Raw genomic sequence first — 144,179 nt, forward strand, 5'->3', positions numbered from 1 at the left:
TAGAGAAGTTATAAATCAATATTCTAGATTCTTAGGTATTCCAGCTAAAGGAAACTATTTAATTCTTGTTCACATATGGATCTGTTATCATTCATCATGGTGACTGGACAGTCGATCATTCAATAATCAGTAAATTCAGTGATTCTACTATTACCATTTTCATTGCTTCCAAATAGTCCAGAGATCTTTGCTACCAGGTATTTTGATGTTCCTGTTGGCTGTTTGAAGCCATATCACCTTTTCCTTGATTCAACTCAGGCTATCAGCACTCTGGATATTGAACTACAGTCACTGAATTAGGTCACTAACATCCTTGTTACTGTCAAATGATTCAACATTGAAGATAGAAGTGATTCCTTTAATAGAAATGACATTAAAGAATTTGTATTAATATTTGTTTTTTTCCATTGACACCTAAGGGCCATTTGACTTGTAACTGAAACCTGATGTGCTATTTGTATTGCTATATATTGCATAAATTCCTTCCCCACCATGAGAATGGGGAGTGATGTAAGGTGAGAGCTCCAAGACAACAGGGATTGTCTTTTCTTTTATGTTTGTATCTCTAAAATTTTGCATAATGTATGAAATTTAACAAATAGAGGCTGATTTTTCATTTGTAATTTACTGTTGTTGCATCTAGTTATTTTATTTCGGTAATTCAGATTTTGTATTTAAAATTCACTCACTGTTAGAGATCAAAGGACATAAATTAGTTATTTTTGCAGCAACTTTTCCAATATATTGACCTTAAGTGATTTTCTCCCTTAGCTCAGCTATTGTCCATTTTTCTTTTCTGTTTTTCTCCAAGACTAGCTTACTAATATGGTAGTTACCATCAACATCAGAACAGGGTAGGTCACTCAAAGAACAAGAACAATTTGGGAGTTATTAACTGTTAATTAAATTGTGCATAAATAAAATTAGCAATCATTGGATAATATATACTGTAGTAACTTTTTTGATTATTTTGCAACATTTATAAATAAGAGCTTGTTGATTGTTTCCTAGTAGTCACTGCTAAGAAGTTAGCCTACTCAGATTCAAAATACCTCTCCCCTTCCAATGTTCTTATCATATTAGAATAGGACAATCATCTAATCTTAGTTGTACATATTGATAATACAATACTTCCACCAGTTTTTCCATTAGTTAACTTATTTGGAGGCAGATACTATAGTGAGAGAGTTAGTTCTGAAGACAAGAGATACCTGAGTTCAAATCCAGCCTCAGAGCTTTACTAACTGTGACCTTAGGCAAGTCACTTAACCCTGATTGCTTCACATCTCAAGTTGTACTGATTCATATCTGGTTACTGGACCCAGATGACTCCAGAGGTGAAAGTGAGGTTAGTGATTTAGCACAGACCTCTTCACTCAAATCCAATCCACAAGCATGTCGTGATATCACCTCCCTGATGTCATGATCTTCTTCAAAAAATGAAGGGCAAATATAAATATTTAGAGACAGGTACATCAAATTAAATTCTTTTGAAATGCTTTTGAACTTAGTGATGATTTCTTTCTCAAATGAACTCTTGGTTACTGAATTGATCTTGGTTACTATTTGATCACTTTTTTCCCCTAAATGGGCTCAGACAGATTGACCTTTGCAGTACAATGGAATTACAAGCAAGTAGCAAATCTTTCACAGGACCAAGATAACATTTCTATTACATATACTGGGGAATCTGTATCTCAGATTCAGCATTAATGATTTGGATTACATGACCTTTATCAAATTGCTCAATTATTTTGAGTCTCAGCTACCTAATCTGCCAAATGGGGCTAAGAACAATTGTTGCCCTTTGTATCTCACAGAGTGAGAAAGTAGTTGAAGAACCAAAAAATGCCTTGAACATCTGAAATATTATGATTACTGTGGGAACAGTATAATTATGCTTGAAGTCTCTGATCCTCAGTCTCCTTGTCCTTGGGCATACACCAGATCTGACTCTGCTTCTCAAGTTTTACTAAGCCTTAGGGATAGTTTTCTCGTTAAAATAGAGATTATAGGTTGTTACTGGTAGTTATGAAAGACCAGTAACACCAAAGTAAAGTTTTATTCACTTTGCAGTACAAAGACCATTGAAATAAACAATTCAAGGGACAGAATGAGTCAAAGAATCTTCTGACATGGCCAGCAAAGGCAATTATTTTACTTGATGACACTTATTTGTCATGAGGGCATTTTTTTTCCTTTTCCAATTGGGAGGGAGAAAATATATATTTTTTTGTTCAATGAATAAATAAATTAGACTTAAAGAAAAGAACAGAATTTTGGAAAGAAAGCTGTGACCTGTCAAGAATATTTTAGATTGGGAATAAATACTCATCAATCAAATCTGGATCTCTAGTTGTTATTGCAATGGAATGAGCACAAGACTTGGGGTGTCAAAAGATCTGAGTTTTGATTTTATCTTAAGATGGACACTAGCTCTGTGATCATATCACCTATGTTAGTTTGTGCTACAGTGAGGAAAGTGCTCGATAAAACTTTAAATGTTATAGAAATGTGATTATTATTATTTGGCTTAGAAAAATACAGATAAATTGAGAACTGATTGATATCTTGTTCTTTTTTATATAATGATCAATGAATCATCCAACAGGTATTTACTAAAGTCCTGTTACAAACCTTTCTCTTTGCTAGAATCTGGAGGTTCAAAGGCAATAACGGGATAGTTCTTTCTCTCAAGGATCTCACATTTTATATATGAAAACAATAGGTGCACAGATAACATATCTAGAATAAGTATATTGAAAATAAATACAGGGTAGGGGTTGACATTGGATTTGAGAATTAAAGTAGGCTAGAGGTACTAAGAAGTGGAGAAAGGAGAAGAGGGGTATTCCAGTAATGACTTGTTCAAAGACAAGACAGAAAAGATATTATCATAATAATAATAATAGTTAAATTTATATAATTTTTATATTGCTTTAACATTTACAAAATACAAATATTTTTATATTTTATCCTCACAATATACCTGGGTAGCAGGTGCTATTGTCATTTTATAGATGAGAAAAACTGGGGCTGAGAAAGTGTGACTGAATGATCACACAGATTTAAATGTGTGAGGCTATTATTTGAACTCAGATCTTCCTAACTTTAGATCTAGTGTTATCTTCTGCATCATCTAGTTCTCTCTTGATGTCATAAGTGATAAATAGCAAGAAGTTAAGTTTGGCTACACCCACTACTATATGAAGGAAAGAAATTCCCAAGACCACCAAAGTAGGTTGGAGACAGCTACAAGGGACCTGTCAGTCAGAGGACTTGTAGTTGGTCCTACAGACAATAGAAAGAAATTGGAGTTTATTGATCAAGTATGTGACACGTTTAGATTTATACATTAGTAATATCACTTTGCTTACTGGGTAGAGAGTGAATTGGAGAGGGGAAAGATTTGAGGCAGGGAGATCAATCAGGGTGAGGATGGCAATTAGTTTAGGTAAGAGGTTATGAGGACCTGAACTAGGATGGGAGTTGTATGAGTAGAGACACTTTATTCCCTCATAGAGGGAAATAGAACAAAACTGAGAAATGATATAATTGGAATTGTGGGATGAGGGAGAATAAGGAAGACACGAATCCAAATTATCATTGTAGTTGTTGCCATCACTGTTGTTACTTCATCATCATCATCATCATCATCATCATCATCATCAGCAGCAGCAGCAGCAGCAGCAGCACTATCATCATCATCTTTTTCTCCATCATAATCATTGTGATCACTTTTGTCATCATCGTAATTAGTATTTATAATGACTGAACAAGTTGTGGTATATGATTGTGATGGAAAACTTATGTTATAAAAATGATGTTTGATGATCTCAGAAAAACATGGATGGATTTACATGAAATAAGGAAGAGTGAAATGAGCAAAACTAAGAAAATATTGAATAGAGTAATAGTAATATTGTTTTAAGAAAATTTTTGAGTAAATAAGTCATTTTGACTGTCATAAATACTAAAATTAACTACAAAAGATAAATGAAGGAAGATACTATCTGCATCCAAAAAGTGCTGATAAATAGAAGTATGTATAGAATAATTTTTCACACAAATACACACATACACATACACTTACCCATTTGTGTCTAGCAGTAGCCATCTGTAGGACAAGAGGGAGGAAAGAAAGAAAGAAAACAATTACAAGATGACTTGATTATATATTTAAAAGGAATAACAAGTTGTAAACAGTAGATTTGGAGTTTCATGTATGACTATTTCTTTATTCTGCTTTATTATGAAAATGCCTGTTCTATTTCATAAATTAAACATAAAAATTAAAAATTATTTAGTATCTTTATTGTGCCTTAATGTTTGCAAACTATATGTGTTATCTAGGTGATCAGGATAATAAAATTTATCCATTCTTATCTGTCTACTAGCTATTGTACCTCTGGGCAATTTACTTAACTTTTTGGACTCAGTTTCCTTATTTGTAACAGAAAATAGCAATTTTACCTATTCCAAAGGGTTGTAGTGAATCTGGAGTTTTATAAACCATGTAATTACAGCATTATTGTTAGGAACATCATTTCTATAGTTAATAGGAACTTGGATAAATAGCACAGATAATCTTCATTTATAAAACTTATTGAAAGATATTACTACATATTTAACAAAAGTTGGATTTTGCAATTTAAATTTATACTTTCATTTTGATTTATTAAAGACATCTTTGACAAGTTGCATAGAGATAAAAAATGTGCATAACAAATGATACTTCTCCATTGACTTCCATTATGATTTTTTATATAAAGCATGTAGGTAGGCAGTGGATAGTATAGAAAGATCTGAGTTCCAATCCGATCTTAGGCAATTACCAGCTTTGTGATCTGGGGCAAGGCTCTTAACCTTAGTTTGCCTCAGTTTTCTGAGCTGTAATTGGCAATAATATTAATGAATACTTGTGGTGGTTGTTGAGAAGATCAAATGAAACAACAATTATAAAGCATTTATTATAGAAGATGGATCGTATTAATTTTTAGTATTATGTTCATGGAAAGAAACTTGTGAGAAAATCTAAGATTCTGATCATTCTGTCAGCATATAGCCTAGACTTTTTAATTAACCCCCCATCACTCATAGTATCATAGATTTTACTTATCTTTTTTAGGTTTTTGCAAGGCAAACGGGGTTAAGTGGCTTGCCCAAGGCCACACAGCTAGCTAATTATTAAGTGTCTGAGAGCGGATTTGAACCCATGTACTCCTGACTCCAGGGCTGGTGCTTTATCCACTGCGCCACCTAGCCGCCCCAGTATCATAGACTTTAAAAGGTCCTTAGATATATTCAAAAGGTTTTATTTATTTAGAGAGAATCTAATCCATCTCTTCTTTTACAGAATAGGAAACCGAAATTCAGAGAAAGGAAGTGACTTGTTAAAGATCACACAATTATTAAGTGGCAGAGTTAGGACAATATGCCAGGTTTTCTCTGACTTTTGATCACAAATTCAGTAACTAGACAATTATATGTAAGGGCTAAATGATCCCATAAGACATTTTAAAATTTTATTTTGCAACTGGAATTTTTGTAGATTATAATTTCCTCACGAACATATATTATATATGAACATTTATATGTTTACATATAACATGTATAATTATGTTTTATTGAGATAAATTTATATAATATATAATATTTCATGGAAAATATTATTTATATATTATATCCCATAGTAGAAAAGAGCTATTTATAGATATAATAAGGAAATATAATCAATATGTATATAATATACATATATTTTGCTTATAAATATAAACATATACACATACTATATCTCTATCTCATCTATCTTATCTTTCTTCTTAAATCTATCTATCTATCTATCTATCTATCTATCTATCTATCTATCATCTATCTATCTATCATCTATCTATCTATCTACCTGTCTATCTATCATCTATCATAGGAGCATAAGCTGTGTAAACCAAATAAATGTTGCAATTGATGAAGGCCAAACACTAAAATGTTTATTTGGATCATCTACTTTAACCTTGGATATATTTTGACCCAAATTCAAGTTCAGGAAAATATTAATAAATCTCAGTTAAATGAATATTAATATTGTTAAATCTTACAGAGAGGAAAGAAATTTTATTAATTTGAGTTACAGATGGATTAACTGAGATTTAAAGTTCTAATTATTGTAAGCTTTAATGATCATTTAGTAATAGAAATATTTTGTCTTTTATTTATTTATTCAAGATTTAGCATTAGTTAGAATCTTTTTGCTAATGTTAATATTAGTCAGCTTCTGTTCCTATTAGCAGGAGCTTGGTATAGCTGAAATATGTGAACAAGAAAATATGATTGGGTTATTCTTTTTTTGTAGGATAAGGAAGCGATTCATTTTTTAAAAAGATATTCCACAAAAAGATATTCCACAGTACGGTGAGAGAGATACACAAAGAATGAATCAAGAGGTTGTATGATTTGAACTAAAGCATAACCAGTCTTTGGTACTTTGAGAATTTTATAATTATTCAAGTCTAGTTGAAAAATCATAATGTGATACAAATTCACAGTTCTTTGTGCACGTTTTATTTTGAGTTATCCAAGGCTTTGCTCTTTTCTAGTATGGAATATATGGAGGTCAGTTCATCATAGTATTATTCACTTAGAAACTGAGCACTGAGGAGATTAAGTGATTTTTAAAGATCATTCAGGCTATAAGTAACAGAATACCAGTCATTCGCCTTTAAATTCAGTATTCTTTTCATTGTGTTATTTATTAGTCATACTGTCAAGTACATCTTTGCTTGGTAGAAATTAATGTTAGACTTAATTGTCAGGGATATTACTGAAGGCCAAGAAACCAGAAACAGAAGGATGAATCAGAGTTTTATATTAATGATGCTAGCTGGGTTGGAAGCTAGAAGCAAAAATGTTACATGTCTAGGGAGTCAGAAAGTTGAAAAAAAGATATATGCTTTCGTTTTATGTTTAGTTCCCTTTGTGCATCTCTATTTAGAATGATCATAAAACAAAATTTGTATAATCCAATGCACCTACAAATTTTATTGATACATCTTGCTTCTGCCCCCAACTTATATGTGTACATGACACACATATTTATATAAATCTGTACATAGTTGCATGCACACATTTACTTATGCATAAATAAATGAAAATTAACTTCTGTTTCAATTTCACCAGCTATAAAATGGTGATAATAACATCTATCTTACAGAGTTGTTGTAAAGATCAAATGAAATAATATTTATAAAGTTGCTTATCAGAGATTCTGACATATAATAAGTACTTAATAAATGCTTATTTCTTTCCTTACATAATTGATCACATGTATGACTGGAAAAAGTGGTGAGTCAGTTCAGGAGCCAGAAGGATAAAAGATGAATATCAAGTGATATTTATAAAATATTATTATAAAATATTAAAAGAAAACAGAGAAAATCTTCCAGTAGAATATTTGGAGTCATCAAGTTCATGAATAGGTTGCAATCTATGCAGTTAAAGGGTGTATTCACACGAATATAAACCTATAGATATTTTATATACTTGACAACACCAGTTCTATTCCCAAATCCTCCACTATTTAAAAAATATTAAGGATCAATGATTTTTATCCATGTGGATCCTTCCTCAATCCCACTACAATTTAAAAGATGGTTTCTAGAGTTTCTATAGCTGAAAAATTTCTAATTCTGTGGTCCACTTACTGATGAATCTCTAAGAATTTCTTTTAACTGACCCTCAGAGACCAATAGATACACAGTTTATCACTGGGCCCATACTTTTAACTTGGCAAAACCTGTCTAAATTTCATGATAAAGCTAACCAAGTTCACAGGATCATCCCTTCCATGTCACATAGAATTTTCAAGAAGGGACAGTCATATAGTATAGATTATATTCTTTATAGCTCTCTTAATTTTCTATCATTGTCTATACATCAAATATATAATCAATAATGTCTGAAATATTAATATTAAAATTATATTTTCATAACTGAAATTCAGGGAAATGCTCCTAAAGGGTAATTCTTTCATATACAGAGAATTTATCACAGGACAAGCAACTAAAGGATTTTTTTATGTACTAACTTGTGTGCCACTTGAGTTACTACAGCATATCTAAGATTTATTTAAAATTTACATCAACCAGTAAGAAAAGAAAAAAATGTGTCCTCATTATTCTTCCTTGTTAATCTACTTAAGTGGGGGCTTATTCATGGGTCATTATCCACTAAAATGGCCACCCTCAATTCCAGCTTCAATTATATTGCGATCATTGTCATACATTTATTCAATGAACACTTATTAAGCACCAACTATGTGGAAAGTAGTATCTTATTAACATTACTTTTTCCTTCCTAAAGAAAGGTGATAGAAGGGAGTAGAGATTAATTCAAATTACAAATAAATCTTTGGAATCATCACATTCATGAATGGGTTGTAATCTATGCAGTTAAAGGGTGTATTCACATGAATATAAACCTATAGATGTTTTATATACTTGACAACATCAGTTCTATTCCCGAATCCTCCACTATTTAAAAAAATTAAGGATCAATGATTTTATCAGTGTGGATCCTCCCTCAATCCCACTACAATTTGATAGATGGTTGCTAGCTTTCAACTTTAAAAACATTCTGGGTAACTCTTTATAGTGGTTCCTCTTCTGGACATGCTGATATGTTTTGTTGAGAAAAGCCAGGAGATAAATAAAGGGAAAATAAAGCATTGTTCAAAAAGAGGTTGTTTTCTTTGCCTTGGTTTTTGGAAAGGATTGCTCTGTCCAATGGCATTTGTGAGAAAAATTTGGCTATTATAGGTTTTCTTGTTATTTTTATTAGTCGAATGAAAATGGATGGGAGAAGCAGAACCACTGAGGTGTGGGAGCAATAAATTGAGGGCCCCTAAGGACCTTGATACCCATTTCTGAAGTTCAATTCCAATCCTAAAGATTAGAGCAGCCCTTCCAAAGCAAGGGTCACAAATGCATTTGTGATTTAGACCATTTTTCTCACTGCTGTCAGGGAAACAATTGGCTATTATTGAACATAGCTGCTGATTTTTCCCTTTGCACCATTTCCCTCCATTTCCCTTTGGTTTTGGTAGTTCCTGAATGGTGACTCTTGACAGTATGTAAGAAATTCAAAGGGGAATGGAAAAAAGGAGTTATTTTATTTTGCTTTTTACATGTTATGACATTGTTTGCTATCTAGAACTTGACCTGAACTTGACTTTAAATAGTTCACTTGTTTGGATTTTTGCCACCATCTTGAAAGTGATTATTGGTCACTCTACCTCTTGGCACAACTCCATTTTTATCTGTTCTGACATTGAAAAGATGGTTGTTATCAGCTAATAGATGCCTGGAAGAACCTGACCCTTCATTTACTTATTAATTTTATAAGCATTGATAAAAAACCAATAATAGTACTGAGTTATAGGGAAACAAAGGGGGAAAAAAGAAATCCCTTCCCTTGAGGAGTGTTTGGCAGAAAAAATATGCATAATATCTCCTGTTTTGAGAGAAAACAACAGCCTCTCTTTTGGGAGAGATATGCACACCATAATGTTTAAATTTATATTACTTTTACATTATATAATATTTACATAAAATGTAAGTAAAGTCATAACAAAGTTATTTTAGGGGGTATGAAAGACTATTAATTGGATGGATAAAGATAGGCCTTCTCTCTGAATGAGAACTTGGGGTACTCTTTTAAGAACCTAGTGTAAATCTAGACTTTTAGAATATAATAGTCTAGAGTAAAAATTTTAATCACTATGTTTATCAGTAAAAGTGTTAATTTTTTCCTATGGTTGGTTTGTCTAAGTGGGGGATTTCTAAAAGTCATCTCTATAACTGCTGCTGTTATTCCCCAAACAGAACTGGATTATTACTATCCTATTAACTTTTGATTTAGAAGGGGAATGCTAGGAGTTTATATGTTGGAAAGAGGTAGAGTGGAGGAGTGTTGAGTAGTAATGGGAGAAATAAAGGTGTGAATATATGGAGATAATACCCATGATAGGTTATTGTGAGGAATGTGTTATTGCCCATTGTTTTTTGCCTATTGCTTATCATCTACTTCTTGGAGTCTTGTCATGGTATCCTGGGAATCAAAACATGCCCCCAAAGAGGTCAAAGTTCTTTCTTTGGAGACCAGCGATGTAGAGAAGCAGAGTCTACCTCTGGTTAATGTTCATGATTGGTAATGTATTGCATTGTATATAAAAAGCTTGGCATCTATGACAGAGTCAGATTAATGAGATGACCTCTATCCTTATTTTACATGATTCATGCCATGCATACTGATCCTTAGACCACTGAGCAATTCCCACCTACACCAGAAGTAGGAAAGTTTTGCCTTTGGCTACTACCATTCCAGTTAAACTCTGGTTTCTCCATAACACCCTTAATTCACATCCCTGTCCTGATTTTTTGAGCTAAGAGAAAAATGTATTTCTAAGGTGAGTGGCTATGTACATTTCTGTCTGCAAAAGAAATATTTGATCTGAAAGTGGAAAAAAAGCTAAATTAAATGAAACCACATAAATTGACTGAAAAAAAGTTTCATGTTAGCAGTTTACAAATATTTTGTGCTGACAAAGCTCAGAGAAGCCTGGACAGAAATACTCACATAAATCTGATTATAAGGCTTTCTTCACTACAGCAGGGACTAGCTTAGCAAAGGGAATCAGAGGGATAAACTGATGCAATTTCACTATTTTTTTTTCTTTCCCTTTTCAGGAGAGATGTATGTAATACATAGAGATATCAACAGACCCAAGCATCTTATTTCTGCTTCATGGAATTTCCAGGAATGAGAAAGCAGTGGCATCAATACCTTTCTTATAAAATTCTGTGTGGTAAATTGGTTTGATCGTAGATATTCATAGATCATTAGAAGAAGGGATCCTAGGGAAGAAAGGAAAAGTCTTTAATATACACTAGCAGTTGTCTATATTTGTTCCAGGGATCCTTCGGAGTTCCCATGTCTCTTTCAGGGGATCCTGAAGGTCAAAGTTGTTTTTTGTAATAATACAAAGATATTTTGATTTCTAATATGCTAGATGTTGATAGATAAAATACATATAACCAATAGTTCTTGGATGGATTCCTCAATAATTTTTTAACATTGTAAAAGGGCCCTTAGACAAAATGAGTTTGAGTGCTGCTGGTCTAACCAGTTTGTTTTACAGTTGTGGGATCTGCAAGTTGTAGAGACTAGTGGAAGTACTTAACATTTTATATAAATGTTAAATTAAAACTATAATGTTAAGTTAAATATAATGTTAAGTTAAAACTATATGTTTTATTGTTTTAAAAAAGCCCAGATCCTTCATTACCAAAAATGTATAAGATATGTAATTTTGTTATTATCATTTCCATTCTGCATAAGAGAAAAATGAGACCTAGATGTGACCTCCCCAAAGCTTTATAATGACAGAATTGAGCCAGTACCTATGTTTTCTTGACTTAGCACAATATTTTTAATATCATGATACTGCCTTCCCTAAATTTCTTTTCCATGCTCTTTGCTGCCTTTACTAGTGAAAATAGAAACATCAACTTTTTTCTTAAAAAATAAAATCTGCTCTAACATAATAATCTGTAGCCACCTCTAGAATTGATTTGACTTTGCATATGAGATAAATTAACATAAAGCAGTATCCATAGTCTGCAAAATTTGCTCTGGAAGCATTTGCATTGCCAGCACTTTGTGAAAGGATGAGCTGAAAATAGTTTGGAGGTAAAGAAGATCTCATTTTCCTAACGGGAAGTCAAGCACTCATTAACAATGATAAGGCCAATTCATCCATAGAAATTCTTAGTAACCATATTGATGGAGCTCATCTTGGAATTTACAGGGGTGCAGGAGTTCATAAATCTTTTTGAGAACCTTTAAATTAGAAAAATATTAATATTGAAGGAGACCCTAAAATCATTTTATCTAAACTATACTAAAGCAGATTCCCAATAATTGAGTATCTACTCTCTTCTAGAAGATGTCTCATTTTGGAATATATCACTATGAATTATGACAACCCAACTTTGGAAGAAGTTCTTTGCATCAAGTAGAAATTTGTCTCTATAATTTCCACCAATTTTTCTGTTCGGCCCTCTTGGGATAATTTGAAAAAAACATTCATCCATTTGGCACATACTACTCCTTTGATTCCTTGAACAAAGCCTTCATGTCTCTATCAAATCTTCTTTCATCCTGGATAAACATTCCTAGATGTTTTAACTAATTGTTCTATGACACAAATTTATCTTCTTACTCTTAAATACCTGCCCCTCTGTATGAGCTTTACACTTGTCTGTGTCTTCCCTAAAATGTGTTGCCCAGAAGTGAGGATAATACTTTCAGATGCTGTCTGACTAGAGCAGAGATTAGCAGAATTATACTATCACATTTCTCCCTCCAAGGACTAGAATTCCAATGATACAGTCAATCTTCATTTTAGGTTTTTTGGCTACCATGTCACACTGTCAACTCATTCAAGATTTGAGCCCCTAGCTCTTTGCTTATGAAAGTTCAGGTCTTTCTTATCTAAACTATTTTAGCCATACGTCCCTAATCAAGCACTCATACTGAACCCAAGGGCATGAATTTACATTTCTTCCTATCAAATTTAATCTTATTAGATTTGGTTTATGATTCTAGGAAAACACAGCTCGAGGGTAACAAAGAGGGAAAGGGGAACTCCTTTCGCTCCTTGCCACTCAATATAGGGAAGGTAATTAAGACCTCATTATTTCAAATTTAGAGGGCACAGAAAAGATGAACCTTAATTAATCAGGTTTAGTTTATTTAAATTTTCATTTAAGGATCATAAAGTATCAAATTAGCTGAGGGAATAAAAGTTACTTTGAATTATACATTAGTCGAAATAATGTATATATTGCGTGAACATTATCACCATCAATGTCTATGAAAAATGCTTCCAAATTTAGAAAACCTCTGTTGCCTTGAAAAAAATTATCTTTCTTTTCAAGTCTTTAAAACAAAGTAGCGACATCAAATTTTCCATATCTTGTTCCAGTCAAGACCAGCATTTACCAACCTTGATTAATCAACAAGAATTTTATTTAAGTGCTTACTATTTCTGTTTTATGCACTATGAATTACAAAGAAAGGGAAAAATATCTATAGGAGATGTTGTGAATTTTGGGGAATATAAAGACAAAAATATAATTTCTTCACTTTAAAAGCCTTTATATTGTACTAGAGAGAAAAACCATGTAAACAAGCATATCTTCATTTTGAGATTGGTGCTTTCATTTCTGCCTCCTTTATGTGCACTCAGGAAACACTGACAATGTGAAGGGATGAATGGCCTTCTGTGTATAAGAAGTATGGTTACCAACATTCTCCATTGCCACTGATGAGAGAACACAAGGAAATAGTCTTAGCTTTATAGATGAATCAAAATTGTTAAGGATGAAGAAGAAATTATGTTTATTATGTATCACATTAGAAGGGGAAAGTACTGTCATTCATGGAGAGGTTTAAGAATAGATCAGTTTCTGGAATTATTTGGGAAAGAAAGGGATTGATTTAAATAATGATAAGGATCATAAACTTTTTCAAGTATCATTAAATAGAGAAAGAATCTGGGAACAGAAAAAGAGCCTAGATGTCATCTCATTCTTAACTTGATTTGAATAAAACCCCTCAGCAATGACCTGTTTGCAGACCTCCAGTGTTGGAGACCTTAGAAATAATTTGATACATTAAGGCAGCTTGTTCTGCTTTTGGATAGTTCATATTTTTTGGGAAAAATTCTGATATGGCAATGAAATCTGAAAAAGATTGACAACTTTCTCCTCTTTTTGGTTAGAGATGTCAGCATCATGCTGTCGATGTCCTTGTCATGTATTATAGGAATATGTATTCATTGAAAAGATTTGAAAAGCTCAAATAAAAAAAAAGAAATGCTGCAGTCTCTTTGGTCCCTAGAGGGTTTTCCAAAAAAGGAAATGAGAATAGCTTTGAAAAAATGGGTAATGTGCAGTTTCTGTAAAGCTGTGATGCTTTAGTGAGACTATGTGAGTAATCAGAGTATGTTCCCTGTTTGTATAGGGTTCACTTACCTCTGGCAGGATTCTGACACAAAGGATAAATAATACGAAATCACTTGTCTGTTTCTTGCGTGTCTGTGCAGTGGAGAGGAACAGCCTAGACAGAAGGAAAGGAGGGAGGCCACTGTCAACAGCTCAGAATGTTGCTTCCTAACATTGCCTCTCTTCCTCTTGGGTTGAGGTGCCGATTCCTATTCTCAGTCCATCACCCATGCAGGACCCACATTATTGCCACATATGAATGTTAGTTAACACCCAAAGCACTTAAGCAATTGAAATGGCAAGGAGTTAGCCCATCAATAAGAGGAATAAAAAGGAGCCAGCAGTTTGTGGTGTAATTATGTTTTACTGAATTAGCAAAGTAGCATGACCTTCCATCTCATCTTTATAATACCAGGAGAATTGTCTTCTTTGCCAGCCAGTCGGCCTGTCCTGCTGATGCAGCATCTGCAGAACTCTGGGGAGCCCATTTTGAACATGCTAGAAGGAGTTCAATGAGATTTAACTCCCCTTTCCATTAGCAAAGGAGAAAAGAATGATGCCCCATCTTGGTAAAGCCTATTTCATCCAGAAGAGGGATTTGAAATATTTGGAAGCATGATTTCAGAAGTAGAAGTTCACTCTGGCTTTGTGAAGACCCTCGCCAGTCTTCAGAAATATCCACTCTATACTTTTCAAAGGGCAACATTTATTATTATTTTTCATCCATATGCACATGTATATTTTTAAATTGCAAAATTTCCTTCCACTCTCCCTTTTCACTCTCCTCCCCTCAGTGGCAAATAGTCTGGTTAGCATTGTACATACATATTTTTGATGAACGCATTTACAGATTAGTCATTTTCAGTATGAAGAAATAGGATTATGAGAAAGAGATACATAGGTCATTTTTATAAAGTGTTCATCAGATTCTGAAGGGTTTTTTTGTTCTTGTTTTGTTTTGTTTTGTTCTGTTTTGTTTTGTTTTGTTTTGTTTCTTCTGAATGGGGATATCATTGTCCATAGTTGTCTCATACAGTTGTCCTAGCTCTCTTAATTACTGAGAGGAGCTCCTTCCATCAAGGTTGATCATCTCACAATGTTGTTGTTAATGTGAACCTTGTTCTCTTGGTTCTGCTCCCTTCACTCAGCATCAGATCCTGTAAGACATTCCATGCTTCTCTAGAGTCTGACCATTTATTGTTTCTTATAGAACAATAATATTCCTTAGTATTCATGTCCCATTGATTGGACATCCCCCCAATTTCCAGTAGCATTTTTTATGGTACTGAAAAAGGGTTCACTTTGACCCCTGGCACTTGTAACTTCTGACTAGGAATAAGATGCTCCCAAAGTATCAGCTATGATTCCTGGATGGTTCTTGGTGGTATAAATATATGTGTATGCATATTTACACATAACATATATATATACATACACACATACACAATGGATATATTATATGTGTGCATGCAGATGTATTATGCATATATCATTTATCATATATGTTGTTGTTCAGTTATGTCCAACTCTTTATGACCTTGTGGACCATAGCATTCCAATATGATCTATGGGATTTTCTTGGCAAAGATATTGAAGTGATTTACCATTTCTTTCTCCAGTACACATACACACATACCCATACATACACACAAATGGTATACCATTCATATACCAGAAAACCACATATAATAGTGTGTGTGTGTGTGTGTGTGTGTGTGTGTGTGTGTGAATGTGTATATATGAGTGGTGCAGTGAATAGAGAGCACTGACCTTGTAGTCAGGAGGAGGATGGGAGTTCAAATTCATCCTTACTAGCTGGGTGACCTTGGACAAGTCACTTACCCCAAATGCCTCACATCCAGGGCCATCTCCAGTCATCCTGATTCAAATCTGGCCACTGGACCCAGATGGCTCTGGAGGAGAAAGGGAGGCTGGTAACTTAGCACAGCATCCCCTCACTGAAATCTGAATCATGTACTTGTCATGGCATCACTTCCACTGATGCTAGGTCTTCTCCATGAATGAAGGACAAACATCATCATCATCATCCTCATCATCATGTGCAAATTAATGTATCTATACACACCATTCATACTACCAAATATATATCAAACACATATGTTCATGTATTATCATTATCCTGCTTAAAAAGGTAATATGTTCAGACAATTAAGAAATGAAAAGGAAGAAGTAAAGTTTTTCAATAGAAAGTGTGCTTATCGGAGGGTCTTGACTGAAATTCCAACTCTGTGTCATTTTGGGCAAGTCCTTTAACCTTTCTGGGACTAATTTTTCTTATATCTAAAAGGAGAAGTTTGACCTGGTTGACCTCCAAGGTTCCCCCTTATTCACAAGTCCAACATATACTGTGGTACATTAAGTAGAGCACTTGACTTGGAGTCCCAGATCCTGAGTTTCAAATCCCAATTCTGCTTCATCTATCTATATAATAGTATAGGCGAATTAACTCTCTTCTCTGAGACTTATTTTTTTTTTCATCTGCAAGAGAAAGGGTTGGGAGAAATGGACTATGAAAAGGATTTTGGCAAAAATTTAAAAAGAAACAAATGGAGATCTTGAGTTTACTACATAGGATATGTATCCCCTGAAGCCCATTGTCATCTGTTTAGACCTCATCTTGAATTTGTCAGGGGCATTTTTAAGTTTGGCAAAATTTTTTACTCCCCCCCCACCTCCAATTGAAGTGTTTTTCTGTGATCTTTTTATTAATAAACATTAGCATACCTGAAATGAAACAAATTTCCTCTCTGCCATTGCCTGCTCTACTCCTTCCCTTTTTGGATCTAGGTATTGCAAATACATATTTAATGAGAATGATAACTGAAATTCTGAGTTCAGAATACATTGACAACATAGCAACTATCTTCCTGATCCATGGGGAAGGAAGTCTTGAAAAAAAAATCCACAACTGAATAAATAACCTTGAGTTTGATTCTCAAATACTAAAGATATTTATTAGGTCTAAATTTTTTTTCCTTTACTGCCTTGTCAATTAAAGAGAGAGTTTCTATTTTTCCTTGAATTTTTTTTTATAAATGTTGCTATATTATGAAGGGTGAGTAGCACTGTGAAAAGGAATCTGGTCTGAGATAGGATGACCTCAGTTTAAATACCACATCTGTTGTTTACTAGCAGTGTGATTGTGAACAAGTCATTCCTTAGGACTTATCATTATATGGTAGGGTCATAGGATTTTCATACTTGACTTGCAGGCAAAATTCCTCAGAAGTGTTATCTCCCTTTATTAGAATGTTAACAGAAACTGTTGAGTTTATTTTTTTTAATTTTTATCTCCAATATGTAGTATCACGCTTCCATGCTTTGCTTATATTCAGATTTATACTCCCTTCTTTCCTTTCTTCCTTCCTTCCTTCCTTCCTTCCTTCCTTCCTTCCTTCCTTCCTTCCTTCCTTCCTTCCTTCCTTCCTTCCTTCCTTCCTTCCTCCCCTCCTTCCTTCCGAAAGATGCTTACAACCTATGCCTGAAAGTTCCTATATTAAATCAAGGTTCTTTCTTAACAGTGTGGTATGCACTGTATATATACACACTGTAGTATATAGACATACACACAGAGACACACACACACACAATCACACACACATATACACATATACTTTTCCATAGCCCATTTATCTATGAGCCCTATTTGCTGATAAATAAATCCAAACTTAACAGTCATGCGATCAGAAGATTTAGAGCAGGAAAACATGACAGAGGATCTTGTGACTCAATTTTCTCATTTTAGAGATGAAGAAAAAATATTTGGGATTTCTGATTATAATTGAGATTGTTGTTTATTGCAAATAAGAAGGGTAAACAGAATCCTACCAAACTGGAACTTATTTGACATTTTTCTAATTCTTCTAAGTATCAATAGGGTAAAAGTATTTTTAATATTTTTTATTAAGTGGGCAAGTGATTTCACATTTACATTGCTAATAGATTACATTCAAAAATGTGATACCAGATTTGTAGCTTTTGAGCGATCCTCAGTGCTTCTATATATTTAACCAGAGCTGATCAGTTCATGTCCAGGAAGATACCTAATTGGAAGGGGCTAATTTCTACCTATGGACCAAAGTCTATTGCATTCTTGTTTGTATTAATGTCTACATCATTATATTATTATCAATAACCATCAAATTATATTATTGCACACAATCTACATTATTGTCACTGGCCTCAACTTACTCCAATGTTCCATTGTGCTGGGAAGGTGATCTTGGGTTCTCAAAGTCTATGTCCTAGCTTGGGCAGAGTCTATCAAGCTGAAAGGACTTTGTTGGAGCCAAGCAATGGAACAGATACTTGTCTTGTTCTTAGAATGAATAATGACCAGGTTAGACACAGGCAGACACATTTCCTTGCCACAGCAAACTCTTTAAAATAATTAAAATATTTTAATGATATCCTTTTTATATCTCCATAATTTTGTTCATTATTCTTTTGATTTCCTTTCCCAAAAAATCAACTCATATAACATTATTTTTAAAGACAAAAAAAGAAGAGAAAAAATATAACTGGCCAGTTTATAGAAAGGTTTGAAAATTTGGGAACTTCACACTTCTGCAAAGGAATTAGATAGCTTTGCCTTCTCATACCTCTTCCTTTGAACCCTGATAGTCCTTTATAATTTTGTAACATTCACCTTCATTCTTGGTTTTTTTTAGCATGTGGTTATTCTTTCAGGTTATATTACTTATAGTCACTGTGTTCATAGTATTGTTGACTCCACTTTTTTTTTCTCTGCTTCAGTCATATAGTTCTTTTCCATATTTTTCTGTATTCATCATATTCATCATTTCTTTTTTTTTTTTTAGATTTTTCAAGGCAATGGGGTTAAGTGGCTTTCCCAAGGCCACACGGCTATGTAATTATTCAGTGTCTGAGGTGGGATTTGAACTCAGGTACTCCTGACTCCAAGGCCAGTGCTCTTATCCACTGTACTACCTAGCCGCCCCCTCATTCATCATTTCTTATAACAGAGCAAAATAGCATTACATCATGCATCACAATTTGTTTAACCATTTCTCAATCTATCAACATCTACTTTATACCTATTTTTTTTTCTATAACAAAGAGAGTTTCCTTAGACTCTTGACTCTGATCTACCATTTTGGGAAAAGGCAGTTATCAAGAGGCAGTAGTCAATCTATATTGATTAGGAAATGAACGAAATTCCAACCACTACAGTATTGAACTGGAATCTACCTTTCCCCTTAAGTAGTTAGATTCTATTAGAAAGCCTCATCAGCTTGTCTCACATTGTTCAGGTTTCCATCGGACTTGGCTGTGTTCTGTGGGCTTCTGGGTTTTTGCTGGTGCATTGGCTGTTGGTAGGAGGGCTAGAGGAATTTTCCAGTGGCTGGGCTTTGTACTTGGGCCAGCTGGGGTGGGTGACGCTCATTAAACCCATGGTTTTAAAAGCACATACATGATTTAATGACTAGGAAATGTGCCCAGGGACTTTAGGGATTAATTCGGAAATGTTGAGGGATGGTTGATGTAGCTTTCTGCCCTTACTCCAGGGACATTTGCAGACTGTAGGAAGCTTCAGGGAAAGGGCTAATGAAGGATGAGAGCAGAAGCCTCCATCCTGGTCTGTCATTCTGGAGAGGGCCTGGAGAGTGTAATGAGGCAGACAATCAAATTGTTATAGTTTGAAAAGGTTAAGGCGGCTTCAGGGATCACTATTTGTGCTTCCTGGGTATTGGAGTGGAGTGTCTGTAATAAGCAATATGCAATCCAGAGTCACAGAAGCAATTAATTCTTAGCTATGGCTCCTCCAGATGAAAGTCTCTGCAACCTCGGAGTGCTGTTGTTGAGAGGTGTTACACCATCGTAGCTTGCTTGAAATGAGTCACAAAGCTGTAAGCCAGCACTTAGTGACCCTTAAAAAAAGATTCAGTCAGCAACATTGATGGAGTATCTACCATAGACACAGCACAGAATCCAAGCTTGGGACAGGTCTCAGAAACTTTTGAAGAAATTACATGATTCAATTCAACACTCATGTATTAAATAGCCACCTAATATGGGCCAGACACTCTGCTTGCTTCTGGGGTTTTTAATATCAAAATCAAATAGTCCTTGTGCTCAAGGAAAACCATACTAGGAGAAAAACCTGTAAACACAGACACATATATACAAGTTTTAAACACAAGCAATTGGAGCAGATAGGCTGAGATATCTATTGTTGTAGGAAAGTTCCAAAACAGGATGCTCGCAGATACATTTGAATCTTTTCAATAATTTGAGGGGGGGAGGGTTTGAAAGCATTGGAGTCATGAGGAATTGGAGTCATGGGGAAAAGTCTTTCATAAGGGGATGGAGGTAGACTTTGAGCTGAGCCTTGAATGGTAGGTAGAAGAAGAGAAGTATGCGAAAGAGCTGGAGCAATGGTATGAAAGGGAGAGAAGGAATTGGGAAGTAGACCAAGTAGAGGGTAGAATGCCTTAGAGGAGTAATGAAAAATAGATTGGAATCAACAAATAGATTGGACTGAAGAATTTTAAATGTTTAACAACAGGAGTTTGTATTTTATTCTAGGTGTAAGGGAATTGTTAGACATATGGAATAATGCATTCTACAAACTTGAAAGTATTATGAATCTCATCTATTGCTATTATCATCATCATCATCATCATCATGGTTGTTATTCTGATGATGACTTTGTTTCCCAAAATTCCAACTGTACTACTGATAAAAATGATGTTTATAAAACAATTTAGGGATGTGATAGTTACAATTAGACTTCTAGAAGTCTAAAAACAAAAACTTGTTCGCAGCTTAAACAAAACAATGAAACAGGACCTGCTTTGTAACTATTGTCAATTGGGGGGGGGGCAGGGTTTACAGCTGACACTGAAAATTTAATAATCAATTCTCATAAATTGGCTGGAGTTGATTCCAGCACAGTTCTGCTTAAGGATGATGGGTATGCACTGATGATTCTTGGGCAGGGAAGTGGCATGCTCAGACTTGTGTTGTAGGAGTGTAAATTGCCATTTTTGTGGAAGATAGATTGGAGAGAACAGAGACAGGAGGCAGGGGAAACCAATTAAGAGATATGCAACTGTCTAGACAAGAAGTGTTGAGAACCTGAACTAAGCTGGTTGTGATGTGAACGGAGAGAAGGGGATGGATTCAAGAAAGGTGAAGAGAAAAAAAGCATTAAAAGACCCATTAGAACATAACGGAAGATCAAGTTCTAATGTACACCTGTTAACACAAAGCAAATGAGATGAGGAAGGAGATTAGGTAGGGAAACATCATTTCCTCTTGGCTCTAACAAAGGGAATGTCTCTTCCTAACAAAAGGAATGTTTCTTTCCAAACCATTCAGTGTTCCTTGTTATAGGGTTAAGATAGATACAGTTATACAGTTATACAGATATGATGCAGTCTATCTAATGCCTATCATGCATTTCTCCATTGTCATTCAGGTTCTTTAGAGGTCGTGTTTTTCTGTGATTCATAATCATGTAGCATCACTTGAATAATAATGGTGATTAAAAAACTAGGATTTTTCACATCAAGGAGCAGTTTGGGAGACTTGAAAGAACTTCATAATTTCCCAAATGCAATTCAGAATACTCTCTTCTTCTCCTGTTTAATCACAGGCTCAACTCCTTGGCCTTATGTACTGTCTGTCCAAAATATAAAATGAGGAAAGTGGGTAAAAATGGGATGTGAAATTAATCATAGGATGGTTTCATTCTCAAAATCTCTCAAAAGAATTGGCTTCTTTGAAGAAATATCTTTTTTCAAGAACATGATATGAAGAGAATGTTGGGAGGTTATTCCCTATTCTTACTTTGAGTCCACTAGATGATATGGCTGTGTAAAAAATGAATATGATTTTGGTCTGCATTAAAGGAAGTATAATTTAATAAGAAACTGATTATCTCTGTACTCTGCTCTGTTCAGATAACATCTATAGTATTCAAGTGAATTTAATATTTCAGCAATTTATATGTTACATGAAGCAAAACAGATAGTAATCTATCCATTTCTGCCCATTCTGTGAGGTGCATTCCCAAAGCCTACAGTAAGTTGGTTATAAGTTGGGGTCCTTTCTTATTTTCTTTTATTATCATGATTACTCTATGTTTGGATCATGCCATGAGGACAGTTCTATCTTCTTTTTTTTTATTCTATCATTTTCTTGATGATAATCTTTAGTTCTCTCAAATTCCTTATTTGTTATATATTGCTTCCTGCTCCTACATAACACTTTCTCCCCCAAATTATGTTTATTTGGGGGCAATTACATTTTCAGATGGACAAGTTGGAGAACTCCCAGAGCATGGCAATGAGAATATGAGATCATAGAGAGCAGAGAACTAAGACCAAAGAGCAGAAGTTGCAAAGGGACAAAATTAAGTTTGATGCAGGGGGAAACTTTCTAACAATCAAAGGTGTCTATAGGTAGAATGGGCTGTGTCAGGAAGAACTGAGTTTTTCTGCATTGGATATCTTCAAGCAGAAGCTGGAGGATTACTTGTTGGTATGATACAATGGGAAAGCTTTGAGGGTATGAAACTAGATGAATATTGAAATTCCTTTCAATTCTAAAAATTCCAGGATTGGGTAATTCTATGAAAGATCAAATCTCCAATAGGTCCACTATTTCTTAGGACTTCAATCTTCTGCGTTTTTTCTATGTTGCTTAGACAATCATATATATACATACTGGTGTCTAATGGTAGCCATCTATGAGAGTGGAGGAAGGGAAGAAAACCAAGAAATTTACATGATAATAAATATTAAAATGAATAGCAAGTTGTACATAATGGATTTGTAGTTCCATGTGCAATCAATTTTTAAATTATGTTATGGAAATGCTTTATCCCATAAATTTGTTTTATCCCATAAATTAATAATAAAATAAATAAAAATAAAAATATGTGAAACTCATAAACTTTTTAAAGTCAGCAGATACTCTGAGAGATGCAGAGACTTTACTAATATTTGTGCTACTCAGCAAATAGATTATTTGATTCACCCATCCCATTTTGACACCCTTGAGGGAGGGGGAATAGAGTTTTTGCAGAGGTAAGTTTCCTAAAGATTTTTTTAATGGCTTTACCTTAGGGAATGTTGGGCCTAATTGTAAATAAACTCTGGTTGTATTCACATCAGCAGTACTGAATTCGTTAAGAGTTTCACTTTCGGGTGCCAGAAAATATTTTTCAGAAATGACTGAAGCAATGGCATCAGCAACTTTTTGTTTGACAGAGAACCACAGAAATCAAGACCATTATTCTTTGTCTCACACCCTTTTGCCAGGCCAAATAATTTCTCTTTCTCTTGAGTATTTTTCATCAGTCATGTATTTATAGACTATTTTCGTGTCTGTGCTTAACATTTACATTGACTTAGCTCCTTTGTACTGTAGTCAGAAAATAATCCTCCTAGTTTTTGTTCCCTAAAGACTTACAAAGGTGACTGTTCATGGAGAGTCTTTTGGAATAATAATAGCAGTTCAGTTTCTTAATGCTTTAAAATTGATGCTATGAGGTAAGTAGTGTGAGCATTTCTTAAATCCCCATTTCAAAAATGCGGAAAATTGAGATTTCCAAAAAATGAAGTGTCTTGTGGTCATAGAGCTACTATGTGTTTCTGAAAGACAGGACTGAAGTTTTAAAGGGAAGAAATCAAAACTTTCAATAATCATATGAAACAAAGTTTTAAATCACTAATAACTAGAAAAATGAAAATTAAAATTACTTTGAATTTTCACCTCATCCATTAGTTTGGCAAACTTGACAAAGGAAGATGATAAACTCAGAAGGGTTTTGAAAAAACCATTTAGATTAGTGGCTTATTGTTGGAGGTGTGAGTTGGTCCAGACATTCTGGAAAACAATTTGGGACCCTGTCCAAAAAATAAACCATGTATACCCTGACTAAACTATATCACTTATAAGTCTGTGACCTCAAAGGGATCTATATGTACAAACATATAGAAACTTTTGTTATGCTAGTCCCAAATTAGAAACTAAAGAAGTGTTTCTTATTGAGAAATTGATAAATAAATTTGTATTCTATGTTGGAAAATTATTGTGTCATAAGAAATGATGGAGACAGTTGCAGAGGAAACTTCAGAGACTACTATGAACTGATACAAAAGGAAGTGAGCATCACTTACAAATAATTATCTATATATATATAACATATACAGCACAGATTGAAAGGGTGATTGAGGAAGGCCTCCTGCAGAAAGCATGATCTATGAAAGTAAGACAGGTGGGTAAAGTGAGAAGGGAGAAAAATAGGCCTGCTCACCTACTAAGACTTAGCATGGGGACAGAGTCAATGAGAGCATGGAAGAGTGGAGGGAAGGATGAGTTGTTCCGTGATACTAGAAAGAGATCCTCATATTAAAAAAAGAACCACAGGGTGGCTAGGTGGTGCAGTGGATAAAGCACCGGCCCTGGAGTCAGGAGTACCTGGGTTCAAATCCGGTCTCAGACACTTAATAATTACCTAGCTGTGTGGCCTTGGGCAAACCACTTAACCCCATTTCCTTGCAAATAAACCTAAAAAAAAATAAAAAAAATGAAAAAGAACCACACCTTTATCTTTTAATCCTGCTAAAATTAATTCCTTCCTTGGTAAGTCCTGAAATTATAATTTTTATGGTATCCCACAATAGCCCTGTGAGCTATCTTTTAACCAATAAGCATTTATTAGTCCTTATTATGTGACAACACTATTCTAAGCTTTTGGGAAAACAAGTACAAGGAATGAACCAGTCCCTGCTCAGAAGGAGTTTATGTATTAATGGAGAAGACAACAGGTCAATACAGAATAAAAATAAATATAAATAAATATGAATAAATATAACATACTGAAATGGATAGTAGTTTTGGTAGGAAGGGCACTAGCCCTTAGGGAAGATCAAGAAGGGTATCTAAAGTTTCTCCCTGCTTTCAGTCTATGATTTTATGATCATTTTCTTTCATTGAAGTTTTATTAGCAATATGTGGGAGCATTTTGTCTAGATTTTAACAAAGCATTCCAATAAAATTCAACTTTATACTTATGAAGAAGATGGAGAGAGCTGGGCTAGATCATATAGCTCAGGGAATATAGATGTGTTAGGATGAGTGGTTTCAGTCATCTTGGACAGAGGCTTCTAGGAGAGTGCCTTGTGAATGCTTTCCTTTTGCTGTTCTGTTCATTGTTATTAATGACTTGGATGAAGACACAGGTAACAACAGATTTTCAGAACACATGAAGTTAGGAAGGAGTGCAAGCAACACCTTGCATGACAGAATCAGGACACATAAAGAACTCCACAGCCTAGAATAAGGGTTCTTCAGTTTTTATGTATAATAGACTCGTCTGGCAGTCTGGTGAAGCCTGTGAACACCTTCTCAGAAATGCATAAAATAAATGAATAAAATAAAATACACACAAAGGAAACAATTTATACTGAAATATAGTTATAAAAACATTAAGAAATAAAGTTCAAAGATCCCAATCTAGAACCATATACTAATGACATAATATTTAAAAAATGGATAAATATAAAGCAATTCAAATGATCATTCAAGGAAAGAGGAGAGGATGACTGTATCATAAAACAATTTGTGTGAGAAAGATCTGGAGATTTCAATGATTTACAAAGACATATAGTGAATTACAAAGAATACAAAAGGAACATAACAACTAAAAATAATCATACTAATAAAATAATAATATCCAACATTTATAAAATGCTTTAAAATTTGCAAAGCAATCCACATATTTCTATCTTCTGTCATCATCACAAAAATCCTGTGAGATGCCATAATTACTCTTATTTTACAGAAGAGGAAACTGAAGTCAAGAAAGGCTAAGTGACTTTTCCATGGTCACTGATCTAGTAAGTATCTAAGTCAGGATTCAAATTCAAGTCTTCCTGATTTGAAGTTCAACACCCTATCCTTTATGTCCATTATTAGCCTTTCAAAAAGGTGATGTTAACTCAGACTACCAAAAGTGCTCAGAGGTGATGTTAGGTGTACTTTGTTTTCACCAGACTCCAGTGGAATATGAGGTTCAGTTCTATCTTCCATGCTTTAGGAAGCATGGGCACAATATGGAAAAGATTCAAAGGAGAAAACAATCATACTGTTGAAAGTGTTTCAGACCTTAACATGTGAAGAGTAAGTGAGGGAATTTTGTCAATCTTGAGAAAGAAAAACTTAGGAGAGACATCACATCAGTGTAAGTTTTGAAAGGACTCTCATGGGAAAAGGGGGATTAAGCATGTTTTTCTTGAATAGTGCCAAATTCAGCCTAAGACACTTATCCTCTACCTGTCTTAGTTTCTTTATCTTTAAAATGGAATTAATAGTAGGATAGAAGTAAAAACAATCCTACTTTACAGGATTGTGAAAACACTTAGCTAACACCTCATTCATAGTGGGTACCATATAAATACTTATTCTCTCCTCTTCTCTCTGAGCTACTCCCTTTTCATTTCTCTTCTGTTTCTATTTTTTTTCCATCAAGCAAAGAAATGTTCAAACAATTAGAATGGTTATCTAGAATGAAAGGAATTGGATCTCAATTGAGACTTATGTGAAAACACTAAGAAGTTAGGTAAGTTACCAAGGTTACATAGCCAATATACATCAAAGAAAAGACTTGAACTCTTCCTTCTTAACTTAACTCTCTCAACTATATTGCCCTGAATATGTGTGTGTTCATATGTGTTAGAGAGTGTGAGAGACAATTATCTCTCTCTCTCTCTGTCTCTCAGTCTCTCTCTCTCTCTATATATATATGTATATATATATATAGATAGATAGATATCTCTCTCTATATATATATATATAGAGAGAGAGAGACTGAGAGACAGAGAGAGAGAGAGACAAAGAAACAGAAAGACAGAGACTGAGAGACAGAGGTCTTTATCCATGTATAATACTTGTTGAATAGAACTCATATTACATATGTATACATACATACATTAGATATACATATATCCTTACAATATTGACTGTAAACATCATTACCTTTTTCCCCCAAGCCTCTTGATTAACTTAATCTCTCTTGTCCAGATGCCTAATTGTACCTATTCCTTATTTATCCTCCTGTGGCTTCTTAATAGATCCCTGGAAAGAGGGAAGTGTGACTTGGAATCCCTAGCTACAGATGTACATGATATCATTAATAGACCCACACTAAGTAGCACTCACAAACCATGAAGCCCATTAGGCAATGCCCAAATGATTATTATTGGTGGGAGAGAGATGCAAAGCCCCATCCTTATCCCACTCTTTTGTGGATTAAGGCACAAGGAAGTATTTTCTGCTCTTAGCAGTCATAGTTTAGATACTTTCATTCCAAGTTTCCTTTCCTTTGAGTTGCTGAATTGGAACTTGGTCTATTTATAATATAAGATAGTCCATAACAATGAATGCCTTAGAAGTATAAATAATCATGCAAAGGGGGGGGATTTAAATAAAGAATTTTATTTTGCAGGTAATAGTATAATATTCTATAATCAATTTCTCTCTGTAATCTTGATGCTGCTCAGTGAGAGAAGCAACGAAAACAACTTTATGTTAGAATTAGGCAGCAAATAGTGGGCATAAATCAGCAAAATCTTGTTCAAGTACAACCCAGATGACACCTCCACAAGACTTCAGTTGTTATATTTCTCTCTCTCTCTCTCTCTCTCTCTCTCTCTCTCTCTCTCTCTCTCTCTCTCTCTCTCTCTCTCTCTCTCTCCCTCCCCTCTTTCTTTATTCTCTCTCTTTCTACTTTTTTTCTTTTCTCCCCTCCCTGCCCCCTCTCCTCTCCTCTTCTCTCTGAATATATATTTCTCTTTAGTGCTTATGTACATATCATAAAATTGTAAAATTTTAGATTTGTAAAACCCTCATGGGTCACATTGTGCTTTCATCTCAGTAGATTATAAAGTTCTTGAGGGGAGACCCTTAAATTTTTTATTTTGTTACCCAGCATCTAACACACCACCATCATTAACAAAGCATTACCAAAATGCTTGTTAAATTGAACTAACATATTGAACAATATAAATTGCCAGAAAGTACTGATGGCAAAAATGGAACCCATAATGTGCATTTGTAGCAAGTCTTTAATGGTAGGACCAACTAGAAGATATCTTAGTCCAATTAACAGCCTAAACACCCCATTATTACAGAGGAAAAAAATTAATTTATTAGTATTGAGGTTTTGGTCAGTTAACAAAAGCTTTCTATTCATAAGGAGTTATACTTGCTAGCATGATGTTGTTACAGTTATATATAAAGGGCAAAAGAAATTCCTTTGGGAAGTGTTTGTAGTAAAACTTTCTGATTACCATATTGATCTGTCTACTTCTTTCTTCCCCTGTGTTGGGAAGCAGGATAGAAAAGGTATATTGAAAACTGAACATTGCCAAAGTAACACTTAGCTATTCACAAGAAGAAAATATATCCTGGTGATTTCATTCTAATTTATACTGCCACTTGGCTCAAGCTTTATAGCAAAAATACAACATTTGTGTAGGATTTCTAGTTAGAAAGGACTTTGAGAACATCTGGTCTGACTTTGATTATTGTCCAGAAGAATACAAGGACACTGAGAAGTGAGCTATCTTTGGACAGGAGCCTTCCTGTAACTTTTCTTCCTATGCCTCATTCCTCTCTCCCTATAATCCTTAAACTGTACCAGCATGCTTATTTATGGTTTAGGTTGTACTTAAAAATTCCACTAAGGCAACAAAGTGCTCAGTGAAGCAAAGAGATTGTCATTTTAGGCAATGGAGGAAAAATTACTAAAAAGTAATGGTTAACAAATGCCTCCTTTCCTTTTCTGTCCTATAAATTAATTATATTAGTGGTCTGCACTGCTCAAATTAGCTGAATAATTGCCAGTATCTTGCTGTTCCTCATGCTTCACAGATATCCCTGACCTTAGAGCTATATGATGTCTCTTGTTTTGCTTTGGAGAGCCACTTGAGGAAAAGCCCATGTTCCTCCAGCTTGCTATCTAGCTTTTGAGTTTCCAATGTTTATGCCAGTAAGTACAGTTTTTGTCCAATTTGCCGTTGGACTGAATTTTCAAATGACCGAGAGTTAAGGTTTAGTGGAATCCAGCTGTGTATGTGACAGGCACAGAGGGAAATGTGTATGGCCATGAGAAAATGGCATTGCCATTTTCAAAACTGCCATTTGTTTTGATAACTTCTAAGATTTGTTGTGATAAATTCTGGTGCAGTATATTTAGAGCTATCCTGTGAGTTGTAGAAATGGGAAAATACCAAGTAGTCTGTTGAATCTGAACTTAAGAGATATCATGAGAATCTATGATTTTACTGAAAATCTTGTGCAAATCAATATGGTATAGATACAGAATCTCAGAGTTAGGATCTTCCTCTGAAGCAATGCTGTCTAACCTAGATCAAAATCAAAACTTTTTTTTATAAAATCTCCCCATGTTTGAGACCACTGAGCTTGTGTTCCTCTCCCTTGTCAGAGAGGATCCTATCCTATTCCAAGGAAGCCTATTCATTCTTAAGATCCTTTGAATTATTAGGAAATTTATGGTTATAGAACTGGAAGAGATTGTAGAAGTTATCTAGTCTAAACCACTTGTTTTACAGATATGGAAAAAGGAAACCCACATAGATTAATGACTTGCATAAGATCAGGCAGGCAGAAAGTAAAATGACTAAATGAGTCTCTTTGCAACTTTTACCTATTATCCTGAAATTTGTCCATTGGAGTACTGCAAAATAATTTTATCTTGTTTTCAAAAACCAGTGAGAATAAATTTAGGAAAATATCAGCTTCTTGTGGACAAAGATTTTCTCCTTTCATTTGATTCCCATACACCTTGCACAGGTGAGTACTCACTGAAGTAAAAGATCATTCTTTCATCAGACAAGAAAATAATTGTAAATTAATCAGCACAATTTGGCTTGTAGAAAGACTCTCCATAAATGCTAGTTTCTTTCTGGTGTTTGAGAAGATAACCCCATTAAATAATTGAAGACAACAATCACAACATCTTAAATTTTCATTATACTAAATATGGTCAGTTCTTTTAAACAATCCTTACAAAACCCTTGACCATTCTGACTGTTTTCTCAATGCTTTTTCCAGGTTTTTAATATCTTTCCTAACATGTGGTGCAGGTTATCTCCAAGTTGCAAGACAGTTCATGAGTCAAAGAACAATCAAGCCTTAATAGTTGGAGCATCCTTTAAATATTAAAAATGAATTCATTCAGGGATGGCAATACCTTCTGTTGAGGAATGCTAAGCTTGATTTTCCTCTTTCAGGATGAGGAGTAAGGTGACAGAGATATTGCCTTTTGATGAAGAGGTCAGCAATGATCCTTGCAATGCTCTCCTCAACTTTTTGCTCTAGTCGTCTTGGCTAACTAGTCAGCAAGTGTTCCTCATTTCATGATGAACTATGAACTTGTCAGTTTGGACATTTATAGTAACAATTCAAGGAAGACAATATTTCTCTCACACTTTGAAGGGAAAATTCAAAGGCATTATACATACACATACACAATGACTATCCTCTTAAAACATAAGAATCTGAGTCATTATTATTATTATTATTATTGCATATCATTTCTCTTCCTTGTTTTGCAATAAGTATCTGATTATAGTTATGGAATGTAAAGCAAATCTGTCCTTGTGCTCATCTTTATTAAAAATGTTCCATTAAATCATTCTGGGTTAGTCCCAATGCAGGATTATCCCATGGTAATTTATGTTCCATATAGGACAGATTTGAGATAATTTTTTTGTCATTTAAGAATTTATAAGCGATTTACTTAGCTATAACAGAAGAGGGTCATTTAACAATGATATATATATATATATATATATATATATATATATATATATATATATATATATTAGACACTAAGCCAATTTAGTTGAGAAAAGCATTCCTTCATTTTTTGGGTGGGGGGTATTTAAACTCCTAGAAAAGCAGTAAGCTCTTTCAGGGTGAAATGTCTGTGTTTCTGTGTGTGTGTGTGTGTATGAGAGAGAGAGAGAGAGAGAAAGAGAGAGCCATGAGGACTGCTTTAGTCTGGTTAATTAGTATGCGAGTTCATGGTGCTCCAGCAGGGCACATGTGGGAACATGTGACCTAGGAAAGAAAAAGACATCCTTGTAAGGTGGAAGGTAGAGTCAAGAAGAAAAAACATTCCTTCCTTGTGTTGCTCATGGGAGTCCTCTAGTCAATCAAACATGTTTGGAACTCCTTATGCTTGTTTTGTCTTTTGGTGATTAAGAAGTCATGCTGATATCCTCGAATCTTTAGATTCCAGAGATTTCTTTGGATTAGACTGGAATGCCCAACCCAGCTCCAATTTGGAAAAAAAAGACTTGATCACTAAAGATGGAAGGCAGGGGACTATTTGAACTGAATTTCCTTAATTTACTCTAGATATGATTGGACTTTTATTTACTTTCATCACAATGATATGTCTATCAACAATTCAGAAAACCAGGACAATAGTTTTAGATCAGCTATGGACAAGATTATCTCCATCCAGAGGAAGAAAAATAAACCAAACCAAACCAAAAACAACCCATCAGAATCTGATCAACATTTTATAAAAAATATCTCTTAGGTATCTCCTTCCCTTAATCCTAATTTCTCACACCAAAAAATGACTAATATTAAACATGTTTATCAAAATGATGTATGTATGTACAATGCTAACCTGATTGTTTGCTGCTGAGGGGAAGGGGGGTAGGAAGGGAGGGTGGAAGGAAATTTTGTAGCTTAAAGATATACATGTGCTTGCGGATGGAGAAAATGAATAAATAAATTTAAAAAAATGATAAGTCTAGATTTTAAGGCAAAAAAGAACAAACTTAATGCTTGTCAGTCTATGTCTCACAGGCTTTACTACCCCATTTATTTTTACATCAATTTTATTTTATTTCAGTTCAAATTCTCTCCCTCCTCTCTTTTCCTCACTGAGAAAGCAAGAAAAATTAAACTCATTACAAATATGTATAGATATGCAAAAACAAATATCTGCATTAGTCATGATCCATTCTCCCCCTCCATTAAAACAACAATGAAAACAACAACAACAAAAGAAAACATGTTTCTTAATCACCAATTCTCTTTCTGGAGGTAGATAGAAGGGTTCATCATGAGTCTTCAAATTGTGGTTGCTAAGTCTTTGGAAGTTGATTATCTTTTCAATATTTTTAATACTATATACATTTTGCTTCAGGCTTGGTTCACTTTGTTCCTACAAATCTTCCCAGATCCCCCCCTTAATTTCTTGCAGTATAATAATAACTACATTTATATATCATAATTTATCTAGCCATTCCCAACCTGATGGACCTCCCTCAGTTTCTACTTTGTTGACACTGAAAAAAAGAGTAATATAAATATTTTGGGCATAAAATATCTTTTTTGCCTCTTCCTTTGATCTCTTTGGCATATAAACCCAGCAGTAGTATCACTGGGTATGTTCAGTATATTATATTCAGTATAATAACAAAGGATATGTTCAATATAATAATTTTTTTGACATAGTTCCAAATTGTTTTCCAGAATGGTTGGACTAACTCAAAGCTCTAGCAAAGTATTCTAGCATGCCTAATTTTCCCATATCCCTTTAACATTTGTGATTTTCTTTTTTTGTCATCTTATCCATTCTGATAGGTATGATACTATTATTTTAATTTTTCTAATTATTAGCAAAATATTTTTTCATTATGATATTGATAACTTTTATTTCTCTGAAAACTGCCTATAAATATCCTTTGATCATTTATCAAAAGAGTAGTGATTCTTATTCTTGTAAATTTGACTCAGTTTCATATATTTTAGAAATATCTGGGAAACTTGCTTCAAAGATTTTCCCCACCTCCTACTTTCTCATTTTCCTTCTAATTTTAGCTTCATTAGTCTTGTTTATGTAAAACCTTTTCTTAATTTTATGTATTTGAAATTCTCCATTTTATCTCCCATTAACATCTCTATCTCATCTTTAGTCATGAACTCTTCCCCTGTCCATAGATCTGAGAGTTAATTTCTAACATGCTTCACCAATTTGCTTTTGATATTATCTTTTATGTATAAACATGTAGCCATTTTGTATGTCTTTATATATGCTTTATATATGCTTTCCCAGTTTCCCAACAGTTTTTGTCAAATACTGAGTTCTTATACCAATAGATATTTTGGTTTGTCAAATAATAGGTAATGTGCTCATTTGTTTCTGTTCAATGTATAATCAATCTTTTGTACTGATCAACCTATTTATTATTCATTGCAAACTCTTTTGACAAATGTAACTTGGTAGTAGTCTGAGATAAGTCCCCTTTCCCATTTTTTCACCAGTTCCCTTAATTATTCTTAACTTTTTGTCCTTCATGATGAATTTTTTTATGGCTTTTTTGATTCCTGAAGTAATTTGGTAATTTTATTGGTATGATTTGAATAAAGAAATTAATTTGGGTTGTATTGTAATTTTGATTATATTGGCTGGTGTGAATCATGAACAAAGAATACTTCTCCTTTTACTTAGATCTGTCTTTATTTGTGTGAAGACATTTTGAAATTGTGTTCATACAGTGCCTATGTGTGTCTTGGCAAGTAAACTAGTGATATTATATATTTGTAGTTATTACAAATGGAATTTCTCTATCTTTTTCTGTTAAAGTTTTGTTTGAAATATAAAGCAATGCAGATGATTTATGTAGACTTAGTTTATATTTTGTAACTTGACTGAAGTTGTTAATTATTTTGATTAGAGTTTTAAAATGATTTTCTGGGGTGCCCTAAGTAATCCATAATATTATCTACAAAGAATGTTTTATTTCCTCATTGGCTGTGCTTATTCCTTTAATATATTTTTTCTTATCATAGTGCTATAACTAGCATTTCTGGTTTATCCACCATCAGCTGTCTCAAAGTAGAGCAGACTAACTCAGAAGTAGTGGATTCCCCATCCCTAGATGTCTTCAATGGAAATCTACAAAGTCATTTGTTGGTTGTACCATAGTGAGGATTCTTTTTGAAGGTATGAATTGGAGCAAATGGCCTCTTAAGTTCCATTTGGTTCTTAGATTCTGTGGCATCATAGCTTGACAGGTGGCATTATAACTATTGTAAGGGTTGTCTGGTAGACCACATATTTTTATAAAAATTTGATCTTTTTATGTATATTATTGACCTAATCTATCCCACGCTTATGCCCTTGCTTTTGTTAAATAGAGATGAATGAAGCAAAAACCATACATTTAAAAGAACCTTGAATGTATGACCTCCATCTTCAGGCAGAATTATGGGCATTCACCTGTAAATGGCTGCATTCTAGGTGTTAGATAAAGAAGATAACATTACACTGTCAATATTTGTAGGACTAACAGCATAACCAATGGAGGTAACATGATTTAGTGAGAAGTTTCCAAAATTGGGCAAAAGGAGACTTGGGTTTTAGTCCAAGCTCTGCTATGGGTAATCAGTATGATGTTTACCAAACCGTTTCCTTTGGGCTTTCATTTCTTCATCTGATAAGTTGCTGATTTAGATGAGCTTTAGTTTTATCCTTTTATCCTTTTTAGTTTTATCCTTTCTTTTGCAGAAACTGAGTGGTAATAACTTTCTTTCTTTCTTAGTATTAAGCTAGTAAAACAATTAGAATAAAAACTGGTCTATATGTCTCGACAGGATTCCATACAAATAGGCCCCTATCAGTCAAATTGAACAAGGCATTATTTTTTGGAAGCTTCCCAACAATGGTTGGAACATCCTTATTATTAGACTGAACTTCCCTAATGGATTAGATGCAATGCACCATGGACTCTGAAGATGACAAGATGGCAGTTCACAACCATTGAAGGAAGAATAAATGCATTATTCCTCTGCCATGCTGTGACTTCATGAATTCCACTTGCACTACATGAGGGGATTAAAATCAGGGAGTGATCAAAGGGAAACACACAGACACACCTCTCCTGCTCTGATTTTTAAAATGGGGCTTAATGTCTGGGTGCTAATTGACTTGAGAGCAGAGTGTAGAATTGTAGATATTCTTTAAATTAGTTTCTTTAAAGAAAAAGAAAACATATTTCATGGAGCGTTTCACAAATTGCATTCCCCTAAATTGCTTGAAATTCAGGGAGATTTTCAATAAATGACAGGTTTAGGGAAACGCAACTCCTTCACTGTAATAATAATTGGACAGTAGAAAAAATAGTACCTTTTAAAGAATCATTGAAATAAAATAAGTATGACTTTTATGTTCTTAAAAAATACAGTTTTATAACCCTTGTTTCAAAGAAGTACTATTTTTCACTGGAAAAACTCCTTTCAACTAGGGTATTGAATTAGAGCTGAAAATTATGATCATCCTATGTTGGTAAATTACTAAAGAGGACAGACAATATTTGCATTATTTAAAAAAATGACTAAGTGCATGATTACCTTACATAGGTACTATAATTTTCAACATTTTTTAGTATTCTAGCTGTGAGATCTACTCACATGAATGGAAATGTGAGTGGAAGATTTCCAGAATCTCATAGTAAGGGTTCAGAAATGCTTAGCCTCTTGATGGAACTTTTCATCCATCTTATGATAGGAAAGTGATGAAATCAAGATGAAGAAATGGGAATGATCTTTCAGAAATGGTCAATATAGGAGTTTGTTTTGCTTGACTATGGTTATTTTTTTAAAAAATATTTTATTCCCCCCTCATCTTTGAAGTAAGTGAGAGAAAGGGATTAAGAAAAGAGTAGCAAGCAAACAAAAATTAAAGAATGAAAGAAGTAGTAGTACAATAATATATTATAAAGAAATATTTTAATTTAGTCAATATAGACAATTTTGAGTAGTACAAAGAAATATTGAAAGAATTTCATAAGGTAATCCTAAGTGAAAAAATAGAATCTCAGTAAATTGAGTACATACAAATGATCATTATTTGACAAAAAAAGTGAATGAAAATGAATGGAAAAAGAATCCAAAATGGTATTGAGAAGCAGGGACTAAAAAGTATGTTTTATTCTTCATTGAAATTGACTAATTTGAATCTAAAAAGTTAAATGAATTAGTTTAGTTGTTTTTATTTCTATGCAATGTTAGGTTCTTAAGAACAAAATAAGATAAAAAAATTTAAATTTTTTAAAAGAGAAATTTGCAAGCAAAATGTTATGAGAGACCCAAGAGGGGAAAACATTTCAAACAAGGATTATCAGAGAAGACCCTAGGGAGATAGTGGCATTTGAGTTGAGTTTTAAGATTCATAGAAATTCAACACATAGAGGAAGACTGAGGGCTGGAAAGTAGGAAGGAGAGAGTATTCCTGGGTGGATGGAGCTAAGATGGCAGTATGAGGACAGGATCTCTCTTAAATATTTCAAAAACCTTAAAATTATGAGTATATCTGAATTTTCAAGAGACAGAACTCACCCAAAGACCCAATGAGGCAATTCTCCAGTCCAAGGTAACCTGGAAGAATGTGTGAAGGATGTGTTCCATGGGGTTGGAGGGGGTGGCAACATAATCAGGATCACCTGGCGGGAGCGAGGGAGCTCCATCCTTCTGGAAACCACCTGCAGGGTCCCTGGGTCCCTGGGCGTGCTGGCTTATGACAGCAAAAGCAGTTTACTGACCTGCCAACCCAGGGTTCACGAAGTACATCTTGAAAGATCAACAGGGAAACTTCTGCCATTGTGAACATGGGGCCTAGATCATTGTGTCTCTCAATACAGCCACTGAACTCGGAACAGCCCAGATCCCAGGAAATGGAAGCAGGTCCACGGAGCCACCCAGAAAGGAGCTGCTTGGCAGCTGTTCAAGAACACTCAGCCTACGGAAGGTAAGGGGGTGGGGGGAGACTGTTGAGGTCTCTCATTTTTCCCTGTTGTAGGACTCTTGTGTTTTGTCCATATTCAGGCCCTGCTTGCAGTCTGGGCCCCCATACTCCCATAACAAAACAGGGTCCCTTCTCACAGCTCTAGGGAAGAGGGGTATACTTGTGTTCATCCACCGACAAAAGCACAGACCAGGAGAGCAGTCAGAGCCACTCAGAAGACCTTGAAGGAACTGAGGTCCTTGTAGGGGTGTCCCAATAATACTCAAAACCTCAGGAAGCACCCCAAAACCAGGGCACAGTCTGGGGAAATGAGCAAACAGAACTAAAGGAACCTGACTATAGATAATTACTTTGGTCCCCTGGAGGATCAAAACACATACTCAGAATGTGACAAAGTCCAAGCTTCTATATCTAAAGGCTCCAATAAAAATAGGAATTGGACTTAGGCTATGGAAGAGCTGAAAAAAAGATTTTGAAAGTCAAGTAAACTTCTGTCCAAGATGGCAGAGAGAAGACAAGCACTATGAGACATGCTCCTTGTTCCCATCAAAAATAACATGAGAAAAACCATTTAACAGAAATTTGATCAACAAAACCCAGAAAGAGAAGCTAGGAGAACAACTACCAAGAAGGTCTGTCTCAGGGAACCATGGGTGAACCAGGAGATGAGAATAGAGGATCAGCATGGGGACAGCAGCTGGGGGAAGACAAAGGACCAGACTCAGTCACAGAAACTTCAGGCTCAGCCCAGTGTTCAAAGTCAACTCAGACCCTGCTGCTGAGGACTGCAAACACACCAGAGAAAGCAAGCAGAGCCTCCTACTGGCTGGCCCTTGGAATTATTAAGTCAACTGAACAAAGGCTCTAAGATCTTCAAAAACAAACCTCTGAGAGCCAGCTACACCCCCCAACAAAAAACCAAGATCCTAGAAAGATGAAAAAGGCCAGAGAAAGGGGGGGCATGGAGAAATACTTAGAAGAGACAGATTCGAACCCAGAGAGATCTAGTACTTCTGAGGAGAATATGAATTGGTCTCCAGCCCAGAAAGATTTCCTTGAAGAAATCAGGAAGGAGTTTAAAAATCAATTGGAAAAATTGGGAAAAAGAAACTCAAGAGAAAATTATCACATTGAAAGAGAAATTTAATATCTCACAACAAGAAAACAAATCCTTAGAAAATACAATTGGACAAATACAAAATGAGAATAAATCTCTCAGATCTTCAATTGGGCAAATGCAAAAAGAAAATGATTCTCTCAAAACTACACTTGAGCAAATAGAAAAGTCCTTCAAAAATAGAACTGACTAACTGGAAACAGAGTTGCAAAAGATAAATGAAGAAAAATATCTTTTCTAAAATAAATAATGAGATCAGCAGAACCTAATGACTTCACGAGACAACAATATTGTGTTAAATAAAATCAAAAGATCGAAAAAATAGAAAAAATGTAAAATATCTCATGAGCAAAACCACTGACCTCGAGGACAGATCAAGATGGGAGAACCTGAGAAGTATTGGCCTTCCTGAAAACATCAAAGAGGAAAAAAGCCTGGATTTAATATTACAGGATTTGGTGATGGAAAATTGCCCTGATATCATGGAACCAGAGGGCAAAATAATTATTTAAAGAATACATTGATCCCCTCTGGAAAGAGATCCTAAAGTGAAAACATCAATGAATGTTGTGGCCAAATTCCAGGACTATCAGATAAAATAAAAAATCCTACAAGCAGCCAGAAAGAAAACATTTAAATGACAAGGAGCCACAGTAAGGACTACACAGGAGCAGGCCACAGCAAAATTAAGGAATAAAAAGGCCTAGAATGAGATATTCCAAGGATCAAGGGAGCTTGGAATACAGCCAAGAATCCACTACCCAGCAAAGCTGAGCCTTCTCTTTCAGGTAAAAAAAGATGGACAATTAATGAAATGGGAGACTTCCAAGACTTCATGATGACAAGACCAGAGCTAAATAGAAAATTTGGACATCAAATAGGAGGCTTAAGAGACACATGAAAAAGTAAAAAAAAAAAAAAACCAAACAAACTGCTATCCAATAAGATGAAACTGGCTATATACCCACTTGGGAGAAAGAATCTCATAACTCTTGAGAATTGTAACTCTATTGGAGAGAATATACATAGCCAGAAGTGATGGATATTCATAACTTTCCTGTACCTCAGATAGAATGATTTAAAAAGAATACCTCAGGGGTGGCTAGGTTGCACAGTGGATAGAGCACTGGCCTTGGTGTCAGGAGTAACTGAGTTCAAATCTGGCCTCAGACACTTAATAATTACCTAGCTGCGTGGCCTTGGGCAAGCCACTTAACCCGATTGCCTTGCAAAAAACCGAAAATAAATAAATAAGGATTCCTCATTAAAAAGGGGGGCAATAAGGAGAAGGGAGATTGGAAGAAGATTGAATGGGGTAAAGCTCAATACATCAAGAGGTACAAAAGACCTGTTATAATTGAGGAGGTGAGAACCATCTGAATCTTCATCTCATCAGACTTGACTTAAAGTTAACTTAGGCATACTTACTCAATTTAAGAAACTTATCTTAGCTTCCAAGCGTTAGAAGGGAAAAGGGGGGGATGGGGAGGGGGAGAAAAAGGGGAACTAATAGAAGGGAAGAAGGGAAAAAGGGAAAGGGGAAAGAAAGGGGTGGGGGTTTGATATAAGAGGGCAAACACACTGAATGTGGTGGAATTCAGAAACAAAACACTGGTGAATATGGATAAAGGGAAAAAAGGGGAAAAATCCAAGCAGAAGGAAGATAGCATGGAGAGCAATAAAGAGTTAATAATTATAAATTTGAATGTGAATGGTATGAACTCTACCTTAAAATGCAAGGAGACAGCAGAGTGTATTAAAAACCATAATCCTACAATATTCTGCTTACAAGAAACTCATTGGAAGTTGAGAGATACATATAGAGTAAAGGTAAAAGGTTGAAGTAAAATATATTTTGCTTCAGCTGAAGTGAAAAAAGCAGGGGTAGCAATCCTTATCTCAGACAAAGAAGCTGCAAAAAATAGAGAGTGTTAAAAGAGATAAGGAAGGAAACTATATCCTCCTAAAAGGTAGCATAGACAATAAAGAAATAACAATACTAAATATGTATGAACCCAATGGGGCAGCATCTAAATTCTTAGAGAAGTTGAAGAGCTACAGGAAGACACAGACAGCAAAACTCTACTAGTGGGAGACCTCAACCTCCTATGCTCAGATTTAGATAAATCGAATCATAAAATAAGCAAGAAGGAAGTTAAGGAGTTAAACAGATTATTAGAAAACCTAGATATGATATACCTATGTAGGAATACCTATCAGAAATAATATGATCATATCAATAGATGCTGAAAAAACTTTTGAAGAAATACAGCACCCATGAATAAATAGCTTGTTCCTTAGAATAATAAGCAGTATCTATCTGAAAGCATCAACAAGCATTATATGCTAGTAGAGATAGCCTTGAGGCATTCCCAATAAGATCAGGGGTGAAACAAGGATGCCCATTATCACTTCTACTATTCAATATCATATTAGAAATGTTAGCTTCAGTAATTAGAGAAGAAAAAGCCAATTGAAGGAATTAGAATAGGGAAGAGACAAAACTCTCACTCTTTGCAGATGACACAATGGTATAACTAGAGAATCCCAAAACATCATTTAAAAAACTGCTAGAAATAATTAGCAAGTTTAGCAAAGTAGGGGCGGCTAGGTGGTGCATTGGATAAAGCTCCGGCCCTGGAGTCAGGAGTACCTGGGTTCAAATCCGGTCTCAGACACTTAATAAATTACCTAGCTGTGTGGCCCTGGGCAAGCCACTTAACCCCGTTTGCCTTACAAAAAAAAAGTTTAGCAAAGTAGCAGATATAAAATAAACCCTCATAAATTCTTAACTTTTCTATATATGACTTGCAAGATACAGCAGAAAGAGCTCAAAAGAGAAATCACATTTAATGGAACCTCAGACAAAATGAAATACCTGGGAGTCTACCTGCCAAGTCAGAATCAAAAACTTTTTGAAAACAACTACAAAATTCTTCTCACACAAATAAAATCAGATTTAGATACCTGGGCAAACATCAACTGCTCATGGATAGGTCGAACTAATATAATAAAAATGACAATTCTACCAAAACTAAACTACTTTTTTTTAGCACTCTACCAGTCGAAATTGCAAAAAATTACATTAATGAGTTAAGAAAAAGTTGTAAGTAAATTTATATGGAGAAATAAAAAGTCAAGAATTTCCAGGGATTCAATGAAAAAAGTGCAAAAGAAGGTGGCTTAGCCTTACCAGATGTAAAATTATTTTATAAAGCATCAGTCATGAAAACTGTCTTGAATTGGCTAAGAAATACATCCATGAATCAGTGGAATAGACTAGGTGCAATAGCAGGAAATGATTATAGTAATCTGTTGTTTGATAAACCCACAGAGTCCAGCTATTGGGATAAAAACTATCTCTTTGATAAAACCTGTTGGGAAAATTGGAAGCTAGTATGGAAGAAACTTAGAAGAGATCAACACCTTACACGCTATACCAAGATAAGATCCAAATGAATACAGGATTTGGACATAAAAAACAATATTATAAGTAAAACTAGAAGATCAAGGAGTAGCTTACCTGTCAGATCTATGGAAACAGTTTAAGACCAAGGAAGAGATAGAGAACATCATTAAAAACAAACTAGATAATTTTGATTACATTAAATTAAAAAGTTTTTGCACAGGCAAAACCACTGTAACCAAAATCAAAAGAAATGTAGTAAATTAGAAAACAATTTTTGCAACTAGTATTTCTGACAAAAGGACTCATTTCTAAAATATATGGAGAACTTAGTCTAATTTTCAAAAAAAAACCAAGCCGTTCCCCAATTAACAAATGGTCAAAGGATATGCAAAAGAAATTTACAGCTTAGGAAATCAAAGAAATCCATAGTCATATTAAAAATTGCTCCAAATCATTACTTAGTAGAGAAATGCAAATTAAAGCATCTTTGAGATACCACCTCACACCTCTCAGACTGGCCAATGTGACCAGAAGGAACAATGATCAATGTTAGAAGGGAGGAGGGAAATCTTGGACACTAATGCATTGCTGGTGGAGCTGTGAACTCATCCAACCTTTCTTGAGAGCAGTCTGAAACTAGGCACAAAGGACAACAAAAATGTGCATACCCTTTGATCCAGCAATACCACTACTGGGTCGATACTCTGAAAAGATTATGAACAAGGGTAAAAATATCACTTGTACAAAAATATTTATAGCAACCCTGTTTGTGGTGGCAAAAAATTAGAAATTAAGTGAATGTCCTTCAATTAGGGAATGGCTTAGCAAGCTGTGGTATATGTTTGTCATGGAACACTATTGTTCTATTAGAAACCAAGAGGGATGGGATTCAGGGAAGCCTGGAAAGATTTGCATGAACTGATGCTGAGCAAGATGAGCAGAACTAGAAAAACATTATACATCCTAACAATAACATGGGGGTAATGATCAACCTTGATGAACTTGCTCATTCCATCAGTACAACAACCAGGGACAATTTTGGGCTCTCTGCAATGGAGAATACCATCTGTATCCAGAGAAAGAATTATGTACTTTGAACAAAGACCAGAGACAATTACCTTCAAATTAGGAAAAAAAAACCCATTATCTTATTATGTAATTTGACTATCTCATATCTTATTTACCTTCTTTAAGTATATGATTTCTCTGTCATCACATTCAACTGAGATCAATGTATAACATGGAACCAATATAAGACTAACAGAATGCCTTCTGTGGGGGGTGAGGGGAGAGAAGCAAAAAATGTGGGAAAAATTGTAAAACTCAAAATCTTTCTAAAAAAAAGAAAATCAAGTAAAGAAGATAGAGGAAAAATAGGGAAGAGAAATGAGAGATATGCAGGAAAAACATGAAAGCCAAGTTAGCAGCTTAGTCAAGGAGATCTAAAAAAATGCTGACGAAAAGCACCAGCTCTGGAGTCAGGAGTACCTGGGTTCAAATCCGGTCTAAGACATTTAATAATTACCTAGCTGTGTGGCCTTGGGCAAGCCACTTAACCCCATTTGCCTTGCAAAAACCTAAAAATAATGCTGAAGAAAACATCTTGTTAAAAACCAGTTTAGGTCAAATGGAAAAAGCAAATCAAAAAGTTAATGAAGAGAAAAAAAAATACGTTAAAAAGCAGAATCAGCCAGATGGAAAAGTAGATAAGAAAGTTCCCTGAAGAAAACAATTTGTTCAAATGTAGAATGGAGCCAAATGAAGCTGATGACTTTGCAAGGAATCTAGAAACAATAAAACAATACCAAAAGAATGGAAAACTAGAAGAAAACCTGAAATATCTCAATGAAAAAGCAACTGAGCTGGAAAACAGATCTTGGAGAGACAATTTAATCCTAAAAGTCATGAGCAGGAAAAGAGCTTTGACTTAATGTGTGTGTTTGTGTGTGTGTGTGTGTGTGTGTGTGTGTGTGTGTGTGTGTGTGTGTGTGTGTTATGAGAAAAATTATATCATAAGAGATAAAAAATTACATAGTACATGAGATAACTTTTGTTTTAAATTGAAGGTAATAGTCTTTTGTCTTTGTTTAAACTCCAAACTCCAAAGCTCTTTCTGTGAATACAGATCGTATTCTTCATTGCAGGTACCCTAAAATTGTCCCAATTATTTCACTGATGAAATGAGCAAGTCCATTAAGGTTGATCATCAACCCCATGTTGCTGTTATGGTGTACAATGTTTGTCTGGTTCTGCTCATCTTGCTCAGCATCAGTTCATGCAAATCCTTCCAGGCTTCCCTGAATTCCCATCCCTCCTGGTTTCTGATAGAACAATAATGTTCCATAAGGTACATATACCACAATTTGTTCAACCATTCCCCAATGGATGGACAGTCACTTCATTTCCAATTCTTTGCTACCACAAACTGAGCTACTGTGAATATTTTTGTACAAATGATGCTTTTATCCTTTCTCATGATCTCTTTTGGATACAGACCCAGCAGTGGTATTGCTGGATTGAGGGGTATGCTCCTTTTTATTGCCCTTTGGGCATAATTGCAAATTTCTCTCCAGAAAGTTTGGATCAGTTCACAGCTTCACCAACAATGTATTAGTGTCCCAGATTTCCCATATCCCTTCCAACATTGATCATTTTTCTTTTTGGTCATATTTGCCAATCTGAGAGGTGTGAGGTGGTAGCTCACAAATGCTTTAATTTGCAATTCTCTAACCAGTAATGATTTAGAGTAGTTTTTCATGACTATCCTCATCTGTAAATTGCCTTTGCATATCCTTTGACCGTCTGTCAACTGGGGAATGGCTTGTTTGCTTTTGTTTTATAAATTTGACTCTGTTCTCTCTATATTTTAGAAATGAGTTCTTTGTCAGAAATATTAGTTGTGAAAATTATTTCCCAATTTACTATATTCCCTTTGATTTTAGTTACAATGGTTTTGTTTGTGCAAAAGCCTTTTAATTTAATAAAATCAAAATTATCTAGTTTGTTTTTAATGATGTTCTCTATCTCTTTCTTCGTTAGAAACTGCTTAGTTCTGACTGGAAAACTATTCCTTGATCTCATTTGCTTATAATATTGTTTTTTAAGTCTAAATCCTGTACCCATTTTGAGCTTATATATAAAATCTTGTACAAGGTGTGAGATGTTGGGTTAATACAATTTTCTGCCATATTAACTTCCAATTTTCCCAATTTTTATCAAAGAGAGAGTTCTTATCCAAGAAGTTTGTCTCTTTGGGTTTATCAAGCAGCAGATTACTATAATCATTTCCTGCTATCTCTTTTTTACTTGGTTTATTCCACTGATCCATCACTCTATTTCTTAGCCAGTACTAGACAATTTTGATAAATGATGCTTTATATTTATAGTTTTAGATCTGGTATAGCTAAGCCACATTCTTTTGTATTTTTTTCCATTAAATACCTGTATATTCTTGATTTTTTTCTCCATATGAATTTAGTTACAATTTTTTCAAGCACATTAAAATAATTTTTTTAAGTTTGGTAAGAAACTAAATAAGTTGTTTAATTTAGGTAGAACTATCATTTTATGGCATTAGCTGGACTTATCCATGAACAGTTCATATTTTCCCAGTTATTTAAATCTGATTTTATTTGTGGGAGACGTGTTTTATAGTTGTTTTTCATAGTTTCTGAATGCGCCTTGGCACACCTTGTAATTTATATTGTCTGAAGTTACTTTAAATATAATTTCTCTTTCTAGCTCTTGTTGTATCTTGCTAGCAACATATAGAAATACTGAGGATTTATGAGTGTTTATTTTATATCCTGCAACTTTGCTAATTGTTTCTAGTAATTTTAGAGGACTTTTAAGGATTCTCTAGGTATACTAACATGTCATCAACAAAAAGTGAGAGTTTTGGTTCTTCTTTCCCAAATCTACTTTCTTCAATTTCTTTTTTCTTCTCTTATTGTTGAAGCTTACATTTCTAATACAATATTGAATAGTAGTGGTGATAATGGGCATCCTTATTTCACCCCTGTTTTTATTAGGAATGCCTCTAGCTTATCCCCATTGCATATAATGCTTGTTGATCATGTCATATAGATACTGCTTATCATTCTAAGGAACAATCCATTTGTTTCTATAGTCTCTCATGTTTTTAGTAGGAAAGGGTGCTATATTTTGCCAAAGGATTTTTCAGCATCTATTGATATAGTCATAGGATTTCTATAGGATTGTTATTGATATAGTCAATTATACTAACCAACCTTGCAATCCTGTGATAAATTCTGCTTGGTCATAATGTACTATCCTAGTGATAACTTGCTGTAATCACTTTGCTAAGATTTTATTTAAGATTTTTGCATCCATATTAGGGAAATAAGTCTATAATTTTCTTTCTCTGTTTTGACTCTTCTTGGTTTAGGTATCAGTACCATATCAGAGAAGGAGTTAGACAGAGTTCTGCCTTCACCTATTTTTCCATTTTTTATTTCCCAACCTTTTCCATGATCTTGCTCCACCCCACAGTCCTAGTCTTTACATTGTTTCCATGGTATACATTGATCCCAGTTGAATGTGATGAGAGGGAAATCATATCCTAAATATAATAGTCTTTGTTCTCTGTTTAAACTCCACATTTCTTTGTACATTGCTAAAATATTCTTGTTTAATAGCAAACATAATATCCCCTCACCCACAAAACTATAGAACTTCACACTAAATAAAGAGGAAAAATGTGTTTCATTCTGTGTTCTGATACCATCAGCTCTGTCTTGAGTGGATCACATTCTTCATCATAAGTCCATCATAGATGCCACCTCCACACTTTTCCATAATTGCCACTTCTGACTGTAGCGCCCTACATCCATTCCTTGCCACTACCATATACTATTTTCTTTCTCTCCCTTCACCCTGTCCCTCTTCCAAAATGTGCTGTAGGGCAGCTGAGTGGTGCAGCGGACAATGCACTGGCCCTGGGGCCAAGAGGCCCACAAGCTCACATACCACCCCAGAGACCAAGCAAAGCACCTGGCTCCATGGTCCCGGACAGGCCACCCAATCCCAGCACCTTGCAAAAAATAAAAGAGATAGTGTGTTATATCTGACTATTCTTTCCCATGATGTACCCTCTACTCCATCACCCAAATCCCCCTTTTCCCCTTGTCTCCCTTCTCTCCTCCTTACTCCAGATATCTATACCTTATTGAGTGTGTATGCTATTTTCTCTCTGAGCCATTTCTGATAAGAGTGAAGGTTCCCTCATTCCCCCATCATCTCCCCCCTCCATATCATTGCAAAAAAGTTTTTTATATGAAGTATCTTAGCCTATTCCACCTCTCCTTTCTCTTACTCCCAGTACATTTACCTTTTATCCAGTGACTCCATTTTACAATATCTTTTATTTTCAAATACAGCTCTCTCCTGTGCTTCATCTATAAAAGCTCCTTCTACCTGCTCTACCAAAGAAAGAGGCTCAAATGAGCATTATCAGCATCATTTTTCTATGCAGAATACATACAGTTCATCATCATTAAGTACCTCATAATTTACCTTTCTCCTCTGCTCTCTTTGCGCCACCTGAGTTCTGTATTTGAAGGTGAAACTTTCTGTTACGCTCTGATTGTTTCAAAAGGAATTTTGAAATTCCCCTGTTTCATTGAACGCCCATCTTTTCCCCTAGAAGAGGATGTTCAGTTTTGCTGGATAGTTGATTCTTTTTTTTTCTTTTTAGTTTTTTTGCAAGGCAAACGGGGTTAAGTGGCTTGCCCAAGGCCACACAGCTAGGTAATTATTAAGTGTCTGTGACCGGATTTGAACCCAGGTACTCCTGACTCCAAGGCCAGTGCTTTATCCACTACACCACCTAGCTGCCCCGGTAGTTGGTTCTTGGTTGCATTCCAAGCTCTTTTGCCTTCTGGAATGATATATTCCAAGCCCTATGAGCTTTTAATGTAGTTGCTGCTAAATCCTTTGTGATCCTGACTGCAGCTCCACGATATTCGAATTGTGTCCTGGCTGCTTGTAATATTTTGTCTTTGACTTGGAAGTTCTGGAACTAGGCTATAATATTCCTGGGTGTTGTTTTTTTATCTCTTTCTGCTGGAGATCATTGGATTCTCTCAAATTTCTATTTTGCCTTCTGCTTCTAGGATAACAGGGCAATCAATTTCCTGTAGGAATTCCTTTTTTTTTTTAGGTTTTTGCAAGGCAAATAGGGTTAAGTGGTTTGCCCAAGGCCACACAGCTAGGTAATTATTAAGTGTCTGAGGCCGGATTTGAACTCAAATACTCCTGACTCCAGGGTCAGTTCTCTATCTAATAAGCCACCTAGCCACCCCAGGAATTCTTTAAAAATGAGGTCAAGCCTCTTTTCCTGATCATAGCTTTCAGGTATCCCAATAATTTTTAAATTCTTTCCTGATTCTGTTTTCCAGATTAGTTGTTTTTTCAATAAGATGTTTTACATTTTCTTCTAATTTTTCATTTTTTTGTGTTGAAGTATTGTGTCTTGATTTCTCATAAAGTCATCAGCTTCCTTTAGCTCCATTATACATTTGAAGGATTTGTTTCCTCAGAGAGCTTTCTTATCTCCTTTTCCATCTGACCAATTCTCCTTTATAAAACATTCTTCTCCTCAATAAATTTTTGAACTGTTTTATCCATTTGACCTAAGCTGGTTTTTAACATGTATATTTTCTTCAGCATTTTTTTTGGATCAGCTTGACTAAGCTGCTGACTTCATTTTCATATTTTTTTCTGCATCTCTTTCATTACTTTTCCCAATTTTTATTCTATCTCTCTTACTTGATTTTCAAAATCTTTTTTAGTTCTGTCATATCCTGAGCCCAACTTCCACTTTTCTTGGACTTTTTATATGCAGAAACTTATATTTCCTCATCTTCAATCTTTAGTAAAAAACAAAACTATTTTGACTGGACTCACTAATCTCAAGTGAATTGTCACTGTATCAAGACAATCCTTCCAAATTAATTCATTATTCCATTCACTACAATGGTTCCACTGGATTTTTTTATCTTTTAAATTTCTCATTGTACCCCTTACCTACACCCTATCAATCAAGGACCTAGCTTGATAGTTCACTGAAAAAGACTGAGGCCATTCAAAGAGAATTTCTTTTTTCTCTCGCTTCCTTCCTTTGTATTACTCAGATATGACTATCACTTCAATTATCTTCTCAGTCACTCCTAACTCACATAAAGAAGTAGACCTGCATCTCATCCTTGTCAAGTCAACTCCTTTTATATATGCACCCTTGGTCTTATCCCTCTTCATCTTATGAAGTCGACTTCTCCTTCTAGTATTCATATTCTCTCACTAAACTTCTCCCTCCTTTTCTATTTGGCTGATTCTTCTGCCTATAAATATATTTAACTTACTTTTGAAACATCTACACTCCATTTAACCATCCCTTCTAGATGATTCTTGTCCTTTGTTATCAAAGAAAATCAAAATGACATCACTATGTTTGTGACAAATTACAGTGTGTCCAATTGCAGCTAATTCAGACCAATATGAGCTCAGAATGTTCTGCCACAAGTCAGGACCAAATAGTCTATGTGAACACTTGGGTGCTTACTTTAAACCTACAAATCCTGCATTTCCTTTGAGTTGCTTCAATTCTTCCTTGCTCATAGAGTACAGCACCCTCTCTGATAAAGGCATGCCATGCTGGATGATCATGTACTAGTGTCTACCATACTGTGCAATTCTAAGAAGAAACTTGCCTAAGGTCAAGCAGGCAATAAGTGGTAAAGGCAGGTCCTTGAACCCAATCCTAGAACCTAAATGCAGTATGTTTCCCTCTGTTACATCTAGCATTCTTGGCTGTTAAGAGACAACTGAGATTCCAAAACAGTGGTGTAAATAGAAACTGATCCCACTATTTCAAAAGAGGGATCCTTGAGGGCTGCATGTCGATCTAGTTATAAAAATACTCATCTGTTATATTTAATTTTTTTTGCTATATATCTTCTAATTAGATTTAGATCAAAGTTAGGTAAGACTCCATAGCAGGATGGGCTGTGGGAGGTGTTCAGGTCAGGTTTTGACCTGTCTGTTTTAGAATACTAGTGAAATGTAAACTTTCACACAGACTTGGAGTTGGAGAGTAGAAGTTCATTGAGTTATAGATGAAAGGAGAAAAAATGCTTCTGAGAGTTTGACCCTTTATTTATGATCCACAGTATTAAAAACTTAGCTTCTCAATTAAAACTCAGAGTGAGGTTATATCTCTCTGCAATTACAAAACCTATTTTCCAAAATAGAAACCTATTTAGGCATTCTATTTTTTTGCACCACAGGTACTGAATAGTCAGCTTCATTGACTTTCTCATTGGACATCACACTGCTTTGCCTTTATGGGATGCAGCCAGAGGAACATACCTCATGAGTTGACTTCACATTTTCTCCAGTCCATCTCTCATTCCATCGTCAGGATAATTTTTCTTATATCTAGTCATATTATTTATTCCTTAGCTCAAAAATCATTGTCAGCTCCCTATGGAAGGTTTAAGGAAGCTTCAGACATCTTCTATATAACATTCAATTCTACCTACAACCTGATATCCCTTGGATTTCCACCTTTAGGTCATTTTACTTTACTTTCAGGGTAATTCTGTTGTTCAAATGAAATAGCAAAATAGAAATTGCAAACGTGAGGAAAGTTTAGATATATAACTATAGGTGAAATTGGAGTCATAGGAAAGTATTTATTTAAAAATATCCATAATAATACTTTTTAAGTAGCAAAACAAAACATCTGGAAACAACATGGGTATTCATTGACTGAAGAATGGTCAGTTAAACTGCAGTATATAAATATAAAGTGATAGTTTTATAATGGGAAACCTAAATGGTGCAAGGGTTAGAATACTTGACCTGGAGTCATGAATAACTGAATTCAAATATGACCTCAGACAATTATTAGCTGAGTTACTCTGGTCAAGTTACTTTGCTCTATTTTCCTCAGTTTCCTTATCTATAAAATGAGTTACAGAAGGAAATGACAAACCACTTCCATTTCTCTGGCAAGAAGCCTGAAATGGAATCCCAATCAGCTAGACTTGATTGAAAAATAACTGAATGGGCACAAAAAATCAGAAGCCATCTAGTCCAATTCTCTCTTTACAGCAGAGAAAAATGAGATGCAAAGAAGTTGAGACATCCAAAATTACAGAGGTAATATGGGACTAAAATAAAATAAAACATATCTAGGTGTGTGGCCTTGAGCAAGCCACTTAATCCTATTGTCTAGCAAAAAGCTAAAAGAAAAAAATAATAATAACAACATAAAATAATATAAAACAACACATTTCTGTAGCCATTTAAGATTTAAAAAAGCTTTCTACACAGCAAATGTGTGATGACAATAATGATAAATAAATAAATAATTATGATGATGATGATGATGATGCTAATAATAGGGCAGCTAGATATCTAAGTGGTTAGAGCATCAGGCTTGGAGTCAGAAAGACTCATCTTCCTGAGTTTAAATCTGATTTCAGTCACTTACTAGCTGTGTTACCCTGGGCAAGTCATTTCAGCCTATTTCCCTCAGTTTTTTTCAATTATAAAATGAATCAGAGAAGGAAATGTCAATCTACTGAAGAAGTATCTGGGCCAAGAAACCCACAAATGGAGTCACAATGTCTAGGCACAACTGAATATCAACCTAGTATTATAATGTAAGAAACCATAAATATAAATAAATTAAATAAATTTCGGAAGACTTGTATTAACTGATACAGAATAAAGTTGGTAGAATTGGAATAATTTGCATGATTTCCCAATTTGTATCAAGTAATCAATGATGACTTCATTGGTGAAGCATGTCTCTTGTGCCTCTCAGCAGAGAGAGGTGGTAGACTAGAGATATGAAATAAGGAATATATTTTCACATACAATGAGTTTTGTGTTGGTCAGGATTCACTTACTGCCTCTCTAAAACACCACAATATGTTTGACAGTTTAATTTGCATTATTAACTTTTTCTCCATCACTTTCTATCACCATACAATAAAGACAAGCATATCTAGCCCTTATTTGTTATTTTTGCTGTTTTCTGGGTTAGTTCCAGCATAATCCCTGATGATGATTTAATTTTCTTGTATTATGTTTTTTTAGGTTTTAGGTTTTTGCAAGGCAAACAGGGTTAAGTGGCTTGTCCAAGGCTACACAGCTAGGTAATTATTAAGTGTCTGAGGCCAGATTTGAACTTAGGTACTCCTGACTCCAGGGCCAGTGCTATGTTTTAAAAAGAAGTGTTCTGTGAAGGATCATTGGGAGGTAACAGTGATTTAAAAACTAAAGAAAAAAAGAAACAATAAAAATATATAAAAATTAAATAAGCTAGACTACTTTGTTAAGAGCTGTTCTTATTGACCTCATAGGTTGTCTGTGATCACTGCTTCCAATTCTGTGTTCACATTTCTAACTGGTTTTTTTAATTAAGATCTGTTCTATGTGATTGCATACAAATAGAAGCATAAGTATATGGATTAAGCTCGTATAACTCTTGTCTCAAAGTATACTGGTGTAAGATTCTCCTCCTTATTGTTAGAAACGATGACCCTGCTCTGCTCTGTATGAGGAGTGGGGAGAAGCTGATGAGATGCATGAGAGATCCTGCATTTTCCAATCCCTTTGTGACTCTTCAAGGAGCAGTTCCTTTGGGACTCATAAAACTTTAGTTCTTTTCAGAACTCATCAAGATTTTGTATTTTTTAAGCAGCAAGTCACTTCAAATGCTTCTGGTCTTCAATTTTAAGAAGAAAGATGGAAGAAGCCAATCCTGCTTTAGATTGTTGAAGGAAAATATTGGAAGGCATGAAAGGAGTTGGCCACTTCCATCATAACCCTTTTTGAGGTTATGGGGAGTTTCTCTTTGGGTGAGATTCAAGAAACTCTTGGTTTAGTTTCCAATGAAAGAGTTCCTTCATTCTTTATAGTCTGGTATATATTTCATGTATACCTTCTCTGATTCCTATATTGGTACAATTTGTATATATGGGTTTCTTTGTTTTTGTTTTGGGGTTTGGGCTTCTTTTTTCTCTATGTGTGTTAAATTATGAAACAAATATTAGGCAGGAAAGGAGTCAAACCTTGGATATAGAACTTGGGCTTCTGATTCGTCCCAGTAATACAGACAAAGTGATTTGAAAATTAAATGGAAACTGATACATCCTCTATTCTAATTATATTTAAGGAAGTAGATACATCAACTTCTAGCTCAGTATCTCCTTTCTCTAAAATTAATTGAATGATGGTCTCTGATTCCTATTTTCTGCTTCCCCTCCTGGCAGGCATGAAAATGTCCCTTGGGAGAAGTATAGGAGGAGAAGATATTAGAGAAGTCTATTCTACTTCCTTTTGACAGCTCTCCCCAAATGTAGGTCCCTCACTACACATGTGGGGCCCACTCTTCCTTATATTACTAAGTTAAAATATCAAAAAAAAGATTTGATAGACATAAGCCCTTAAAAAGTTTTGATTACATTTTTAAAAATTTATTTACACATTACTAAAATATTCTTGTTGCAAGAGTAAACACAATACCCCCTCTCCCCACAAAATTAAAAAACCCTCATGAGAAATAAAGTGAAGGAAAGAGAAAAAAACATACACTTCAATCTGTGTTCTGATACCATCAGCTCTGTCTCTGGAGTGGATCACATTTTTTATCATAAATTCATCAGAGAAGTTCCATATTTTTCCACAGTTGCTGTTGCTGCTTGTAATTCTCTCCACCCATTCCTCTCCATTATTTTTTATATTTTCTCTCTCCTTTTACTCTGTCGCTCTTCAAAAATGTGCTGTAGGGAAGCTGGGTGGTGCAGGGGACAGAGCACTGGCCTTGGGGCCAAGAGGCCCCTAGCCTACATCCCACCCCAGAGACCCAGCAACCACCTAGCCCCTAGGTCCTGGACAGGCCACCAAATCACACCATCTTACAAAAAGTAATAAAGAAAATGTGTTATGTCTGATTATCCTCTCCCATGATCTACCCTCTCCTCTATCACCTACATCCCCTTCCCCTCCCCTGTCTCCTTTTTTTCCTCTAGAGTTCTATATCCTATTGGGTATGTATGCTGTTTTCTTTTTGAGCCATTCCTGATGAGAGTGAAAGCTCCCTTATTCCCCCCTCACCCCTTCTATACCATTGCAAAAGCTATTTCTTGACTTGTTTACATGAAATATGTTAGCCTATTCTTACTCTCCTTTATCTTACTCCACATGCATTTTGTCACCCATTGACTCCAGTTTCACAACATATTATACCTTAAAATTCAGCTCCCTCCTGTGCCTTGTCTACATAGTCTCCTTCTAACTGCTCTAATAAATGAGAAGGTTCATATGAGTACTATCAATATGAGCCTCCCATGCACGAATATATGCAGTTCATTATCATTAATCCCTCATAATTTACCTTTCTTTCCTACTCTCTGTTTCACCTGAGTCCTATACTTGGAGTTAAAGCTTTCTGTTCAGCTCTGGCTGTATCAACAGGAACATTTGAAATTCCCCTGTTTCATTGAAAGTTTATCTTTTCCCCTAGAAGAGGATGTTCAGTTTTGCTGGGAAGTTGATTTTTGGTTGCATTCCAAGCTCTTTTGCTTTATATTACAAGCCCTACGAGTCTTTAATGTAATTGTTGCTAAGTCCTGTGTAATCCTGATTGTAGCTCCATGACATTTGAATTGTTTCCTTTTGACTGGTTATAATATTGCCTTTTTAATTTGGGGGTTCTGGAACTTGGCTATAATATTCCTGGGGTTTTTTTTGGATCTCTTTCAGGAGGATATTGGTGGATTCTCTCAATTTCTTTTTCTTTGCAAGGCAAATGGGGTTAAGTGGCTTGTCCAAGGCCACACAGATAGGTAATTATCAAATGTCTGAGACTGGATTTGAACCCAGGTACTCCTGACTTCAGAGCCGGTGCTTTATCCACTGCACCACCTGGTCACCCCGGATTCTCTCAATTTCTACTTGCCCTCTGCTTCTAGGATATCAGGGAAGGTTTTCCTGTAGGAATTCTTTATAAATGAAGTCAAGACTCTCTTCTGATCACGATTTTCAGGTAGCCCAATAATTTTTAAGTTGTCTTTCTTGGATCTGTTTTCCAGATCAGTTGTTTTTTCACTGAGATATTTCACATTTTCTTCTAGGCTTCCTTTAGTTCCATTCTACATTTGAAGTATATGTTTTTCTGAGACAGCTTTCTTATCTCCTTTTTCATCTGGCCAATTCTGCTTTTTTGAAGGCATTCTCCTCATTAATTTTTTTTTTGATTATTTTATCCACTTGACCTAAACTGGTTTTTAACATGCTTTCTTCAGCATTTTTTGGACCTTCTTGACTAAGATGTTGACTTGGTTTTCATGTTTTTCCTGCATATCTCTCATTCCCTTCAATTTTTCCTCCACCTCCCTCATTTGATTTTCAAATTCTTTTTTGAGCTCTGTCATAATCTGATCCCAATTCTATATTTGAGCCTCCGTGGAACCAAAGTAATTGTCTATGGTCAGGTTCCTTTTTGCTCATTTCCCCAACCAGTGCCCTGGTTTTGGAGTGCTTCCTGAGCTTTTGAGTATTATTGGGACCCCCCCCCCAAACAAGGACCTCAGTTCCTTCAAGGTCTTCTGAGAGGCTCTGACTGCTCTCCTGGTCTGTGCTCAGATCTGTGGATGCACAAACACACCCCTCTGCCAGGGGCTGTGAGGAAGGTCCCTGTTCTAGTACAGTATGGGGGCCCAGACTGTGGCCAGGGTCTGAATACGGACAAAGCCCCAGAATCCTATCCCAGGGACAAAGGACAGACCTTGACAGTATTCCCCTCCCCAAATTCCCTTACCTTTCATGGACTGAGCACTCTGGAAGCAGCTGTCAGGTGGTTCCCTGCTGGGTGACTCTGTGGGCCTGCTTCTGTTTCTTGGAATCTGGGCTGAGCTGAGATCCATGCTGAGGGCTCTGTGCTCACTTTGGCAGAGGTTTCTCCTATGATCTTCCAAGTTGCGCTTGGTGCTTCCTGGGTTGGCAGGTCAGGAAACTGCTTCAGCTGCCAGGTGCCCTGGGGCTGTTCCTGGGGCTGTTCCCAGAAGGCTGGAAGTCCTTTGCTCCCCTCTCCAACCATGTGGAGTCTTCCCATTGTCTTCCAGGTTACTTTGGGCTAGAGAATTGCTTCACTGGATCTTTCTGTGGGTTCTGATTCTCAAAAATTTTGTTAGAGTCATAATTTTAATATTTTTGACATATTTTGGAGAAATCTCCTAGGAAAGGCTGTTCTCCTGCTGTAATCTTGACTCTGCCCTTTCAAAACCTCTTTAGAAAAGTTCTCATCTTTGGAGTGAGAAATGAGAGCTTTGGAAATTGCCAACATTTTTTATAGGTGTGTCCTAGAATAGCCTACATGTAATGATCTATGTAAAAATCCATGGAAAATTCTCATAGAGAAAAAAAAAACTCATCCATGAGCAAATTTATTATTTTTTCTGAACTTAAAAATTCCTCTTTTCTTCCTGGCTGTCCATAATCAAATAAAACAGCATGCTCTTCAGATATTCATCATGATCACTGGGAGTTTACATGTGGGCCTAGTAGCCCAAATTTGAAAAGTAATGGTCAGTGGAGTTTACAAAAATTCTCTCAAATCAGTTCACAGCAGCTTATTCTCTGAAGTGAACTGCAGAACTCTTTTGACCACATTCTCTTCATAAGATTCATTTTAATTTATAAAAATTATTGTTATGTATTAGCATAAAGGAGGCAACCACAAGACAGAGAGTAAAGCATTGCACATATAAAGTCAGAAAGCCTAGATTGAATTCTGATTTTCATTTCCTAATTGTGCTATATTAGAAAAGTCGCTGAACCCATTTGGATCTCCATTTCCTCTTCAGGAAATGAGGGCACTGGATAATGCCAGGAGCACTTAACTTTTTTGCATCATGGAACCCTTTGGTTATCTAGTGACTTCTATGGACCCTGTATCAGAACAGAATTTTTAAATATATAAAAAAATTATAAAGGACAAAGGGAATATGCATTTACAGAGTTCCTATTTTAGGTTAAGCACTTTTTATAAATATTATCTCTTTAGATCCTCACAAAATCTATTATTATTCCTGATCCTACAAATGAGTAAAATAAGAACAGGAGTTAAGTGAGGGTCACCCAGCTAGTAAGAGTCTAAGACCTGATTTCAGCTTGTCTTCCTGATGCTAGACCTGACCCTCTATCCACTTTCCATCATCTGCCTCTAAAAATAAACTTTCATCATATTAAAACAAAGATGTTATTTTTCCCCATCCAAATTAATAGATGTGAAATCTATTCATAACCTAGAGACCCCCAAATTCCAGGACTATATGATTTTTGAATTCTGGGGTTTGAAAAGGGGGAGATCTTGGCAAGGTACAGCTAAGATAAAGGATCAGGTCTGGAGTCAAGAAGACTCATTCTTCTGAGTTCAAATCTTGCTTCAGATGTTTACTAGCAGAAAGACCATGAACAATTCACTTAATTCTCTTTGCCTGACTTTCCTCATCTGTAAAATGATCTGGAGAAGAAAATGGCAAACTAATATCTCTGCCAAGAAAATCCAGTAGGGTCATGAGGTCAACTAAAAACAATTGAATAAGATAAATTCACCTGGTGACTTCTTTATATAATTATTCCTTTGATGACTATTTTCTATTTTCTCTGATTCTTCTTTAATCAAAAATTTCTGACTAGAATGACCTATTTTGTTTCAGAGCAATGGAAAAGCACCACATGACATCGGTCCCACTGCATAGCTTGATTCTATTTGCCTCTTTGCTAGAGTGAAAAATTTGGAATCAGAAAAACCCAGATGTGATTCATCCCTCAGTTCTTCCCACTTGTATTGTCCTGGAGAAGTCACTATCTTAGCCTCTTTATCCTTATCTGAAAAAAAAATTCATATTTCACTGAGTTATTGTGAGAATCAAATGAGAAAAATATAATCCTATAAACACATGCTATTTATTATTATTATTATTATTATTATTATTATTATATTATTTTGTGAGTGTTCTTGATCCTCACTGAAAGGAAATTTAAGGCAAATTGAGTGCTTAGCAATAGAAATTGTGTTCAAATCCTGGTCTTGCTACTTCAAAAATTATTTGATGTCCTTGGCAGACCCTTTCCAGGTCTATTTCCTTCAAAAGGAAAAGGTTGGATCACAAGATGATTGGATTCCTTTTTAGCTTTAAATCTGTGAGCCTGAGCACTAGGAACACCAGCAATCTCATCTAGACCAAGCATCTTAACTTTTCTGAACCTCCTCCTCATAAGAGTGCAGATAAATATTTGGCCAACCTTCAGTGTACTGGCTCTTCAGTGTTGGAAATGTAGATACAGATGTAGTGTTCTCCTCTTTCTTCTCAGAAGGGGATGGATAATTCATCTTCTTGTGAGACAAGCATGGTCAATTATTACTGGGAAATGGCCTAAATAGCCAGTATTATGTACCTAATTTCAGTTCTTGGAAGACATAGTAAATATCACAAGAAAGGAAAAACTCATACTTGTTCACCAGTCCTTATGTTTTCAGGTGAGAAATATGTTCTGCCTGCCAGATCTTCTGTCCTACTTTTCAAATGAAACTTTTTCTCCCCTCATGTCTAATTGTTCTTTGATACTTAATAGTTGATCTTTAGGACAGGGAAAAATCAATATTTGCCGACAAGTCAATCCTTTTCTGGACCTCAACAAAAGAAGAAAAGGACTAGATGAATATTTTTTGAATTTGCCACAGCTTTTATAAAGCTCCAAACCTCTTAGGTCAGCAGAGTCTATGATGACTACTAACGTGTACAGATGTCTTTTGAAAATGCATTACAAAAATACTTACCTAAGGCATATTTCTTTATTCCTTTACCCAAGTGGTTAGCACAAAGAATTCTGGGGTAAATCTTCTAAAGACAGGTAATGCTTTACAGAAATCCAAACAGTGGGGAATACAACAAAGGAATGAAGAGTAACATACTGTGGGTTGTGTTGATGGGAATTGGAAAAGGGTTAGAACAAAATTAAGACATGATAGTTAAGGCAGAGGCAGTGGGGAGTGCTCCATTGGTTTGGAGTCAGTCATATTCTATAGCACATGGGGGTAGGTTGAGAAGGTCATAAAATTTAGTAAAGCTATGCAAGGAGCCTCCTATGGTTCAACCCCATCATTTCATGAATGCAGAAACATAGACCTAGACTTGATGAAGTGACTTGTCAAAGGGAATAGTGGGAATAAAAATTATGCCCCTGCTTGCACATGGTTGAGGAGATATTTCTTTCTGGATTTGTGAATGAATATATATGTGGTGGACAGAGTGCTTGACTTGGAATCAGGAAGACCTAAATTTGTCTTCTGCCAAAGACACCAGGTGTATGGCCCTGAGTAAGTTATTTACCTCAGTTTTTTCACCTGGAAATTGGGGATAATAATAACAACTACTCATGTTGTGGGGAGCAAATGAAAAATAATATGACAATTGTGATGAATGAGATCAAGTACTTTGAAAATCTTAAAAGTGTTATCTAAAGGTAAGGTATTACATGGGGTAGCAAGGTAGCACAGTTGGCAGTTAACAGGTCCTGGAATCAGGAAGAGCTGAATTCAAATCTAACTTCAGAATTTACTAGCTGTATGATTCTGGGCAAGTCACTTAACACTGCTTACCTCAGTTTCCCCATCTGTTAAATGAATGGGAAAAGGAAATGTCAAACCACTCCAGTATTTTTGTCAACATAAACCTGGAATGGGATCATGAAGAGTCAAATGTGTCTGAAACTCCTGTACAACAAAAAGGTATTATATATACTCACCTGCATATGTATGAGATATACCAAAGTTTTAGGGCAAACTTAAACTTTAACACCTGGAAATTGCCCAAAGCCTTTTGGGTTTCCCAAATATATACATACATACATACATACATACATACATATATATATATATATGCATGAATATGTGCTTGCGTGTACATGGGTGTATGTGTATAGTATATTTGTATATGTTTGTGTGTATTACATACCTTTCTGTTCCTCATTATTATCATAAACAAGAGGAAGGCTAGAATAATGGTGTCCGATTCAAGTAGAAATGAAGACTAAGAAACTGGAAGTAAAGATCTCTATTGACTTGGAATCTATGCTTTATTGCATTTTTGGTTATTTTGATAATCATTCACAGTTACATTTAAATTTACTTCCTTTCTTAGGAATATTGTGGTTTGTTTGTAGTCTACCTGTGGTGTTTTTGACACATTTGGGCTTGCTGACCTCTATGATTCTTTCTAAGACTCCATGAACCCTAATCTTTGGATATTTTCTATTGTTAAAAATGTTTCAGTAATCTCTGTTATCTTCTATTTCTAAGCAATATCTAATCACGCTGAGTTGCCAGATTTCTTCAAACAGTTAATATGTGAAACAACATAGAATGGTAATTAACTATAGCCACTGTATATAGATGGTACTACCAATGAACAATTAAGTTGCCATAAATAACTATTGATGTACATGTTTAATGCACCTTTTTAATAAAATTGATAGGTATATGATTCATGTATCTATATTCAGGTCAGCTTTGATGAAAACATGAGAAATGAACAAAATTTCAACATTTTTTAAAGCAGAATATATCTTTAAGGGGAAATAGATGAGATATTCAGATAGGATTAGTACCTCTGGCATGAGGACTTACTGAGATCTTTTCAGTGATGCTTATCTGCCTCTATCATCACAGACACCAAGATCATTCACTGCATTTAAAGTCATCACCAATTGTCTTCACTTTTGTTGTGTCACTAGACTTCAATGACTCAGAAAGAGAATGAGGTTGACAACTTTGTTCAACTCTGTCTCCCTTAGATCTGGTTCACTTATAAGTCAAGATATTATCCATGAAGCCACTGGTTATCTTCAAAAATGAAGGCTAAACAACAACAATATTGACAAAACCACTCACTGAAAAGTACAGAAAATATAAGATTCTGTTATTTTTTGTTGATTATTTAAAAAAGTTATTTAATACAGTGAAATGTGATATTAAATTATCTCCTTTAGTATGATAAAATATATTTCAATGAATGCAGTCACTGAATTAATTCTTTTATGTTCATCTGATTACTACTGCTAAGCAAGGCATTGTAATATATATGCCAAATGAATTGACCTATATTACTGAGAATGATATTCAGAATCCAGATGGAAGAGGGATTCCTTTTAGATGCTGAGCTCCTATTGTTGGCAAATGAAAGTGTTTCCTTATTAATAGCCTTAATTATTCAGAAGAATATCTATAAACGATCTCAAGGTGAAAGAAGTCTAATTTATATACTATGGCATGGAGTTGGAATATCAGTCCACTGACGAATCCAATTTACCACAAATCTACAGATAATCCATGAATTGGTCACAGAATTAAAGAGTAAGCAAAAGGCATTTCTGGATTTCATTATGAATTTGGGATTTGAACTCAGCTTTCCTGACTCCCATATCAGTACTCTCTCTTCTGTCCTTTGCTGCCTCTTTTGTGTTCTTGTTTCAAGAAAATTGTCCTAATCTTTCATTATTACTCACATACCTGTATTTCCCAAACTCTTGATATTCTAGGACCATATCCATCTTTGAAAGGCAGGACAGATTAAGTTGTTTTATAAGCCATCAGCATGAAAAGCATCTGACATTTTGAAGAGAACCTCTAGTTGTTGCCTAGAGACAGAAAATAACAGAAGTTACTGACTTATTTTCTCAAGAGAAAAATAACAGATTAGGGTCGTGGAGTAGGAGTTGAATGTCAGAGTCATCCAGCTCAATTTAGAGAGGTGAGTGCTTTGCTCATGGTCACATAGTTGGGATAGAGAAGAATAACATTCTGGGTCCAAATACTGCTCCATATACTGGCCCCATTCAGAACAACACAGCATGGATGGTTGATAGCATATCATTTGATCCTGAAATTGAATATCAGACTAATTTATTGATTATTCATTCTAGCCATGGTGTTTTGACTTGCCTAAAGTTATGTTTGAAATGCTACCATAACCTACCTTAATGAATGAAATAAATGAAAGCAAAAAAGCATCTAATTAATCTCTTGAGTTCCCTTTGAATTGAGAACTAGAAGACTAATGAGAGAATGAAAACAGCATAGGCAGAATAGGAGAAGACTAATCAAGTGCTGATTTCTCAACTGGGGAATTAGATTAGAAGCTTCACATCTTATGTCTTAAATATAAAGCACACTGGTGAAAGGTTGTCATAATTTCTTATTTCAATATTCAAGCAATTTCTTATTTATTTAGTGTGAGAACTCTTCCATGATTTAGAATAGGAATTACTAGCCCCTTTTGTGACATGGATCCCTTTGGGAGTCTGGTGAAGACTATGGATTCCTTTTTAGAACCTAACATTTCTACTTCTCAAGACCTGGGCTAAGCCTTATAAATGAATAATAATGATGATGGTGATGATGATGATGATAATAATAATAATCTAACATTTCTATGACTTACTGTATGCTCTATAATTACTAAGTACTAAGTAGGACAGCTAGGTGGTGCAGTGGCTAGAGCGCTGACCTTGGATTCAAGAAGATTCAAATGCAGCTCAGACTCTTGACTTTACTAGCTGTATGATCTTGGGCAAGTCACTTAACCCAGATTGCCTTACAGGACCATCTTCAGTCATCCTGATTCATCTTTGACCATAGGACCCAGATGTCTCTGGAGGAGAAACTAAGGTTGGTGACTTAGCACAGCACCCCCCCTCACTCAATTCTAATTCACGTGCTTGTCATGGCATCACATTTCTGATATTGTGGTCTTCTTTGAAAATGAAGGACAAAACATTATAATTACAAAGTACTTTACAATTCTCTTATCATTTGATCCTTCCAACTATCTTGTGAGATAGATGTTATTATCTTCATTTCACAGATGAAAAAGCTAAGACAAAAGGAGGTTAAGTTACTTGCTTAGATCATATAGCTAGTAATTGGCTGAGATTAAATTTAAACTCAGGTCTTCCCGTCTCAAGCTACTCTCTCTATTAATGGATAAATTAAAATACATAGGATGCTAAAGTAAACAAATTATATTGAAATGGTCATCAAAATATTTTTGAAAAACAAATTTATGACTCAATTAAAATGATGGATTTCAGAGGATGGTACATCATAGATTTCTGTGTCTTCTTCAAAAAAATCAACTGATGATTCTGATAATGGCTAATGATGATTCTACAGACTTTGTTAGATTAGTTTTTGACTAATAGATAAACTGTCCTTTGACAGCTGAAAATTTAGCCTTTTCAGTTTGGGAAAAAAAACTATTAAAACTTAAGCTATAGTTGGCATTGACTCCAAGTACTCTCTGTGGCATGATTAAGCACCATAATAAGACTTTTACTGAGGAATCTATAACTCACTGAATCTTAGGAATTAACAAACAGTACAGCCAACCAGTTGCTCTCCATTTAATTCAATTCAGTAGCATCTGTCTTGGTTCTGAAGAACTTTCATCTTATTAGGAGGGATGCATAAACAAGTAGAATCACTATGGGATAGAATGTGAACATGTATAAGAGAAGTACAATGAAAATTCTAGAAGCTTGAAGGAAGGAGAGATTACTTCTACCCATCACTTCCTTTTCCTTCATCAAAAAAGTGGCACTTGAATTGAGACTTGAAGATAAAGTGAGTAAACTTTCACCTGAGAGAATTCAGAACAAAGAGTAGAAGTTTGCAAATAGACTTAAACCTAGTCTTAGGAAGACCTGGGTGTGATATCCTATTTCCGCCTCTTATTAGCTATACGATCTAGGCAAGTTATTTCTTCTCTATAGGCTTTATTATCTTCCTCTGCAAAAAGTGTAATAACAATGATAGTATCACTTTCATGGGGCTTTTATTAGGATGAAATGAAATAACAGAAGAAAAGTTCTTTGAGAAACTTGAAGTTCCATATACAGGTCAACTGTCTTCATCAACATCTCATTCTTAAAAAAATAAAGTTTAGATAGAAACAGCCCTAGGACAATTAATTGTCATCTTACTATTCCTTTATATTGAGGGTTCAGTGGATCATTGCAAAGATGGATAAAATAATTAATTTTTGGAGTTGAATATATGTAAGAAGAATCATTGATATGAGAGTAGATAGAATGATAGGAATGATAATTGTTCAACATGTTATATCAGCAATATGATTTCTCATCCTTGGGATTTCCTCTGCTAGGTCTCTATACTTTGAAAGTATTATAATTATTACCATTGTAATTATTGCAGATTATTGTTCAATAATAAGAATTTAGTGAGATCAATCTTAGATATATACCCTGTCTCCAGAAAACAGGTGCTTGGCAGGAAGTAAACAAATACTTGTATTTTACCCTGGTTGATATCCATGATTGCTCCACATCATAGAGACTTCTGTCAACTCTGCGAAAGTGAAGGAACTCAGAGGTTTAGGGAGCTGGTCAAAGGGAACCATGTCTACCGCTACTAAACCTTAGGATAATAATATTTTTTTCTATTTAAGTATTGCAAATTCTTGATTCCTGGAGCAAACTAGACAGGTATTACTATGAGTTGTGGAGGACTACTCTGTGGTTGTTAGACCACAGAGAGATGGAGATGGAGCAAGCATGAGCTCACCCAAACATTCCTTCAAATAATTTGATATATTTACTAAATATTCTCCTTGATTAGGTAATTTCTTCTTTCTTATGATGCTAAATATTAGATTATTATTAGATTATTACTATTTACCTCAAAATTCATTTCCCTGGAATGGTCCCATCATTCCATCCTAGTGACAGCATCTTAGCATAGTTTTAAGAAGTTTTCATCAGTTACTACTCTCTGTTGGAAGCAGTTAGCATGGGAAGAAATAAAGCACAGAAATAGAAAAAAATTGATTTATACCCCCATCACAGTCCCACTGAGGGAATATTAAAGATCAGACAAGTTACGTTATTTGACAGTTGGGGCATACATATAGAGCCATGAGAACCAGGGAAATTCCCTCATTTAATGTCTAGAATCCATTCTCCATGTAGTCTGTTGTTTGAACTTGTCAAAATGGAAATGTGTTCTGAATCTATCATCCTGAAATAGATTTCTTGATGAAAGGATTGGTTTGAGGAAAGGCATGGAAGCATATATGAGTGATGGTGAGTAGTGTGATTTGACTGGAATATTAAAAAAGAGAGGGAATTGTGCAAGAGACAGCTAGGTGAATTAGTGAATAGAGTACCAGCCTTGGAGTCAGGAGGACCTGAGTTCAAATTTCACCTCAGATACTTAATAATTACCTAGCTGTGTGACTTGGGCAAGTCACCCCATTGCCTTGCAAAAAAAAAAAAAAAAGAAAAGAAAAAAGAAAGAGAATTATGCAACATGGCCAGAAGGGTGGGTTAGAGCCCAAAGGAGCCTGCATCTCTCTGTGGATAGAGGGGATGATTCTGAGAATTGACCTAAGCCAATAAAGTAACTATTGATGGTGAATTGTTCCTAAGAGTGGGTCCTGGAATAAACTAATTAAGTTTAAATCTGAGAGCTTGACTCTAACATCACCCCATGTTTCTATTCTTAAAGGTTGGCATTCATAGAAGACAGAATTCTCTCATATCCTGGTAGAGAAATACATATATGTATGTGTATACATGCACAGAAAAACACATCTATATACAACACATACATATGTGTTATGTGTGTGTAAAAAGGAAAGCACTGGATGAAAAGAAACAATAAGCACTTTGGTTGGGATGGAACTTTATAGTGATGGAAAATCAGATAAGTCTGGAGCTAGGTTGTAGAAGGCAATTGAAGATAAAATAAGAAATCTGGAACTGATAAGCAGTGGACAAAAATTTAAAGATCTTTTAGTAGAAGTGATCCAATCAGAGTGAGTGGTATTTAGGAGGGATTACAGGAAGAAGAAATGAAAAGGCAGATGGATTAGGTAGCTATTAGTCCAGGTGAGAAACAATAAGCAAATAACATAACATGGTGGCCCTTAGAAGTAAAGATCTGTAAAGATCCAGAAGGAAATCTATTACAGAGGGAAAATGAATAGGGTTTGATGACTGATTGGTTGGAAGTATGTAAGGGAAAGGGAGGATTTAAAATTAGGGATAAAATTGGTGTTAAAGTAGAATCAATAGAGTCTAGAGATAAAGAACATATTTGTGGGTGGGTGGGTAGGGAGTGAGGAAGAGGGAGAGGTTAACTTTGGATATATGGAATTTATAACATTGGTGAGATAAACAAGTAGAGATTTATTTGTTTGTTTGTTTGTTTGTATTTTTAGGTTTTTGCAAGGCAAATGGGGTTAAATGGCTTGCCCAAGGCCACACAGCTAGGTAATTATTAAGTGTCTGAGACCTGATTTGAACCCAGGTACTCCTGACTCCAAGGCCAGTACTTTATCCACTATGCCACCTAGATGCCCCAACAAGTAGAGATTTATAAAAGCCTTTTGGAAATTTATTTTTCAAGTAATATTTTTTAAGAGCTCATGACTTCCTGAGAATACTAAAAGAAATAAAACATTCTCTGACCTTAAGAAACTCATTGTATATTAATTTGTATATGAAGATTTGGAGAAAAATTTGGGTTAGATAAATACATTTAGGAGTCACTGGTTTAAGGAATAAGAATGGATAAAATCTGTAAAGGAAAGAATGTTGGAGGACCAATTCATTATAATAATTGTAGTCCCTTTTTTCCTTTGTACTTCAATCTGGGCATTCTCTTCACATAAATATATACATTATATTTCATAATGAAAATTACAAGATGACCTTAAGACTATGTTTATATAGGTTTCTTCTAATGCAATAAACACCTTTAAGCACTTGCTGTGCTTAAATATTGGTGATGTAATAATAGAAATTAATTAATGAATGGATCTTTAGGATGTTATTTTTTTTAGAAAATACAATATGTAAACTGGGAAAAGAGAAATACAAATAATCCTATCTGTAAATAGTATATGTGATAATGTGAGGATTGCAAAAAATAACTATCAGTGAAGGGGAAAGTAACAGATAAAATGACATATCATTGGATCTTAGAGACACAGATTCAGAGCTGAAAGAAACCTTAGAAACTTTTTAATTCACCTCTCTCATTTTATATATCAGGGCTGTCCAACCATAAGTTATTTTAGGGTTGCATTAAAATAAAATAATTATGCAGGGACCATAACCAGAATAAAAAATACAGTATACTAATATAATAGTTAGTTTGTAGTCTTACCTTAGTTAGGTTTAGCAAGCTCTACAAATTGCATCATCAGTAGGATAGATGAAGGTGTGAAAGCAAACACAAAATAACAGACAACACAACAATTTAAAGGTAGGTGCATCATAAAGACAGCATGCATTCCATAGATTGATTGAAAATTCCAACTGTAATGCTTCTTACAAACACCAAAGAAAGTTAACGTCAATGAGATTATTTATTAGTGATGAAATTAAAAATCGAATACACATTCCATGCAAATTATTATCTATTTTTTTCACTCATAATAATTAAAACCCACAGGTGGGTTGCATAAAATCACACTGTGGGTCACATCTGTGGGCTATACTTTGGACAATCCTGTTATAGATGATGAACCTGAGCCAACAGAGAAGTTAAGTGATTTAAGCCTTGAAAAAGCTAGATTTTCTTCGAGGTGGATGAGAAGGGAAAAGGTATTCCAAAGTCTGGGGGATAGTCAGTACAAAGATATAAAATTAAATCTGTAGGAATTTCACAAGCCCTTCTCATGCCTCTGTAGTAATTCGATTTTTGACAGCTCAAAGCAACTGTGACCTGAAGGAGTCCTGCTACTGTTCTGTGGGTTATAGTTTGTTAGTTTTATTAAAATTCCTATGTTTTTAGAAAGTGCTAGTTAACGGATGTCTAAACAAACTGTGGTACATGAATATAATGAAATATCAATATACCAGAAGATATGAAATTTGAAAAATTCAGAAAATGTGAGGGACTGTTGTGGGTGAGAGTACTGTAAACTTTTACTGGTTGATTGGAGGGTGCCATGGAAGTGGGAGTGAACCAGGTACTGGGGAGAATATTTAAGCACTAGTATTTGGTTTAATAAACAGAGAACTTGGAGAACTAGGAGAACTTTAAGGAGAATTTGTCATCCTTGTCTCCCTTGTCTCCTGCCCCTTCAACATTTGCCTGGGTAAGTATAAGCTAGCTGGCAGGAACTGAACACATCCTGAACAGCTAGTCAAACAGGAATTTAACAAGTAATGTCCAAGAAGACTTTTTGAATTGATGCAGTGTAAAGTAACCTGAACTAGGTAAAAAAATAAACAAAATGATTAGAATAATGTAAGGAGAAATAACAATAAAACAAAACTGAATATTATTTGACTATAATGACTAATCTTTTAAAAAATTTTATTTATTTATTTTCATCCATATGCAAGTGTATATTTAAGTTACAAAGTTTCCTTCCACCCTCCCTTCCCAGCCCCCTCCCCTCAGCAGTGAACAGTTTAGCACTGTACATACATATTTTGGATATACATGTTTACATATTAGTCATTTTTGGTATGAGGAATTAAGATTAAGGGAAAGAGATACATAAGAGATAATTTTTATAAAGTGTTCATCAGATTCTGAAGCGTTGTTTTGTTTTGTTTTGTTTTTCTTCCTCTGGATGGGGATAACATTGTCCATAGTCGGTCTAATAGAGTTGTCTCAGCTCTCTGAACTGCTTAGAGGAGCTGCTTCCATTAAGGTTGATCATCTCACAGTGTTGTTGTTAATGTGTACATTATTTTCTTGGTTGTGATCCCTTCACTCAGAATCAGATCCTGTAACTCATTTCATGCTTTTCTAGAGTTCAACCATTTATGGTTTCTTATAGAATAATAATATTCCATAGTATTCGTGTACCATAACTTGTTTAGCCATTCCACAATTGATGAACATCCCCTCAATTTCCAATGTTTTGCCACTACAAAAAGAGTTGCTATGAATATTTTGGAATATGTAGGACTTTTCCCATTTTTCATAATTTTTTCTGTATATTGACCTAGAATTGAAATTGCTAGGTCAAAGGGTATCAGCAGTTTTATTGATCTTTGGGCATAGTGCCATAATGCTCTCCATGTAATGACTGATCTTGATCTGGGAAAAGAATTCAGAATGGAATATCATCGTAAGAAACAATGTCTTATGCCATAAGAAACAATAAAGAGTATGTTTTAGAAATATTTGAACAATTTTATGAATTAATTGAAGCAGAGTGAAGTGAGCAGAACCAGAAATTTTATATATAACAATAGCACTGAACAAAAATGCACCAGTACCTAACGTTTGAAAGATTCAAGAATTTTGAGAAATGTCATGACTAATGTCATGATTCCAAAGAATGTATAGTTCATGTCCTGACAGAGAGAGAGGATGTAGTAAGTATGCAGAGTCAGATATTTATGATTAATGTGAGAATTTGTTTTGCTTGACGTTTTTTCCAGATTGGGGAAATTTTTTAATATTGAAATGTTTTTTTCAAGGCAGTGGGGTTAAGTGATTTGCCCAGCATAGATAACTATTAAGTGACTGAGGCCAGATTTGAACACAGGTCCTCCTGACTCCAGGACCAGTACTCTGTCCACTGTAGCTGACCCTGATATGTGCTTTTTAATTGAAAACTGCATTTAAAAAAGAAATGCAAATGTTTCCCTTCATTTAAGAGATGAGTGACCATGGGTATGGAATATTGTCTACACTGTCATATATGGCCATTTGTTACACACTTTTGCTGAAATGCTTCCTCACCAAATTTCTTTTTTAAAATCCTTTTCGTAATAGAGGAGAGGGAAGTTTACATTGAAATCTAAAAGTGATACAAAAACAAAACATCAATCAAAACACAATTTAAGTAAAATTATCCAGCTTCCACTGTGGTCTAAGACATGTGGGTTTGTCTTTGTTTTCATGGTCAGTGCTATTTTGGAGCTTCCACAGAGCTACAACTGTTTCCATAAACTTGAAAGTTTTTTTATCATCTTCAAGTTCTTAAAGTTTTTATTTCATTTAATTTTTATGACTTTATCAGTGTTGGAAACTTCAGGCATGGAAAATCTCTACACTGTTTTTAGTCTTAGAATTAACCAGTGAGAGATTGTGACTTCTCTAGGGTCACAGGGTCATTCTGTTAGGGCAGGATTTCGTAACTAAAGACTTCCTAAGCTGAAGGTCAACCCTTCAGTCTTGCCTTGCCTTATGCTAGTGTCTTGTTCTATTCCACTCTAAGTTCTTGGAAGGATACAAAGACACAATAATTTAAAGAAAAGAATATCTGTGCAGGTAGAACCTGTGGTGTAAAAGCTTATTCAAATAAACATACAAGGGCAACAGTTTTTTATTGAGATTTCATTATATTTTTCTGGGTACATACAAAAATAGTTTTTTCAATATTCATTCATTTGCAAATTCATCCATATTTTTATAGCACCTTCTTTTCCTTCCCCCTTCCTCATGGCAGTGAACAGTCTGTTAAAAATTGTTCATGTACAATTATGTTATCATATTTCCATAATAATCATGTTGTGAGTGAGTAATTAGAACTAAGGGAAAAGAAAAAATAGGAAAGAAAGAAAGGGAAAAAAAACAAAAGAAATTTAAAAAAACTTAATATAATATGCTTTTCTCTGCACCCAGATAGGTCTTTTTCCCCCCTTTGAATGTAGATGGCATCATCCATAGTAGGTCTCTCAGGATTGTCCTTGATCTCTGAACTGCTGAGAGGAGCTGTATTCATCATAGTTGATTATCTCACAATGTTGTTGTTAATATATACAATGTTCTCTTGATGCTCTGGTTGAACATGTATGACTTTTCTTGTTTTTTATGATTTCTTTGAAATAAAATCCAAGTATTGTTATTGCTGGATCAAATGATCTGATCAGTTTAATTTCTCTTTGGGCATAGTTCCAGATTAGAGCAGCAAATTTTAATAGTTTCATAAAGTAAGCTAAATTTCATCCTCACCACTACCCTTAGTAAAATGAATAGATAGGTAACCTTTCTGGACTAGAAATTGTAATTCTAAGAAGGCTGAGTATTCTGATGCTGATTTTCTGGTCCCCTCAATCATTTTGGAGTCAATATAGTACTGATTTGTCCTTCCTGACAATTGTTACAATAAGTTGGGGGATCATAATCTGCTAGAAAGTCATAGATTCTCAGGTTGGTGATGACCTTTTTATGTTCTTTAGTCCAACTCTCTGCATGAAGCAGAATTACTCTCCACATGGTTTCGCCAAGATTTTAATTTTCTTTCTCTTTCTCCTTTAAGTTTTTCTCCCCTCACAGTTCTGTACCCTTATTTTCCTATTCTATCTCTATTTCTCATCTCTCTATAGCCCCCTTCTTTACTCACTGCCTTTATTTCTGTTTCCTGCCTGAGTAGAGAAGATATTATCTGTTTAGCCTTAACATTCAGTTGCTCAACTTGAATTCTTCCTTTGAATTTTCCTTGGTGCAGATGTCTTGCAGAGATGGTAGACATTGGAATTCAGTGATGCTTTGCTGTTTCCCCTCTTTCCCATTGTCCTTCAGATGTGCAACATGGGTTCATTGCTCTGCCTTTGCAGTCTTTCCATGGTTTACAGATTGGAAAGATACTGCTCTTTGTCTCTGTCTATAGCTCTCATTATTTCTCTCTCTCTCTCTCTCTCTCTCTCTCTCTCTCTCTCTCTCTCTCTCTCTCTCTCTCTCTCTCTGTTTTTGCAAGGCAAATGGAGTTAAGTGTCTTGCCCGAGGACACACAGCTAGGTAATTATTATCTGAGGTTGGATTTGAACTCAGGTACTCCTGACTCCAGGGCTGGTGCTCTATCCACTGCACCACCTAGCTGCCCCTCATTATTTCTTTCTCTTTGTCTCTTTCCTCCAACTGTTGTTTCCTTCCTCTTCCCTCTCTCTTTCTCTATCTCTTTCTCTGTTTCTCACTCTCTTTCTTGTCTCTTTCTGTTTCTCTTCACCTCTTTCTTTCTGTCTCTGCTTCTCTTTTTTGCCCCTCTCTCTTTCACTTTCTCCATTTCTTCCCCCCATCTTTTTCTTCCTCCTCTTACCCATGCCTGCCCCCGCTTCTCTTTTAATCTTTGTTTCTTTCTCTGTCTCTTCCCACTTCTTTTTCCTTCTTTTTTTATTCTGACAATACAATTTTTTCCCATGGCATGACTCCCAGAGAAGCCTCATGAAAAGTAGTGACAGCCTGACTGATGTCAGATGATGAGAAACAAGCAGAAGTCTGCCCATTTTTCAGTCATCCCGTCAGTGGAGTTGCCTTCTACAGTCAATAGCAGAAAAAAATTTCCAGGAAAAAAAAGAGAGAGAGAGAATGAAGCCAAAGACTTGAAATGTTCTTGATCAGTTTCTACTCCTGGGGACAAGCATTGAGGAAACAAATGAAATAATTGGGACTGAATGGAGAAGGAGAGTTTAAGAAAGTAGATAAATGCCCTCCCTCCAAGAACCAAAGGCAAATATGGATTTTAATTAATGCCTTGTTGAGCTACGTCCTCCTAACACAAGCCTATAGAACCTCAGTCGTAATGAAACCAAGGTGGTCAAGCAAACCTTCTATTAAAGTTTATATGTTGTGCTGACTCTCCAGTTTACTTTAGACTACTATTTTTCTCTTCCAGCAGAACTAGTTTCTTGAGGACATTTGAGATGAACGGATGACCCTGGTATGGGACAGGCTAAACAGAGAATAGATAGGACCCAGGAAACAAGCAGAAGTATGACAATGTCAAACCTAGGTAACAGAAAGAAGTCTAGGTAGGTAGAAAGTGAATGTCAGGTAGGTCTGGGTAGGTTAATGAAATGTGGAATTGGGAATTTTTTGGCATCAGTCAAAGGTGTCCAAACTTGTGCACTGAGGTGGTCAACAAAGTCTTACCTCAGGAAGCAAGTCTGAGAAATAAGAAGTTGGGATCAGTTTTCAATTCTAGGAAGATTTGTGAAAGCAAGGTAGTTTGCTTCAGAGAAACTGGCATTCTATATTCTTTGAGAGGCAGCATGATACCACCACCACACCACCAACAACAACAACAACAACAAAGTTTAGAGTTTAGAGCCATGTTTAAATCCTCCCTCTCATCACTTGTAAGTCATATAATCTTGTAGGTATCACTTTATTTCTCTGAGCTTCAGCTGCCTTATCTGGGATGAGACATAATGTCTTTGAAGTAACTATCCCTTTCAGATGGGGAAAGAACTTTGTCAGTCTTGACATACTATAGACATGTGATGGTGGTTATTCTTCCTATAGCAAGCAGAGGCACGAGCATGGGGGATGATTCAAGGATCCAGCTCTTGAAGATGATGTATAAAATTCCAGGTGAACAATCAAAAACCTAGTTCCTAGAACTGAGGAGCCAGGTCAGAGCCAAGGTGGTCCAGGAAGTCTGCTAGGATACTGATTCTTTGAACCATTGACCTAGCGATCCTTCTGCTTCTGGCATCAATGTCAAAGACAAGAGTAGGGTCAAACCTACAGAACAAGTGGCCTAAGGTATCTTTGTTAGAGTCACTTCATTTCTTCCATGGAAATTGCACCCTTTTGGGGTTGTCCTACTAATAGTGATTTTTATTCATACATTACTGCACTGGGACAATTAGATGGTGCTATGGGTAGAGCACCCACCCTGAAGTCAGATAGACCTGAGTTCAAATTCTATTTCAGACACTCGTTGTATCACTTGGGCAAGTCACTCATCCCTGATTGGCTCACATCCATTTCCAGCTGTTCCAATCCATATCTGGACACTGGATCCAGATGGCTCCACAGGAGAAAGTGATTTAATGCAGCACACCCTCATTCAAGTACAATGCATATACTTGTCATGGCATCACCTCCCTGATGTCATAGTCTTCTTTGAAAATGAAGGAGAAACATCAGGTTGCTCCCCATTGACAATGCATATATTCTTGTACATATTTGGTTGATGGTTGTTTGCATGCCAGCTGTCTTATTAGCATGTGAGTTCCCTGAAGGCAGCAACTGCTTTCATCTTGTAACATAGAGACAAATATTTGTTGACCTCTAATAAGAGCCATGAATCTCTCCCTTATATCAACAATCACTGGGTGATATAGATATCCTGAAGAGGAGACGGAGATTCACTTTCTTTGTGGAAGTCTTTAGGCCCTTCTTTTAGTGGAATGTCTGATATCAAGCTCCCTCTGAATTGAGGGTGCCTCAGATCCCACTCTCTGGTTGTAGAATTGTATAAGAATCCTTCTCCAAACTGCATTTTGGGGTTCAGTTTTCTAGCAGGCCTCCATGTGTGCCTGCATAATTAGCAAGCTTACAGAATTTTTTTTAAACAAGGCAATGGGGTTAAGTGACTAGCCCAAGGTCACATAGCTAGTTAATAAATGCCTTACTGGATTCGAACTCAGGTCTTCCTGACTTTAGGACCAGTGCTTCGTCTACTATGCCACCTAGGTGCCCTAGCTTAAAATTTTTTTAAATAAATGTATATGTTAACCTAATTCTGTTTTATTCTTTCTTGAGACCAAACTCTGGCTAACACCATGTTTAATTTAATTGTTTACTAAATGGTAAAAACTCATGGATGTCATCTTACTTAATGAGTACTTTACTGATAGGCTGAATTCAGAAAATTTTTTTAAAGTATCTAATTTTATATGATCATGTATTAATAGAGTCCTTCCTATGGGGCTCCAGGTCTTTCAATCTTTCAGGAGAAGGGGCACACACACACACACACACACACAAACAACAAAGTTTTCACCCTTTTCCTTACTCCATGGTCTTCTGGTGATGGACGCAGCTTCTTCAATCATACCTTATGACTCAATCCTGTAACCTTGAGACAATGGAGTGATGACTAACTAGCTAACACAATTAATTTTTTTTCACTCTCAGGTTAATGGATCTCTCATCTAGTATCAGTCATTGCAAAGCTAGAGATAGATGTCCCAAATCCTAAGACAATGTCTTGCTAATTAGGCCATGCTGCCTCTTGCTATGGAATGTTTAGATTATTAACTTTGCAAAATAAGGATGCCGAGATCCTTTTGCTTCTCTGTTCTCTTAACTTTAGGCATAGACATCCGGCTACATCATTGACTTATCTGTTCTCTTTATGTGTGGCAGAAAAGGGAGATGTGGCATATATTAGAGTTTCAGGAATTATAGAGTTCATCTAGTTCAATCCCATTATTTTATAGTTGAGGGAAATGAGCTCCAGAAAGGTGGTTTATCTAAAGTTCCATAATAACAGAATTAGTGATAATAATAATAATAATAATAATAATAATAGTAATAATAATAATAACAGTCTTCTCACTACTAGTTTAGTGTTTTCACTTATAGACTATCTATAGTGAGTCCTGTATCTGGAGACAGAGATTTTAATTGGAATTCCATTTCTTCAAGACCAAATGGGCAATTTCTTCCTTTTCCTGTTTTCTAGCATCTCTAGAATGATTAAAAATAATATCTTTAGGGCCTACCTCATGGGATTGTTGTAAGGATTTAATAACAATGTGTGACAAGTACTTTACAAATGTATTGTCACATAAATGACAATTATTATTAATATTTATATTCATCTAGATCCCAATTAAGGCAAATCATGAGTCTCATGAAGTAGTGGATTTATTTGAATTCATACTGCACATTTTCACTGGGCTGCAACCAATCACGGTATTTCATATATAGTGATAATTTCCAATAGTGCGAATTTGAACAATCTGAGTATTTCACCACTTCTCAGAGTTCATTGTTCTTACTAATGGGGAACTAATTCTTAGAGATATGGGTGGTCTCATTGATTCATTATGTCCAATGATGCAGATCATAACCAATTTGTTGTTATCATTATTATTTCTGTTACTGTTATTGATGATGTTTTGTTGCGCTGTCTCTTCAATATTTTAACACAGCAGAAATTTGCTACAGACTAAAGAATTTTACTCTGTAACAATCTGATGCATGATAATATTTTTTCTGTGCTAAAAAAATGGAGAGAAGGGAAACGACATTCTAGCATAAAGATAAATGGCAGTTCTTAGAAAAAATTTGCCATCTCCACCAGGCAGAGGTCTGCCTCCCTCATTAGTGGAATAACTTTTTTTTTCCTTTGAAGAACTCCGAGTCACAGAGCTGGAGATCTGTGCCAACTCTGGAGTTCAAGTTATTCAACTGACCCTCCTCTAACTGGGCCACATTAGCTGCTGAGCCACAGTTTTTGTATGACCTGCTTTTATCATCTTTAAACATGATGTGCTAAGTGGAACAGATAAGTGTTAAGCTAATGATAAAGAATGTCCATTGCCTATTCATAGCTTACTATGTAACAGAGCTCTTGACCCTTGAGCTGATTGAAAATTACCTGAAACTCTCCTAGAAACAGGAAATTAGTCAGTGCCTCAGTTAATAGTAGCTAGTAGCATAGTAGATGGGACTCTGGGATTGACATTAAGAAGTTCTGAATTTGAATCTTCCTTGAAACACTTTTTGTGTGTCATGGGAAAGTTAATTTACTTTTCTGAGTCTCAATTGCCTCATTCGAAAAATATGGTAATAATTACACTTACTTCACATGGTTGTGGTGAGAAGCAAGTAAGATAATATATATATATATATATAAGCTATATAAATGATATTATTATATAAATGTATAAATATATGCATATAAATGTATAATATAAAATCATACAAATTATTATATAAATGATAATATGTCAATGGACTTGACTGAAAACCTTGTGCTATTAGGTGAATAGTTTCATAAGACATTGAACTCATACTTTCTGTCCTTGAAGACCTGAATTGACTGGGGAATTCAGGGCATGAGATATCCAGTAAGCAGCTTCTTATTCTCTATATAACAAACAATAGATTGAAAATAATGGATGTGAATAATTGAAATGAAAAATATGAAGAATAAATTAAAGCTATATGAAAATAGTCATCTATCATTTATTTGTTAGGTGCTTGAGGGATACATAGCAATAGAAATGTTAGCTTTAACATTCTTCCCACTCCAGCAAAAGATCTGGGTTCTGAACTCACATGAATTTGGATTCATGGCAGAGGGGAGGAAGGGAGTTAAGGCTGATTCCCAAGTTAAGGGGAGAATCAAACTTCTTCTTTCTTGCAGGCTCATCACCTTCTCTCCAAATTAAGAGATTAGAGGTGAATTGGATTTAAGTTAGATGTAGTTGCATAGTGACAAGGTAAAAGTCAGTATGATTGGGGATAGCCCAGGATGCAGGGAATGAAATTGGCATTTTCCATATCTGACTAAGCTCTAAGGACTCCATAGTACTTGCTTTTGTTGTCTTCATATCTATTGGAACAGATTGTTCTCATCTCTCTATAGATGGAGGAAGTCTTTCCCACCAGTGTGAGGCGTGGTTTAGTCCTTATACAGAGATGGTTTTGTTGGGGTATGGTTATTATGCATGCTATAGCTTTTTGGAGTCATTGGTGAGAATTGGGTGAAGATGGACACTAAAAGTGGATGAGTAACCATGAGAAGTATTGGGCAAGCCATTAAAGCAGAGGTTCTTAGTCCTTCCTTTCAACATTCCATCCACCCTGTGAAGGAAATCACAGTGAGCATATCAACTATTTGCAAAAAACCCTGTGAGACCATAATTCACAGGGTTTGGATCTGGAATGTATCTTAGAGATGATCTGGTCCAAGAGGAAGGCCTGTCACAGATGAGAATGTTGAGAACCAAAGAGATGTTCATTATGCTAACTTGGGCATCTTCATCTCTTGTGAATAGAAGAGACAGTACTGGAACAGGTCCTCTGACTCCAGATATAGTATTCTTTCCTCTTTATGACATTGTCTCTACTTTCTTTATAAATGAAGAATAAAAATAGTTGCAACTCTTTCAACCACTCTAGCTAAGTGGGAACATAGACTGAAGATATGGATTGCAAAATATCTGGAAGGATAGTTTTCTAGCTAGTAAAGTTTCAAGTAGTTCAGTTCTTACTATACTGTGAAATCACTTCCTTCTAGAAGGCATTTTGGTAGAGGATGAGATATTTGGTAGAGATATTGACAAGTCAGGATAATTCATTCATTTATTCATTTAACAAAAAATTTACTGAAAATCTTTTATGCACAAAGGGACTATGTTAGGTATTCGAGGGCAGATGCAAAGGATAGGGTGTTTTCATTTGTGGAAAGAGGAGGCTTTCTCTGATAGTCAGGACACAATAGCAAAGAAAAGCTATATAGAAAAGGAATTAGTAGATTTAATTTTACTAACAAATTCCTCAACCACAAGACTTATAAAGGCAACCTTTAAGTATACTCAACAGATTGGAATCAGTGTTTCAAAAACATCACATTAAAAAAACTTAGTAATGCGATTAAAAAAAAATCAAGTATTTTAGGTTGCTTGCTTCAGCCTGAAAAAAAGTAGGTCATGAGGGTGACTAAGGATTTATCAAGGCATTTAAGAATTTTCTTTCAACTGAAACCCTGCTTATCCCTTGATTTTGACAGTCCTGGCACACACTACAGTTAAAGGGGAGGAAAAAGCACCAAACTCCTGATCTACCTGTCTCTGTTTCAGGATTTATTTGAAAGTCTGAAGCTTCAGTTTGCAAGGTCACTAGGGCCCCACTGTCCAGCCTGCTCACAAACACTCATGTCCCTATGGACATCTTCCAGGAAGAAAAGATGTCTAAAAATTCTGTTTGGCTTCTGAGCACCAGTAAATACACACTGACTGAGCTAGTGATGGAACACAATGGATGTATTGGGCACTGTTGAGCTCTAAAGTACCATGAAGAGTGTTTGAAAGTTGAAATTAACTTTTTATTGGCATGACACGGCTGTGGGCTGTTTTATCTTGTCAGCAGCAAATTTCTGGGGTTTTTTCTCTCTCTCTCCCTTTTGCAGGCCTCACACTGGTTTACCTCCAGCGATTCCTGCGATTCTAACAGGCACTGTCCTTCCTACTCCTTGTCAGCTCTTTCTAGTGCTATTGCCATTTTATGTGCCTTTTTTGATGCTTTAAAAAAAGAAGCATGGAATTTGATAGACCTGTCATTTTCCGATATGCCTCGGCCAGCTTTGATGCAGTATCACAGTGGTGGCCTTGAAAGCCTGGGTAAAGTGAAAATGGTGTCTCGTATCTTCAATGAATAGCTTCACTTATGTCATAGATTCCCATCCATGTCAAGAATGCAGGTTAAACAATATCTTTTCACCTCCTTTGATTTCCATGGCTTCCCACTTGACTTGTTGCATTAGAATTCTAACAAAAAGCTACCTTAAATGTATCTTTACCAAACTTAGATAATATTGAGTCCATAGTATGGTCTAATTTTTCCGGCTCCTGGAGAAACTGGACAACAGTCTTTCCTGCATCCTTCTACTTTAACAACCATCCATAGGTCCTGACCCTAAGTAGGTTAAGTCCTTGTTTTTGAAGCTGGGTGACTTAAAAAAGTTGGAAAGAGCAAGTATTCATTTTGTCATGCCACTTTAGTTCTTAAAGTCTCTTAATTAGTAATGTAACTCAAACAGAAGGTTGTCCTTAGGAATCATTACCAAATCAGTGTCAGGAAAAGCCAGGCAGTCAGTCAATAAACCTTTATTAGTGTCTAATACAATCTAGGAACTGTGTTAAATGCTGGGGATATAAAGACAGGCAAAAGCCAAGTTAAAAATTTTCCTCAGAATAAAAGGGATAGATGGCTATCTTACACATATCCTTCCAAACCCTAAATTAGGCTACTGCTATTGTTAAGATTTCTATTAGCTAATGGGAGTAGAAATACTTAGTATTTGTGGTGCTGAATTAGGAGTCTGAAAGCCTTGAGTTTCAATTCTTTTATAACATTGACATTATGCTACCCTGGGAAAATCATGTAATCTCTATGTGCTTCACACAACTCCATAGGACTTTTCTACTAAAACTCCAATCTGCTTTAGTAGAGATTATATTCTATCTGGAGTCCTCTACACTGAAGAAATCACTGTTGCATTCACATTTTCACTTAGAAATGGTACATTTCATTCCTAGAAGACACTGTGGGATGGTTGAACAATATCTTTTTTAAAGGAGAAAGTAGACAAATGAAAAGGATATTTGATTTCATTAATTAGTAGTTCTGAGTTATCTATACTCCACTGTGTAAGTTTAAAGAAGATTGGTTTTAGGGATGGAGGCACAGGATTAAAATCAAGCTCTACTATATACTACCTGTGTGATTTGGAGCAATTTATTTAAATGCTTTGGATTTTCAACTCCTTATTTGTAGAAGGGGAAAAGATTAAATATTCCTTGACGAAACTACTATCTCTGAATGATATCTCCACAGTTCTGTTACCTCCTTGATGGTAGTACTCCTTCTAATAATGCAGAATGTTACTGTAAATTACCTGAAATATTCAGATATCTGGAGTTTTCTCTTATTTGCCCTATTTGGGAAGAAGCAGTATAGGAAGCTTTCTCAATTTTCCAAGCCAAAGTTAATGAAATGAGAAAGTTCTTTCCTAAAGGATATGAAGTCACTTGGATTACAAATACTTGAAATCCTTTATCTTAGATCTTGCACAGGATATAGGAAAAAATCCAACCAAACAAAAACCTAACCCACGAAACAAAAAAGTCAAAACAGAAAAAAAATTACTGGAACCCAATTACTTACAGGTGTGTATAGGAGTTTTGATCATTTTGTATTTAGAATTTAATCATCACTTCATTTGGTTTCCTTAACTCCATTAAATACTCTTGTCACCTTGAGAACAATGGCTCACTCTTCCTTAGCAGTCAAGAGAGCATGCTGCCTTTCTCTCTCTAGGAGGAATCTGAGAGGAATATACATCAGACAGGTTAAATGAAACCATAATCTAATTACCTAAGGAAAATATACTCCATTTATTCAAATTACTGCTCTGTTCAGCAGGCAAACTGAGAATATGATAAAGAATTGACATTAGACACTTCAACTACCTTTTCTCTCCAGTGGAAATTTCTGAAAAGTATTGATTTGATGAAATTGTAATGTTTCTTTTAAAAAGTTCAAATTTAGTATTACTGAGAGGTATGTTCCAGCAACCTTAGTGAATTAGATGGAAGGAATTTGATAGTGAAAAATGAATCTCTTTATCAGATCTAAGAAGTAAAGGCCTACAGCTGACAACTTTGATATACTTTGCATAGTCTTCACAGTGGAGTATAGATAACTCAGAACTACTCATTTCCCTAAGGGAATGGAAACCTCATTAATTTGTGGGATTCTTCATGTCTTCTGTTTTTACTTCCACCTCTTAAAAGTCTTAGCTTCCTTCAAGGCTCAGCTCTGGAGCAGCCTCTTCAAAGCCTTTCCAATTAGCTTTCCCTAGTTCTTCAGATTACTATGTGTTTACAAGTGTTGATTACCTGTTGTTCTGTGTAGGATGTAAAATATAAAATATAAACAAAAGAAAGCAGAATGTAAGAAAACCCCCAAAACACTGTGGAATGTCAAATTCTTGAAGGTCCATGGATCTGTTTCATTTTTGTCTCCAGGGTCCACCTAATATAGTGCTTTGAACATAGCGGGTACTTAATTAATGTCTAGTGAATTGAATTGAACTTAGTTGAAACTGAATTAAAATTAGTCTTTGCTATATATTATGGAAATAATGATGTATTTGGGTTTTTGGTTCTGTTTGTACCATATTTAGCGAGTTAACTGGCCTGCTTTCTTTTCCCTAGCTGCTTTCAGGATGATTCATTAAAGGAAAAGTGTGAAATTAGGGATAATGTAATGACAGTTTAAGGCACTATTTTCAAATCAAAGGTCAAGTATTTAAAACTGAGAGTTAGCTCATTTATTAAAGTGCCTAATGACTTCTATTTAAAATGCTCCTCTCAAAACATTTCATAGTCCTTACACATCAAGCATATCTCACAGAGTACTGATAAGAATGTAATGTGGAATTTTAATTCTTAAACCAGATGCATTTTATCCATGCTGTTGATTTTAAAGTTTGTGGGTTGGTATATTGAAGACAACCTATAATTTCCCAACAATTTTCCTATTTTCTCTTCTAAACTGGCATACTGAGCTGAGTATGCTTCCTTCTTTGGACAAGGTAGGCAAATCGACCTGTTGATGGGTCACTGAAAGAAACTTTGGTAGAGAGGGAAATTTGTGTATAAGATGAGGAAGAGGCCACTGTTGCCATGCACAAATTGAACCTACCTTGGAGGAAGTTGCTTGTAAATGCAAGGGGCCTAGGGTCCCTAAAAGCATTTTCTTGGTAAAAGGGCCTTCCTAGTCAATTAAAACAAGCATTTATTAAAAGCCTACACTGTGCCAGGAGTATAGTGAGTGTTGGGTCACTGTGATACTGACATGTCACCTGTTTCTAATCATGATTTTGGGTATGTTTGCTCCTACTTTCTCTTATTTCCCCAACTATTTATCATTTGGAGCTATTTTCACTATCAATTCTTTCCGTGTTTTAGTCCATCTAAGACAAAGTAACACTACCAAGGTGCATGCCTCATAATGACCTTGGTTTAAGGGATAATGTAATTATACATTTATTTTTGTTTATTAATTAGGAGAGAGAGATGCTTCATTCTTAGAAGACACTGCTATGGACTTTTAGAGAAATACACTTTTAAAAAAATGAAAAAGAAACAAATGAAAAACAGAATTGATATTGAGAACTGTCTTATTTAGATTCTTGCATGGATCTCTGATTTTATCCATGGGAGTACTACTTCCAAGGAAGATATTAACTCATTAGTAATCTATCATAATCAATTCATTAAAATTGCCTATTATTTTTACTGTTTGGGTAGAAGCAGTATTGGACATTTTCTTAAGATCCTCTACTAAGGTGATGAGGAAGAAAAGTTTTCAACAATTTTTAGAGAAATTAATTTTCTTGGCTTGTTAGCCCTTAAGGTCATTTGTATATGAACTATTATGAATAAGCCTAAATTCTGAAATATTCTACCATTCTAAAGGATACTAAAATTGATCATGGTAACAGGCCATATATGCTTTACTTCTATGGACTGCAAGGTGAAATAGTGGAAAGAGCCAGGCCTAGAAGCAGGAAGACCTGAGTTCACAATGAGATCCTATGTGACTCTGAACAAGTCACTTAACCTTCTCTGACTCAGTATCCTCATCCAAGCTGGAGCAAGAAATGACAAACCACTCCAGTATCTTTGCCTAGAAAACCACAGGGGGTCCCAAAGAATCAGACATGAATGAAAAATAAGTAAATAACAATGCTTTACTTGTTCAGAGAGGCTTATTAGTAGTAGGAATACAGTGAAATCTTCTTTGATGAAAGTACCACCAGTTATGATTAAAATTGTGCAAAGTGCTACTATCCCTTGAAAGTATCAAATCAACAACATTCTTAATCATACTTACAACATTAATTCATTTTTGAGCTATTTGTGAGCTTTTTCAAGCAGCCAGCTATCAAACTCCAATGGCATCATCTATGTTGTTACTTTAGAAAACATCTTGGACCAACTGTTGGAGAAAAAGATGAAATTTGTGGACACCAAATCCAAACTAGTTGAATTGATTAGTTTAGGTCAACTAAATTAACTAAGCCAACTCTTTCAGTGAAAATATCTATATAATTAGTTATTTTTCTGAATTATTAGCATGATTTTATTGGTTAGTTCAGATTAAAAGCTTGATCCAGTTACTAAGAGAAGAATAAATTTTTGAATTTTCTAATTTTCTAATAATAATAATTCACCTTTGTGTAATTATTTATAGTTTAAAAACTTCTCACAAATCTGTGAAATAATTGCTCTATATACATTTTTTAATAAATAAAGTTGAACATTACAAAGTTGAATGACTAACAATAATAATTAACATTTTATATGTTGTAAACCTTGGATTGGCAAAGCATTTTACATATACATCTGATGTACACAACAACTTTTTGAAGTAGGTGCTATTTTTGTTTCTACTTTACAAATAAAATCACTGAGCTTGAGAGAGATTGACTTAGCCACCAACACTTAAGTGACACTCAAAGCTAATAAGTATCTCAGGCAAGATGTGAATTCAGGTATTTATGACAAGTACATCAATCTATCCAGGAAAACCTTCAGATTACACAGTTTGTAAATGACAGAGCAAAGATTTGCTCACTCTAAGTCTAGTGCTCTTTCAATTATAGCAATTCTTTCTTTCTTTCTTTCTTTCTTTCTTTCTTTCTTTCTTTCTTTCTTTCTTTCTTCCTTCCTTTCTTTTTCTTTCTTTCTTTCTTTCTTTCTTTCTTTCATTCTTTCTTTCTTTCTTTCTTTCTTTCTTTCCTACTTCCTTCCTTCCTTCCTTCCTTTTCTTTTCCTTTCTTTTCTTTCTACTTCTTCTTTTTCTTCTTCTTTTCCTTCTCTTTCTCCTCCTTTCTTTTTCTCTTCTCCTTGTTGTTATTCTTGTTTTTGTCCTTCTCCCCCTCTTCTTCCTCGTCCTTCTCCTTCTTCCCCCCTCCCCATTTTTGTTGTTACTGTTCTTTTTGTTCTTCTTTCTGTCCATGGATTTGACCAACAAATGATGATAGATATAGAGTAAAGAATCAGGAATAGGAAAGATTTAGGGTCCAACTAGAATAAGAACAGCTAGGATAAGAAATGAAGCAAAGGAGAAGACCATGACTGGAAAATGTCTGGTAAATCAGAGCTCAAGGTGATTCCAACAGTTGAATCATCAGGAGTGGGACCATTCAATTAGCCAAGGTCCGAGCTATAACTTGGTAGTTAACCTGGAACAAAGAGTAAGAGTCAGACAAACATCAGTAAGAAACAAGAAGTAACAATGCCAGAGGACAGAGCAAGACAAGAAGCACATGTCAATCAATAAACATTATTAAACTTCTACTATGTATCAGAGAGTGTGCTAAATGCTGAGTTCAGGAAACATCTACAGGGGGAAAAAAGCATAGAAAAACAACCTAATGGAAATGTGTCAGTAACAAGGAAAAATAATTTTTAAAAATTGTGGTTACAAAGCTTCTTATATTGACTATCTAACTTAGTTCTCAAAATAGGTTTATGAAATAGAGTTAAATACTAATATGATTCCCATTTTAGAAAATAAAAACCTGAAATTCAAAGAAGTTGTGATTCACTTGAAATTTTTACAGCTATGAAATTCAGTACTTTTCTTCTTATACTAAGCTTAATATCCAAGATTGTTGTTTTTGCCATCAGTACTAGCCTGTTAACATGGTTTTGAAGGAGATAGTAACCAATGCAAATAGAAATCACTTGCTTAGGTAGAAAGAAATATACAAAAGCTAAATAGTTCTTACAAACATTCTTTGACAAAAAGAAAAATGCTTGAGATCTGGATGCCCGGTTCACTTATTTTTTTATAAAGCAGATGTTCCTACAGTTACAAATTAGGCATGCTTGGCTTATTAAATATATCCATCAGTAATAGCTGAAATGAAGCATATATCAATCAATTATGGAACTGTGATTTTGTTCTAAACCAATACAGATGGTAACCTGTCCATAAAACTTAGTAGAATGAAATTGAAAAAAATTGTTTTTAAAACAAAATATCAAGTTGCTGATTAACATTGCTCATCATTGATTTATATTCTATTTAATTTTATGTCTTAGGTTAGTACTGATTTTCCCAGCCATTTTCCTCCTTAAGTTGTATATGTACTTCAGGTAGGGGATTTTCCAGCATAACATTGATTTTTTTTTTTGCTGTTACATTCTTGATTTATCCATGAAATTAAGAAATGTAGAAACTTAAGAACGTCTTTCCAGTTTCTTCTTTCTGCATTCAATGCTTTGTTTCTGAAACCAATTTCTGGAGCTGTAATATGTTCAAGGCTAGACTGTGCCTTTGGATTCTTAAAGCTAGTCTTAAAGCAATTTCAGAGCAGCCAAGTGATAACTAAATAAATGGTGTGAATCCTCTTTCACGGGGGGTGGGGTGGGGGGTGGGGGGGGGTGGGGGGGGTGGGGGGGTGGGGTGTGTGTGTGTGTGAAAAGTATACCTATGTGGTAAATTAAATATATTTATAGACTTTTCAATGTATTGATCAGTTTTGCTGATTTAACCCTCCTCTTAGTTTTCTCTTATTTTCTTTAAAAATTTCATTCATTATATGGAATAGTTAGAGGAGTAGGAAATAGAGGGAGAAGTTCCGCTAATATATCAAATATATTAATTTTAAAAAAAAAGAAAACCAGAATGAACCAGCTAGCTGTTTGATGCATATCATTGGAGACAAACTCAAATGACAATGGGTGGCAGGGTATTACCTAAGGTTTTTCTTCTGATTGCATAGTGACTTAATTTTAAGATGTAATCGTAGCTATGTTTTATAATATTTTTATTAATTTTGCTAAATATTTCCCAATTACATTTTACCTTGGTCTAGATTCCTACTAGTTTTATTTATTGCAACTTTGACCTTGAGATCTTGGTTCTTCTTCTGTGCTTAGATTACATTAATTTTCTAGGACTGAATATTTTGCTATGTATGTCAGCAGATCAGTTTTCTTTGCTCCTGCTCCTTCTAAAACTGTATATTGAAAAATGTTATCTTCAGTGATGAATCATGAAACCTGTAGTCTTACAGGCATGTGATGAACTTAAGATGCAGTGTCAAGAATTTTTGGATATGACCTATATGGACATTTGTTTTGCTTGATAATACATATTATCAGAAGGGTTTTGCTTTTCTTTTTACCAAGTTGGGTGAGAAAAGGTTGGAGGGAGAGAAAATAAATTGTTAATTTTTAGAAGTTTTAAAAGCATAAAAAGTACCTCGTTTTGATCTTTTATCTTTTTGATACATCTTCCTCTTCAGAGAAGAGTTGGGTTGCTAAGTGGTTAGAACACAAAGCCTGAAGTCAGGAAAAACCTGAATTCAAATTTGGCTTCCAAAACTTATTAGCAATATAATCTGGAAGTCACTTAACCCTGTACCTTAGTTTATTCTGTAAAATGTTTATCTCAATTTACCTCAGTTTACTCTGTAAAATGAACTCAAGAAAGAAAGGCAAACCATTCTAGTGTCTCTGCCAAGAAAATCCCAAATAGGGTCACAAAGAATTGGAGGTGACTGAAACTAATGAAAAAATATACCTTAAAATCTTTCTTCTGCAATCCTTCAACTGGTTACTATGTCCATTTCTATACTCATCATATTATACCCAACAAAATGTCACTGATTACCATGGAAGACTTCTGGGTATACCATGATGATGGACCTAGTCAAACTGGATGTTACTTCTGTCTCCAAAGGCCCAAGTAGCATGAAAGATCTGAATAATTCAGAACATTATGCTTATTGTCTTTGTCCTCATTTCATACTTATTACCCTTATACATTTTGCTATGTTTTGCCCAGAAATGACTCAGAATGTTTTCAATATATAGTTTTAGAAGGAGCAGAAGCAAACTTGCCAAATGTCCAATACTGGGGCTGATCATTGTAAAAATTTCAATTTTAATCTCCCTTCATCAGTCTTCATCAGTATTGTTCTCCATTTTGCCTTCTTTTTGTTTTCTTTTGTAAGGCATTGGGGTTAAGTGACTTACCCAAGGTCACACAGCTAGGTAATTATTAAGTGTCTGAGGCCAGATTTGAACTCAAGTTCTCCTGACTCCAGGGCTGGTGCTCTATCCATTGGGCCACCTAGCTGCCCCTTCTTCTTCTCTTCTTATTGGAGTTTTTGATTCAATCTCTTCTTGTCGTCTTTCACTCTTGCTTTCAAGTTTCTTGCTCATTTGTTTGTCATCCATGTATTTAACTTCATCTACCTTTACATATCTTTCTATTTATCTTTCTATCTATCTCCATTTCTCCTGATTCTTATAGACTACAATCACAGTCAGGTATCTTATATCATTAATGCACCTTCATCTGATCTTCACATCTCACTTTTCTATCGCATTTTTATCCCTCTGGATGAATAGATGAATGCTTAAAAATAGTTGTCTCTGCTCACCACTTTCAATTCCTCATCATCAACTTATTTTTCAAAACCTTGTACTTTGGCTTCTAGATCAGCCTTCACTGAAATTGCTCTCTCTCATATTTTACTATTATTATCCAAATCATAAAACTCAGAACCTTTCTCAGTCTGCTTATATACAGTATATTCTAAGAGTCTTTGGACAGTTTTAGACTATCAAAAAAACCTCATCTCTCCATCTCAGAGTTTTCACCCATATGTATACACATAATGTATATACATATTTACATGTATTTATATTTATATATGTTTATTGTATGCACATATAAGCATATGTAGCAGGGGATTACTGCATTTCCATATATATGACATGCACCTCTTTTTGAAAAATTTGGGGTCTAAAAACTGGGATCATCTTAGACAGTGGTTGTAGATATTTTTATTTACATTTCCCACTTTTTTGTGCTTATTGTCTTTGCTCTAATTGTTTCATGTTTTTTACCCATATATATTTTGCTACATTCTGCCCAGAAATGACTCAGAAAAGATTTTCATATAGTGCTGATTTCAAGTTAAAAGTGATCCAATTTGCAAAAGTGAATGGGAATTGTGCTGCTGAATATCAGTTTGGTCCTTTTCTAACTGAGAAAACAATTCAAGACTGGTTACGGGAAGAAGAAACCCTAGTGAAAATGTTCTGGCAGAAGGCCATGAGAAACAAGTCAGCAAAAATGGCCTGATTTTGAGAGGAGACTGAAAAGATGAATTGAAGAGCAAAGGGCAATTGGAAATCCTGTGTCCACAAAGATGGTTCAGCATGAGGCAAGAAGAATTGCTGATGAAAAAGAAGTGACTGATTTCAAAGGAGGATATAATTGGTGCTTCAGGTTCATGAAATGGAATGGACTAAACAAGCATCCATTCATGGATTTGCCCAAAAGATCCCTGAAAGCTATGAGCAGAAGGTCCTTTATTTTCATGTTGAATAAAATTCAAGTTCAATAATTTTATGCAATACATTTTTTCAAATTTGAGCCCCCACAATTATCTTTAGGGTACTTTTTATAAAGTTGAGCATGCATATTTTGGCTCTTTGGAAAGAGACACCTGTGTTTTGTATTCTTATTCAATGGAATCTGTGAGCAGAGATTCCTTTGTGGGGTCCCTTGGTTCCTATAATGGGGAAGAGATGGTAGCAAATTGTTCCAAAAAGCATCTGTGACTGCTGCCCTCTCAGAGTTGCATAAAAAGAAAGGGGAGATGGCTTAAAGTCTCCTTTTATGGAAACCTCTTTATAGGGACACAACTCTCTTTTTTAAGTTTCTGATTGGGAGTTGGGGTAATTTCTCTTCTCTATTCCTCTTTAGCAGCATTTCTGATTACTGTAAACACATGGAAACAAGAATAGGCGAGACTGTCTAAATAATAACTCAAGGCTCAGGTTTTCTGGGCAGTCAGAAGATGATCTTCTGTTAGAAGTAAGCTTCTTCAGCTATGTGGCAACATTGGGGGAAGTGCTATCTCAACTTCCACTTGGCACTCAGAAAATCTCATACTCTCAAACCCACAAAGGCGCTGTTTAGTCTGATGATGTTTTTGTCTTTCAATCTCTGGTCACCTGGAGTAAAGGAAGGAAACAAAAAGGAGAGAAGCAGCCAGGTACTTGAGGTCCAATCACATATTCTGGTCCCTTGCATATAGAAACAGGACCACTATGCAGTACCCATTGTATTGATCTCTAGTCAGCATTGGGAACTTCAGGACATGCATGATTTTCTACAAATATAGACTATCAGTAACTTATGAGGGGTCAATGCAGCCGTCACATATAAAAAATATTAGTTGAACCCTTCCAAACTCTGAATTGGGTTCTCTATTCAATGTGCCCTGCTTTCTCTCATATATGCAGATGTTTTTATATTTTCTATTTCCTAAAATATTTTACTTATACATACACATAGAAAGATTAGTAGATAAGTAGAAAGACAGACAGATAGATAGATAGACCAACAATTATGAAACTAATTGTATGGAGGAGAGCAAAAATTTCAGAAAGATAGCAGGACAGATCTGAGAAGCAAGAAGATGGAAAGTACTGCATATAATTGAGGATAATGGGCAAGGGGGGGAGGGAAATAGAAGTAATCTTGGAGAACAAAACTGAATTATAGTATTCATTAACTGTTGATTACCAAGAAATTAGAAATTGGATATTCCATTTCTAATACTGTGCCTACTGCAGAGAATGAATCTGAAATTCACTTTTGTTGTTCTTCAATTTCACAAAGTCATTGCTTTTCCATCATCTATATTTCCAGCATCGATTTCCCTTATTCTTTGCCTCTTGTGGTTGCAAGGTTTTCATGTTAGGACTCGAAAGGTTTTGATTTGGGATTTGTCTAATAGAGAAACTGGAGCAGAAGGAAGTCAGTTATTAATATATCAAGGCAAAGCATATTGCAAAGACAAAAATGTGCTTTATGATGAAAATAAAAGTGTGGGAATTGTGTTCATACCAACTCTTATTCCTTTATATGAGTAACCTTTACCACTATCAGAGTTTTATGGCTCAGCATTTTCTGATGTAAATATATTTTTCCTAGTAGTGGTAGAAATAAATGTTGCGTAGCTTAGAGGTATGTTTATCTTTAAAAGCAGTGACCTCCTGAACAGAGGGATGACTACAAAGTATGGGGAAAGGGGTAGTCAGAGTAAGAGAAGTGGTTCTATTGGTTATTTATGTGCCACTTCTGGGCTACCATTAGGGGCACATGTCTGAATGTGAGCATCTGCTAGATGAATACCATTCTATTTTCAATTCTGGAGCATCATGCCTGCAAAAGGCATGCCAAAGGCAAGCTAAAGTAAAGAGAAAATCAATCGCAACAAATTAAGCCTCAGTGTCAGGTGAAGCCAATTTCACATTGTTTTTGGCACCAGCCATTAAAAGCAGAGTCTACATTCGATTGAATCATTATTAATAACTATAAGCATCATCGTAATTAGTAATGGTCTCAGCATGCTGACGTGATTATGTGTTAGTTTTTCGATACAATTTGGAAAGGTCTCAAACATACATTTGCAGAATTTCAGTGGAGAGCACGCATAGACAATTTTATTTGATGGATTTGGGTATAAAGAACAGAGATACTAGCCTGAGGGGATATTTGGTTAGCTTTGCTTTTATCTGTGTTTCTATAATGTGTGAGGAGTTAGATACTCTAAATTAGTACACAGACAGCTCTCTATATACCTTTTTTACTTAATGAAAGAAATTCTAGCCAAGAGCACAGTGAAGTTTAGCATTTTAGAAAGGCATTTGGGAAGAAAGGAAATAAGAAAGAAAGGAAAGAAGGAAGAAAGGAGAGAAAGAAGAAATGAGGCAATGAAGGAAGGAGGGGAAGGAAGGAGAGAAAAGAAGGAGAAAGAAAGGAAGAGAGAGAGAGGGAAGGAAGGAATCGAAATAGTGGAAGATGGAAGGAAGAAAGGAGGAAAGAAAGAACCAAGGAATGATGTATAATTGGGTGTCCCTGCAATGATATTCAGTACCCATAGTGGTCATGGGATACTCAAATCTTGTACCTGATCTCTTCCCTAGCTCCCAATGATTTGTAATAGATTGCTGGGGAGATGAAGTGAAGGGCTTATTCTTCTATTATTAATGCATGCTAAAAGCTGGAAACATGGTGGGAAGGGATTTAGGACAAGGATTGTCTTTTTTTAAATCATTTTTTTTAAGGTAACAGGGTTAAGAGTGACTTGCCCAAAGTCACACAGATAAGCAATTATTAAATGTCTGAGACTGGTTCTGAACCCAGATTCTCCTGACTCCAGGGCCGGTGCTCTATCCACCCCTCCATTTAGCTGCCCCCAAGGATTGACTTTAGTGAATTTTATGCCCTTTGATGCTTTATTTCTATCCTGGTCTTTTTTGGTCTATTATAAGGCAGTGTAGTTCAAGGGAAAGAATACCAACTATAGACTCAGAGGTCATTGATACCAAATAGAGGGTGGGGATAAACATGGAAAGACAGCAGTTCATGTGAAAAAAATTTAGGTATTTTTGTGGAGTGAAAACTTAATTTAAACCAAGTGTGTTATGTGCAGGAAAAAATTAATGGGGTCAAAGGCTATGGTAATACACTATGGTTGCTTTCAGCATTAGGGAAACAACTGCCTATTGATTATAAGATTATAGATTTTTAAGTTAAAAGGATCTGTAGTGATCATTTTGCATTTAAAAAAGATTTATTTTTTGTTTAATTTATAGAATACAAGTGTTTCTATAATACAGTATAATAAAAACAATGATTGCATGTGAAGCTTCAAATTTATTATGTACAACTTGCTATTCCTTTTAAATATATAATAAAATTATCAAAGAAATTTATTTTGTCCACCCCCACTCTGACCTAGAGATGGTTACAATTAGACTCAAATCCGTATATATGTGTAAAATCATTCTATACACACTTATATTTATTAGTCTTTTCTTTGGATGTAGATGGCATCTCCTTTCATATGTCCTTTATAGTTAATTTGGGTATTTATAGTAGTCAACAAATTCTTTGTTGCTCAAAAGTTGTTCTCAAAACAATATTTTACTACTGTATATAATGTTTTTTTTTGGTTCTGCTCACATAACTCAGTTTATATTTGAAGAAGTTGAAGTGACATTTCCAAGATTACCCACCAAAATAAATGTGTGGTAGAACCAGGATGGTTAGATTCTCTGGTTCTAAATCCAACACTTTCCCTTTGGAACTAGGCTGTTTTAGTACATCTATAAATATGATGGCCATGTGAATACCTTCTGGGAGAATGAAGGACAAAAAACTGACCATTCACTTTTTTGTCAATAGCAGCATAGGACCAAATAGAGATTAAGAACTGGAAAGATCATTAGAAATCATTTTCTTTAAACCCATCATTTTGCAGATAGAGAAACTGAGTTCCCAATGGCTAAAATAACTTTTGCAAAGTCATCCACCATTGTGAATACAGTTTATATTACTGTATGGTGAAATCCTGAGCATTGCCTTGGACATGAAAACTGAAGCTGCTCCATTTCTGAATTTGATGGCTAATTGGGAAGGGTTGTGATTAGAATACAGTTAATCATTGTTTCTTTGGGAGCACTACACATGAACTATTTCCAAAGAAAATTTTAAAAAAAGTAACAGCAATTTCAACTCTGGTTCTAAATGAAAAAGAAACTTCTTCAATTTATTAAATGTGTAGGTCACTGAGAAAATTAGGTATCCCATCACTATATAGTATTTGCTCGCAGATTGTATTCAGAAGTCTTGTCAAAAGAGTTGGGTTGCCTATTCAATTTTAGCCTTAAATATCAGCTTTAGATTTTTCAAAAGCTGTTTTCCACACAGAATAGCTTTCATTTCAGTAAAATACCTGCTCTTGTAGTAAGGAACTTTTTCTCTTGAGTATTTGTATACATAGCACCTAACCCAAAAGATAACACATAGAAAACACTGCAATTCCTGTGGATTAATTTCATTCTCTTCCTTTACCTCCTCCTCTTCCTCCCCTTTCATTAGAAAGAATAATATTTCTCTTTTGTTTTTGAAGAAGACCACGACATCAGGGAGATAATGCCATGAAAAGCACATGAATTGGATTTGAGTGATTGGAATACTATATCAAGTCACCAACCTCACTTTCTTTTCCAGGGTCATCTGGGTCCACTGGTCAGATATGAATCAGAACAACCAGAGATGGGCCTTGGATGTGGGGCAATCAAGGTTAAGTGACTTGCCCAAGGTCACATAGCCAGTAAGTGGCAAGTGTCTGAGGCTGGATTTCAACTCCTGTCCTCCTGAATCCAAGGTTAGTACTCTATCCACTGTTCCACCTGAAAGGCAATACCTAACAATGAATGTGATTGTTTTATATTAGATTATAAAATAAATGTCTTAATTATTATCAAAACAATATTATTTTTTCACTTAAATTTAACATGTACATGCTCAGAAAATTTCACTAGAAAATTATGCATTCCCAGAATACTTTTCTGTTGACAGGATTTTGGAAAATTGGATCACAAATGAAATGTTTATTGATCTTCAATATTCCCCTCACTATCCTTCCATTCTACTCTTATCAATTATGAGTATTTAATCATAGAACGTGTGACTTGGGTAAACCTTAGCTTCAGGACTATGCTTTTAAACATTTAACAAGTGACTCTGAAAAGCATGTCACACTATCAAGTTCAAGTAGCATTATTGTCATTTTCTGCAACACTTTCCTAAGACTAAACAATGATCAAAACAAAAAAATCAAACACTGATTTTGTAGCATTTTCCAATTTCTGAAGTGTAAATGCTCATACTGAATATTTAACAATCACCTCGCCTGAGCAGAACCAGCTGGCTCTAACATATTCTTCCTCAGAGGCCACCTAGCCCAATAATAGCCCAATTGATCTCCATTAGAAGATTTCCAGGGAGATGTAGCCTCACTACCTTCTGATGCAGTTTGGTCCTCTTTTGGACAGTTTTATTTGCTTGGAGGTGATATTTTACATCAAGACAGCATTTATCGATTGCTCTTAGCTAAGCCCTCTGGAGCCAAAGAGATCAAACCTCTTTTCTACATGAAAGTGCTTCATGTAACTAGATAATTTTTTTTCACAAATTACTTCCTTCCTCCCTTCTCCCTTGTCTTCTCCCTCCTTCCCTCCTTTGAGGCTTCCCTTCCCTCTCTTCCTCCCTCCCTCCCTGCCTTTCCATTTCTCTCTCTTTTTCTTCTTTCCTTCCTTCCTTCCTTCCTTCCTTCCTTCCTTCCTTCCTTCCTTCCTTCCTTCCTTCCTTCCTTCCTTCCTCCCTCCCTCCCTCCCTCCCTCCCTTCCTTCCTTCCTTCCTTCCTTCCTTCCTTCCTTCCTTCCTTCCTTCCTTCCTTCCTTCCTTCCTTCCTTCTTTCTGTTCTTTTTAACATTTGCTTTATATAAGTGAAGTTGATAAAGACTAGTCTCATATATCATAGGAGTTAACATTCCATTCAACTAACTTTCCATAAGTTTCTATCAACACAAGTTTAACACCAAATCATCCAATGAAAAATGAAAAAAATTAAAAAATTGTCTTCTTGTCTTAATTGTAAGTTACTAGATATTTGGAAAATCAAAGGATCTTAGCAGACATGTAGTACAAACATTCCCATTATCAGAATCCTTTCAATAGCAGCCCTGTCTATTCTCTTCTTAAATACTTTCTGCTATAGGAAATTTAATTATCTCAAAAGTTCTCTAACTCCATTTTCTTTTTTTAAAATTCTATTTATTTATTTATTTTTATTCATTTGTACATGCATATTCCCAGTTACAAAATTTCCCTCCACCCCACCTTCCCTTCCCAACCCCCTCCCCTCTCTCACTCCATTGTTGTAGTCATAGACCAATTCCAGATAAACTTTCTCTAATAATTCAACTCTGAATCTTTGAGTCTTAGAGAATTCTCAAATATTCTGAGAATTTCAGTGATCTGTCCTTTATCACAAAGGCATCATGTGCCAGAGGTAGGACTAGAAGCTAGATCTTCTTGGTTTCAAGGCCAATATTTTAATTCATTATTTATCCATACTTCTCAATGTGTCCATATATTGTGACAAAATCTGATGCTTTATAATTTTTACCCAACAGTTTTCATTCTGTCCTACAGAGAAACACAGAATAAATGTATTCTCTCTTTGATTAGATAGGCATCTTCTCTTCAACCAGTTCTCTCATATCAGTTCACACCTCACATGACACCACTTTTATATCTAATTATCCTAGTCACTCTTCTTTAGTATTATTCCTTCAGTTTGACTGGCAGTATTCTTCATCAACTCTGCTGAAACTAATATCCAAAATGTCTTGAATTACCTCCTCTTCCTGAACTTTCTTTTGGTAATTGACATTTTTGGCCATCCCATACTTCTTGACAATCTCTCCTTTATCTTGTGGCATTTGTTTGTTCCTAGAATTGAATTCTAGAACACTCTAAAACAGAAATTCTTAACCTTATTTTATGATGGAACCCTTTGAAAGTTTGGTGAAGCCTATACATCCATTCTTAGGAAAAAAAAAGTTTTACAGTGACTAAATTAAAATAAATAATTTTACAAAGGAAAACAATTATATATGGTTTTCGAAGTATTTTAAAAACAAGTTTTGGGACCCTAGAGTCAGAATTCTTGCTCTAGATTTATTCTTATTGGAGATGGTAGAGTAGACCTAAAATTTTTCTCATTCTGAACATATAATTTTACATTTTTAATTAATATGTACCTTTAATTTATTTAGGTAACATTTTAAAATTTTAATAAAAAATAGAAAGACTATACATTGTTTTTAACAATGATGAAATTATTAAATATTAATAATTAAAATGTTAATTGAATCTAAAAACTGTGTCATGCATGCTTTACTCCATCCCCCAAGAATAGTTGGTTGATAACCATTTGCCAGCAGATCACTGAGTAAATCTTGCCTATAATTCAATTTAATCCACTCATTGGAATGTTGTTATCACCCTTATACATACAAAGCTATGTACTGATAAGTCTAGAACAGGAATTAATAAATCCTTCTCTTCTAGGTGTCCCAACTATCTACAGAAGATTATTGAAAGCAATTTTGCTTGACCATAAAGAACCATTATTCTTCATACATTTTCAGCTTTCCACAATTTGCAAAAGAAATCTCACTGGCATGTTGTTGACAGAAACATGTTATTATTGTTTCCTTAGGCCATCAGTTAGCACCTGTTTATTGGATATGCTTACCATGTAAATAAATCCCAGGTTAGGAATCTGGGAAAATGGAAAGTATGAATAAAATAAGAGTGTTTATAAACAAGAGTGACATAAAGAAGACTCATACCAAGGGTACGATCATTTTCATTTTTCTTTATTCTATACTTTGCCATGGAAAGAACTGAACTCATTTTGGGGGCAAATGTTTTGATGTCTATCAATACCAAGATCATGGCAGATAAAGGCAAAAATCAAGAAAATTGTGAAAGTTCATCTTCAGCCTGATTTTCTTAGCCTATTTCAGATCATTGCCATCTGCACTTATTAATTCAACTCAATCAACATTACTCAAGTTCTGATTATGTTCAAGGTTCTATGCTGGGTGCTGGTTGTAATCATAATAATTGACCAAAGTCATTTATTTCTTTATTCATCTTTATTCATTAATTTATTCATTTGTTAAGTCATTCAGCAAACATGAAGTACCTTCCTTTGCCAGATATTGTGCTAGACAATGGTATACAAAGACAAAAAAATGAAACAATTTCTGATCTCAGGAAGTTTATTGTCTACATATGGAAAATAACATAAGCACAAATAAAATAGAAAGGATATAATTCCATGAGCAGGATGGTAGCAAATGATGCTGATGGTGGCAGAATCAAGATAGACTGAGGAAGTAGAAAATAAGTTGAACTCTAAAAACTACTAAGGATTCTATGAGGTCTAGGAATATATTTTAAAACTGAGGAGTAGATTTTATAGGAAAGAAATGGTTGGGGAATGTTGAAGTATCCAGTTTGCTTATATGAAGGAGAGTATGAGAATGTACAATAAGCCTGAAAATGTAGACTTTAATTAGATTGTGTAGAAATTTAAGTCAAACAGAGATGTTTGTATTAATGCCAGAAGCAAGTAGCCATGAGAGCTTCATAATCAGGTGAATACCATGGTTGTACAAATCCTTTAGAAATGCCTAGATGCATATGATCCCATGGAAGGCACAAGAATGCGTGCGCACGCACACACACACACACACACACACACACACACGCACACACGCACACAGACACATCAAAGAAAAATCCCAAAAGTCATAATCATGAAGCAGGAGAGTCTTAGTTAATGATCTGTGACTTTCATTGAATCGTACACCCAATATTAATCAGAGCTGGGAAATGGCAATCACAAAGAGGGCTATGTTGAGAGACACAGTGTTTGAGACTTGAGGGTTGATAATCCCACTTTACTCATCAGATAATAAATGTCTGGAGTACTGGTTATAACTGTGGCTGTCATATTGAAATAAAGGTATTCTTCAGTTGAGCAGTACTAGGAAGAAGAATTAAAAGAACTAGAGAAATATGATATAGAGAAGCGATATTAGGAAGGTTAGAATAGATGTCATGAAATAGCTTAAGGGCTATCATGGAAGAAAAGAAGAAATAATTATTTTGCTTGGTCAAAGACAAGAAAAATGGTAAGAAATTAATGAAAGTAACAAAGAGACAAATTTATACTTAATAGAAACAATCCTAACAAACCCAAGTAGAATGGGTTGTTGTCACAGTTAGTGGGCTCAGTTTCATTGATGCTCTTTGAACAAAGATTAGATGACCTATTGTTGAGGTGGTGATGGTGATTCTTATTTAAACATGGGTTTGACCAGATGACCTCTGAAGTCTCTTCTAGCTCTAAGATTCTGTGAATCTGTAATCCTGGACTCTGAGACTTTATAGTTTGATTTTAATCTGTAGAACATTTTATATGAACCAAAGAGTTATACCCATGTAACAAAATCAGTGACAAAATGTGTACAATCCTCTGAAGCTAATCAGTTCATTAGGTGACTATTTAGGATAGGTTATTAGAATGAAAGGATCCCTTTGACCTCCAAATGCTGTCCTTGTTTGTATTTAGGATGGGAGGCTATAGGATCTATTATTTCAAAGAAATGGAGAAATCTCCCTGAATCAATGCAGATGAGATCTTCTCTCTGCAATTTATTTCCTTGGAATGCTGGAGGGTGAAGTGATTTGCCCAGCATTATACAATTGTTATGTGTTTGATATAGGGCACGACTTAATTCCAGGCCTTCTTGCATTGAAAGCAGCTTGTTATCCACTAGGCAATAGCTGCTTCTCCTCATGGATGTCAGAAACTTAATTTTTGTATATGAAGCCATTAAATCTGAACATCTATCACATGCTGCAATGTTTTTCCTAAAGTCGTCACCTCTAAAATAGAAAGGAAAAGTTATTGTTACTTTTATTCAAAGCAATTTGTTTTTAATTTTCTGTAGGTATGGAAATCAGATGAGGATCTTTTTACATGCATCTGTTTTAGTGCGTGAAATTTTAAGATACTATTTTGAGTGCTCAATCCTATTACTGTTCCTTTTATCTTACTTCCTTGTGTTTCCAGTTGAGTTTTTGATAACTGAAGTTGATGGATGGATAAATTCCTAATAGAATGGCTACTCTACAACTTACAGAATATGGATAGAATTTCCATTTTTCTTTATTCTATACTTTGCCATGGAAAGAATTGACCCATTGGTACATTATTGGGTCTATTATCTCATCTATATGGCTATTTTCTGCTGTGATATGATTGTAATTGCATCCTATCCTTTAATACTTAAAGAATTTATACCATGTCTTTATACCATCCTGTAAATGTTATGCTGGGAAACCCAGCCAACATGGTGGGGAACTTCTGTCAATGCTTCATGATTCCATGGATAATAATGAAGCATGCAGTTTTCTATTTGCTCTCCTTTGTTCTTGTGCCCTGATTAGTAAATAGGGAAAGGGAATAGACTTATGATTTTCTTGGTATAAATTACTCCTCAAATAGAAAATTTCCTCTGCCAATGCAGGTACTATCTCTGTGACTTAAGTCTTAAAAAGTTCCTTGGGAGAAATCTATGTAAGTGATTTTTCTAGAGTCATATAGTCAACGTTTTTAATGGTCAAATATTTCTCTGATGACATATTTTATATTGCTCTTTTTCTGTATGTAGCAGAATGAAATGGAGGGAAGAGTGGGCCTTACACCTGTGGTGGGGAGGATGAGTCCTTGTGGGTGGCTCAAAGGAAGCACAATAGACATTTCTGACTTCCAGTTGAAGTGCTACTAGTACAGGTCTCCTTGCAGATACTCCATTTACTGACTCTTAGTATTTTCACTGATTGCCCCCACCCTATTCCTGGAATACTGTCCTTCATCATACCATTGCTTAGATTTCTTAGATTCTTTCAAATTTCATATTCTTCAAGAAGCTAGTTGAATAATTTGATGTGGGGCAAGGTAAAGATGGAAGAAATTCTATCAAAGTGACCAGTAACATGCCTGAATTCTCTCTCTGACTGTATTCTTCTTTTCCATCACTGTGTACACCTGTCACTACAACCAATTATTGAGGTCTGGGATAGTTAGAGTTCATAGAGCACTGACTTTTCAGTCAGGAGGATAGGAGTTGGCCTCAAACACTCTCCAGAACCATCTTCTGAGGTTCTGATTCATATCTGGCCCCTGGACTCAGATACCTCTGGAGGAGAAAGTGACTTAGCACTCAAATCCATTCCACATGCTTGTCATGGCACCACCTCCCTGATGTTGTGGTCTTCATTGAAAACAAAGGACAAACATTATTATGTTTTCAAGGGAATTTTAAAAAGACTAAACTTTTGATTTTTGAAACTTATGATCATCTAATCTCTATCACATAAAATTTCATTAATGCAAGAGAATTGCCAAATAAACTTTCAAATAATGAACTTGAAGTTAATCATTTTGGTTCTACTCTCTTTTCTAATGGGTGCCTATCATGTCTGAGTTGGGAAAGGAAGTGAGACATGAATGAACATTGGAAACTCCATTTGGAACATTTTAAATGTTCTATCTTATCTCAATAAGAGCCAAGCTCAGAATCTCTGTGGTTTTTTTTGGGGGGGGAGAAATGAGAAAAATCATCAAGCAGACAAAAAACAACAAGGTTTCTAAGACTGGTGGAGTCCCTGCTGACATTCTGAAATATGGAAGAGAGAGTTGCCAGATACCATGTCTCCACACTTCTCTTAAGGTTCCAGACTGAAGTAGAGATTCCAGATGACCCGAGGGATGCCACAGTTAGAAATGTTTTTTTATCAGAAACACAAATACAACCACAGGACAGCAATACATTTGATGAACCAGCTGTAATACTTGTGCTTTAAATGGTGAAAGCTTGCATAAAACAACAGCAACCAGGAGAAAATGTAATTTCCATTCTGGAAAAACAATTATTTCATGCTTTGAGATGGTGTTTTGATATAGAGTATTTTTTCTTTTGTTCCCTCCCTATGTGAGGACCTTCTGTTTCATCTCATCTAGAAAGATTTTTTTAAGTCCTTTCATTCCACCTCCAGATGTCACTATAGAGTAAAGGAAGTTAGCCCCTCAATAGTTTGTGATGAGTTAAAGTAGAATTTTTTATAATGGACTAGTTTGAGCTATCCTGTAGCCCTATGGTATGAAACCCTTGTTATATCGTCTAGTCATAAGGGAATTAATGAAAACATTGAATTTTCTCCTCTGCTCTCAGTTACTGTTATCTCTATTTTGATGCTCTCTGGTCTCCGTTAGTAAGATATGACCTCTAAAGTCTGCTTCCTCTCTCAAGAGAGTGCTTTCAAGTCCTTTGTGTCCTAATAAGTCTACCCTGATATGCTGGTGGATGAGATATATCCTATTTTCAAAGGGGAGGGAAGTATAAACAAAGGGAATAAAATATAAAATGGGAAGTCAATAGTGATGAAATAGCTAAGGTCAGGATGCTTGGTCATTTTTGAAGTACTAGATATCAACTAAAGATGAGATGTGATTTGAATGTAGTATTCATCTTGATGAAAGCCCAGTGAAATCTGTGTCAAATCACTTGTATTTTCTCTACTTTTTTCTTTTATCTTCTTTCTTTTTCAATTTGTGGGTCAAGGAGGGTGGAGGATATTCAGTCTAGATCCAGGTGGGCATATAGACTCAGCAATCTTCAACAATCTTTTGAGAGTCTCACCACCTTCTCTTCCCCTCCCAATTTTAGAACCAATAGTAATATAATTAATCCTAGAAAAGGATAAAAAAAAATCTAGATAGTCTGAAGCAGAAATTTTTAACTTGGGAACTATGAACTTATGTAAAAATAAATAACTATTTCAAAATAATGTTTCCTTTGTAATTCTATGTATTTTATGAATTTAAAAATATTATTACAGAAAGGTGTCCATAAGCTACACTACATTGCCAAAGAGTCCATGGCACTTAAAAGATTAACTATTTCTGGGGCTTAACCCCTATTTGAGTAATTTTTTCCATTTCTAAAAAATGCTCCAAGGTCTCTAAGCAACTGAAGTTCCCAGTTGGAATAGCCAGCAGGGTTCTCAAACCCATTTCTACCAATACTAGTAGTGAGGAATTGAAATAGTTGTCGAGGAAAAGGAAAAGATGGAAAATGGGTTAATAGGGTCTGATTGTCCCTGTCTTAGTGAGTAGAAGGGTAGTTTTTTCAATCAAAATTGGTTTAAATTCCTTTAATCAATTAAGTCTTTGTAAGGGAGGGAAGGAACTTTGGAAGATATTGGTCCTGGATTAATTTTTCTTCATTCCTACAAATATTTATTAATGACTTTTATTGAGAAACCATTTGTTACAGAGACAAAAAGAAAAAAATCACTGCTTCAATATTACATTCCATAGTGGTATTATCACAGGTCTCTAGATTTAGATCTGAATGGAACTTTAGAGGCCATTAACTCCAGTTTTCTCATTTTGTAATGACTGTATGAGAGAAAAGGTCCTATTTGAGGGTGTTTGTGTGTGTGTGTGTGTGTGTGTGTGTGTGTATGTGTGTGCATGCACATGAAAAATAGAGACAGAGATAGACAAGCAGAGATAGAGAGACAGAGAGATGAGGGAATGAAGAGGAAAAGAAAAAGGGAGAGGAAGGGAGAATGCTAGATTGAGGAAGGTTAGGACAAATCAGAGGTTTTTTTTTTAATGGAGACCTTATCATGTGTTACTGGAAGGGGAGAAATACCACTTGATAGAGAAGGAAAGAAACAAGCATTTTATCAAGCTCCTACTTTGATCCAGGAATTGTTCCAGGCACTTTATAAATGTTATTCCATTTTATTTTTACAAAACACTGGGAAATTGGTACTATTATTATTCACATCTTACAGCTGAAGAAATTGAAGAAGACAAATCAAGTGACTTTCCCAGGGTCATAAAATCATTCTGAGTGTTTAAGACCAGATTCCAGTACTTCATCCCACTATACTACTTAACTGTCTCATAGAAAGAACTCAGTAGGAGAAGAAATCACTGATGGGAAGAGGAGTGCACCACCTGCTGGAGAAGGCCAAAAGATACTGTTTCAAGGGCAAAGAAGAGCATTTGGCCATTGCAAAGAAAAAGACCTGTTCTTCTCCAGAGATGAGAGCAAAAGGAGAGAATGGGGAATTTAAAGCAGCTCCAAAGATGAAATAAATCAGAATTCCCTGCTTCTGAAGTACTTCAAAAAGACTGATATTGATTGCTTAGTGATCCATCTGATTTGAATGCATAGATTAGGATATCTGCATGACTTTTTAATTCATCAAGTTAACTTCTCATTTATACAGATTGTGTTAATAGCATCCAGCTGAAGTTGGCATGCTGTGGCTTTGTATAGTGAGACTACACACACTAAGTAAGTCTGAGTACCTTATATTGCCTCCCTCTAAAAATTCAATACAAGAATTTCATTAATTCATCATCATATTCCTCCTCCTCTTCCCCCTTTTCCTTTTTTCTTCTTGTTCTGTTTCTTCTTATTCTTTTTCTTTTTGTTTCATCTTCTTTTCCTTATTTCTTCTTCTTCTCCTTCTTTTGTTCTCCTCCTCCTCCCATCACATTGTAAACCTCTTTGTCCTCATTCATTCATTCCTCTTCTGATTCCTGTTTAGTCATTACTTCCAGGTATTTTGAATTATTTTACCTGAGAAATATTAGGTTTGGTTTGTCTGAATTGAACATTATTTTCTTATTTCCCGCTTATATTTCACAAGATTGGTTCCCAATTCAGAAGCAGTTTCAATTTTATGTGGCGATTGCTTTTCTTTCAGATCATAAGGGAAAAAATTAAATAAAAATTGAACCCTAGTTGACGACGTGTGCCATGCAGTCATTTTCCTTTTTGCTTTCACTTAGAACTCAAAATTATTCTTTTTTCCTTTTCTTTTATTTGGCCCAGAACTGAATATGAATTAACCAAATAATCACCAAGCCTTGACTATTTGGGGATCTTTGTAGTTACAATTCAGAAATTATTAACAGATAGTCTAGGTCCAGATGACCTGAGGAAAAATTTTCTGAAATGTAATGAAATATTGCTTTTGGTTAGTGAAGTTGTCCTAAAGTTTAGACCTTTTCTTTCCAATGTTTTATGAAGTCATCTTGGAAATCATAGTATCTTCTATTCTATCCTCCATTAATTGTCCTCTGCTTTAATTTAAAGCAATAAAAAATGTGCTGACTTTGTTACTGGTTTTCTCATCCCTGCTCTGTTATAAAATAGGGAAAGCTATATGGTTAAAGAGTCTGAGGACTTATGTAGTATTTTGGATTTTCCCTCTCAAGAGTATCAATTTCCTTAATCTAAACAATGAAGAGTTTTACTTAGATGACCTCTGAGATACAGTTCATCTAAGATTGCATGTTTCTTGTTTATTTTATAAATAGGGTATCATCTTATTATTTGGGAAGCAGAATTCATATGAATGATGGAGATCATAAGATCATAGGATTTTTAAGGTAAAAATAACCTTAGATATCATATAGTTCAGTGTTTTCATTTTATATGTAAGAAAACTGGGATCCCTGAGCAGCTAGGTGGCACTGGGGCAGCTAGGTTGCACAATGGTTAGAGCACTGACCCTAGAGTCAGGAGGACCTGAGTTCAAATACAACCTCAGACACTTAATAATTGTCTAGCTGTGTGACCTTGGGCACGTTACTTAACCCAATTGCCTTAAATAAATTTAAAAAAAAGAAAAAGAAGAAAACTGGGGTCCCAAAAGATCACTGACTTTCCCAGGTTTGTACATCTGACCATATGGCAGAGATTAGCTAGTAGTTATTGAGATAAACCATTTATTAAATGGTTTACTAGGAGCCAGTACTGAGCAGCTGTACTCATTACCCTAAATTCATAATAATTCTTTGTACCATGTCCATGGTGATGATTCCTTTCAGTTCATCTGTAGGGAAAAGAAGAATCTTTGGTTGCTGTTTTTATTAAAACCTATGGTGATAATTGGGCATGGATGGCATATATTCAAGTGAGTAGCCTTTGTTTCTAAGAAAGTTCAGGGTGTGGATTGCTAGAATTTGGAAGTTCAGAGGACAAAGGGACTAAGGCCAGGAATCTATGTTAATTCTGGAACCAATCTGTGAGTCCCTGGAAGCAAAAGGGCTGCCAGATTGCCTAAGGATGGGAAGACTGGTCCAAGTCAGAAAAATAGAGCAGGTTAAAACTTTTATGCCAATCAGTCTTAGGAACAGCTTTGTGATTGCTGTGCTTCTAATCTAGGTGAGATAGGGTGACCCACTCTCAAAAAAAATGTCCCTAAAGGGATAGCATAAAATGAAATCAGATGATCAGATAACTGGGATATACTTAGTTCCAGGAAATATTTCTGGTACAAAGATAAAAACCAGCAATATAAACTGTGTGTGGTTACTGTTTCATTTGGATACCCTTCCTAGCTTTACACTGACCCCTATTTCCATCCTCATCCTCATGGGAGTTTACCCAGAAATGTAAGTTCCAGTCTTATCTTGTTCCACTCTAACACTGGGGGCTACCAATTCTTTCACAACAGTCATAGATTGTGGGCATGGCTGTTCACACTATTTGGATGGTCAATGAGTCACCATCTGCATACATTCAAATAACTGCAATGTTTGAAGGTAGACTCTTCCATTGCTGTTTTAGGACTTCAGGTCTACAATTATATCTCTCCTCTAATTAGAATTTGGGAATATTAGGAATAGGCAAAGTGTGGCATTTTTGTTTATATCTATAGCACATAGTAATGATTGATACACAATAAGAACTTAATACTGTTTTTTCCATTCATTCAATCATCTGTGAAATCAGCATTTTCAGGGGGCAGCTAGGTGGTGCAGTGGATAGAGCACTGACCTTGGAGTCAGGAGTCTCTGAGTTCAAATCCAGCCTCAGACACTTAAGGATTACCTAGCTGTGTGGCCTTGGGTAAGCCACTTAACCCCATTTGCCTTGCAAAAAACTCATTAAAAAATCAGTATTTTCTATAATGGAGATATGATGCTGATTATTGATGTCCATTTATGCAAATCTGTTATAAATGAAAGGAATTTTTTAAAAAAGACCAAGCTATCTATGGGTATTTTCTATTATTCTCCAAGGAATTAAAGAACATTGATCTTTGAGTTTAATCTTTGTCATCTAATGCTATTAAACATATTTGATTCTATAGAGGTACGAGGTAGTGTTGCCTCTGAGAATTGACTTTATCCTCCAGAAACTAAAAGCAGGACAAGTTGAACAGCATTTCTGCAGATTCTATTTTTATTAAGTTATGAGATTCTTGAGGAATTTCCTGAATGCAACAGAATGATAGAAACTCATTGTTATGCACCACATCAACCATTTATAGATTATTTCCTATCACAGTAGATAAGTTGGTTTCTGATTATACATTGTATGCACATTTCTTCTTACTACAAATATTATTCTTTTCCATCATCCCCAGAAAACTTTCAATTCAATTTCGAATTTAATTAATCATTTTTCTTTCTCATCAGCAGGTCCTGAATGGATTAGAACCATCACTTCAATTCTATCAGATATCTTAATATGAATGAGACATCCAGTCAGAATTGAGTAGAAAATAGAAACAATTTTGCTTGAATTATCTAGATAATTGTCTTATTTTTCTGTTTTACTTTAATCCACAATGGACGTAAAGTTTTTTTATATGTAGTTGGAGTGAGAGCAAAGTACCAGAATAAGAAAGGGACATGAGGAATTACAAGGAGCAAAGTATGAGAATTGCACTTGAATAATACAAAGAAGTCCATTTCTTAGAATTATGTATATGACATGCACATATACTTTTATACACATAATAACTTCATCTATCACTGATTATTAATTTATGGCTCAAATCATAGACAAATATAATATCTATTATTATATGTGTCATTATGTATTATATAGTCATGTGGAATATATCACATATATTATTAGGTATATACATAATATATCATATCATATTAATTATATAGAGATAGATGATATATAGTCACATATCCTAGGTGACATATTACACAGCATGAATACATTGTTATATAATATAATATAATAACGTTTATATCATATATTATATATATACATTGATAAATATCATATATGTATAGATATTTTGATATTTTTGGATTTGTTGCAATGAGTACAATGTCTTCAAAAACCAGGAGTGCCATTTATGGGAAATTACTTCTTTATCTATACAATATATGGGACATATTGTTTTACTGATTGATAACGCAAAGCATTATTGAACAAAATTGCTTCTGTGTTAGCATCTAAAATGGTTTATGGGATATAGTTCAGAGAGAATTGACCTTGAAGCCAGGAAAGACCTGGATTCATTTCTTGCTTTTGATACATCCTTTGATACATATACATGCAGGTGTGTATGCCTGGGTAAAGTAATTTATCAATTAGTCCATAAGTATTAAACTTCAGATGTGGGGCTTCAAAACTGAAGAACTACATTAAAATATATTTGGGAAGTGTTTAATAAAATAAATAAAAATATAATATAAGATAAAAATGTTAATTTGTGGTTTTACAAGTCAAAATGTAGCAACTAGATGGCAAAGCAGACAAAGTCTATCTAGAATGAGGAAGACCTGAGTTCAAATATGACCTTAGACACTTGCTTGACCTTGGAAAACTCATTTAATCTCCATTTTCCTTAATCCACTGGAGAAGTAAATGGTGAATTATTCCAATATCTTTGTCAATAAAAACCCTTAATGGATCATGATGCATTGAATACAACTAAACAGGTCAATATGGACCTGCAGAAATTCCTTTGCATTTGAATTTGATATAATTGTTACAGGCAATTCACTAAGCTTATCATTCACTAAGCTTATCACACAGCTTATCCTTATCATCATGATAATGCCAACTGGCATGGATAGAACAAGATTTCTTAATTGAATATAATTTTTATACCAGAGGAATCCCAAGTCTCATCCTTAACTCCTTCGAGAGATATCTTGTTTGATGGGAGTCTTTAAGCATATATTTGAATCAAGGGACTTTTTTAAAATCAGCAAATAATAGTAAAATTTAATATTCCCTATACTTCTTAGCTTATCATGAGGCTAAAAATGGCTTTATTTTAGAAAATTATCTGTAATAACCTGTTTGTTTCCTTTCATATGTCCTGCACAATTGGTCTATGGTTCCACATCCTATAATCCTGTCCATAGGTTCTAGGTTCTCTTCCTACAGATGAAATCTAAATTTGTGGGAAAGTGTGCCCCTGTTTTATTGGGGGATGTTTCATTCCATATTTCTTACTATGTACTATTGAAAAAATTGTACCTTCTGATGACTAATAAAGTAAACATATTGATGGAAATTCATATGCTATGGTTTTGAGTGAAGATTGACACAGAATATCCTGTACCTGGTATAGCTTTTCTGGAGGCTTATGGAGCAGATGGCTTGCCCCAAGTGCTCCATGAAAGTCATTTATCATAATGATTTCTACTGATCTGAGTGATACTTGAACATACACACTTTTAAAACAGCTCTTGCCCTCAAAGAGATTGCTTTCCATAATATATTATAAATGAACTCATGATCTGGATTGGTATTACTCTTTCCTAGTTCGTTGCTTAGCAAAAAAAAATCAAGTTATAATTGACTGGAGTTTGTTTCTGTACTCTTTAAGCTCTTTATTGTGGTGACAAATGTACACATGTTAAATTTCTCCATATAATGGCATTAGAATCAATGCTTGAAATTGTATTAATTTCACATTTTGGTGATGTGGGCAGTCATTTAAAAACAGACTTGCCGCAACTGCTTGCAGTTTTTTCTGATTTTTTACACTTTCTTAATGTTATAGATTGATTCATTATGAAAACCGAGAGGTATATTAGAGATTGTCTAGTTTAGACCTTTCTATTTTAAGATTGAAGATGAGAGGGTAAGTGAATTGTCAGAAGTTAAATAGTGACAGAAAGGGCATCATTCCTCTGAGGGTGCAGGTAAGAGGACTTGAACCCAGGTTTTCTGAAGCCTAGTCTGTCACTTTTTCCATCATACCATCATCTTTAAATCTAGTATTGATTTTGGCCTTTGCTCTAACTGGTCAATAGTCTGACTGTACATTGAAAGCAGATTCTGAAATGATTTCCAGGTCAGCAACTCACTGTTTCTTATCTTTTAAGACAGATAATTTCTTGGTTTGCAATATACTCATCATATTCATCCCCTTCCAATTTCTATTGATGAAAATATTTATGACTATATATGAAGCTTTTAAATTATTAACAAGTTTTTCTCCTTTTAATTTTTTTAAAATTTGAATCTTGTAATCCAACATTGCTTTACCTCATGTCTATTTCACAGTGAAGCCAAAGAATATCAAGGAATGTGTAACCTTATTCTGAAGAACCTCATCACCCATATCCATGCACACATAAACACATATATATTCACATATATACATATTTTATTTTGTTTCCTCAGAACTTAGCATAGGACAAAGTAGATAATACATACTGAAGACCTACTTCTTGAATTGAATTCAAGATTAAGTATCTCATCAAACAAATGTTTCTTTTAGTCCTCATTGAAACCAGTTCTACCAAATCCTTCATTAACTGTTCCAAGAAGATGCTTTAAATCATCTTTCCATTTAACTTCAAATTTTTAATATCATATATATGATAATATCCATAAGGGAGTGATAGTTACCATTGCTGATCAACTCATGAGTTTAAAAGTTCATAAGGAGAAGATTCAAAGGACATTAGAGAATTAAGAAGCCTTTTGATCTAATTTCCTCAATTTATAGTTGTGCAAATTTGATGATACAGATGATGAACAATGAAATTGTTGATATATAGATAGCTTTAAATAATTATGATACTTGATATCATCAGACCTCCATTTTGATCACTCTATTATAGAAAGGAGTGAAGTGCTCCATATCATAATGAGGGATGTTTTCTTTTTTATCTGTCTCATTCATAACTTTAACCCCCCCCCAAAAAAAAACCCTATTACTCATGGATCATGCTTCTATTTATGGTCTTTTCTGTCCTTACTTACTGTTATTAGTCTGACACTTGGCCAATCAATGTTCAGTTCTTTCCATTTGGTATATTTATGGATCTTAGAAAAAGTAATGTCAGATACAGTTAGCTATACAGATAAAAAATCATAGGATCTTAGGATCAGAGATCTAGAGTTACAAAGACACTCAAAAGGCATCTAGTCTAACATTGTCATTTTTACAGATAAGGAGACCTGAACCCTGGTCCTCTGATACAAAATCTAGTGCTTCTTCCAGTACAAGATAGCCTGTATATGTCTGAGTGTCTTTGTTGTACACATATATTTATTTTGGCATATAATGTTATGGATATATTCATACATGTTTGGCATGCATATACACATGTGTAGGCATATATCTATATTCATGTTGTTCAGTTGTTTTAGTGTTGTGTCTGACTGTTCATGCCCACACTTGGGAGTTTCTTGACAAAGACACTGGAGTGGTTTACCATTTTCTCCTTCAACTCATTCTATAGATGAGAAACTAAGGCACATAGGACTAAGGGAGTTGCCCAGAATCTCACAGCTAGTGTCTGAGGCTGGATTTGAATTTAAGCCTTTCTGATTCCAGGTTAAACATTCTATTGTTCACCTAGTTTTCTCATAGATATGTATTTTTAAAAATAACATTCAGAATCTGATGAATGCTACATTCACATTTTTCTTCTTTTTTAAAAAAATATTTATTTAAGGCAATGGGATTAAGGTCCCTCAGCTAGGCAATTGTTCAGTGTCTGAGGCCAGATTTGAATTTAGGTCCTTCTACTCCAGGGCTGGTGTTCTATCCACTGTGCCACCTAGCTGCCCCTGCTAGATTAACTTTAAAAAAATATCTCTTATGCATTTATTTCCCTTAATCTAATTCCTCATCCTGAAAATGACTAATCTGTAAATATGTTTAACACAAATATGTATGTACAATATTAACCTGTTTTCCACTGAGGGGACGGGCTGATAAGGGAGGGTAGAAGAAAATTTTGTAACTTATAAATATACATAGGCATTTGGATGAAAATTGAGAAGCTGTCACAACAAATATTTGGAAAAATAAAATATAAAAAATAAATATATATTTGTATATAGCTATATTTGAATAGTCATATTTATTTAGTTATAAACAAATCTATCTTTCTCTCTCACATTAGCATACACATACAATATCTAAGACAGAGTCAAAATCTATCTTTGTCTGCAAGTCCTTTTTTCAGGAAAATAAGATTTGAAGATCCAAAATAAATTTTGGGATGGTGGTGTCTAATGAAAATTGCTTTCTGAAAGGTTTGTGAATTTTTATTCTAATTAATTTCAGATATCACATCTAATTCCACCAATTTATTGAGCTCACTACAAGATTCAAAGCTGATATGACAACATGCCCAAATGAAATTATGGAAATATTCCTTTTTCAATCCTTGATGCCAGAAGTGAATATCTGAGTCTTCAGAAGTTGAAAACAGTTCAGAAGAAATTAAAGTATTTGAGCTATCATTACCTATTCTCCTAGAAACTGTCAGTTAATTCCGAGGACAAAAGCTGAAATTGTGTCTCATCTTCAAAATATTTCCTTTATGGGGTCTAAATCTGACTTTTCTTTTTCTTCTGTCATTCTTTTCTTTACCATCCTTACTCTTCCATCCAATTCCTTTTATTTATTCACCATTGAATACCAACTACAAGACATCTAAATGCAAGTATAATTGCATTTGGTAATTTAAAAAAATCATGTGTTCACAGATTATTCATCTGCCATTTATTAATCCCTTATTGTGAATAATGCACATTACTAGGTTCTAAAGGAATTTCAAAAACAAGTAAAGTGAAGTCATTTATAATACAGATTGTAATACAGATATAATACAGATTGTAAAGGTTGGAATGATGAATCCAATGTGATGAATGTAAATATATAACACTACAGTTGAATTCTTTACTTTTCTTTCTCCTTAAACTCATTTCTCTTCTGAATTCCACTATCATTGTCCAGGGAAGCAGCCTTCCAATCGCCTAGGTTCACAACTTTTGTCATCTTTGACTTCATATTCTCCTTCACCCAATATATTGAAATCCATTGCCAAAGCATAATGTTTCTTTCTTTCCACAGGTTTTTGATTTATCCCCCTCTCTCTACCACCCAGTCATACCACCCCCTTCAGAATGTCAGTAGTTCTTTCTTTCCTGTCCATTGTAAGAGCTTCCTATCTCATCCTTCTACCTTAAGACTCTTCTCCAATTCATCCTCCACCCAACCATTGAAGGAATTTCCCCAAGAATCAGGGTTGAATATATCCCTAACTTACTGGGTAAGTTCCAGTGTTTTTCTATTGACCTGAGGATCAACTATTATTTTACGTTGATCTCATCTTTTTTTTTCTAAATCACCTATTTTTTCTAATGCATGTAATCATTTGCCCCATAAATGTTCATATCTGGAGAGTTCACTCATTTTTAAATTAATGAAATATAAGATTTTAAAACTTTGGAAGCCATTATCCTGATAGATTCACATTGTGGTCTCCTTGCTTATATCACAACTTTTCCTTATCAACGTCCCAACATCAAAAGCACCAACACATATATGATTTGTAGGTATAGGTCAAGACTAAAAGCCAGAGCCATGGGACAGTAACATCTTTCCTGTCCCCAGTATGTTGATTCTCAATGGCCCCTCCAATGAATTTGCATTCTATGGAATAACATTGGATGTTACTTATTAACTTTATTGCCCAGATATTTCCAAAAGGTGATCAGAATTGAATTGGTTCCAGGGGTATCAGGAGAAGGGATTTGGGAAAACAAAGTTCTTAACTAGTCCTTCAGTTGTTATTTTATAATCTATTTTGACTCAACCTCTAGATTCATTACACAGAATGAGTTTCTTTCCGATCCTTTCCTTCCACTACCTTTTTTCATGTTGCATTACTCATATACAAAGAAAAACTGTGGGGTTCTTTTGGTATTTTGAATCCTTCCCAATCTGGTTGCTATTCTTTCTCATGTCTCTAGCAATATCATGCATGATTCCCCTTCATAGCTTTGATGTTTAAACTGAATTTTTTGTTGTTTTTCACAAGTGACATTCCATATCCCAAATCTGATCTTTGCATATCTACCAAACCCAGAATGAACTCCTTAGAATTCCAAGTTTAATTAAAAAGCCTTCAGTTCTTTACCTATTTTCTCTCCGACTTATCGAGCTTCCCCTTCTGAAAATTATCTTGTTTACGTCTTACTCATAGTTACCTTCATTAGTCTTTTTTTGCAACTATTAGATTCATAAATATTTGCATGTGAGAAGAGTATTCTTTTGGATTTATTTTATTTATGAGAAATGCAAAAGTTTACATGTATATATGTATATATATGTATATGTATGTATATATATATGTATATATATATATATATATATATATTTAGATTAGATACAATAATATGCCTTTTGGGGAATTAAACCTTAAATGCCCATTGTGTGACGATCAGAATTTTTTTAAAATCTTTATTAACTCTCTATTGTTAGTCAGGGTAAGAATAGAGCTGTTTGCTTTTGTTTTTTATTCATAGTGGCTGATTTTCTGCATTGTCTCTATTTGTCTTCTTTGCTATTACATTTATTGCCACTGTTTTTAGTATTATTGTTAGCTCCATTGCATAATTACTGGTATTTGACTGCCAGCTTTTAGCCTGAAAGAACTGTAATTAGTTTTCATTCACCAATGGCATTTATGCAGTGTAAGAGTCATTACCAATAGGTATGAAGATTGTAATTCCCTAGCTAGGCTGTAAATTCATGCAAACTTAAGGATCTCTTTCTGTTCTCCAGAGTAATGAAAGAGGCTATGGGCCACAAAATGCAAGAATTTCTGCTGTTTTGGAGGAAAGTAAATTATAGGCCTTGAAGAATGGTATTTATGAGAATTTTAATTGTCTTCTGCCCACAGAGAAGGAAATTTGACTCCATTTTCTCTTTAGTCAGTTAACTAATCCTGGGTTTCAAATCATATTTAGACAACTACTATATTGAGTTTTTCTCCTCAATTATTAATCCAATTTATCCTTAAGAGAAGATTCCCCCCCCCCATTCTTGAATATTATTCTTACTGGAAGACATTTAAAAAACTCTAAAATACCTAATAAAGTGAGACTATTCTTACATCCCCAAACCACAAGATGTGGATTCTTATCCCAACTCCTCTTAGCAGTATCATCTTGGATAAGTCTTTTCATCTCCCCTAGTTAATAGTATGACCCAGAAGGTCATGTAGAGTTGCACATAAGTGAACAACAAAGTACTTATTTCATAAAATTGTTATGCAGATTGAATGAGATTATACACACACATATATAAAATATTTTACAAAAATTTCTATGTAAGTGCATGTTATTATTATAAATCATCTTTATTGCTATTATGCCACACTACTGGAACCAATGCAAATTCTATAAAATAGCAAGAATATTTACAGACCTAATGGTTTTTGAAGACAAGTAAATTTAGAGTTTAGAAGACAAGTAAAATGGGTGTTGTGGAGTTCTGTTGATTTTGTAAAAAGTGCTACCTGGTAGAACTGTATTTAGCATAAATTAAATTCATCATGAAGTACAAAAGGATAAGCTCTAATCAGACACATTTTTCTTAGTGGTATAGAAAAATGTATTTTCTAATTGGAAGATTACAGCAAAAATAAAGTGAATGTAGTTTGCTAACTTTTAAGATAATTTTTCATGTTAATGAGCCTCGGAAATCAGGCTTATGAAGCTCCAATTACCGAAAGGGCCTTTGAAAGTGTGACATAATACATCATGAGCATATATAATAACTGCTAAAAAACAGACGATGGTCATAAAATTATCATCAACAACTTGATTTAGTCATGCTACAGAAAATCCAGTGATTATAAACACCAAAGCCTGTAGCTCCGAAACTTAAATTAGATTCACTACCATTTTGTGCTGCTACTCACTCTATCATTTGAACATTCAATGGTCTGGTAAACATGAAGGTGGTTATTTAAAATTTACCCTTAACCTGCTATAAGAATTCCTCAACTGGATGCTTGGTTTGGGCTGTTTCAGAAGCAATTGAAAATTTCAGAATTTCGGACTAGTTTTCAAATCCTGGGCGGGGGGAGATATGTTCAGACTGATAATCATCTTTTGGTTCATAACATAATTTACATATTATTTTTTATTGGCTTTAACATAAAACTTTCTACTACATAATATTAACCTTCATAACTTTGCTATTGTTCTTCCATTTCAGTCATGTCTGATTTTTTGTGACCCCATTTGAGGTTTTCTTGGCAAAGATTCTGTAGTGGTTTGCTATTTGCTTTTCTAGCTCATTTTATAGATGAAAAAACTGAGAGAAATAGAATAAAATGTTTTGATGGTGGATGAGGAAAATAATCAAATATTTAAGCAAGAAGATTGTTTTAAATTATCACTCTTCAATGAACTGGGCTAGATATTTCTTGTTTTTTTAAGTTCTCTTCCTTTGTGGGGAATATTTTTCATCCATTGATCCATTGATTTAATGGATGTGAGGGCTACTTGACATATATATATATATATATATATATATATATATATATATATATATATATATATATATATGTCCAATCTGCTAGCCCATCTAGTTCATCATGGGAACTTGGTTCCCTTTTTCCTTTAATCCAACCTCTCTGCTTTCCAGATACTTCCTGCTTTTCCCCTCAGATCTTATCCCAGTCCCACTCAGTACTGTCCCAGGATGTGGCTCATGACCCCATCTTACTAGTAAAATCTTAGCAAAAGAAAATGGTGACTCAGCTGTCTGTTCACAGGATTCCCTTCCATTTTGTCTTCTGATGTTTCAGTTCTGGTCACAAATCTAGGGAAGCAACCATGGTATTAGCACTTCAGAAACATCTACTGTATCTATTACATTTCAATGCCCTTTAATCATATAATATAATCAGTGTAAAATAGAAATTTTTGATGTATACTTAATTCAAAGTATTCCCCTTTTTTCTGGAACATTTTTTAAGACCAGTCCTTTGAAGACCTCTGAGGTTCTCTGAATTGTGTCATTATGTGTCAAAAACATAATGGCAAAAAAAGATGATTCTATTATGGCTGAATCCATTCTTGGAAAGTGAATATCATAAAATTTTCTCATTGGGAATACAACTTTTTTTAAAGTCATTATTATTTTCAATATATTTGGGGGATACAGTAGACTTTTTTGTATGTTCCTGTTAAATTGAGGGCAGAGACAAATGAATTTATTTTCATTGAAAGACTTTATACTACTTCATTCTCATTCTATTCTTTCCTTCCTTTTTCTAATGATTGACATTTATATGCAGTTTCCAGGATCTTGGAAGTATTTTTTTAAATACCTTCCTTAAATATAATGCTTATGAGAGGATGTTTCAATGTGAGTGCTGTGGTTGTTCAATCATATCTGACTCTTCATGACCTCATTTACAATCTTCTAACAAAAATATTTGAGTTGTTTTCCATTCCTTTCTCCAGTTCATTTTACAGATGAGGAAATTGAGGCAAATGGGGTTAATTGACTTGCTCAGGATCACACAGCTAGTAAGTGTCTGAGAACAGATTTTAGCTCACAAAGAGTCTTGCTGACTCCAGGTCTTGTGCTCTATCCACTGAATCACCTTCAGTTTGGATGTGGTGGTCTGCTAATGTGAATCCAGGGATGTTGTGGTTTTTGCATCAGAAAAGACAACCTTGCTAAAAGACCTTCTTGAGCTTGGCACAATAGTTATGGTTCAGTTCAAACCTGCAAATTCTTAAGATCAGGTACAATTTTTTTGTTTTATTTTTGTAAACCAAGACTCTTGGTTAGTGTCTTGCACATAGTAGGTTTATGAAAGTTTATTGGATTGGATTTATTTAGTGTCTTCACTGTGCAATACATCATCACTCAGTCAACAAGGTTTCTTTACAAATATTTACTGTACCAGACATTGTGCTCAGTATGTTCTAGAGAGCCCTAAAAAGAGCAAAAGTAGTGTTAGCATTCCAATCATGGAACTAGCATGTAAAAAACAAAGTATGCATATGCTATTCAGTATAAATGGGAGGTAATCTTAAAAAGTAGGGCATTAGTAATAGAGTTTGGAATGGTGGTAGAGGAACTGGGAAAATGTAGGGGAGTGTTGATGTACCATGAAGGAGAATAAAGTGTTAAAAAAAACCAAAATATGGGGAGAGTTGGGCTGTGAAACCTTTTAAAAGACAGTGGAGAATTTTTTTTTCAGTTGCTTGCCACTGGGAATGTTTAGTTATTAAAATGGATCTGTCATCTCCTGTATGGAGGATATTCAATGAAAAAATATTTACTGAAATAATAATATGCTACAAATCAAGGAATCATTTTTGATTCATGAAGGATTTACAATGACCAACTTGTTCATCTTAAACCTAAAAAGGGAAATACCACCATGGCATTTTCTGAGTAGCAAAAGCATAATCCCTTTACTGGTATAGATTACTACCTTGTGGTACCTGCCCATCCTATTCTGCTACCTTTATCCATGTCTTCCCAAATTTCACCTTCACTTCCTAATTTCAGTTTGCAATGTTGTGCTACTTACACACACTATCACATACCTCTACTTACCTACCATGGATGAAAATGATGAAAAATAACTACATTCCTACTGATTCAATACAGAGGATGGGGATGGGAGGATGTGGGGAGCACTCTTTACTTTTACATGTTACTTCTGTCACTATCCTGTCTTTATTCTTTGTCCTCTCTCTAAGTATAGGTCAGTTCATCTGCAGTGGTTGTGGGAATCATTAAATTCGAACCTAACTTGGGTAAGAAGTAAACTGGGTCAGGAGTGGGGGGTGAGGAGTGGTAAAGAGTTGGGGGGGGTAGGGGAGTGGGGATTGGGGATAAAGTCTATATTTAATGCAAAGTCATATAAATCCTAATATCAATCTCAATTTACTCTCCTTGGACCATTTTAATAAAAAATAAGAACTAATTGTTGCACTGGGCCTCCTGATCAGACTTATATGAGGTGGGGTGGAATGGGAGAGAGGAACAAACCTCTTTTGTATCACTCTAGGGGCTCAGCTGGGTTCTCAATAATCCTGTTAGAAAGTGGCAAATGTATTTAACCTGAAAAACACTAGTGGAATTTGAAATAGGATAAAGAGACCTTGGGAGAGGTACTTCTGCAAGAGTCCACTAACATCCTGCTCAGTGATTCTTACTTCTCTTCCTGAAACACTAAATGTTTTCTCATTTCATTTTTGCTTCTGCAAAAACCTTGGCTAGTTTTATGTAGCTCTTAATGACAGTGTGTTAATCTATCACACAGTGACAAGAAAACAGTGTAGGAAACCCATTTTGTTCATTAATTCAGGTGTAAAGATTAACTAGAGGGAAGAATAGGAGAAAAGAGACCAGGACTACAAGTAATATCATTGCAAATGAAATCACTGCAAAAAAAACTGCAAATGAAAAAGATTGTACATCATATTGGAATTCAACATTTTGATATTAAATTAAGTAGTTAATATGTAGATAGGTAACTAGGTACCAAGGTTATAAAGCAAAATAAACAATTTCTGCTCTGGAGGAATTTATAGTGTAATAGATTAGATGTAAGAGGGTATAGATAATTCTAAGACAAATTTGAATGTTAGACAATTAGGGATACAGGAGAGGTAATGGCTATCTCTAATGACTCTCCTTATTTTGAGTCTTCTTATAGGAAGAACCAGAATGGCTGGTATGAGTTAGGTTGCCACTTATATGAAAGAGAGACAGTCAAAATTTATGTCAGATTTCTTCATAGTAGAATAGTGTGGTTCTGGTCAACTAAAGGGTCTTGCCTGGGCATTTGAAGTCTCCTTTGCTGTATCTTTCCCTAAGGAAGATTGGAGCATCAGTCTATACTGTAATCTGCTTGAGGCCTTAATCATAGTGAACAACAAAGCACTAGTCAATAGTGATATACATCTTCCTACAAAACTAGCTTACATTTAAGATACTCCCAGTTACACAGAAACACCACCCTGATATTGTCTTTAACTAAACCTCACTCCACATAGCCAATCCATTATTTCTTATACATGTCCTACTCCTAGAACCACCACCTTTGTTTTACACCTTGTCCTGCTTGGAATATTGCAATAGTCTTCTAATTTGTCTCCCTGCTTCAGGTCTCTTTCCACTTCAATATAGCCTGTTCTCAGTTAAGGTGAAGGCCCAACAATGTTATTCCTCTGCTCAATAAAGTCCAGTGGTTCTCTATTAACACCAGGATTAAATAGAAATTCCTTTATTTAGAATTTAGAGCTTTCTCCTCCCTTCTTACCTTTTCCCCCCAAAAAGATATTTTCTCCTTTCCCTGAACTCTATGACCCAGCAGTATAAATTCATTTGCTATTACTGGTACTCATACATTTCACACCTTTGCCTTGTGGCATGTCTCCCATACATGGAATGTTCTGCTTGCTTAGTTGCCCTGCCTTTCTTCAGTTCTCAATTTATTTCACCTTCTATGGGAGACCTTACTACCACAGTTCCTATTACCTTGATTACCTTTTATCTAGTCTCTAGTATATCTTGTATATTCCTACTTATTGTCCCCATTGGAATGTCACCTCCTTCAGGTCAAAACCTATTTTTACCTTTCTCTGATTCCCTTTATTTAACATACTGCCTTGCATGTATTATTTTAATAAATGCTTATAGATCAAAAGACTGATTAATTTGAGGGGTAAAAATGAAAACTCACATTTGTACAGTGTGAGAAGATTTGCAAAGATTTTTTCCCCAGGCACTCTGTAAGCAGCTCTGTAACTAGGGGACAATGGACAATTGTTTTAGGGTGCTGAAATTTAGAGTAATTTTACTCAAGATTAATAGACTTCTACTGCATTATCTGTTATTTAACTCCTAAAAACTAAAAATGCAACTGGAACAATACAAAGGTACAAAAGATTGTCTTCTTTCTCCAAGGGTTTCACTAAATATATAACCAGATGAGAGAGAAATTCATGTACATGATTCTGATGGCAACAATAACTCTTTTAATTTAGACTATCATTAGGAAAACTGAGTGTTCCAAAGCTAATTGGAAAAGAATAAAATATTTCAATATCAACATCATGGGAAAGAGATATGGACAGATGGAGAGAAAAAAGATATCACTTTTTCTCTTGAAACAGGTAGAAATGACTAAGATTAATGACTAATTAGTGAAAAATAAATGATTAAACTAAAAAGTTTTCCCTAGTAGTCACTCTTTGGGTGACTGGTCATTCTCTGGTCTATCTCCTTTTAAATCCCTACTTTATCTAGTATTGCCTCCCCAGCAATGGTATTCCTGACAGCAGCAACATGAAATTTTAGAATTTTCCCCCAAGGTAGATGATGTATCCGGATCTTTGTCTTCACGCAGCAAATTAGTGTCACCTGGGTCAAAGTCTTTGCCTGAAGTATTCACTCCCTCCATAGTTAACTAAAAGAGACTAAAAAATATGATGTTAGTCAACAAACATTTATTTAGTGCTTACCATGTATCAAATACTCTGCTGAGTGCTGAGGATACAAGGAAAGGCAAAAAGACCACACCTGCACTTAAGAAACTCACCTTCTAATGGGGGAGACAACATACAAAAAACATATACATGAAAGATTTTATATCTATGTATCTATGTATCTATCTATCTACCTATCTATCTATAGGTATATAGGCACATATAAATACAATTATACATAAGGACATAAATATAAGTATATAGTATCTATTTATTATGTATATGCTATATGTACATGTTTATAAACCTAATATAGAACACAAATATATGATCAGAAGGTAGTCTCAGAGAAAAGGCACCAGTAGGAAGAGGATGGTGCAACTGAAAAAGATCTCTTGAAGAAGATAAGACTTTGGATAAGGCTTTAAGAATTCAATGTAATAGGATTAAATCTTCTAGCATTTCTCCATAATATGGGTTTAGGCCCATTCTTCTTCTTCCTCTTCCTCCTTCCTTCCTGTGAAAAGGATTATTTTTTTCCTAAAAGGACACAAAATGGTGCTAGAACATTTTTTGGCACTGTATTCTTGATGTAACACCTAAGTGCATAAACAGTCTTATGTACCTTTTGATTTAGCAGATTTCTGAAGATCACACAAGGCACCTTGTCCTTCATTATATCTTGCCCTCATAACCAGAGACATTTTCATAAGAAAGTGCTTGGGGTTTATGAACAAAGAAGTCATGCACAATTATCCCCTTGTTAAATATCCTTGCGATGTTAAAGTGAGCCTTTTTTTAAAAAGTTGTTCAATGTATTAGTATTAATATGGATACCTTGTCTTGTCCCAATATTGAACCTGAACTAAGAGACTGCTAGTGTTAGAGCCATCCCCAAACATCAGAAAGACCTGGAGATAGTGTCAAGAAGCAAGAGTATTCTGGGTAAAGTGAGACAACCAGTGAAAAAACTTGGAGTCGATAGAATATAGTATGAAAGGAATAGCAGACCACAGATTAAATTAATTGAATAACATATTATCTAGGGCAGCTAGGTTGCTCAGTGGATAGAGCACCGGCCCTGGAGTCAGGAGTCTCAGAGTTCAAATCTGACCTCAAACACCAAATAATTACCTAGCTGTGTGGCCTTGGGTAAGCCAGTAACCCCATTGCCTTGCAAAAACCTAAAATAATAAATAAAACAAAATAAAATAAAAATAGGAAGGCTCAGATTGTGTAGGGTTATAAATGTCAGACAAATTTGTATTTGATCCTAAAGATAATAGGGAATCAGTAGAGTTTATCAAGTAGAGGAGGTGACATGTTCAGACCTACATTTTCAGAAGATCAGTTTGGCAATTGAGTGAAAGATGAATTGGAATGCAGAAAAACCTAAGACAGGGAGACCAAAAAGAAAGAGGAGGGTCTGAGTCAGAGTGATAGTTGTTTGAGTGTAAGGAAAGGAATACATAGAAGTTATATAGAAATGATAATGGAAAACTTTGGATTAGACTACTCATATAGATAATTTCTTTTTCCTTCTTCCTCCTTTTCCTCTTCTTCCTCCTCCTCCTTCTTCTCTCTCTCTCTCTCTCTCTCTCTCTCTCTCTCTGTGTGTGTGTGTGTAGGATAGACTCTTTTTTTTATTATTTTTGCAAGGCAAATGGGGTTTAAGTGGGAGAGACTGAGAAAGTGTCTGGTAGGAGAATTGGGAGAGTAAGAAGTATCAGGAAATTTTATACAGAAAAGAATATTCAGGAATAGTAAGTGATCAATAATTGTCAAATAGATCAAGATGGATAAAAATGACATTAGATTTTGCAATTAAGAGATAATTGGTAACTTTGAAGAGAGCAATTTCAGTTGAATGATGAGGTTACAAGCCAAGTAGCAGTTTAGAAGTAATTGAGAAATTTTAGTAATTAATGAAAGGAGAAAAAGTAGAGATGCTTAAAGTATGGAATTTCCTCAAGAGTTTTACCTAGGAAAAAGAGGAAAGATAGAGGACAGTGGTCAGATAGTAGAATCTGTTGAGGTATTGTTATTTGTTTATTTGTTTGTTTTTTTAGGGATAGGGAAGAGAGAAACATATTTACAGACAAGAGAGCCAATAGATAGGGAGAAATTGAAGATTAAAGTGAACTTGGGGACAATAGAGGAGAAAATTTGCTGGAGAAGATGAGAGGAAATGTGATAAAGGTGAAAGTCCAGAGGTTTGACTTGGCAAAGGAGAAGAGCCACCTTTTCAAGTTACTAAATAATTAGTGAATGAAGATGAGTAATATAAGTTGAGGACAATAGAAGGTGGAGCTCTTATTGAATGGGTGTGTGTGTGTGTGTTTGTGTGTGTGTGTGTGTGTGTGTGTGTGTTGTGCATATTGTGATGTATAAGGCAAGTTCTTCAGGTGTGAGAATGGGGACAGGGTATACTGTGGGAAACATCTTTCACATGACTTCTCCAGATTTGTTTTGTGTAGCTTGTTCCAGGTTCTTGAATTATTATTAATGTTTATTATTTTTATTATCATTATTATTATTAGCTATATCTCTGCCCATGAGGTAGATTTTATTATCCCATTTGATAGATGAGAAATATGACACTTTGAACAGAAGATGACTTGTTTGATGTTAAATAGCAAGTAAATATAAGGAAAAAGGAAGTGAGGAAATATGTTTATTAAATGTTCTACTATGTGCCACGAACCACACTAAGGGCTTCATAAACATTATCTCATTTGATCATTGATTGAAGGGTTCCCATCCAGGCTTTCTAATCTTAATCCAAATGTTCCCTTTATTTTTATTAAGGATTTTATTTATTTTGAGTTTTACAATTTTCCCCCAATCTTACTTCCCTCCCCCACCCCCCACAGAGAGCAATTTGTCAGTCTTTACATTATTTCCATGCCGTACATTGATCCAAAATGAGTATGATGAGAGAGAAATCACATCCTTAAGGAAGAAATATAAAGTATAAGAGATAACAAGATCAAACAATAAGTTATCAGGTTATTTTTCTAAATTTAAGGTAATAGTCTTTGGTATTTGTTTAAACTCCACAGCTCTTTCCCTGAATACAGATGGTATTCTCCATTGCAGACAGCCCCAAATTGTCCCTGATTGTTGCACTGATGGAATGAGCGAGTCCATCAAGGTTGGTCATCACCCCCATGTTACTGTTAGGGTGTACAGTATTTTTCTGTTTCTGCTCATCTCACTCAGCATCAGTTCATGCAAATCCCTCCAGGTTTCCCTAAATTCCCAACCCTCCTGGTTTCTAATAGAACAATTGTGTTCCATGACATACATATACCACAGTTTGCTAAGCCATTCCCCAACTGAAGGACATTTACTTGATTTCCAATTCTTTGCCACCACAAACAGGGCTGCTATGAATATTTTTGTACAAGTGATGTTTTTACCCTTTTTCATGATCTCTTCAGGTCAAGTGTTCTCTTTGCTGTAATTATGAGTTCTTTAACAGAGTCAAATATGGATGTTTTCTGGGTGAGGGTCATGGGAAATGGTGTGGATCTTGTGTAAAGAGATGGGTGAGGAGGCCTCCTTTTTATTCACTCCAAATCTACCTGCCATTGGCCAGGATATATTCCAAAATAGATAGTACAAGAGCTTCCTTCTTTACATATTTTAGGGCAACATTCATAAGTTAGATTTTTTTTTCAAAGTAACATTATATGAAACAAAGCGAAGCAAGATGAGTGCTCATACAAAAGAATAGTATGCTTCTTGGATGAAAATATGTATTATTAGTAACAGAAGACAAATAAGGTAGTTATTGTCTGTGTATGACTGGATTTTATGGACAGGTAACTGACACAGAAGATAGAGTATCATGTTTGAGCTCAGTTTTCTCATTTGTAAAATGAGCTGGAGAAGGAAATGGAAAACTACTTCAGTATATTAAGAAAACCTCAAATGAAGTCTCAAAGAGTCCAACATGACTGAAAGGGTTGAACAATGACAACAAATAGCCAGTTTTACTAAATCAAAGAAATCTATTCATTGGGTTGCAAAAGAACTTTCCTAGGATTCTAGAATTCTCCACCTTCAGTAGCTATGTCTTTTTGAACTGAGGCAAAAAATAGACACTGAAGAATATTGGCTGCTGCAGTTGATCTCTCTAAGGTTTATTTATAGCAAAATGACTGATATAGAAAAATATGAAATCAGCATGCCTTGTGGTAGAGCTATTCCTAAGGAGGGAAGTGTTGATTTGTTATATAAGCATATCAGCAAAGTTCATGGTGCTATATCAAGGGTGTTGGTCAGGGGAAAAAATGGCAAAAGCAGAGAGGAGGCTCATTGGAAGCTTCCAACCTTTAGAAACTTGTTAAAGTCAGTCTCTGGAATTCATCTGGAGAGGGCAAATCTATCCATTACTTCCACAATGGAATAGTTATTAATTAAATGTCTATATTTGATGTGTCCTGCTAATGAGCACATACCAATCCTATTACTCTCTTTAAACATTTTGCTCAGTATCTCCATTTGTTTTCTCCTCTAACTTCAAGTTCTTAATTTGCCCCCCTTCTCTCTCATGTCTCTCCAAGCTGGAATTCATCTGTGTTTTTGTTCTTTTCTCAAATTTCTTTAGAGATTACAGTTTTCCAAGAGATCTAGAGTGAAAGGTTATTATTATTATTAATATTGGTAATAATAATAATAATATGATTGTCTTTATCTGTCAACTAGTGAAATTTCAAGTCAAACCCTCAGACCAAGAACTGTATCATCTGTATGTCTGTATGATGGCAGCCACACTGTTCATATTTAATAGTCAAATAACAGCATTAGTAATAATGCAATAGAAATTCTATTAACCTTAACTATGAACTTATACATTGAGAGTGATGATTATGCATATTCACAAGACTGTGTGGGAGTAAAAGTCTGACAAAGATAAAACAGTCCTTTTAGTGGATGAGGATGGAGAGCCACTTTAATGGAATCCACACCATGAGCATACAAAGTCAAGTAATAACTCAATTTAAGCCTACAAGCTTTTATTGAGCACCATTCCAGTCACTGTTATAGAATGAAAGCTACAAAGGCGAAACAAATTTACTCTGTTGGGGAGGTAGTAGTTAGAGGATGTGTAGGGATTGGGCAAATAAGAAGATAATGTGGTAAATATCTGTAGCCAGAGCTGGGAAGTATTTTGAGACAATTATTGCTTGGAAATATTCCACAGTCTCCCTTCTAATCTTTAACATTGTACTATCAAAAAGAGGGCGGCTAAGTGGGGTAGTGGATAAAGCACCGGCCTTGGAGTCAGGAGTACCTGGGTTCAAATCTGGTCTCAGACACTTAATAATTACCTAGCTGTGTGGCCTTGAGCAAGCCATTTAACTCCATTTGCCTTGAAAAAATGTAAAAAACAAAAACAAAAACAAAGCAAAAAAGTTATCTTTGCCTGATTTAAATTTTCCTCAATAAGATTCAATTCCATTTTTCTTTGTTTTTTTTCCTGGGGGGTGGGTGAAGAGACAATAGCTTGTCATCACATGCTTTATATTACCCTGTATGCCCTGAGAAGACTACTAAGTTAACCCTAGGTTTCCTTGATATTTAAAGATGCTACTGCTGCTGACATGATTTTCCAGCCATAAGAGGAGCTACAAAATCTGGTGTGTGCCAAAAAAGGATCACTTAAACATATCAGAGAAACTTAGCCTTTAGAAGGGATTTGGAGGTGCAAACTGAGAAAGTTATATTTGTGCCACTTTGACTGAATGAAGAAATCTGAAAGATAGAGGGGGAACAGATTGTGTATGATTTTTAAAGTTAAACTGAAGTTTTAACCCTGTTGTAAATAATTGACAATATGTCATGGATTTATGATTTTGACATTGTGAAAATGTCCTCCATGAAAGTAAATAGCAATGTTTCTATACCTTACTAGTGAAGTTCCAAGACATTGCCTGAGACTCAGATTTACCCATGGTAAGCTAGCACTTATCAGAGAGAGGTTTCAATTCAGATCCTCTTGACTCCAAAGCCAGCAGGCTATCCATCATGTCAAACTTTTGTACTGTACAATATTATACATATATGAATTAGGGAAGGGTGAAATAAAGTTACAAAATGAGTGCTATGGAAAGGTTGAGAAGACAGGATGAACTGGAAGAAGCAGCACTTAAACTCTGCCACTTCAAAGTCCAGGGTTCTCATGGAAGCATTTTTCCAAGAGTGTGTGTATATGAATATTGGGGGGGGAGTTTTGAGGGGATGGAGTATTTATACATCACCTTTGCCTTTCCTGCTTAAAAATGGGGCATCTTTTTGTTCTATCACTTAGCTTGGACAAAACCAGTCACAAACAATTAGCATTTGCTGGGCTAGTGAATCAGTTCCCAAATTATTTCTTCCATTTACTTTCCAAGACTATGAAGTTTCCCCTATTAAACTTATGAGACCAGTGCCAGAAAAGACTTTGGAGTTGATCTAACCTGGAAATGTCAACATGTGGCCTATGGGCAGCATGCAATCCAAATATCTCCAAGTGTGGCCTGAACAAGATTAAAATGAAATTTGGAATTCTTAAGCAAACTAAATAAGATACTATATATATATATATATATATATATATATATATATATATATATATATATATATAATATTACATTTGTTGCTGTTGATTCAATCAAGAAACTCTTCAAGACCCTATCTGAGGTTTCTTGTCAAAGATACTGGGCAGTTTGTCATTTCTTTTCTAGAGCATTTTACAGTAAGTTAAATAGGGTTAAGTGATTTGTCCCAGGTCACACAGCTAGTTAATTGTCTTTAGTTGGATTTGAGCTTAGTTCTTCCTGATTTAGGCCTGGAATTATGCAGCCTATTACATTTTAAAATTAAATTAATATGTGACTCACAGGGGTCCTTATATACAGTTTAGAATTCCCCATTTCTATTTCCATTTGACACTACTGTTCTAGCCTAAGCATTTCACTTTATAGGAAGGAAAATTATGGATAAGAGGTAGGCAGTAACATAGCTAAGATCTGACTTAAATCTTCTGTATACTGTCCATGAACTTTCCACCATCCCTCGTTTCTTCTTTTTTGTTTGTATCAACTAAATTGTTATGTACTTAACATAAGGTTGGTGCTTAATTAATATTAGCTATAGTAAAATTAGACCTAAGAAGAGGCAGGGTGTTCTAGAGGGCCAGGTTTGTAGTCAAGAAGAACTGGGTTCAAATTCTGCCTGTATATAAATATATATATATATTTATGTACAGGCAGACAATTAAGACAATTATTGTATATATATATATATATATATATATGTATGTATGTATGTATGTATGTATGTATACTATGAGACCATGGATAATTCATTTTACATCTCAGTGCCTCATCAAACTAATACTATACAGTATAAAAGAAGCTGGCATCTAAATCAGGAGAGGAACTTTCCACACTGGAAGTTCCCTTTGTACTCATGAAATTATGAGTGTGATAACACTTAATTATTGATTTAGCTATTTTATTGGGAATACTATTTTAAATTTCAAATATTTTATTATATTATTCTTGAATTTTCATTGGGGAGTATGATTATGAAATATTTAGTATAATGATTTCAATTTTCCAAAGACAGAATTTTTAGGATATGGAGTTTCTTTGACTGTAACAAAAGAGTGAACTTTTTTTTTATCAACCCCTAATTGCATTGTTCAGGAAGTGTCTATTAAGAATAGATCTCTGTATCTTGCTTATTTGTAGGCTCTTATTTCTGTAACCACCCCTCGAAATTCTTGTCATCCTAATACTGCCTCTTGAGGTTTGAAGTTTCTGTACAAATTAGGATAGTAGAGTTTAAAATCCATCTAAATTCCTTTCAAGTTCTCTATATTATATTACTTCAATGAAGAATGGACAGCACCCCATTAAGGACCTTCCTCATCCATATGGCAAAAAGATAAGCTCATACATTTTGCACTTGGAGTCTTCCTTGCTGAAAATCCAAGGAGGCAGATATGAGCATATCATTGTCAGTCTAGTGTATTATATCATCACCTGTTGTTTTGCCTCACCCTCTGGATAAGAACAAGATGGGTTCTGCCCTTTCAGATCAAGACCTTGACCAACATTCATCTCCCTTGCAACTTTGGTGATCTTGTTAGAACTAAATGGTCTTGTTAATGTTTGGGTCTGAGATCAATGTCTTAAAGCTGTTTAAAATTTCCAAGCATATTATCAGAGAAGATTTAGCTTACTATCTCACCTTGAGGTTTTTGTAAGGCAATCAGGTTAAGTGGCTTGCCCAAGGCCACACAGCTGGGTAATTATTAAGTGTCTGAGGCTGGATTTGAACTCAGGTCTCTTGACTCCAGGTGCAGTGCTCTATCCACTGCGTCACCTAGTCTCCCATCCTTGGAATCATTTCTATAAGATCAACCCAGGAAAGAGACCAAGAGAGAATTAGAATTGTAAATCAATATTAAATGAAAAGTATGTAACTAACATATACAACAAAAATCCTTAACAGTGCCTTTTAAAAAATGAAATAATTTATCTTGAAATGAAAACTAGATGGTCAGTTACTTCAAAATTAGTTTCCTGAAAATCTTTGAAAGATTCGAGGATAATACTAACTGGGGAGAGGCACACATCACTAGCCATGGTGTTTACTTTTAATGACAGTGGATTGAGAAGCAGACAATTTCTTTGTGAAGTTCCTTAGTATCCCTACAGTATCATGGGTTAGGTCACAGCAGTGAAGAATCACATCAGGAAGACTAATCCTGAGGATGACAAAGCTTCTAATATTTGGTCCAAAAGGTGTGGCGACCGATCTGACATGATAAAGACTCTAGTTTTTCTTACACACATGGAACTGAAAGCTGCATCTGGAAAGTGTAAAGCTTTCCTTTTTCAGCTTAATTATTGACTGCCAAAGGCTATGCGATCTCTAGTGCTCAGGTTGCAGTGAACCACACTGCACAGTGGTCCTGTCAAACCTGGGCAAATGTTTCTACTAATTGGTGTCCTGCCCTGCTACTATCATGCTGAGTTCAGCATGGAGTCTACCCTTCACAAAACACAGACTTGGCCAGATGAAAGCCTGAAGAGGTTATTAAAGACAGATGAAGAATTGTGGATGCTCAGAGGCAGTCAACATGGGTGTTTTTGCAGTACATATAATATAAACTTAACAAAATTGATTGCCATTTTTAAGTTTCAAGGAACATGGAATTAAGATGACTATCCCTGGGTTAAACACCAGCAGCCTTTGATCCTTTGACTCTGTTACTGGTCAAGGAAATAACCAGATGGGAGTGGCATCTAAAGAATTGTTCATTCTTTTTTGACTATGATTCCTGATTTCTCATGTTTGAAGTGGGACCCTTTAGGATACAAACTTGGCAAATAACTTAACCCCTTGTACTTAACTTAACCCTCCCCTTTAGTTCAATCAAGACTGCTGAGTTTTGATAGAAGACCATGTCAGTGGTTGTATGCTGTATTCTGGTGCAGATTGCAACTCATCTATATCTTACTATCCTTTATGATTCTTGTGAGAAAACTTATTTTTTTAATATTTTTATTTGTTTTTCCAATAATACACAACAATAATTTTTATCAATCTTTTCTTTTGCAAGATTTTGAGTTTTACATTTTTCTCCCTCTGTTCCTTCTCTACTCACTGCCCCTGACAGAAGACAATCTGATATAGGCTCTATTTTTATAACCATGCTAAACATAGATCCATATTAATCATTGTGAGAGAACCAAATCCTAACAGAAGAAAGAAAATATTAGAGGGGCAGCTAAGTGGCACAGCAGTGGCCCTGGAGTCAAGAGGACCTGAGTGCAAATCTGAAATCAGACACAAATAATTGCCTAGCTGTGTGACCTCAGGCAAGTCACTTAATCCTATTGCTTTAAATAATTAAAATTAAAAAATGAAATATAAATAAAATTTAAAAAGAAAACATTAGAGACAAAAATGACAATACATATGACAACTTTTAAAAAATTGAAGATGATAAGTTTTTGGTCTTCATTTAAGTTCCAGTGTTCATTTTTCTGGATACAGATGGTATTTTCCATCACAAATCCCTTATAATTATCTTTGATTATTGTACTGCTGAAATGAACAAGTCTATCTTGGTTGATCATCATTCCATATTGTTGTTAATGTCCATAATGTTCTTCTGGTTCTGTTCATTTCATTCTTCATCAATTCATGCAAATATTTCCAGGCTTTCCTTAAATCTCATCCCTCATGATTTTTTATAGAACAATAGTTTTCCATTACATTATCCAGTACAAGTTGTTCATGCATTCCCCGACTGATGGGCATCTCCTCTATTTCCAATTCTTTGCCACTACAAACTACTTTGAATATTTTTGTACATGTGGGATTTTTACCCATTTTCATGATCTCTTCAGGATACAGACTGATTAGTGATATTGATGGATCAAAGGGTATCCAATTTTATTTCCCTTGGGCATAATTCCAAATTGCTTTCCAGAAAAATTGACTCAGTTCCTCGTGTGAATATTTCAACAAATCTTTCACAATAGGTCTTCCCAATGTGCCAATGATATTTCTTGGGTTTTTTAAAAAAGTTTTCTGGATATCACTGTATCATTTAAACTGTCAATCTATTACCCTTGCCTATTACAATACAACTGAAGTTCTCACTAGTCACAAAATTATATCAGAATTCCTTTTTGGAGAATTGAAATAAAGTCAAATTTTTGTTCTGTTATCTTCTTCATAGTGATCTGAAAAGTCTCTGGCTTGTTCTGAGATCATTTTTGCTTGCTCCTCTAAAGTATTTGACTTTCAATATGTTGGGAGTTGAAAAAACCTGCATCTTAAGACTCAGAATAGAAACATCTTTTTGTTTTATTGGTGTTTCTTTTATTGGGTAAGATTGTCTCATTCCCTAAAGTTCTGTTTGCCTAGTGATAAAAGGATGGATATGGTTAGGAGAGCCCTTTTTAGAGACTGTTCTAAAATACCTGGGGAAAACCAAGTTTTCCCTGGAAATTTTAGACTTCTTTGAAGGATTAATCTCTCAGAATAATTCTTTTTTGTTGTATTGTTTAGAATGCCAGGGAACTGTGATGACAGGAAGCTGCATGGAAGAGACAGGCTTAGATGAGCACAGGAAATGGATTTTGGGGGGATAATGTGATAGAGTTAATTCAATTCACTAAACATTAATTAAGGTACTTATTTTATGCTAGCATGTCAGAAGAAATAGAAAGCTGAGCTTAGGTGCAGATCTTTATCCTCAAGTGACTTTTTTATTTTAAGGCAATGGGGTTAAGTGACTTGTCTAAGGTCACACAGCTAAGTAATTATTAAGTCTGAGTCTGGATTTGAACTCAGGTCCTCCTGACTCCAGGGCCAGTGCTCTACTGTGCCACCTAGTCAGATAACTTTTAGTCTAATAGGTTACTGTATGTACACAGATAATTATAATGAAAATGAATTGATAGAGATGAGAAGACAGATATATTGGTTGATATTTATTAAGTTCTTATGAAGAAGTAGACACTAAGCTAAGGATTGAGCATACAAATGCGAGCAAGCAAGATAGGCCTCACTTTCAAGGAGATTACATTCCAAGGTAGAAAGAACACATTAAATGGAACTAGGAAGAGGTTGAAGAACTCATGAGGCTGGAAGGAGGCAGTTTGGCATGGGGTATACCAGAAAGTGATGTTGGAGCTTGGGCCTCTTCAAGATTCAAAAAAAAAAAAGCTGACCTAAGTCCCCAAAACTCAAGAGTTCAACATAGAAGAGGAGATGTTCCAAGTAGAGATATAATGGCTGGGACACAAACTGACCAATCAAAACCAAGGGACCCATATATGATCAGACATTATAGCTACAAAACAATGTGCATGTAAGGGCTGTTTGTATATGGTAGGGGGAGATGGGGTTTAGTACCATCATCAAGGAGGAAAACAGGTTTATAAAGTCTAAGAATATTAGCATAGGGACTTCAACTGAACAGAAAATCTGTATTTGTGGAGTGATGTACAGAAGGCACCCACTTATAGAGGCAAATTAGTCTGTGAATTTGAGAATCATCTAATAGTTCTTCAAATATTCCTTCTACCTCTGTTACCCTCTGGAAAACCTTACAGTGTTTGACTAGATAGGTGAGTCACCATTAGGACTGAGAACCTTGGAATTAATTCAATTCAATTTAAATTAATGTAAGAAACTATTAAACACACTTTGTATATTGAACATTGGAGGTACATATGAGAAATGAAACAGTCCTTAGCCTCAAAAAACTTATTTTCTACTCAGGGAGGAAACAGAAGATAGAGAGAGAAATATAGATATATAGCTATAATCTCAATCTTTATATCTATCTGTCTAAATATAGCTATGGAGATCAACCACATACATTTATACAGATAGATACAGTTATATGGATATAGAGGGCAGTTAGGGGGGCACAGTGGATAGAGCACTGCCCTTGGAGTCAGAAGGATGGGAGTTCAAATCCTGCCTCAGTCACTTGACACTTACTAGCTGTGTGACCTTGAGCAAGTAACTTAACCCTGATTGCCTGGCATCCAGAGCCATCTCCAGTCATACTGATTTATATCTGGCCACTGGACCCAGGTGACTCTGGAGGAGAAAGTGAGGCTGCACCCCCCCACACACACTTAATCCAATTCACATGCTTGTCATGACATCACCTCCCTGATGACCTGGTCTTCTTTGAGAATAAAGAACAAACACCATCATAATCATCATCATCATCTTCTTCTTCTTCTTTCTTCTTTCTTCTTTTTCTTCTTCTTTCTTCTTTTTCTTCTTTTCTTCTTCTTTTCTTGTTCTTCTTGTTCTTCTATATAGGCACCATTCTGGCTCTAAGTAATAGTTCTAGTTAGAATGTGGCCTCAGAGGCAATTTCATCCATGTTTCTCATTTTAGATTTTAGGAAACTGGGACCCATGAACATTATGTGACTTGCTCAAAATAACATAGGAATTAGAAAGAGGATTCAGTCCCAGATCCTTGAACTGTAGAGCAAGTACTTGTTTCACTATCCCAAATAAGAATACTTGATTAATTTCTGTAAAAGGAATTTCTGCAATGAGTTCTCACCATCAATGAAATCACCAGTCCAAAATTTCCTCAACAATTTCTCCTCATCCTCCATAAAAATGTGATTTTAATAGGTCCAAAAATTAGAAAAAAATGCAGTAGGAGAGATATTATAATTTAAAGTATGAAAACAATAATTTAGCATATTCCTTGACTAATAAGAATGACCAAATTCCATCAACCTGGGCAGATGTAGATTTACAGTATGAAGGTATAAATATCTATAAATCTATATAGATTTATGCAGATGAAATATACAGATGTATAGATCTTTATAAGGAGCATCATACAGGAAGTCAGAAAGGCTCATCTTGATAAGTTTAAATCCAGTCTCAGATACTTTCTAACAATGTGATTCTGGGCAAGTCACTTACTTTTCTTTCCTTCAGTTATTCAACTGTAAAATGAGCTGGAGTTGGAAATGACAAACCACTTCAATGTTTTTACCAAGAAAAATTTCAAATGGGGGTCACAAAGAGTTGGACATGACTGAAAAAATCTGAATATTAGATTAACAGATATATACCTATATATATTTTTTATTTATCTAACTATATAATATATATACACATATATACATATCTTACTAAGTATATGGGTAGGCATATGCATAACATAAATAGTGATGAGAGGAAAGCCATGACAACTAGGGCATCAGACAATGCCTCATGTAACATGAGCTACACTTGGGAATTATAATGGTTGTAGTATTTGGTACAGTCAAAGTACCTTTGTAGGTCATTCATGGAGGGAGATACCCACAGAGTAACATAGTTGCCATCCTGACTACATCTATATGGATTCGCCAATGGCCTGCTATATTCCCAAGGACCTCATTCTTCTACTTCTCAAATTTTTCAATTTTCCAATGTTAGTGTTGGTATAGATGCTGAATAATAACATGATCCAATTAAGCATGCTGGCTATGATAATGGGAATAGAAGAATATATCACTGAGACAAATCAATCACAATGAAAATGCCTCAAAACCTTGAATTTATGAAACTCTAAGAGACAGGCTATATTATAAAAACCAAAAATACTGCAAGCTCATTTTCATAAAAGCCACATTGGATCTAGAAGACTCTGTTGCCTACTATGGTGTGACCTGACTAATATGCAGATTGACTAAGAAAAATTGTTTTCTGCTTCCATTGTTACTCGGTATAGTATCAATTATCCTCCCTATTTAATGAATCCAGTCATGTGCAAACCAATATCCAGAGGTGCAATTAAGCGCACAGAGGATGTCCAACTGGTTTTTCGGGATGAATGTCAAAAGTAGGGGCCACCAGGTCTCCACAGGAGGGTAATTAGGGCTCTAGAGTTGTATCAAAGACACATTTTCCTGCTTTTCTTTCTTAAAATTATTTCTATTTCATAAAATATTTCACAAATACATGTAAAACATATTTAGCAATCATTTAAAAAATTTTGAGTTTCAAATTCTCTTCCCCTTCTCATCTCTCTCCCTTCCTCAAGAAGTCAAGTAATTTAATATTAATACTTGTGACAGCATGCAAAATATCTTTCCATGTTAGCCATATCTGATCAGAGGATTTAAGTTTTTCACAGTTGATGATTTTTATAACATTGCTGTTACTATGTACAATGTTCTGCTGGTTCTGCTCACTTCACTTTGCATGTGTTCATGTAAGTCTTCCTGATTTTTTCTGAAACAATCCTGCTTGTCATTTCTTAAAGCACAATAGTATTTTCATTACAAACTTATGCCACAGCTTGCTTAGTCATTCCGAACTGATGAAATGATTTCCAATTCTTTGCTATCACAAAAAAATTCAAAACAAACAAAACTGTTGGAAATATTTTCATAAAATAAGTCCTTTCCCCTTTTCTTTGATCTCTTTGGGACACAGACATAGTAGTAGTATTGCTGGGTCAAAGTTGTATGGCCTTTTGGGAATTGTTTTAAATTGTTATCCAGAAAGATTGGACTAATTCACAAATTCCCAAGAGTGCAGGTGTCCCAATTTTTTCACCTCTCCCCAACATTTATTATTTTCTTTTCTGTAATATTAGTCAATTTGATAAGTATGAGATAGTTTCACAAGAGATAATTTATATGGCTTTAATCAGTAATGACTTTTCATATGACTATTGCTATCTTTGATATCTGCTTCTAAAAACTGCCTTTTCATGTCATTATATATTTGAGAAATGAGGCCTTTAATCACAGAAAATTTCTGTAAAATCCCCTCTCTCCCAACATATATTTTCTTTCCAATTTTGTCTGCAATAGTTCTATTTGTGGAAAAACTATTTAATTTCATATAATCAAAATTATCTATTTTCCTTTTCTTGATCCTCTCTATCTTTTGTTTTGGTCATAAAGCTTTCTCTTATCCATAGATCTGCCATGCTCCCCTAATTTGCTTCTAACATTATATTTTATGTCTAAAGCATCTTTTCATTTTGATTTAGTCTTGGTATATAATGTGAAATGTTGATCTATGCTGAGTTTCTTCCAAACTGCTTCCAAGGTCAAATGTTAGCACTAATACAAATCTTTAAATTTATTAAATATTAATTTACTACTATCCTTTACTAATATGCATTGTATACCTCTTCTATTCCACTGATTCACTCTCTATTTCTAAGAGTTTATACCATATTTATTTTATCTTTACCACTTTGTAATCATTTTGAAACCTGCTAGGCCCCTTTCCTTAACATTTGTTTTCATTGATTCCCTTGATATTCCTGATCTTTGGGTCTTCCAGTTTAATTTTGTTATTTTTTTTCTAACTCTATAAAAATAATTTCTTGGTAGTTTGATTGGTATAATACTGAATAAGTAAATTACCTTAGGTAGAATTATCATTTTTAGTATATTGGTTCAGTCTTCACATGAACAATGAATTATTTTTTCCAATTATTTAAATATTTCTTCATGTGAAAAGTATTTTTGAATTGTATTCATAAAATCCTTGGGTTTGTCTTGGCAAGTAGATTTCCAAGGACTTTAGATTGTCTACAATTATTTCCCCTTTTTCCCCTCTTCCTCCTGGATTTCATTGGTAGCATATAAAGATGCTAATGACTCATGTGAGTTTATGTCTTGCAACTTTGCTAAAATTATTAATCATTTTTTTAGTTGATTCTCTAGGGTTCTCTAAGAATCCCTTCATATCATCTGCAAAGAGTGGTATTTTTGCTTTCTTATTGCATAATTATATCCTTACAATTTCTTTTTCTTGTTTTATTGCTCTAGCTGACATTTCTTCTACAACATAGAACAATATGGTAATAATGGTCATCTTTGAATTATCCCTTCTCTTTTGGGGGATGCCTCAAGTTTATCTGCATTATAGATTGCTCTTGGTTTAAAATAGATAGTGCTTATCATTTTAAGAAAGGCTCCATTGCTTCCTATGCTTTTTAGAGTTTTTCTTTAAATAGGAATCAATTTTGTATTTTGTAGAGGATTTTTCAACTTCTATTGATATAATTAAGTAATTTGTGATGTTCTGTTAATTGATATGGTTAATTATACTCTGAATTTTCCTAATACTAAACCATCCCTGCATCCCTAGTATGAATTCAATCTGGTCATTGTGTATAATCTTTGTGATATATTGCTGCAATTTCTTTGCTGATATTTTATTTACTCTTTTTGCATCAATATTCATTATGGAAATTGGTTTATAGTTTTCTTTCTACTTTTTCTCTTCCTGGTTTATTATCAAAACTATAATTGTTTCATAAAAGGAATTATCTTGGACTCATTCTTTAATTATGTTCTCAAATATTTTACATAGTATTGAAATTAATTTTTCCTTTAATGTTTGACAAAATTCATCTGGTTCTAAGGATTTTTTAAGAGAGGTCATTAATAACTTGTTCAATGTCTTTTCTTAAAATAAGGTTTATTTTTGTAAGCCTGGGCAATAATACATTTTTGTAAATATCCATTTGTTTCAGTAGAAAAGTTATTGACATGTAATTGGACAAAATAACAACTAATATGTGCTTTAATTTTATCTTTACCAGTAGGATATTCACCATTTTGATTTTATAGTAATATAATTTTCTTAATTTTTAAAAATGAAATTAAGAGTGGTTTATTGCTTTTATTGTTTTTATCTAATAAAAAACAGATTTTAGTTTTATTTTTAGTTAAATGTATTTTAAATTCAATTTTATTAATCTCATTTTTTATTTTTAGAATTTCTCTTTTGATATTTTATTGGGGATTTATTTGTCTTTATTCTAGTTTTTTTCAGTTACATGCTTAATTCTTTGATCTGCTCTTTTTTTTTTTAGGTTTTTGCAAGGCAAATGGGTTTAAGTGGCTTGCCCAAGGCCACATAGCTAGGTAATTATTAAGTGTCTGAGATTGGATTTGAACCCAGATACTCCTGACTCCAGGGCCAATGCTTTATCCACTATGCCACCTAGCCGCCCACCTTTCTTTTATTACTGCACTCATTAGGTATATAACATTTTCTCTAAATATTGCTTTGACTGCATTCCAAAAATATTGGCATGTTGTCATTCTCTCTAGTGAAATTATTAATTTTTTCCATGATTTGTTTTGAAATCACTCATTCTTTAGAATCAGATTTTTTTAGTTTCCAACTAACTTTTATTCTCTTATTCCATTGCCTTTTATTAAATACAATTTTATTGCACTATGACCTGAAAAGGTTGAATTTAATATTTTTGATATTCTGCATTTGGTCATCAGGCCATTTTCATGTCCAAAAACATGCTCAATTTTTTGAAGATGCTATGTACAGTTATACCAATTCCCATTCAGTTTTCTCCAAACCTTTATCATTCCTAACTTTTTTAAGATACTACTCATCTCTTTGACTTCTTGTTTCATCTAGTTCTGAAAGGAGAACACTGGACTGAAAGGATAATTTTTCCCTTCTGTAATTCCTTTAACTTTTCCTTTAAGAATTTGAATGTTATGTCATTTGGTGCATAAATGTTTAGAACTAATTTTATTTCCTTGTCCATAGGTCTTTTTACCAAGAAGTAGTTTCCCTGTTTAGCCTTTTTAATTAAATTTGATTTTGTTTTTGCTTTTCTGAGATCATGATTGCTACTCCTGTCTTTTTTTTAAACTTCAACTGAAGCATAATAGATTCTGCTCCAGTTCCTTTTTAACTTCACATGTGTCTGTTTCAAGTATGTAAACAACATATGTTTGGATTCTGGTTTCTAATCCATTCTGCTGTCTTCTTCCATTTTATGGATAAGTTCATCTCATTCACATTCACTGTTATGAATAGTCATTTTGCATTTCCCTTCACTCTGTTTTCTTTTGTTTAACTTTCTTGTTCTCTTTTAATCCTTATTCTCCTCAAAAAAAAAAATCTGTTTTACTTTTGATCATTGTTTTCTATTACCTGTATTCCCTTTGATTACTGCCTCCCTTTCACTTGCCCCCTTTTCCCTTCTATTTCCCTATTGGGTTAGATAGATTTCCATTACCAATTGAATCTATCTATCTATCTATCTATCTATCTATCTATCTATCTATCTATATACATATATTTATATGTATACATATACACAAATGTATATATATATAAACATACATATACACATATATACCCCCATATGTGTATGTGTCTACATATAATTATATACACATATATGCATATATTTTTAAATAGAATCTACCATAACAACAACAACAACAACAACAACAACAACAACAATAATAATAATAATAATAAAGTTTTTAGAAGATACATGTATAATCTTCCCATACAGATAGGTAAACAGTTTATCCTTAGTTAATTCCTTGTTTTTCTTTCATGTTTATCTTTTTTGTGCTTTTCTTGAGTTATATATTTAAATGTTAAATTTTGTATTAAGCTCTGGAATTTTCATCAAGAATGATTGAGAATTCTCTCGTTCAATATCCATTTTTTCTTGATGAATTTTTTTTTCTGGGGAATTTCTCAATTTTTCTGGGTAAGTTATTCTTGGTTGTAACCTCAACTTTCTTGTTTTCTAGAATATCGTATTCCAAGCTCTCCACTCCTTATAATGGTAGCTGCAAAATGTTTTGTAATCCTCACTATGGTTTCAAGGAATTTTACTATTTTCTTTATGGTTGCTTGATGTATTTTTTCTAGTCCTGAGAGTTCTTGAATTTTGGCTATATTATTGTTGGGAGTTTTCATTTTGGAATGTGTTTTAGGTGATAATGATAGGTTCTTTTAGTTTCTACTTTCCCTTCTGGTCCTGGGTCATTGGGGCAGTTTTCCTTAGTAACTTCTTAAAATGTAATGCCTAAGTTCTTTCTGTTATTATGACTTTCAGGTAGTTCAATAATTTTAACATTTTTTCTCCTTGTTCTATTTTCAGGTCTTTCCATTGAAACATTTCACATTTTCTTCTATTTTTTCCCTTTCTTTTGACTTTGCTTTTTTATGTCTTGTGGGATTATTTGTTTCTGTTTGATTGATTATAAATTTTAAATAATTTTTTTCAGAGATTTTTTGTTTCTTTTTTTCCCATTTGGCCAATTTTGCTTTTTAAGGCATTATCTTCATCAGCGGATTTTTGTAACTCCATTTAACCTATTCTTCTTTAGATTATTTTCTTTAATATTTTTGTATCCCCTTTTACCAAACTGTTTAATTGTCTTTTCTTCCTTTGTTTTTCATTTCTTTAATTTTTCTCTACCACTCTTATTTGAATTTAAATATATTTTTTAGCTCTTCCAGAAATTCTTGGTGGACATGTGTCTAATTCCTTGTATGTTTCAACTTCATTAGTTCATTCTATAGTCATTTCTTGATCTTCTCTGTCATAGTAGATTTTTTGGTCAGCTTCATTGTTGATGTTCATTTCTCATCCTATCTTTCAATTAGGAACTTTATGTTAATATTGGTCTCTCTTCCTGACACAGGGGAAGTTGGGGGTAATGATATGAGGGAGGTGGAGGGGCTGGGTAAGGGTACTGTCTAGAGCTTCAAGTGTTTTTGTACTACTATTTACAGGGCTAGTTCTGCAGGTTGGGAAATTTTTGGTTCTTTCATAATAGTGTAATCTAGGTAGAGGTGTGGTCCCTCCTCTCTTGATCCACACTTTCCTCTGTACTTAGGAAGAACTCTTGATCTCTTGAAAATTTGCAATCAAATCTCAGTCTCTAGAACTCTTTTTCAGGGCCCCTGCTCCCTTGGGACTGGAAACTTTTCCTCAGGGTCCCTGATTCCTTGTGGTCATAAGTGAAATTGCCGCTCAGTGTTTCCACTCCCTTTTGACTGACAGTGCTCCTCTCTGTGCTTGAACTATGATCTAGAAGGCAGAGGCAATGAAGATGCCAAACAGCATCTGGTTCTGCATGTGGTGTTTGCACAGGGATACCCTTTAATCTCTTTCTGACCAAGTGCCCTTAATAGTTGTCCTCTGATTTCAAGGAGGACCACACCAACCAAATTAATGGTGGCTTGACTTGTACATGCCTATTATAGTGAGGGGTATGCTGTACAAAGACCTCCTTCTCATTTGCCTTTTCTGGAACCATGTCACCCCATGGTCTGATTTTATAGGAAACAGGACTTCTCCTGATGGTCTGAGTGCTGAGGACTGTCTAGGTTTTTGTATAGTGTTCTTTCTCTTGTCAGCAAAACAGTGCTATAGCACTGGGCAAAGGACCAGTATGTGGTTTCTGGAAACAGAATGGAGATACAACAGTGTATATAAACTTGCTTTTCAATGAACTAATCGTTCATATTGTCTGTTCTTATATATCAGTGAGGCAACCTAGTGTTGTCAGGCTGAGACAGCACAGTACATCCACCTCTGACTTGTGTTGGATTAATCATTGTTGCTACCTTTCCTCTTAGACTTTCAATCATATTCTCCCCAGAAGCCAAAGATTTTAGTTTCCTGGGAGCTGCCCTACAGGTTATGGAAATAATGCTGCTGGATTGCTAGCTGAATCCTTTATGGTTGGAGCTACAATATCATGATGCTATGTGATTATTCTCAAACTTTCAATTTTTATTCTTGATTCATATCTCTTGCTTGAGAGCTCCTGAAAGAGGCACCTCTGCTATTTCCACCCAGATCCACCATATGGAATTTCCCCAAGATCCCTCCATGAAGGTATGATGCAGACTCCTCTGCTTCCCCACCACACAGCAATTCTTTTGATGACTCTGCAATTTAATGTATCACTGTAAAGTTGTTTGGAGAGGAATGTTGAGAGACCTCATCTGAGTCCTTATCTATTCCTCCATCCTGTTCTTCTTTTCTTTTTAATCAGTAGGATTTGGGCAGGGAACATGAAGTGCTGGATGAATCCATTATTTTAGTGGTGTCCTCAGAATTCCTACAGGGACATTTTCTTTGGCCTCTTAATAAGAAAATCTAGCCAATTAGTATCATAGCTGCTAAAACAGATCATAAATAAAGACCTATCTAGGAGCAACCCTTTGGCATAACCATATTAAATCATATCCTAATCATCCTGATATTGGATAGGAAGTTTAGATTAGGGAGGGGTATATATGTGACACCTATTCTAGATATTTTGCTTGGTAAGATCTATTCTAGGTAGTATCTATTCTCAATAACATGGGAGGGGTTTCTCTGTTCTAACTCTCTCATGATGACTAGATATTGTAGTACCTGTCAACTGACTAATAGGATAAGTTGAACATCTTGTTATGGCTCCTACTAGGTTTTGGAGGAGAATGATAATTGGAGTCATTGTCCAAGACCAGTGTAGATATACATTTTCCGTCAGTTTTAGTTGGGAAGGGATTTTGTCAACAACCGTATCAGACTCAAGTTCATAAGAATCAAAGCATCCCCTAAATTTGCCATAGGGAGTTTAAGAAGTTAAGTGACTAGCCCAAGGGAATAGGAATTGTCAGAGGTGGAATTTGAATCCAACTCTCTCTTGACTCTAAGGTCAGCTCTCTCACCCCACTATCAGAAAGTTGAATACATGATCCATGAATAAGGCTAAATAAGATTAAAATGTAGCTGAGAAATAGTTAACAAAATTTTATAAAATATAATGAAATATAGATAATGGTACATTTTAAAGCTGTTTCCTCATCTTTAAAACAAGGAGAGGACTGATGTCTAATGGTCACCAGATTGTTGTGATATATAGTTTAAATCAATCCATCCATCCATCCATCAATCAATCAATCAGACCAGATAGAGACAGACAAGCAGAAATATAGACAGAGACAAAGAAAGAGAAAGAGAGCTTTACAAAGCTTAACGTGCTATATAATTATCAAATGTCCTTAAGGGCAAGTGATTTCTTTCTTTTTACTTGTATTTACATTTTATTTTCTTGTATTTGTATTTATATCTTTAGTACCTACCACAGTGTCTGCCTCTTTATAGGTACTTAGTAAATTCTTGTTGCCTTCCCTTGTATACATCCTGCCCCACAGTCCAGGATTAAGCTGGTAGATACCTAGGTACTGTTAAATTCTACTTTCTGTTACTAAGTCAATGGTCTTGGTCAAGCAATTGAGTCCAGCGAATGCATGAGGAATGCAGCCTGGACCTTCACTGAGTAAGACCATGGATTTAGGCCGTTATAGGAAGTAGTTCTAGAGAAAGGCAATTTTGTGATATCCTGCCTTGGAGTGGACTTAAAATACCATATTAGAAAGAAAGACAGATAAAATGATATAGATGATAAAGGAGAGAAGGCTGGATAGGTATATAGGATAGAGAGATAATGGATGAATGGATGGCTATATAGACAGAACATTTATTAAGAATACTGTGCTAAGTGCTAGAAATACAAATATAAGGGAAAAAGTCATTTCCTAATCTTAAGGAGCTAACCTTATAATGGGAAAAAATAGGAAACTGGAAGGAGAAGAAAGAAAAAAGGTACTTGCACAGGAATAAGGCTGGGGAGATGCCATATAGATTTATTTGGAAACCCATAAAATATAGACTACAAAGTAAAGACGGCTTCATACGAAGGATTTCTTGGAACACCAAAATCCAAATGGTTAAAAGAGAAACAGGGAATTGGTTTCAGGACTGAAGCCTGAGTCCAGGAAATTAGGGCCAGTTTAGGAGACAAGATGTAAAACATAATGGGGAGCTTATCATTTGTTTTCATTCCCCTGCTTTCCTAAAGCTTTCAGACTTTCTAAGGTGATCTCAGGAATTCCTTCCATCCATGCCATGATAAGGTACTGATGCATAATCTGTCCTGTTTGTGCCTAAGTCATGGTTGTAGGGCAATGAGTGCAAACAAGTGAACAATCTCTGTGTTTCCATAGATTTAGAGCTAGAAGCAATCAGAGCTGGAGGTAGCTAGGTGGCAGTATAGCACCAAAAAGTTGGAAAATCTGAGTTCAAATTCAGCCTCAGACACTAACTGTATGACCCTGGCAAGTTACTTTACTTCTACCTCAGTTTCCTCAACTGTAAAATGAGGCTAATAATAGCATCTACCTCCTAGGGCATTTGTTTGGTTCAAATGAGATAAGTCTGGCACATAGTAGACAATAAACTGACACCTCCATTTTTCACTAGAAAGAAACAAGAAAAAGAAGACTTTGGGTAACATATAATCAACTATTTTACATATGATTAAATGGGGGTAGAGCAGTTCAATAACTTGTTCAGTATCACAAACTTGAAAGTAGCATCCAAAGCAGAATATAGCAGTTCCATCTATGTACCCATTATACTAGGTTTCGTCTTAAAGACTAAAAACTATAAACCAGAGCTAGCGAGTAGGAGTAGCTGACCCATTGAGATATTGTCAGGGTCATGAAAACAAATCACTCTTTATTCCATCCTGTTCTGCTTTTCTCTTTCTTCAACTTATCCTATTGATCAGTTGACATTAGCTTCATGAAACTTTCTTGCCAGGAATTTCACAGGATTCCATTGTCCTTGTGTTAGCATGGGCCCAATAACTAATTACTTTGTAAGCATGTATCTTGACAA

At 34.9% G+C, this 144,179-nt stretch overlaps 1 long non-coding RNA gene across 1 annotated transcript; it reads right to left on the reverse strand.

Moving 5' to 3' along the window:
* Window positions 1-14,115: 14,115 nt before the first annotated feature.
* On the reverse strand, window positions 14,116-62,963 carry LOC141516240 (uncharacterized). Its single transcript, XR_012476646.1, has 3 exons — window positions 62,889-62,963; window positions 61,045-61,172; window positions 14,116-14,175 (listed from the first exon to the last, which is right to left on the reverse strand). It is a non-coding gene; the product is annotated as an uncharacterized LOC141516240 (long non-coding RNA).
* Between the last annotated feature and the right edge of the window lie 81,216 nt (window positions 62,964-144,179).

This window comes from Macrotis lagotis, chromosome 3, assembly GCF_037893015.1.
Source record: "Macrotis lagotis isolate mMagLag1 chromosome 3, bilby.v1.9.chrom.fasta, whole genome shotgun sequence".
NCBI classification, from domain to species: domain Eukaryota; kingdom Metazoa; phylum Chordata; class Mammalia; order Peramelemorphia; family Peramelidae; genus Macrotis; species Macrotis lagotis.